The 118305-nt window shown below is 43.9% G+C and overlaps 1 long non-coding RNA gene across 1 annotated transcript; it reads left to right on the top strand.

Moving 5' to 3' along the window:
- Nucleotides 1–69603: 69603 nt before the first annotated feature.
- On the top strand, nucleotides 69604–101452 carry LOC132417495 (uncharacterized). The gene is made up of 4 exons (XR_009517861.1): nucleotides 69604–69702; nucleotides 87676–87852; nucleotides 88763–88915; nucleotides 100980–101452. It is a non-coding gene; the product is annotated as an uncharacterized lncRNA (long non-coding RNA).
- The last annotated feature ends 16853 nt before the right edge of the window (nucleotides 101453–118305 follow it).

Here is a 118305-nt window from a genome sequence, read left to right as displayed (position 1 = left end):
AACCAACATGTCCTGTAGTAGGTAAGCAGGTAAATAAACTATGGTACATCCAGGTAATGGAATATTATTCAGCACTTAAAAGAAATGAGCTGTCAAGCCATGAAAAGACAGAGTGGAAACTCAAATGCATGTTACTAGTGAAAGAAGCCAATCTGAAAAGGCTACATACTAGATGATTCCAACTATATGACATTCTAGAAAGGAGAAGACTATGGAGACAGTAGAAAGGTCAGTGGTTGCTGTGGGTGGATCCGGTGAGATGAATAGACAGAGCACAGAGCATTTTTAGGGCAGTAAAAATACCCCGTATTATATTATAATAATGGTGGTATGTGATAACACATTTGTCTAAACCCATGGAATGTACAACACTAAGAGTGAACCCTAAGTTAAACACCCTGTTCATTCTGGTTGATTGTACTATGTCAACATTGACTGTACTGTGTCAAATGTACCAAAAATGGGACATTTTTTCATCCTTGGTAAAAAATGTACCATTCTGATGGGGTGATGTTGATAATGGGGGAAGCCGTGCATGTGTGGGGCGGGGGTGTATGGGAGCTCTCTGTACTTTCGTCTCAATTTTGTTGTACACCTAAAAGTTCTTTAAAAAAAATAAGGTTTTTAAAAAAGTTAATAACATGAGATATGAAGAGAGATGAGATACGAATGGATGGCGAAAATGCAATCAAGCAGTTAAACTCCATTGTGGAAGTGGAAATAAGCAAAACTGACAGTGTAGAAGATGGAATCAGTGAGGGACTTCTCCGGCAGGCCAGTGGTTAGGATTCTGCGCTTTCACTGCCAACGGCCTGGGTTTGATCCTTGATTGGGGAACTAAGATCCCACAAGCCATGCAGCTCAGCCAAAGAAAAGAAAGAAAAAGGAAAATCGAATCAGTGATTTGGAGGTTAACCTTGACAAGTCTACCAGAATGTATAGGAAAAGAACATTGAGTTAGAAAGAAATGATAACAGAAAAAGGAAGAATTGTTGAAAAAAGAAATAGATACTATGAAAGAGAATGGGAATCCAACTGAAGAATTATAGCACTATTAACAAAAACCCCAGAACAGTAGAAAAAGAAGTTATAAAAACTTTTATTGAAGAAAACGTTTCCAAGCTGGAAAGAGACCAGAGTATATATAGATTGAATGGGCTCACATATTTCAGATAAATCAATTTTAAAAGACCCACATCTAGACACACACTTAAAACATTTTTGAATTCCAAGGACAAAAAAAAAAAAAGGTGCTACAAGTATCCAGGTAGGAAATAACACCCCCTGGAAAACAAATTATTGATGGAAGAAAAAACACCAGACTGACTTCTGACCTCTTTGTAGTAACAATACTAACTGTCAGAAAACCATGGAGAAGCATCTAAAAGAATTTTATACTCATATACATTTTTATATGTGTACATGACCTCGCTTCCTAACACTTCCCAATTTTCTTATCAGATTTTCCCTGACATTACAAAATATACCAATGGGACTGAGTAGTACTCAGAAAGAGTTCTAGCTTATCCACCATGCTGATTTAGTTCCTTGGTGAGGTTCTCACACTACAGGTAAAAGTCTATTTTGTGCCCCTCACTTCTCCTTGGTTTTAATAATCATCTTATCTGGCAGTGGGAGTGTTATTTGCTGCTGAGAAAAGAGGTCTGTCTCCCAGTGACGTGTTGAACCTTCCCTCTCTCACTCCAAGGGTGGTCTATTGTTTTCCTTACCCGTGGGAATTTACACTTTGTGGGCGTAGTGTTTGCTCAGGTGGAAGAGCTTCACGTAAGTCTTGGCTCCTTAATTTCACTCCAAATGCCAAGACTTCCATTTATAAATTATATTGAAAAATCGTAGACTACTGGAGTTAAAAGGACTTTGTGTTTTCTAGTTCAGCACCCTCTGTTTCCAGGTGAGAAAGCGAAAAACCAGAAAGGTGCCATCGCTTGTGTAAATTCATACATTCATCTTCTGTTTGACTTGGGCAAACTAGGCTCCTGGTCTCTCTGCATCCCCCTCCAGGCAGACTGATGGGCAAAATCTATTGAAGGGCTCATGTGAGCCAGTCTTTACAATGAGGGAGGGGCTCCTGAAGGCCAGTGGTCAAAGCCCACGGAATGGCCAAGTGTGAAGCTAATGACCACTACTCAAAAGGCCAGTGAGAGAAAAAAAAAAAAAAAGGCCAGTGAGTTTCCAACAGTCAGTGGAGACACACCTTCAACATGGCACCTTGAAGTAACCAAAAACCAAAGGTATTCAGTACGGAAGAATCTGAGGACACAGGCGACATGCCTCCAGCCGGTTCTCCGAGTTCTTCCAAGTCTTAACTTTCAAGGGCTGTGGTAACAAGAACGTTTCCTTTCTAAACAAGCACACTTGGCTCATGGTACCTGACATCCTATCTTCAAACACTGACCAAAGTCAAGGGTCAGGATCAGAGCCTGCACTTGTGGGTCCCATAGCCTTTCGATTTGGTACTTGGATGAGTCAGGAACTCATTAGACTGTACAAGTGGGAAGCCCCACTCCAACTAGCTTAATCAAACAAACAAAAAGAAGAAGTAAATTGGTTCATATAACCAAATACCAGGAAGGCAGGGGTGGGCTTGTTTCTAGGATAAACTCGGCATCATGGGGAACATGCCTGCTGGCTTCTGGGGGCTAACGCCAACCGCACTTAGAGTACGGAAAGGAAGGAGGGAATCTCACCTGATGCCAGCATACAACTGTACACTGGAGGACCAACAACTGTAGTCAGAGAGGTGGCCCAGCCCGGCTCCATGCCCACTTCTCTGTGGAGGAGCATTTTCTGTCACTAAATTAAAGAGAACGGGCCAGAAATAGGTACAAGGCTGATGTGAACAATAGCCATTGTTTCTGTCATTACCTGTAGAGGGTTTGAGAATGTGGAGAAGATAGCACATGCTGTCTTTCTGATGTTACTGCCACCTTGGATTTCCAAGAAGGAAAGAAAGAAATGAGTAATTCCCTTCCTTTGTCGTCCCCTTCACCACCATCACCAAGCGCGCTTCGGGAAGGTACGGGATGCTGTCTCCCGGTCAGGAAGCGCTGCTGAAGAGCGCAGGAGCTCAGCACCTGTGCTGGGTAATGAGAGTCTGCAGGGCTTTGGGGAGGATTTCTATCCTCTAGCAAGAGCCACTTCCAGGGGTCTTGGTGACGCTCTCTCCCCTCCCCTAGATAAGATATTCACCAGCAGGGAGAGCAGGAGAACAGGTTTACTTGGTGCCAGGCAAGAAACAGACTCAACGTGGGGTCGTTTCAGACAAGGCAGAGACATCCACGCTGGAGTTTCCGAGATGATGTCCTTCTGCCCTGTGTGGGTGGTGGTGCAGTCCCGGTGACCCAGGTTAACCCTTGGCTCCATCACCGTCCAGCTGGCTGGTGCAACTCTAGCAAAGTGACAGCTGTGACCTCCACGGGGGAAAGCCTTCTCGCCAGCTCCTCGGCTTCATTTCTGTTTCTTATACTCCACAGGCCCAATCTAAACAGTAAGGACTTTCCTTCATTGAGCATTCCCTCAGTACCAGGCACTTACATACTTTGTACCAGTGTCCCAAAAGGTAGGTAGTTCTGTTATCCCCTTTTTATAGGTAAGAGGCTCAGAGAAGTTAAGTAACTTGCCTAAGATCACACAGCAGCCAATAGCCGAGTCTTGATTCAAAGTCAGATCTGTCTAACTTCCAAAGTCCAGGTTCTTTCCAGCACACCAGGCTGCAGCTCACAGCAACCAGATGAAAGAGGCTGAGAGCCCCACCTCAGGGATTTCTTGTCTTGATCCCCCAGTCTGCTAAATTGAATTTTAGGGTCTTCACCGGGGCCCCAGCGGAATAAATTGTGAATTTTGCAAGCATAGCCCTTAATTTAATTTGGCCGCCAGGACAACTCCCTCATTCACAGGCAGGCAGTGAGGAAAGGATGATTGGATTACTGTGGCTGGAGGAGGAGAGGATTGCAATCCCCCTGGCCAGCTACAGCACAGGGGCAGGAAGGAAATCTGGGGAGGTGGGGCAGGAAACCGTAGGGCTGGAGAAAAGAGAGGAAGAGAGGGGACGTATGGGGAGGAAGGTTTCAGAGGCTTATGCGGGGTAAAAGGGAAAGGCCACACAATGGAGGAACAGATGCCAAAAACCCCTGTTTTTGGGAAAAAGCCAGACACAGAACAAAGTTCTCCTACCCCAAACAATTCTCAAGTCCACCCCACATCCTGAGACAGCATACAAAAATAAGTAAACGAAACAACCTGCTAGAAATGCACTGAAGGTAGAAAATTCCACAGTAACCTCGAAGGAGTTAATCTATCTATTCAACCCGGCTTCGTGACAGTTGTTCAGGCTGGGTGACTACCTTGGGGCAGGGCAGCTAGAAATCTGCCAGCTTTTCTGGCTTTGTCACAACCTGGGGACACAGGGCTGCAGTGGGTGAAAGGGGTGTCACACTTGGGTCTGTGGTGTGTGGTCGGGAGAGGAGGCTCCGGGTGACTGACCCCACCCTCTCATCTCTGGGCCCCCTTCCGTGGCTCCCCGCCAGCATTGGCACTTGTCACACTGCCTCTGAAGTGAGTGACCCTTGCAAGACGTCAAGAGAGGGGTGGTCACTGGGGAGGGGGACGGTTTGCCAGTGGGTCGTCTTGGACATGAGTTTTATGTTCTCCCGACCTTTGTGCCTCGAGGACTCCTGAGATCTGAAAGTAGACCATTTTCTCAAGGTGGTCACATAGCCTTAAAGACACCCTGCCAAAACAAAAATGAACTTTAATTCGAATTCACTCCAGTTTAAAACATGAATGCGTGCCATCTGGCATTTTTATGAATAAGAAGAAACGTTGTAGAAGCAAGTAATGAAAATTTCAAGGCGCCAAAACACACTGGGCAGTTATAAGTTAGGGCTATAAGGATTCTGAAAAAACCTTCACTGGGATAAGTGTTTCTAGTGCTTTTCTGATCACTGCCGGCTGTGGAACAACGTCACAGAGGCACTTCCAGACCCTACACTCATGCTGCCTCCTGGCAGGGAAGCCCACCTCACCCTTTCCTGGGGAAGGTAGAACACCAACTGTGATCACCCTCCTTACAACAGCACTCAGGGGCCTGAGGTTTCCCAAGCCGCTTTCTCTGTTTGCCAAACACTTAAAGGTATTTAATGTAATTTTAATTGCAAATGTGTTCAATACCTGTTTGTTTAAATCAGACTTTTTGATTAAGGGACAGACAAAATTGGATAGAGGAAAAACCAGGAAAAGAAAATCATTTTATATTTAGGGAAACATTGGAGAAAAAATGTGATAATGTAAAGAAACAGGGCTTCGCTGGTGGCGCAGTGGTTGAGAGTCCGCCTGCCGATGCAGGGGACACGGGTTCGTGCCCCGGTCCGGGAAGATCCCACATGCCGCGGAGCGGCTGGGCCCGTGAGCCATGGCGGCTGAGCCTGCGCGTCCGGAGCCTGTGCTCCGCAAAGGGAGAGGCCACAACAGTAAGAGGCCCGCGTACCGCAAAAAAAAAAAAAAAAAAAGAAAGAAACAAAGGAAAAACAACAAAGAAGATATATGCTATTGTTCTCCAAAGTGCCTTGGGTGAAACACTAGTCCCAAGAGAAATTCATCACTAAAAGGTTTCTGGGATCAAACAAATCCGGAGATTTTGACAAAGTGTCACCCTCTTTGGAGATTCACCGTGCTTGGGAGCACATTGAAGGCTGACAAATCCCGCAGTGAGGAAATCTGGCTGTTTATTTAACCCGGCACTTCCCGAACTGCCCTGAGAACTCGTGTTTCCTGCAAAGTTGTATTTTACTGTATGGAAAGCAGTAAAGACAAAAAAAAATGAACATAAGTGAGCATAACTGAAACTTTAGAAAGAAATTCTAACGGAATGGGAACATGTATTATGCGTGATTTAATTCTATGTAATGTTAGCCCTCCATCTGGAGCAAAGATGGGAATAGTTCCAACAGACATGCACTGAACCCCTGTTCCTAGAACAGGACAATCAGGATGCCTTCTTTCACCCAAGCACAGAATCAAGTGACAGTGCAAGAAACAGAACCAGATGGAAGAGATTAAATCGACCAGTTCAAGGCTTATCGGTAAGGAATGAAGGCTTACAATGCAGACACATACCGACGGGACGCGGGCTTCCCTGGTGGCGCAGTGGATAAGAATCCGCCTGCCAATGCAGGGGACACAGGTTCGATCTCTGGTCCGGCAAGATCCCACATGCCTCGGAGCAACTAAGCCTGTGCGCCACAACTGCTGAGCCTGTGGTCTAGAGCCCGTACTCCGCAGCAAGAGAAGCCACCCCAATGAGAAGCCTGCGCACCACAACTAAGAGTAGTCCCCCTCTCCGCAACTAGAGAAAGCCTGCGTGCAGCAACGAAGAGCAGCCCCCCCCCAAAAAAAGACGAGATGCAGTGCTTCACTTGAGATCAGCCCTAGTCCTAGAAATACACCCACCCACGTTAATGTTTTGTGTGGGTTTGAAAGGAAAATCTCTTCTTTTAAAAATAGAGGAGTGTGGACAGAAACATAGAAGAGAAGCCCATGTAAAGACAGAGGCAGATATTGGAGTGATGCAGCCACAAGTTCGGGAACGCCTAGAGCCACCAGAAGCTGGAAGAGGCAGGGAAGGGTCCTCCCCTAGAGCCTTCAGAGGGAGCGTATAACAGCCGACACCTTGATTTTGGACTCCAGCCTCCAGAACTGTGAGAAAATAAATTTCTATTGCTTGAAGCCAAAAAAGAAAAATAGGGTAGTTTTTATCTTTGTAGGATCAAAATTCACTCATTCATCCATTCATTCATTCAGTACAATTGATTGATTGCCTGTACGTGTCAGTCAGGGCTGAGGATGCAGGGTGAGTGCGTCGGACTCCCTGCTGTGTTGGCTTTCACCATGGGGCAGAGGAGAGATGGAAACGACTACAGGCCAGTGGGATGGGTTCTTTGATAACGTGATGACTAGGGCTGCTGGACTGAATCCAGGATGCAATTTTAATTGAACCCAGCATATCCACTTTGATCCCTAGAGCAGTTAAATGGTGCTTTCTTAGTGGCTGAAACAACCCAACACATGGTTGGTTGTTTGTAAAACCAAACATTAACTACTGCGCTTGGTAATATATCTCTTCTGCTACAGGCCCTGGAAGCAGATATCAGACAACGCTCTGGAAGATGCTAAAAAACATCCAAAGATAAAATGTGGAAATTAGGATTTCAGTTTTGTTTTTTTTTAATTAAAAAAAAATTGAAGTATAGTTGATTTATGTTTCAGGTATACAGCAAAGTGATTCGGTTATACATATATGTATAGTCTTTTCCAGATTCTTTTCCATTATAGGTTATGACAAGGTACTAAATGTAGCTCCTTGTGCTACACAGTAGGTCCTTGTTGTTTATGTATTTTATAAATAGTAGTGAGTATATATTAACCCCACTTTCCCAGTTTATCCGTCCCCCACTTTCCCCTTTGGTAACCATAAGCTTGTTTTCTGTGTCTATTTCTGTTTTGTAAATAAGTTCATTTGTATCATTTTTTTAGATTCCACATATAAGTGATATCATATGATTTGTGTCTTTCTCTGACTTACTTCACTTAGTATGATAATCTCTAGGTCCATCTATATTGCCACAGATGGCATTATTTCATTCTTTTTTGTGGCTGAGTAATATTCCTCTGTGTGTGTGTGTGTGTGTGTGTGTGTGTGTGTGTGTGTGTGTGTGTTGTATATACCACATCTTCTTTATCTATTGTCAATGGACATTGTTTGCTTCCACTTCTTGACTCTTGTGAATAGTGCTGCTATGAACGTTGGGGTGTAGCTTTGGCACTGCCCTGCTTCTTAACTTCTGTCAAATATGTCAGATGCCGAGGTTGTTTGTGTGGATCACAGGAGCACTGGCCGGAATGACAAATGTCTTTCAATTGCTTATTATATAAATGGGAAAATAGAAAACTACTCACGAAACCCCTTTCTGGTGAAGGAAGATTTCTATCAAGTTACCTGTGTCAGCCAAAGATGTGTTTGGGGGAATTCGACCCCTTCAGAAAGGGAACATATATAGTCTCCTTGTTCCTGGCCACATTTTAATGTTGGCTGCATTTTAGCCTGTAAAGGTTCTCTACACAAATACTGTCCGTTTTAATACAGCATTAATTGCAGTAATGGGCAGGGCACTTGAGTCAATCCCACCACCACCACTCAGCCTCATCCTCTAAAACAGACAATAAGCTATTCCGCAACCATAAAGTTCTCTGAGTGTGCGTGCTACCCTGGGGACCTGCAGACAACGAGAAGCAGCCTGAGCGTCACCAAGACACCTCGCCATCCAGCAGCCACCAGCAATCCCTGGGAACTGCAGCTTCAAAGGTCGCCATTTCCATCCATCCACCTCTTGATGGTACTGCCTTTAACACATTGGGAGCTGAACCCCAGCCTGTTTCTGAAGGACCCAGATGAAGTGTCTACTCTAGTTTAGCGTGAATGTACTGACAAAAGCTGTGCACAGAGCCTGGCAGCCTTCCCCACACTTTTCCTTCCTCTGATAGAGTCTTCCTTACCCTCCTGCATTCAACTGAAATGTCGCAAGCTCAGAGAGGTCCCCGGACCACCTGACACCCTAGATCCTTCTTGCCTGTACCCTTCACAGCAGTTCTCACCATGTGTAATTATTTCTCTTCTATTTATTTTCTTGTTGGTGCTCTGTCCTCTCCAACTAGAAAGCGAGCCTTAGAAGGGAAAACCGTGTCTCCTCACCTCACCTCTGCCTTTCCCAGAGCACAGACAGGGCCTGTTGACTGGATAAAAAAGAATAATGAGACAAAACTATCAGAGACAATTTTGTATGGAAAAGCAAAAGGAAGATTCCCTGCTGGTTTTGTTCACGGATACTCATGTATTTTTGTTCTCTCTTATCAAACAACTGACAACTTCTGGCTGTAACTGGATCAAAATGTTGGGCAGTCTGAAGCAAAGACAGCCATCTGGGCTCCTGAGTGCCAACCAGAGCCAGGTGGGCACATCTATTTCAGGGAGTGCCTTCCACTTTGCTGTGCTGAACTAGGTGTCAATAGAGAGTCAGCGATGGAATGTATTTTTTAAAAAATAGTAGCTGACAGTAGTGTCACCAGAATCAAGAGGGGCCCAGAGCTGAGGGTAGTCTGTCTGCAAGGCAGGCAGGCAGGGGTCAGGAAGTCTGTGAGAGTTTAAGGGCAGGTAGCAGAAAGCAGAATGCCACACACCGTCTTAAAGATTCTTGGTCCCGAGAGTAGCATCTGGGCATCTTCTGGGGCCCAAGTGGCAGGAACTAAGAGAAATGGTTAAGGTCCTCTAGCCGAGAACATCCAGTTGGCCACATTTAGCTAAAGGTAAGGAAGAGATGTGAGCTTAAGAGTGGAGGACAGAGAATCAGCAGCTACAGATGAGCAAATATTTTCATACCCTCAGAAAAGCAGCAGGTCCAGCAACTAGATTAATATCCATCCATCCATCCATCCGTCCAACCATCTGTTATCCAGTTGGTGTATTGTGATGGACCCACAGCATTATGCCAGACTGTGGGGAGAGAGAGGTAACTCGATGTTGCCTTTGAGGAGTTCATGGTCTAGTGGGGGAAACAGGCATTTAAACAGATAAATACAACACGGTGATCTGCGCTGTAACAGAATCTGTACCGGGAACTGGGAACACAGAGGAGCAAGCTCCTCTCTCCCCACCTGTGCCAAGGAGGTGGAATTTGAGCTGATCCTTGAAAGAGGACGTGGAGTTTTCCAGGTGGAGAACATGGGGTGGATACTTTTAGACAGAGAAAGAAAAGCAGCTAGATGTGGGAGAATCTGGAATGTTGAGGGATGCACAGACGTGTCATGTGGATGAGATGTGAGGCACGGAGGAGAGCTGTGTGGGGTCGGGGGAGTGGGGGACTGCACTAGGGGTTGACCTGGCGGTGGGAGCCCTCGTGTGCCTCGCCAGGAAGCTTGAGTCCCATCTTCTGGTCATTGGGAGGTCTCTGGAAAAGAACTGCATGACTAGATTTTGGGTTGTTTTACACACACATAGACAAATCTGGGTGTCAGAAAGTGTCTAGACGAACGCAGAAATGGAAAGTTGGTTTGATAACAGGTCATGAGAGATGCTCGGCCAGAGGAATCTAGACAAGCGTCCAGATCTCCAGTACGTTCAGAGACCAGATAATAACGCATGTGTGACGTCTCTGGGTTTGATTGTTCTGTCTAAAGAATTCAAACTCAAAATGTCAGGAATGCGCTTTGCCAAGCCAGTCACGTGAGTGATGATGTGACTTTGTGAGCCTGTGATCCCTGCTGTGGAGAATGGGGCGTCGGAGATGGCTTTTCACGAGGGGAACTGTAGCAGATGCTGTGGGCACTCTCTGCTCAGAGCCCATTGGTTCACCCTGGGGGTCGTCTGCAGATAGCTCCCTCCAAGCTGATGGCTTCCTGCGTCTTTCTGCCTGAGAGCATCCCCTGGCCAGGGAAGCATACCTGGCCACATACGGGGCCAGCGAGAAGTGTCAGGGCGTTACTGCCCCATGAACAACCTTCAACCAGTGAAGGACAGGAGTAGCTAGATAAGCACCCCCCAGTTCCTTGCTCCTTGATGGGCCAGTGCTGAAGTCTACACAGTTTCTCAAAGGGTCCCCAGCAGGACTTAGTCTCCATTGCCCATAGCAGTACTTCACTCATTAATGCCACTTCATTGGCTGTTTCAGGAGGGGTTACCTGGAAGACAGACCCGGAAGTGGAGATCTGCCTGCAGGAAGTTTATTGGGGAATTTCCTTGAGACCAACACCTACGAGGAAGAGAGGAGGCAGGATTGGGTAGAAGGGGGTGTTGAACTGCAGGGCACCTACAGCCTCAGAAGATCGCATAGTCAGCTCCAGAGCGAAGAGAGCCCTTCAGAGTTGACCCGCTTGAGATCAGGATGGGGGGGTGGGCCATAATATCCTCACACTGACTAGTCAGTGGATGTAGGCTGCCCCCAGGGGAGGATCGGGTGCGGCCGCTCTCCTCTGCCCAGAGCAGTTCCCAGGGAGGGACTCAGCGAAGAGCCATCAGCTGCCAACCCCCCTCGTAGCTGGGAGGCTGAGCGTCTCAGGCCTGAGGGGGGACCTGGGCAGGGAGCCACAGCGCCCACTACGTCCGGTGTCCTCCCTTCCCTGCCTTTCGTCTCACTCTCTCACCATCCTGAGGTCGTCTCCCAAATCAACCACCTGCACCCAGATTCATGTCTCAGGGTCTGCTTTGAGGGAAACCCAAACAAAGACAGGAATCGTAGGAGGTGCACATTTGTTTCCGAAACCCAATCTGGTAGCAGTGTGTAAAATAGGTTGGAGGGCTGAGAGACTGCCTACATGGACCAGAGGAAAGATGACATCAGTCATCCATGTGAGGGGGATTACATTAAGAGGATGCCTAAGGGAAACAAGCTCAGTGAAAGTGAAACTGGCTCAGTGAAAATAAAGTATGCAAAGAAAGGAATGGTATGCAGATGAGAGGAGTTAATTTGGTTTTGGAAATTTTGCACTCGAGCAGCGGCTGGTGTGCTGTCTGCGTTGTTTATCAGGCGAGTAGATATTCAGGTCGAAAGAGATAAACAGAAGAGTTGGGTACGTGGCAGTGGTCGTTGAAACAATGGAAGATATTGTTAAGGGAGAGAGTATAGACATAGAGAAACCAACTAACAATCTCTGAGCGTATACAATGTACCAGACGCTATACCCGGGCAAAGTGCAGATCCGTAGAAAAGACCAACATCTACAAGATTAAAAAAAAGGAGGCAGACAGTTGAGAATAGCACTCAGTGATGGCAAAACGGCAGCTCCACCAACCTCCACTCTTTCTTGCTCCACCTACTGCAGACATCACTCGTCGATCACCAGGATTTTCTCCAGAGAGCTTGGATTTGCCTCAGCATCCTTCCCAACACCAGGAAGCAGCACTAATCGATCAGAATTGACCCTTGAGAGAAAAACTCTATGCTATCCTTGCCATCATGGAAGCCAAGAGAAGAAAGGCTTGCCCAAAGAAGAGGGTGGTTGGGAGCCATGTTCAGTACTAGAGAGGCAGATGAGAACAAAGCCTGAGAAAAGCCAGCTTAGTGAAGTGGAGGTCCTGAGACTGTGGAGAACAGTTTTAGGAGCAGCAGGACAGCAGCCTAAGTTCAGGACTCAAGCAGACGCTAGCATTTCCATCTGTTCTCTGCTCAAGGGAGCACTGCACTCGGAGCAGGAAATCATCGAGTTCCTAGTAACCCACTGTGATGCTCTATTCTTTATCTCGAGAAATAAAAACAATTAGATTTCAGGAAGCAGTTAACAATTACATCTTCTGTCTGGATAAAATTTTACTTAATTTTCCAAACCTGTTTTAAGAATACAATACACCCCTTATTTCTCAGAGACATTAGATTGGCCCATAAGCTGTATGCATTTTGTTTGCATGTTCCATGATTGCATTGGGTGGATGTTGGAAAGGGTTTAAAAAAAACCCCTAGTGGCTGCTGATGTGGGAAGAGCATTTGTCAACGATATCTTCTGCTTTCTATATTTATGACATTTGACATAAAACACAGAAGATAAAACCAGAGATGGCGTGGAGATGGCTCGCAGGAGAAAACGAATAAGGGACTCAGCCCCAGGAATCATCCCAGCTCTGGCTCTAATCTAGGTTCGACCTTGGGCCAGTTGCTTCACCTCTGTAGTCCTTTGTTTCTTCATCTAGAAAATGAGAGTCCCGGCCCCGGGCACTCTAGTTCAGAGAAAGACTATGATTCATCTCTGGCCAACCCACCTTTACCCGCAAATTCATCTGGTGGAGTTCTCATCAATAATTTATACACACCTGCAGGTCAGCTCTGCATTATCAAGTTTCTCTGCCTTGTTCTGCTTTCGGTTGAAATAAAACCCCCTGTCCTCTGCCATCTGAAGACACCACCCAAAGTCTGCAATTTTACAGGTCAGAGTTGATGACATCTAAGGTGCTTTCAAAGTCTGACATTTCTAGGAAGGGACCATCCATATTAATTAAGTGCTGGATTCTCAGGATTCCTTAGTATTCTAAAATATGGGCAAGCTCACTCATCTGTGTACGCATGAGGAATTTGGATATAACTGCAGATCTGGTTACTGTATCAATTGGGCCACATCCAAAGGCCACAGTGCTCTGCTGCCTGAAATTCAAGTGTGTTCTTACCCAAAATGTTGATGAATACCTAAAGAATTAAACCCCTGGCCAAAGCCATTAAAGTCATTGGGTAAACTTAAATGAAAGAACAGGGTATTATATTGTTGTTAATGATAAATCAGATGTCAGGGTTTCCTGCTGGCCCACGCATTTCTTTGAATCCTGTGCTATGAATCGCTGTGAAAGGATCCAGAGCAAGGAAAGAAGGGAAGCATCTAGACTTCCTCCAGAGATGCGCTTCCTTCAGAGCTGTGCCTTAGCCCAGGGAGAGGTGAGCTCTCAGCTTCTGTTCCTTGGACTTGTCTTCTGCTTCTCTGCCCTCTCTTTGCATTCTTGTTCCTAGGGTCTGCTTCCTCTGGCCATCCCTCAAAGGCTGGTTCCTTAGGATTCTGTCATCGCCCTCTTCCTTCATTACGGTGTTACTCTTCCAAGACTCACTCATTTTCTGGACTTAAAATGCCCGTGTTGCTGATGAGACCTGTACATCCTCCTGGTCCCCAAGCATCCCCAAAGGGAACACAAGTGGAAAAACACAAGTGGAAAAGCATGAGTTCACCTGCCCACCACACAACTTGAAATCTAAGCTCTCTGAACGGCACCACCCAGCCTTCCTGTTTTCTGACCTAGAAACCTGAATCCACCTCAGCCTTCTTCTCTCTTAACCTCTAACCGGTGACCAGGTCCTTTCTGAGCCACTTGCCTTCTTCCCGCTGCTGTTTTCTCTCCATGTCAGCTGCTCCTGCCTTGCTTTGTGCTCTCATCATCCCTCAGCTGAGCTCTTTCCCCAGTACTGATTGACCTTGACCTTGCCACACACACACACACACACACACACACACACACACACACACACACACACACACACACACACACACACACACACACACCCCCGTCCTCTCCACTGGTCAGAGTGAGCTTTGTCAAAAGAAAATCAGATCATGGTCTCCTCTCGCTGTGTCCTTCCTTGGCCCCACAGACAGGATCCTTCATTTCCAACCCCAGGAATGTCTTGCATCTTCCTGTGGCCGTTTCACACCTCTTCGCCTCATCTGCTGCTGCCTCTGCCTGGAGAGCCTGCTCCTTTGTCTGCCTGGTGGGCTGTTATTCATCCCTCAAGATGCAGCTCAAGTTGTACCTCTTCACCCAGCTTCTCCGCAGCCCACCCTCTTCTCCACAAGCCACGCTGTGTCTCATTCTTGTCTCCAGCACGTACTGGGGGTCCTCATGTGATGGGACTCAGACAGTGGCTGCGACTGGAACCATCTGAAGACTTGCTCACCCCCATGTCTGGCACGTGGGCTGGAAGGTCTCTAACAGCTGGGGCTCCTCAGGAGGCCTCTCTCTCTTTTTCTGTGTTTCTCCATGGGAAAGTAGTGTGACTTCTTACACGACAGCTCAGAACTCAGAAGGTGTATGGAGAGAGACAGACAGAAAGAGAGAGAGAACCAGGCAGAAGCCAGTGAGCCTTTGATGACCCACCCTCAGAAGCCTCACAGCATCACTTCTGCAACATTCCCTTGGTCCAAGCCATCACGAAGACCTGCCCAGGGAAAGGGGAGACGACAGAGGCTCCATCTCTTGATGGGAGGATGGCAAGATTCTGGAAGAGCACATGGCTCTGGAAATACTGTTGTCAGCATTTTTGGAAAGTACCATCTACCACACTCTGTTAACAAGACTTCATCCTACTGCGAGCTCTTCGTGGCCTGAATTCCTTTGAACACCCTAGTCACTAACCCTTCTGCGTATCTATGACTGATGGACTTTGATGCTGGAAAATGCCATCCAGAGTCCCTGTGAGATACCTGAATAACTGCTGAACCACCAGAGAGCCTGAGATTTTCAGAGTCACCCGTGGATGCTATTCAGTTGCTCACCACTTGGAACTAAAAGAATTAGGGAGGCATTTGGGTTCCCAGTGGATTTTGCCACAAAGCAACTCTATGGCCTTGGGCAGCCCGTGGGTTGTGGATTCCTCATGTAAAAACCGGAGCCTACATCCCGCCCGGAGCCTACATCCCGCCTGGAACCAATCTGTGGTTTGATCGGTATAAACGTGATTCTACCAAGTCCCAGCAGTTACCACAGAGACATTTTCCACTCTTGATCTGGATTGTATATGCCCTTCTTTCCTTGTGGGAACCGAAGGAACCAGAGGCCTGCTAACCATGGATGCCTGGCCTAGGCAGAGACAGGGAGAAACCAACCCAAGGAGAGGAGCCACTGGAGGGAGAGGAAAGATATAGGGAACAGGCAGACTGATGACAAGGTTGTTGAAATTGGCCTTGGCTTCGCATCACCAGGGCAGGTGACCTCAGCTGGTCTCGGTAGCAAGATAAGGAAACTTTAATAAACATGGCTTCAGCTTGTCTCTCTTTCTTTTTTCCCCCCAAGACAGGTGTTTCCCCCTCTTCTAGGGTATAGTATTTCACATAAATACACAAGGTTTGCCAAGCCAACTTCTCCCATGGAGGGGAACCTCGGGTGGTTGGAATTAAATCAGAATTTTTGTTGCTGACTTGGCTTGAGTTGATATTTGCCACATCTGGTTGAAATGAGAGGCAAATGTTTTCTGTTGTGCAAATGAATAATCATAACAAAAAAGCTGAAGAATCAAAAATCAACTTTGCCTACAAACTTAGGTGGTTCAAAATTCCTGAAGGATTTTAGGAAAACATTAATTTCTGTGTTGTCACTTTAAGTAGCATCATGGTGTGTTCGTCAGGTTTTACCTTTTTACTGGACAAATGGCCAGGAAAAGAATTATACAGAGAAAGAATCTAATGAAAATAGTTTTAGAAAAGGAGGAGCAGTCTTCTACCAAGTTGGGTTGATTCATCAAAGTGCTGTTGACAAGCCTGGTGTCCTTATCTCTTCCTGTGGATTATTCATTTCAATCAGCATATTTTAAAAAAAATTCTGTTGGAGTATAGTTGATTTACAATGTTCTGTTAGTTTTAGGTGTACAGCAAAGTGATTCAGTTATACTTATACATATATTCATTCTTTTTCAGATTCTTTTCTCATATAGGTCATTATAGAGTATTGAGTAGAGTTCCCTGTGCTATACAGTAGGTCCTTGTTGGTTGTCTATCTTATATGTAATAGTGTGTGTATGTTGATCCCAAGCTCCTGATTTATCCTCAAACAGCATATTTGAATGCTTTCCAGCAGGCCAAGTACTGGGGATGGAACCACTAATAAAATGTTCTCCCCTCCCAAGTTTATTATGTCCCTTTTATATTATAAAATAACACATGTATATTAAAGAAAATTTGGGAAAAAAATCCCCATTCTAATATAATTGCTGTTAGAACGTTGATGTATTTTCTTCCTGGGTACATAAAATATGTATGTGGTTGTAATAATACTGAATATAAAAAATGTCATCCTCCTTTTTCTGAAAAAGACCATTTTATTAACGCTAGCAACTAGGATGCTAAAAGGCAGAGGGAGGAGTTTCTAGGAACATTCCAGAGTCAGGAGCAGGTGGATAAACGAATGCAAATGAGGGCCTTGGGTGTTCTGCGAAATCCCCTTCAGGGTTTTGTTTGTTTGTTATTCTAAGATGTTCGCCACCCCTCTCCCTCATTCTCTGCAACATACACCCAAAGCAGTATTGTCCAGGGTGTCCGAACTGAGGAGATGCTAATAATTTAGAGGCTTACACCACCCCTTAGAGACGGTTTCTAAGGACTCAGCCGCCCGGCTAAGCACCCGCACCCTCCTCAGGGGACAGGGGCCCTTGCTGGGTTACAGGCAAAGAGCACCCATCTGTTGGAAGCACTGCCTTCCTCTTCTTTTTCCTTCTTAAGGCTTCTTTAGTGCTGCTCAGGGAGAGCTTGTCCTCGGAGGCCCCAGCCCTGCTCCATCATATCTTTCAGGATGACCAGGAGGCAAGCTGCCTCTGCTAAAGAAGCCGTTACCACCTTGTTCAGAATCAATCGTCAATAAGTAAAACAACAAAAGGCTAAAAATAACTTCTTGCTGTTGGGGTGGACGGGACCAAGTCCAGCCCTTAAAACAACACCAGACCCTTTGCGGGAGCGTCCAGAGCCTTCCAGGAGACGGACCCCGATGCCTCCGCCCAGAGTTTGTCTTCCCGTGTATCCTCACCTGAGTTACCCGGTCACCCGCAGTGGACCCAGGTTTGGGTGGCCTGGAGCTTGTGCACTCTGGGAGCACAAATATGGAAAAGCAAATAGTGAATACTGTAGAATTTGGTGCACGGTTTTGGAAAGATCCCAGGCAAGTGAGAGCCTCGCACTTAATTTCATTAGTTTCACAGTGAACGCATCCCTGGCTGTCACCTCCACAGCTCTGCCCTGGGGGAGGTGACCTCCTCTTCCCTAATTTGCCCCAAGTGACAGGGGGTCAGGGTGGGGTGGGAGAACATGCCTGGTCCTGGCCCTTAGCCCTGAACACTTCCCCACAGATAGGCTGGTATTTTCAAAATGAACATAAGCAAAAATGCCAGGAAGAGTTAGAGAAAACTAAGATGACGTGAAAATGGTTAGGATTCTAAGTTAAAAGTCTAAATGTACATATGGGAGTTGAAGCATGGAAGGAGTTTAAATATTAGCCCTGAAACCTCTTAAACTACAAAAGCTACATTATGGCCCCAAAGAGCTTATCTAATTTTTAATGTCTTGTCCCCTGGGCTGCCTGAACCCACGTGATGAGTAGCCCCTAACTCCGTGGTCTGAGGGAGGAGTTGGCCTGCTGTCTTGTCCTTTCCTGGCATCACTGCAAATTCCTTTTCCTGTTAGAACTCAGAACATCTATGGATTTCAACTTTACAGAGGTTCTGTCCCTTCAGATGAGTTTCTGCTGAGATCCGCAGGTATTAAATGGTCTGGTATAAGTGAGGTGCTTGTAACAGTGCCCAGCACCTAGGAAGTACATGTGTTTGTCATTATTCTTACTAATAGTCCAAGGGTGGCGGGGCTTAGTGATTCATAAAAAGGGCTTTCAATGGATTCCACATTCATCCATCGGTTCTGAGTTTTCTTTCCTACGAAGTGAGAACTATGCTTTTAAATGTCCATCCACGAAGGGTGCAGAGCCCCAGAGGCTGACACCATATATTAACACACAGAACAAACAGTCCAAACAAATGGTCAGGAGTGGAGGTGGTGGTCTTTCAGAGAATCTCTGTTCTTGGCAACACAGCCTAAGGTCTGTTCTATCAAGGCAATTCCTATAGGTCTCACCCAGCCATATAACATTTGAGATTTCCTCTCCGAGACGATCAGGCTTCTTTTAAACCTAGTGCAACACTTTGATTGTAGCATTTACTGAGCTCCTACTACGTGCAGGGCTGTGGGGTAGGGGACAGGTGAGGTATATGAGATCATTGTAACAAGACCTAAATAACATGTATCTATTAAGTACCAGCTCACTATACCATCAGCTAATTTTATGCTCAGAGCAGTCTTCAAGGTAGAAATGATTAACCCCATCATATAAAAGGAGAAACAAAATCAAAGAGGTTAAATAATTTTTCCAAGGTCATATAGTAATGGCTACTGAAGGTAGGATTCAAACCTTTATCCCCTGGTTTAAACTGCACTTTTCTTCTTTTTTAAACCACTATAGATTTCTTCTCTATCCTTAAGGGGGATCATAGCCTTGGAGAAACAATCAATTGCTGTCTTGTTACTTCAACATCCCTATGTGTCCTTAATTTGAAAGGTTTTGAATCAAAATAAGTAACTAGATGGTATTATTTCCTGGATTGAAAAGCAGATGGGATTATAGATATTTCTTTGTTATTTCCAATTGGTTTCTACTGAAGAAGCCATTCATGCTCATTGAAGAAAATCTTTCAAATGCAGAAATTTATTAATACAAAAATAATTAGGTAGCCATAATAGGAGGTAATAATTATTAACATTTTGGTGTATACCTCATCTTATTTACATCCGATAATTTGTGCATTAAGTTGTATCCTATTGCATTTTTTTCTAACTTAACATTGTATCATAAATATTACCCTGATATATCAATAAAGAATAGTTTGAATATTTAAATATTAAAACACCATTTTGATGACTTCCTAATATTCCATCATATGGATAGACCATAATTGATTGATCTGTTCCTTAATTTCTTTACTTCTAGGGCCAAGGCCTTGATAGAGGAGTATACATTTTGGTTTTGCACCAGGGTTTCTGTCTGAGGTTGCGGGAGGCCGGAATCCAGCTAGCCTTCAGCTCCCGAGGGCGTGTACCTGCGCAGACTCCAGGGTTGGGTGGAGGAGGGGGAATGAGGCCAGAGAACATCTTTTTTCTTTTTTTAATTAATTAAATATTTAAAAAATATCTTTATTGGAGTATAATTGCTTTACAATGGTGCGTTAGTTTCTGCATTTTAACAAAGTGAATCAGTTGCACATATACATATATCCCCATATCTCCTCCCTCTTGCGTCTCCCTCCCTCCCACCCTCCCTATCCCACCCCTCTAGGTGGTCACAAAGCACCGAGCTGATCTCCCTGTGCTATGCGGCTGCTTCCCACTAGCTATCTATTTTACATTTGGTAGTGTATATATGTCCATGCCACTCTCTCACTTTGTCACAGCTTACCCTTCCCCCTCCCCATATCCTCAAGTCCATTCTCTAGTAGGTCTGTGTCTTTATTCCTGTCTTACCCCTGGGTTCTTCATGACCTTTTTTTTTTCTTAGATTCCATATATATGTGTTAGCATATGGTATTTGTCTTTCTCTTTCTGACTTACTTCACTCTGTATGACAGACTCTAGGTCTATCCACCTCACTACAAATAACTCAATTTCGTTTCTTTTTATGGCTGAGTAATATTCCATTGTATATATGTGCCACGTCTTCTTTATCCATTCATCCGATGATGGACACTTAGGTTGCTTCCATCTCCTGGCTATTGTAAATAGAGCTGCAGTGAACATTTTGGTACATAGAAAATATGAACAGACCAATCACAAGCACTGAAATTGAAATTGTGATTTAAAATCTTCCAACAAACAGAGAACATCTTTTTCTAATTAGCACAAAGGCTGCAAAAGGCCAGCGGCAGCCTTGATGGTAGATAATACTCTGCTGAATTGAATACAGAAAGTTCTCAAGTATTATCTGCTATTGGCAATTGCTCCCAGCAGAACTTTCTATCACCTGCATGAACATCTGTACCTCTTTTTTCAAATGAAAAAAATTAAAAGTTCATATTACTGCAATTGATTCTTTTACTACTAATTCGATTGCACCATTTTTTTCCCTAGAGCTAGTTACTCAGAATCATGGTTCTGCAGGGAATGAGAGATTTTTTCATTCCCTTTTATTTCCAAAATGCAATGTCATGGGTACTTTAAACGTGATAACAAATATACCCCCATTAAATATCGTTTTTAGCAATGGCAATTATTATTGACTGAAAGTGTACTAATACAGTATACACAATAATGCCAAATATTCAGGTGTCTGTAATTCCAGGGAATTGATGGGACTTTTGTACCTTTGAGAGATGTGACTGTAATGCTGAACAGTGCAGAACTTTCCCTAAAACTGGTATTGGCAAGGGCAGAGGTCGTTCCAGTTTTAGAGTGTCCTGCTCCATTAGAGATGCTAATGCAGAATTGTAAAGGGGAAAACTAGTGGTGGTTATGATGATTCTTTTTAGATTAAGAATTGAAATGACATTTATTTTGGAAATGTTTCTCTAGCTGCCTTCGCCACAAGAAACTTGTTGGACGATAAATCACCTAATACGTTTTACGTGTCCCTGAGTTTTGGCTAATGTACCAATCTCTTTATTGAAACATCCATTTACATGATATAAATCAGCTCTGAGCACAGCTTGGAGACCAGAGGCCCTGGTGGGGGTTACTGCCGCTGTCCCAGCTGGCATCTGGGAGCGGACCTTGAATCCTCTGCTTGGAGCAGAAAGGCTACAAGCTTGCAGACAAGGGCTTGGTGCTTACCTGGGGTCAGACGCATTTTCAACCAAGAAATGCCGGGGAAATAGAGATGAGTCATGACTTAATGGGAACGTTAAATTATGGACACTTGCCAGTAGACTGTAATGATAGCTACTTCATCTTCCTTTTCCACTAAGGAGTGTGAGTTTCAGACTTTCCTAAAAGTTAAAGAAACCCACGGCAGTAACAATAGTCTGTGAATCAGAATGGCGTCATGTAGTTCTTTGAAGAACTTCAATTTTAATTCAATTTGCACTGCAAGAATAAATGTTGGCCTTCACATAGAAAATTGATGTAAGAGAAGCATGCTGAGTACTGTTCAATTGTTTTAATAGTGAAGTGTGGTGTGTGTGTGTGCGTGTGTGTGTGTGTGTGTGTGTGTGTGTGGTGGGTCAGCCTCACTACAGCTTGTCAAGGGTTATAAGGAGCTTTCTGTATGTTTCTATCTTTGTAAGGTTTACGTGTCTGTGTAGTGAGCAGACCTGTGCCTTGGGTCTATTTTTCAAGCATTTGACAAGGCAGAAAGAGGAAGCAGCGGAGTAAAATTTAGTGTCACTTATGAGTCAGGTGACTGTGATGAGTCACGTCAGCTCTTGAATGCAGTTTCTGCATCTCTAAAATAAGGATGCAGGTTATCAAAAGTATTAAAAGGTCAGGGGGCTTCCCTGGTGGCGCAGTGGTTGAGAGTCCGCCTGCTGATGCAGGGGACACGGGTTCGTGCCCCGGTCCGGGAGGATCCCACATGCCGCGGAGCGGCTGGGCCCGTGAGCCATGGCCGCTGAGCCTGCGCGTCCGGAGCCTGTGCTCCACAACAGGAGAGGCCGCAGCAGTGAGAGGCCCGCGTCCCGCAAAAAAAAAAAAAAAGGTCAAAGTCCTACAGCAGTGTTGTTCACCACTAAATAGAGACAGGACATATCTCCATAACTTCCACAGGACAAGACTGGGAGTGGGTTCTTGCCCTCACACCCCAGCTCTCGCTGTTGTCACATATCACAGACGTAGAGCCAGGAACCTGGGGCTCTGTCGCTTCGGTACCACCTTAAGACTGAGAAATTCCTAAAACTCCAAGACCTACTGGGGCTCAGCTTTCTCAATAATAAATGAGAGGGAGGGACTTGGCACTGTTCAGGGTCCTTCTGGAGACAAACTTCTATGGGTCTGGAAATCAATGCAATAGCGCTAACAAATGGGATTCTGCTCCCTCACCTCTGGGGATCAGAAGAGATGATGACTTAGCGCTTGGCATTTTGGCCAATTCTGCTGGCTTTTCCCCAGCCAGTGTTCTTCTCCTCTCTGGTTTTCCCCTTTTGACTTTGAGCTGTCAGACAGTTGATCAATGATATATACTTTGTATGTTTTATTTTGTCAATAGAAGGTGATTTTAAAAAGCCACTTTTTCTTTTCCTGTAAACAAGCGCTTGCTTATGAGTCCAGAGGGGATTGATAGGAAGTATTGTGTTCTCTCAACATACACCACCCCCGCTCCCCATACCCACACACCAACAGTGATGATGTGAAAGAAGATGAGTTTTATTTATTTCAAAACTGCCACGCAGGCCCTTGGGCAGGGTCACTGGGGCTAACTCCTCAGCCCATGGGGTGCTGTATTCCCCTCTCCTGTATAAGGTTCTGATTCCATTTCAAACTTTCTGCCTTTAATGACATCCAAGGGACCTATGCAAGGTTTCAATAGTGTGACTTTCCCAGTGCTTTGTCCTGGGTGCCTGTGATGGCCTTGTTGTCCTTGCCTGGACTTTCTAGGGGTGGAAGGCAAGTGTTCGAAGTACTGTTTTATTCTTTTAACAGTTAAGGGTGTGTGTGTGTGTGTGTGTGTGTGTGTGTGTGTGTGTGTGTGTGTGTACCTGTGTGCTTTTCCAATCACAGAAAGTGGAGACTAAGTAACTCACCTTGACTTCCTCCTAAAGTAAAGGTCATTTACTCATGATCAGGAGCAGAGAATTCTTTGTCTATTTCCCTCCTCTGTCCATGGACCATGTTGCCATCTGATAGGACATTTCAGTTGCAATGGTATGTAAATAACTTTTGCTCTGCCCCTGTCCCATCCACGTGGGGATGCAGGAGAGCCAACTCCTATCCCAGAAGAGCCTCCTGGCCCAATGCCCTGCTTTCAGCTTGCCTTTGACCTTGGGAGCCAAGGGCAGTCTGCCTTCTTCCACGCCTCCAGGATCCAAGATGCTACAGTGTTTTCCCATCACCTGCTGCAATGTCGAATGGGAACGTGTTTTTGAGGTGACGGTTTGGAAGAAAATGTTATTTTCTCCAACCCTGAAAAGACCATCTGAGCCTTCCTAAGCAGTTAGAGATAATTGTGTGGATGAATATCAATGTAAATACCACGTCTCCGATCAAGTAAAAAATAAGGGCAGGGGAGTAAAAGATGAGAACATCTTTCCACATAATAAACATTTTAAAAAACCAAAAACTGTTTGAAAAAAAATGTAAGAAAGCGAGACTCACCTGCCTAGCTTCAAATCCAGGATTTGAGCTGGAAAATCAATGGTAAGTTTTCCTAGCAACCGTAAGTCAGCCTCCTTCATAAAACTCCTTAATTCAAAATGCCCCTTCTGCTCCTGCCTGTACCGTTTACAGTAAGACCTTTTATTACAATTATGAGCATAGGACACGGGAATGTGTCTTATGTTTGGCAAGCAAAACTGTAATACTGTACACAAGAATTCTCTTATTAAAATGCACATGCACTCAGACCTGAGATTTATTGGTCTTTTTTCTGGTTGCATTAAGTCCTCAAGCTGATTTTTGATATTACTCCTGTGGCATTTTAAAGCTTTTGTGCTTAAACTGCACATTCTGCTCCAAGCACAGATATTTCAAGATGAAGTAGGCAGTGTTTCATGGAATTTCAAAGAGATAGGGTGGCTAGATGATGAATGAACATATTTACCATGTAACAGAGGAATGAAATGGACCAAGATTTTTCTCCTGAAACCAGGCTTTTTTACCCTCCAATAATATATTTTAATATTTCCTCTTCTTTGGGACAATGTATATATGGCAGACTGTGCTTTACTCTTTTATTTTTCTTGACTTAGGGTCAGAGGGACAACTCATGAACAGGGTCACCAACCTCGGCTACTTGGCTTTCTGTGCCCTTTCCTGTCTGCTGGCATCTGTGTTACATTACTCCTGGGGACGTTTCAATGGCTTCGTTGAAGTTCTTCCTCTCCTTTTTGTTCAGTTTCCTTCCTTTAGCAGATCACTTGGTAATGGCTTTGAAATCTCTATGTTATTTGTTCTCATCCCTTGACCAGCCTGCAGTGTTTCCGGAGGTTATCTGATGAATTGGCTTGAATAGCTCAATTTGGAGAATAGCTAACAGGCAAGGGAAGTGATGGGTATGAATAACAGAGATGGCGGAGGCCCCTCCTTAAATCAATATATACAGTGAGGGAGGGGCCAGGTGTCAGGAAACACGGGGCCGCTAGGACTAATGTTGCTGGGCATTAAGTGTTGCCATTCTTAGAACTGAGGCAAGAAGAGGGAATGAGAATCCATGTCGCCGTCCCAGGCCGTCTTGTGGGTGGAGAGCTCTCCATTTATTGTTTCACTGTTATTACCCTTGGAAGGAGGAAGTGTTGTCTGTGTTTTGCCTGGTGCTGCAAAATCAAATTAACATTGACCTGAGCCCTGTTACAGGCTACAAGTGAAGTGGAGGTGCATCTAGCGGGGCAAACGAGAACTAGCTCTGGGTAGAAGAGGTTTAGAAGCAATTGGTAACCACAGTGGAATTTCTAACGCAAAGTAGCCTGTGATCAATTATCTGAAAAATGTGACCTTGAACAGGCCTTCTGAGGTCAGTGTCAGCAAGGAGGGGACAGAGCTGGGGCCCCAAGGATGGGAGGACTGAGATGGTGAAGGGGGAACTGAGACATTCTGGGTAAGAGGGTGGCAGCAGCAAAGTAGAAGGAGCCCCAGCCAGGGGTTAGGAGACCTGGCTTTTCACCTGTACTCCACGTCTGTGCTCCAGCGTCCTGTGTGGCATGGGGCAAGCTACAGACCCTTCTGAATTTTTGTCTCCTCAACAGTAAATGGAGTAGTTAGGCGATTCATTCATCCAAGGGATATTTTTTGAGCACCTGCTGTGTATCAGACACCGTGCTAAGCACCAGGGGTACAAGAGTGAGCACCATTGATTCATGCCTGGGGTATGAATGACAAGTCATACCTTCTGGGGTAAAATGACACGTCATCAGGCGCTCAGATTACTGGGAGTTAAGTCCCGTGACTGAGAACATGGGAATACTAGGGAGAGAAGCCTCCCAGAGGAGGAGGCATTAGAGCTGAGATTGAAACGTAGGTAGAGGTTGGGTAGCAAAGGTGAAATGGGGAAGGGTCTTCTGAACCCGGGAGCAACACTCCTGTTTGACAGGAACATGAAGTTCAAAATGGTAGAAGCACAGAGCTCTGGCGCTCTGGAGTGTGTACAGGATATTGAGTATAGCTCCCTGTGCTATATAGTACGTCCTTGTGGGTAATCTAGTGTGTACAAGATAGTGGACGCTGTGTAATGTTAAGAAGACCCAGCAAGTTCTACCATGAATGGAAGTGCTACTAACTAGCTGTGTGAACTTGAACAACTCTCTCTACCTCGTAAAACCTGGTTTCTTAGTCTGGGATGCTAATGGCATGTACCTCATTGGAATATTGTGGATTAAATTAGATGATGTAGGTTAAACTTTTAGCGTAGTGCCTGGAATGTAGCAAAGTTTTATAAATATTCATTGCTGAATTCTCATTGTCTTTATCCCTTCGGAGCTCCAGGGACCCTGTGAGTCACCAGGCTCCTTGCCCCTAGGGCCAGCTCACAACTTTCCCAATCACTGCAGCCCTCTCTGGGGAGTCGAAGTTCCCATAATATCAGCTTAGGAAATTTCCGTGGGATTAATTCGGGAGCAGATGCTTGCACTGGCTTAGCTTTTCCCCCTGTTTCTAGGAGTTACTGATTTAGGTTCATTTTTCCCCAGTATTTTCTCTCGTATTATTGTACCTAGGCATTTCCTATGTGGAATCCAGATAAAATATTGGTATATGTAGTTCTATCCTTATGAATAATATGGGTTTCTATCTCTATTGTTTTGACACAATGACCAATGAATAATTAGAACAACTGGGAAGGCTTGGAAAAATAACGTACTTTCTGCTGTCTAAAATTATTTTTGTCATCACTTTTCTCCTTGGCACTAAGGATAGAGTTATACCTGTATCTGCCTTCCCTCCCCCAAGTACAAATGTTACTTTTAGGTTGTTTGAAAGGTTAATTTGGCCTTTAAAGGTGTTCCTTTAATTTTTTACTTCTACCACAAGTGATTTCTAAGATCGTCCTATCAGAGAAATGCAGCACTCTTAAAACTCTGCTTTATTCTGGATAGACCACTTCCTATGTATTTGTGGAAAATGTGGCACAATTTTTAATCGAGTATGTACATTTTAAGGAACTGCAAACAGGCTGTAAGTGTGAGCAGTTTTGAGAATCGAATCGTATTCAGAACTTAAGGACCCTCAAAGACATATTCAACGCTTTCTGGATTTCCCGGCCCTCCATACTCTGACCTTGAATAGTTCTTCCTTTACAGTTGACCCACGATCCAGCAGCAGCAGATGTATGAAATGTTGCAATAGCAAAAGGGATTTACAATGGTTTGTGGTTTTTTTTTTTTTTAATCAGATACGTGCAGCAACACAGTGAGCTTTACTCTTTAAGGATGTCAGTGTCTTTTTTTTTTTTTTTTAAAGGAATTCCTTTGTTTATTTATTTATTTATGGCTGTGTTGGGTCCTTGTTTCTGTGCGAGGGCTTTCTCTAGTTGCGGCAAGCAGGGGCCACTCTTCATCGCAGTGCGCTGGCCTCTCACGACTGCGGCCTCTCTTGTTGCGGAGCACAGGCTCCAGACGCGCAGGCTCAGTAGTTGTGGCTCACGGGCCTAGCTGCTCTGCGGCATGTGGGATCTTCCCAGACCAGGGCTCGAACCCGTGTCCCCTGCATTGGCAGGCAGATTCTCAACCACTGCACCACCAGGGAAACCCTGGTTTGTGCTCTTTATCAGTGACTTGAACAGCATTCATCCATAAGGATACACCAAAATTCAGTAATGCAGATCTGGAGGAAGCAGGAACTGAAACAGGCAGTTTTATCTGAGGCCAGGTGGCTCTGTCTAGAATTTAGACACACACGGGATTTCTTTAAATGTGGCGCACGTGGTTTGATACAATCCTCACTTTCTCCTCCATCCACACCATGGCCTTCTAAATGACTTCGGTTAAGCACAGTCTACTGTTCCTTCAACAAGAAGAAAGGAAAGCAATGGAAAATCTGGCAAGATGAATTGAATATGAGTCAATGCTTGGACTACTGGAAGTGAAAGACATGTCCAGAAATAAAAAAAAAACCCTTTCAGCAAATTGAGAGCATTGATTGAACTTTGCAAGGAAGTGTTTCTTTTGTATTCTTCTTTTTTGATAAATGTCAGAGGTATTGAAATCAAGAGAATAAATTAAAAACATTGAGCAAGGATGATGGTTATGGATGGTGGCATTAAAAGTCTTACTTGGGGCTTCCCTGGTGGCGCGGTGGTTGAGAGTCCGCCTGCCGATGCAGGGGACACGGGTTCGTGCCCCGGTCCGGGAGGATCCCACGTGCCGCGGAGTGGCTGGGCCCGTGAGCCATGGCCGCTGAGCCTGCGCGTCCGGAGCCTGTGCTCTGCAACGGGAGAGGCCACAACAGTGAGAGTCCCGCGTACTGCAAAAAAAAAAAAGTCTTACTTGTAACTGGGTGTGGAATAATCAGGGTAGGGTGGTTCTCTTAGAATCCATCCTAATGGGAGCTAGGCTGGGGGCACGGGGCTGGGGACTCTATAGGCACAAAACCACAGAGCTACGCCCCAGCTCGGAATCAGAGTTAACTTCTTCGTGTGGTTTGGTTTTACATTTCAGTGCCCATGCCCTGTTCCCGCTGGTACCCACAGGATCGTCCCTTCTTATTGGCTTGGTTGCTTGCAGCGGGTCCGGCGCCCGGGACCAGCTGCCCCAGGTGGGAGTGGCAGGTCTTTCTAGGAGGTGGTGCTTAGCTTTTCTTTGTTTTCAGTCGCCATCTTGATGAAAAGCTAGTAATGTTTTCACTATCAAAGAACACCTAGAGCCATGTGTTATAGACTGGTTCCATGTTCTAACATGTTTTGAAAAGTTACACTTTTTTCTTCTGGAAGTTTGAAGGGTCACTGGGACATGGATGTGCATGGGGGGTGTTTCCCTCCCCCATGTTATATTTAGAACCTGTGCTGTTAGTTCATTTCTACCCGAATCCTACAGGCACTGTGTCCCTGATCCTGTTCCAAGCGCCCCTAACAGTGTTCCCTAACAATTAGTTGCATTTGTGGCTAATTGCAGCTCAGTGCTTGGAATAAACATTTCAGTTCACTTCTCAGGGGCTGGCAGATTGGAGCTGCTGTACTCAGTTTCTTGTTTTATATTGTCATCAGCATTACCAGGCAGCTTGTTTGGAAGATGGACATGTGCTTAGATACAGATCGCTTACCCTCTAGAAGATCATTGTTTTAGAGCTTCATACTTGGAATCCAACCTGGAGATTCTGATTCAGTGAATCTGGGATGGGGCCCAGGAATTGGTAGTTTTAACAAGTATCTTGGGTGATTCTTATCATCAGAGAAGCCCGGAAAACACTGCTTTATTGTATACTCGACCTTCCTGTTCTCTCTCCCACCCCAATCACACAGACCTGCGAAATATTTGCATGTTGTCTTTGTAAAGAAGCTGCACACTTCTGTTTGGCAGCGTGAACATAACATGGCGACTTTGAGCCCTTGTGATTTTTTTAAAATGGAGTTTTACCAGATCAGTCTTCTTGACACGTTTAATTCACTGCTCGCTCCTTTATGAACTTCGAGTTGTTAAACAACTCTGATGTCTTCGCTTCTGTTTTTGTTTTTTTAATCGGAAATTTAGTTCATCAGAGAAACCTGCTAAGGCAGCTGTTCAAAGTAGTGATTGATGTTCTTTTCAGTTAAAAATTGGGGGGAAGGGAGAAAATGGGACGTTGTTTCATTGCTATAGGGGTTCGGTTTTCCAAGATGAAAATAGTTCTGGAGATTGATTGTACAACAATGCGAATATACTTAACACTACTGAAATGTACGCTTAAAAATGGTTAAGATGGTACATTTTATGTTATGTGGGTTTTTTTTACCACAATTAAAAAAAGTTTTGGGGAAGTGAACACAGGTTTATTGTCCAGATAAAGGACAGAAAATGAACATGCGTACCTCTGATTTGGCCAGGCACTGTGTTAAGACCTTATCTACTTTTTCAGTTTATTATTTTAGCCTTTAAATGACCCTGTCCCAATTACACAGGTAAGGAAATAGAAGGTCACTGAACACAAAGGCCAGGGTCACTCAGATGTAAAGCCCAGGGTTCTGCCCAGCTCTGCCCACCTCCACACTCATGCTCTTTCTGGTTGTAAACTTCTGCCCTTCCCTAGGTTCCCTGACTCTTTCTGGAGCTTCAGAGAAGCATGAGTCCTGTGCAGCACACCTAGGCTGGAGGGGACCTTCTTCAGACACATCTCTGTGCAGTGAGTTTCTCCAGTGGATGTCCACTCTGGGTTCCCCAATCTTGTGAGCTGGTAAGATTTAATGTTGGCAAACTAGGAAAGTTTAAGGCTTACCTTTAACAATTCTTTAGCTATGAGGGACTCTCTAAAGGGATGAGTTGAGAATGACAGAAGCCCCAGTTTGGAATGATGTACGTACAGTTCACCAATCCCCTTGACCAGTCCTGGGTGGATAACCAATGCCCACCAAAGCTCCCTGGGATTCGCTGTAGTCCAGTGATAGCTTCAGGCTCTGGGTACCACTGGGAAACCCTTAGCCCACAGTGGCTGAAGGCAATGTCTCTGTCATGTCCCATCGGGACCTTCACTCCCTTGTCATGGTTTTCTGTCACTGCCACCCCTCCTCTCTGTCCCCTGCAGGTCAGAATCAGAATGCTCTCATTGACAGATCAGAGCTTTCCTACTATTTGCAAAAGCTTCCGTTCCTCTGAGCGCAGCGGCATCAAGTTTAGAATTTAATGTCCTGGTTTCATTAACTATATTTCAATGACTCTAGGGACTGCCTTCCCTAATTATGCCTACTCAGCCCTGTGCCATTGCTGGAACTTCTCCTGTGTATTTGCTGCAATATGAGTCTCTTTTTGTCTCCTTTCTCTTTGACAACCCCCCGCCCACTCCCACCAATAAAAGAGAACAACTTTTAGGATGAGGGCTTCCTGGAGAATCTATTCCATTGGACAGAAGGATTTGACAAGTCTGTGCTCACCATCAAACTTGACCTTCTGTTTCTATCCACTTAGGACCTGTATCCTGCCTGCCATCTGTTTTTCTACCATGATTTCATCTTTTATAAGTCACTTTACCTCTCTGGGTCCCACTTACTCATTATTTAAATGAAGGTCCCTTCTAGCCTGAGTATTCCAGGATTGCACTAATTTTTCTCTCTATTCCCAAATTTATCACCCCTGGAATGCCTCTCTTTACTTGGAGCTCTGGTAACAGAGAACAGGCAGTGTTGACACAGCCCACCCTTGGCTTCTCCTACCAGGACTCCAAAGACACTCTGGCACCTCCCGGCCTCTGGGGCCAAGATGACTTGATTCTTCTTGATGCAGGTGGAGGCTGGAGCTTTGTTTTAGGAAATGGCTCAGAATGACTGAATCAGAGTTCAGCATAGTCCAGTACTGACCTCACAGTGACTGGTATCAGAGGAGCCCTAAAGATACACGCTGCCCCAATGTCCTTATTCACATTCCTTTGCAAGTCCCTACTTGTAAAATGAGGTTACGATAATACTATGAAAACTTAAACTTACCCTCAATAACTTCTATCTTTTGCTGACAATCAATACTTTCCTTAAACAACTTTTCTTCAGTGCCAGCTGGTTTTGAGGAGTAGGGCTTTTTCCCCCTCACAGAGTTTTAAGAAATGCTTCCTCAGCAAATTGAGAATAAGAAGGTATATAAAATGTTGTCACTCACTATCTCCATGACTCATTCCAAAGTGTTAGTTTAGAAACTTTTGTAATTCAGATGAAAGTTTCAGAAAAATGACAACATATAAAAAGTCTGCAGGATCATTCCATAGTAGTCAAAACTTAAAACAGTCAGAACCAACATCTTTAAAGATGCCAATAAAGTTGGTGATGGGTGTAGCTATGTCATGGGTACCATGATCCATGGGAGAGACTCAGGAGGGCGTTCCTTCTCAGTCATGGAATATTAGCGACCACTCAGCCTTTATATGATGGGCGTGCTTGCAATGACAGAGCATACATTTTTAAAGCAATCTTTTTTTCCATTAATGTATTGGGTTAGCCAAGAGTTTCGTTCAGTTTTTTCCCGTAAGATGGCTCTAGTAACACTTAGTTGTCTTTAACTTCATTCGAAACAATTTTGTTAGGTTGTGACAGCTGTCGTATCAGCGTGCATTTAAAGAGGCTTATCAAAATCGGTGAATTTTTGTGTAGCCATTTTAATATTGAAGATGGAAGAAAAAAAGCAACATTTTTGGCCTGTTATGCTTTATTATTTCAAGAAAGGTAAAAATGCAAAAAAAGATTTGTGCAGTGTATGGAGAAGGTGCTGTGACTGATCAAATGTCTCAAAAGTGGTTTGTGAAGTTTTGTGCTGGAGATTTCTCGCTGGAGGATGCTCCACGGTCGGGTAGACCAGTTGAAGTTGATAGCGATCGAATCAAGACATTAACTGAGAACAACCAATGTTATACCAGGCGGGAGATGGCCGACATACTCAAAATATCCAAATCAAGCACTGAAAATCATTTGCACCAGCTTGGTTATGTTCATCGCTTTGATGTTTGGGTTCCACATAAGTTAAGTGAAAAAACCTTCTTGACCGTATTTCCACATGCGATTCTCTACTTAAACGTAATGAAAGCGTTCCATTTTAAAAACATTGTGACAGGCAATGAAAAGTGGATACTGTGCAACAATGTGGAATGGAAGAGGTCATTGGGCAAGTGAAATGAACCACCACCAACCACACCAAAGGCCGGTCTTCATCCAAAGAAGGTGATGTTGTGTATATGGTGGGATTGCAAGGGAGTCCTCTGTTATGAACTCCTTCCAGAAAACCAAATGATTAATTCCAACAAGTACTGCTCCCAGTTAGACCAACTGAAAGCAGCACTCGACGAAAAGCGTCCAGAATCCATCAACAAAAAACACATAATCTTCCGTCAGGATAACTCAAGACCCCATGTTTCTTTGATGACCGGACAAAAACTGTTACAGCTTGGCTGGGAAGTTCTGATTCATCCCCTGTATTCACCAGACATTGCACCTTCGCATTTCCATTTATTTCTGTCTTTACAAAATTCTCTTAACAGAAAAAATTTCAATTCCCTGGAAGACTGTAAAAGGCACCTGGAACAGTTCTTTGCTCAAAAAGATGGAAAGTTTTGGGAAGATGGAATTATGAAGTTGCCTGAAAAATGGCAGAAGTTAGTGGAACAAAAGGGTGAATACGTTGTTCAATAAAGTTCTTGGTGAAAATGAAAAATGTATTTTTAATTTTTACTTAAAAACCGAAGGCTATAACTGATTCACTTTGTTATAAAGCAGAAACTAACACACCACCGTAAAGCAATTAGACTCCAATAAAAATGTTTAAAAAACCCACCAAAAAACCGAAGGCAGTTTTTGGCCAACCCACTATTTGTTAATGATTCCTTGTTGATTCTGTATTGATTTATTGATTATGAATTTCATTCATTCCTGTACTTATTCATTCAAAAATCCTCCCTGAATTCTACCTGCCATGTGTCAGACTGTGGATGAAGCTCTGGCATTAATTAGAGCACTGAACAAGGCAAGGAAGCTCTCTGACTTCACAGGGCTTGCATTTGAGAGGAGGGTTATAAACCGACTAGTAAATGAATTGAATAATAACAGATTTTGATAAATGCCACAAAGCAATTAACATGGTATAAGATTAATAGTCAAGCTAGAAATCACTGAAATCCTAATTTGCTTACCCCTTTGGTTTTCTGATTCTCTACTTACTTTCCCATTGTTCCTCCAGACCAAGAGTTCCCTAACTCAAGTTCAAGTAACTAATGATCAGAAAACAAGCAAGTAGATGCCTAAGGGAGCGGTTTTTGTGGTTTTGCAGATAAACAGTCCTCCTCCCTAACCACTCCTACTTAGTCCCTTTCTTGCATTTTGGGAATCTTCAAAGTAGGCCATTTTTTAAAAGTCACAGGATCATCATTTAAAAAAATTTTTTTGATATATGTATAAAATTACGGTTCAAGACAGTTTAAAAAAAAGGTTTATATTTGACATAGCTCCATTCAAATTCATGATGTTAATTTTCTGAAATAACATTGGCAAGAAGAGATGAGAAATAAAATCAACCAACATCTAAACTGTGGACTTACAAAGAGTTTTGTGATTTCACCATGGAAAGAACAACTTGTTCCACTGTTCCCCACCCTGTGTCCTTTGTTCTGGCCTGGTTTTCTGGAACTCCCACTTCTGATCTGGGTTTTCCTACTGATCGGTGAACACGAGCAAGGCATTTACCTTCCGTGTCTGCTTATCTCGAATTTGTCTCATTTGTATACATGTTGCCTGATTTAGATGAGTCCAACCTGTAAAAATACTCTCTCTATGGGTTTCTGTTATTGTTCTATATGCTAGAATATAAGTTAGAATTGCCTGTGTATTTTAGCGCTATCTTCAGTTTTTGTTTTCGCTGCAAAATAATTAAAAAGTAATGAGATTTGTATGAATGAAATTTAACAACCACACTCCTCACCATAAAGCCCGTGCCAAGGCAATAAATTATAACGAGTGTTTAAAACAACCCGTCTGGTATTGAGGAAACCAAGTGGCTCTTTTCAAGTGGAAGAAAGACAGGAGATGTTTTCTATATTGATTAGAACTGTACTTTAATTCTGTTGGGAGGGCTGCCGATGGCATACAAGGCTGTGTTTTATTGGGTTGAACATCTGTCACTGGCTTACAGAGCTGTTAATCATTCATTTCATATTCAGACTTATCAGTATTCATTAAAAACTCTCCATTTGAGCAAGTTTTTCCCAGAAGGAAAAAGTACCCTATTTTGGGGTCTTAGGTTTTTCTCTTTTCTTAAAAAAAAAAGTTCAATTTTAAACACATTTTTCAGCCGGCAGCAAGCAACAACTGGCAACAGGAGGCGGAAACTTGTCATACATGCAGATGACCAAGCAGCTTGTCCCTAGGGAAGGTTTAGTGTTGGTAGGGGCAGGATTCAGAATTAAAATTTACAGTCACCAATTTCCATCTTGACTCCTCACCTCCAAGATAATTTCAAAGTCGGTGCAAATGGCATTCCATTAGCATCTCTCAAGAGTCTTGCATATTTTTCTTGGGAGGTTGTAGAAAGCCTGAGCCGAAGTGCCTGGATGGTTAGGGCAGCCCTCTCGTGGCCTCACTTACTTGGGAATCCAGGCACACACACAGTGTCTGAAGGTCTAAACAGAAAATAGGATGTCTTGCTCCAGCAAAAATCAAATGATTTTCCATATCTGCAGCAGAAAGTGAATCCAGCAGCGATTTCTTCCGCCAGACCCACTTTGCAGCTCTGGCGTGTATTAAAAATGCAAGAAATAGGCACTGTGATCCATGGTTGCTTGTTTCCCATTTATGAGACACGACTATTCCTAATGTTACCTGTATGGTAATTACCATACATCATCATACCCACAGTCTCTCAGTGATTCAGAGAGCAATTAATGTACACTGCATTTTTTTCATGTAGGCAAGGATATTAGAATAAATCTATTAGGTTTAGTACAAAAGGAGCCCACAACCATATCAAGAAAAAGCAACTATTGGGTTTAAGGGAAACTATTTTCATTTAAATGGAATGAAAGACCAGGCCTTCTGTCTCTGAGGAATGAGAATATAAAGTATAAACTTCTGAAACCTCTAAATCCCAGCAGAAATGCAGTCTTGCAGGAGAATGTGGACGGTAACCAGACGCCCTCGGAGGGAGAAGGCACCCTTTCCTGTCTTTGAAGCCTCCATAGAGGTGAGCACCTGCCCAGGAACGAGAATTCGTTTTATCCTGTACTGAAAGCAGATGCTTGGTCTCCTGTCACAGAACACCTGAGCGTTTATCTGTCCAAATACAGACTTTAGGCCAGCAGAATCTTTTCCAAGTGGGGGATGAGTGGCTGGGAGCCACATCCTGTCCCCCAGCCCAGCCCAGCCTCCACAGGAGTCTCAGCTCGTGGCCTGAACTTACTACCGTAAGTGTCTTGTAAGGCTGTAGTTTAAAAAAATTTTTTTTTTAAAATTTTGGCCACACCGTGTGGCATGTGGGATCTTAGTTCCCCGACCAGGGATCGAACCCAGGCCCCCTGATTTGAGGTGCAGAGTCTTAACCAGCTGGACCACCAGAGAAGTCCCCCAAGCTGTATTTTGAAGCAATTGGACCTCATCTAGTTTTAGTTGCAGCCTAGAGCTGATGTGGCCAGAAAGCAAGAAGAAAATACAGTGAGGAAAAAAAGACAAGAATTTTGCTTGTCCCAGACTGAGTCTGTGCTGTGTGTTACTTCGTCTGGACTCAGTCTCTGGGAGCCTAAACACATGGTTATAACTGCTGTAAGGTGTGGGGATCTCACAGCCCAGCAAATTCCCAAGTTCAAAACCACATGGAAAGGGCAAGAGGCAAGGATGTATGGCCTATCCACAGAGAAGTATTGCTGGGAGCATTTTTTCCCCGTTTTTAAACTCTTAGTTTGAAATAATTTCAGGGTTTAAAAAATGCAAAAAAGTACTGTATATCCTTCACCCAGAGTCCCCAAATTTAACATCTGACATAGTCACAGCTATGGGAGTATTTTAGTACAACCATCAAAATCAGGAGATTAAGCTTGATACAGTACTAAGATCTAATATTTAGACATTCAAACTTTGCCACGTGGCCCATTAATGTTCTTTTTCTGGTCCAAGATCCAATCAAGGATCTCACCTGGAACTTAATTTTCCTGTCCCCTTAGTTTCCTTTCATCTGCAATGTTTCCTCCGTCTTTCTTTGTCTTTCATGGCCTTGACGCCTCTGGAGAGTACAGGCCAATTATTTTGTGGAATATCCCTCAGTTTGGGTTTGCCTGATGGCTCCTTGTGATGGGATACAGGTTGTATATCTTTGGCACATGTATCAGAAATGTCCCATTATTTGTGAGGTGCACTTTGGTTAAGGTGGGCTCCTCCTTTATACAGTTTTCTTTTTTTATTGAGGCATAGCTGATGTACAATATTATATCAGTTTCAGGTATACAACGTAGTGCTTCACAATTTTAAGGGTTATATTCCATTTATAGTTATTATAAAATATTGGCTATATTCCCTGTTGTACAAGGTATCCTTGTAGCTTATTTACTTTATACTTAGTAGTTTGTAACTCTTGATCTCCTACCCCTATCGTGCCCCTCCCTGCTTGCCTCTCCCCACTGGGTAGCGACTAGTTTGTTCTCTATATCTGTGAGTCTGTTTCTTTCTTGTTATACTCACCAGTTTGCTTTATTTGTTAGATTCCACATATAAGTGATATCATACAGTATTTGCCTTTGTCTGACTTATTTCACTTAGACCCTCTAGGTCCATCCATGTGATTGCAAATGGCAAAATTTCATTCTTTTTATCTAGTTATTTTTTTCCCTTTGTAAACACTAAGTCTCTTATGAAGAGATACTTTGAGACTAAATATCCTGTTTCTCATCATACATTCACTTATTCCTTTTAGCATCCTTTGATGCTTCTTACCTGAAGCAATTATTACTGTGGTGTTTTTCCAAATGGTGGCTTTCTATCATTCCTTCTATATTTTTTAGTTGAAATTGTACAGTAAGGAAGAGCTTCCTTTTCTCTCATTTATTTATTTTAAAATTGTTCATATCAGTAAGGGCTCATGGATTCTTATTTATTGTCTATGAGTTATCAATCCATTACTACCATCATTTATTTTCTTGTTCAAATTATCCCTGGGTTAGGCCATTAGGAGCCCCTTCAAAGAGGTTCCTATGTCCTTTCTGACATGCCCCTATTATCCCTCAGGCACTTTCTTTCTTACTTTCTGATGTATCAAGATGTTCCAAGCTCATCTGATTCTTTCCCTGCTCCAGCCCTGGAATCAGCTCTTTCTTCCAGGAAGACTGTTCCTTTTCTTGGATAATGGTGTTTAGAGTCTAAGATCTTGGAGATGGTTGTTCTCATTGCTGTTGAAGTGTCATTACCTCTAGGCCTCTCAGTGGGCAGAGCTAAGAAATATATATTATAGACACATTTATTTCTATCAATATCTGGACACCTATTAAAAACCATAAGTGCCTACTATCTCCAGCTGCAATCCGAACCCATAGGGCTCCTTCTTACCTTCCTCCTTTCTCATTTGTAACTCCTTTCTCTGACAATGAGAACTCTAGTCCTCATATATTTACCTAGCTGTTCAATCCTAGAATATACATAAACTAGTTTAACATCTTACCTTAAGTGCCTGGACTTAGTTACACAAGTGAGAAATTACATGTGAATTTTAAAATGTCATTTAAAAAATCCTCACTTTTCCTTCTCATAACATCACCCTTAGTAACTTTCTATAGTAATGCAAATTTTACCTTTTATTCTTCCAGAGACATCACAAGGCTGTCTTATTTCTTATTTAGGATTCCACATTTACTAGAGGCTTTTTTTTCAAGTAACTTTTACAGGAGGAGCGTTGGGAATGGAATAAAAGTATATTATCTTTTCTTTCTCTGATTTTACTTAGAGTATTTCAAACAGAACAAAAGAGGATTGTTAGCCAATCCATCTATTTTCTTTCAATACAGTCACCTTGTCTTTTCATCTAGTTTAATTTTCATATTAATAGAATAGGGAACCGTCAGAGCTCTCAACATGCAAAGAACTGACCTCTGCCCAATTTCTGAAGAAGTTAGGATGATGAAGAACGCGAAGGGTTTCTGGAGACCTGGAGATTTATTGAGATTAGCCTGAGCAAGGATGCCATCCCCTTGTTAAAGAAAGACAGAATTGACAAATGCAACATTCTCAGTATTTCTCTGTACTCTAATACCCTAAAATCGTTGGCCTGGCCCTTTAAGACAAGCTATAGAACAACATTGCTGCCACATCAGTCATCACTGCAGAGGAGCTGAGATGCATGGAAATATTGTAAACATAGTTTTTGCCATGAGAACATGGCCCACAGACCTCTACTCTGTGCCTCTACTTCAGTTACGCATAGGATGCCAACAGTAGATCAAAGTCGAGGCAGTTAACCCTTCATTTGCTTGCCACCCAAATTCACCAAAATCCTACATTTGTTCAGTGCAAAGTTGATCATTTTCTTCAAAACCAGCTCTGGCTAAAATAGGAGAGAGCAAGAAAAATTTTTATAGAATATATGAGCCCAAGCCCTCATCTGTCCAAGATATTTGTACTATATTTCTAACAGTTAGCTCAAGTAGGTGAAAGTAATCAACCTTGATGGGTTAAAATCCCTACCAAAACAAAGATTGTTTCAAAAACAATTTAGCTGCATAACTGTTACAAGGTTGTACCTTAAAAAATTCACAATAAGTTTTAAAATAAAAGGGTAGGAAAGGATATACTAGTAAAGCATAATAAAAATACAGCAGGGTGGGGACTTCCCTGGTGGTGCAGTGGATAAGACTCTGTGCTCCCGGTGCAGGGGGCCCGGGTTCAATCCCTGGTCAGGGAATTAGATCCCACATGCATGCTGAAACTAAGAGTGCATATGCCACAACTAAGGAGCTGGCCTGCCACAGCTAACACCCAGCACAACCAAATAAATAAATAAATACTGAAAAAAACAACAAAAAACAGCAGGGTGGCAAGAATATCACACAAAGTCAAATTAAGAACAAAAGGATCTAAATGGGGCAAAATGATATTAAAATAATAAAAAATACAATAACAAAACCTATAGTTATAAAACCTCATGCACTGATTAGCATAGCAAAAATGTACATAAGGCAATAAAACTATTGGGAGGCTGATGATAATTTAATAGATCACAATATTAGTGGTAGATTTTAATATTACTTTTAATATTTTAAATTACTTTTTAAAAAGTAATATCTAAATTACTTTTAATACTAATAATACTTTTAGTATTAAAACAGATTGAATAGTTTAAAGATAAATAAGACCATAAATGTTTTGAATATACGGTAACCTTAATTGTAGACATAAAATATTTTGTTCTTTACGGTTGTTTCAAATCCCCAGTGAACATTTGCAAAAGTTGATCATGTACTAAGCCACAAAGAGAATCTCAATAAAATGCAAAAATTAGTATTATTATAAGACATATTATTTGATTGTGCTATAATAAACTGGAAATTAACTATTAGAAGATGACAAAATGGTCTAACAACTTAAAAATTATAGCAAAACTACTTTTTAAAATCATACCTCTTGAATAAATGAGGAAATCAAATCTAAAATCCAGACTACTTAGGGGTAATAAAAATGGAAATAGCACACATCAGACCCTATAGGTATTGATACAGCCAAAACCATACTCAGAGAAAAATTCTGAGCCTTAAATTATCTTGTGATCAAATAAGAAACATGGAAAACTAACTAAAATTTAACTCAAGAAGTTATTTAAAAAATGAACAAGGGGAAGTTGGAAAAATAAATTAATAAAGAATTAGAAAAGAGTAAGTTTAAAACTGTACAGCTGTTTTTTTTTAAAAACATCAAGAGAGACTATTGCTGGTAAATTTAGGCAAGAAAACACTTCAGAAGATACATGCATACGATATTAAGAGTGAGAAAGGGAAATATAATTGCAGATATAGAGGAGTTTAAAATTATGTGAAAATGATTAGTTATGCCAAAATTATTGACAATCTACATAAAATACATTCTTTTAAGGAAAATTTAAAGGACCAAAGTTGACAAGGTAATGTACAACACTTAAATATACCAACAATCAGAGACTTTCAATTTTGTTAAAAACTTACATCCAAATGGTATTACAGGAGGGTCCTCTCCAAACTTCAAAGGATCTGGTAATTCCTATGTTATTAAATTTTGTCAGAGTATGAAAAAAGATGGACACTTACCAATTCACCTTTTTCAGCTATCATAATCCAGATTCCAAACCCACTAAAAATTGTATACCAAATATATTATAAATATATTCATATATCAATATCCTAAATAAAATATTAGTAATTTAATCTAACAGTTAATTAAAAGAATAATATGTCATGATTCAAGCAACTTTTCTTTGAGGAATTTAGGAATAGCTCGCAATTTTTAAATGTATCAGTTGTGTCTTATTTCTAGATGCCTGTGCTCAGCAACCTCTAAGATGGCCCCCACTGGTTTCCTGCCTTCTGGTGTTCACACCTATGCAGTCTCCTCTTGAGTACAACTTGCTTCTAACCAACAGAATTCAACAACATTGAGGGAACGTCATGTCCTTGATTAAATTACAAAAGTTTCTAACTTTCCTCTTGTTAACAGACTCTCCCTCTTGCTGGCTTTGAGGAAGTAAGTTGCCATGTCGGGGAGGCCCACATGGCAAGGAACTGAGGGTGGCCTCTGGCCAAGAGCCAGCTGGATTCTTCCAACCACCATGTAACTGAGATTGGAAGCCGATCCTTCCCCAGTTGAGCCTTCACATGAGACACCAGTTCTGGCCAACAGCTCGATTGCAGCCTCATAAGAGACCCCAAGCAGAGGACCCAGCTAAGACATGCCCAGATTCCTGACTCACAGAAACCGTGAGACCATAAATGCATGTCGTTTTAAGTGGCTAAGTTGGTGGCAACTTGTTATGTAGCAATAGGTAACTAATACTGATGCCTAACAATCTTTGGACAAAATTGGGCAGCCATTTTTGTGAGGGGAAGCTCCATGCAGTGGGCCTCATCTTTCCATAGAGGAATTTCTTTTTTTTAATACATTTATTTATTTATTTTTGGCTGCATTGGATATTCATTGCTGCGCACAGGCTTTCTCTAGTTGCCGTGAGCGGGGGCTAGTCTTCGTTGCAGCGCACGGGCTTCTTATTGTGGTGGCTTCTCTTGTTGCGGAGCATGGGCTCTAGTAGCGTGGGCTTCAGTAGTTGTGGCTCACGTGCTCTAGAGTGCAGGCTCAGTAGTTGTGACGCATGGGCTTAGTCGCTCCACGGCATGTGGGATCTTCCCGGACCAGGGCTCGAACCCGTGTCCCCTGCATTGGCAGGTGATTCTTAACCACTGCACTACCAGGGAAGTCCCCATAGAGGAATTTCTAAGAATAACATGTCTGTCCTCTCTCTGTGTCTTTCTCCCCACGGAATGTCTGGTGAGTTTTTGAGAAAAGTCTGAGATTTCTTGGCTCTGCCCCTTCTGTGCTTACTTGCGAGAGAGGCTCCTTTCTGGAATGCTTTCCTTCCATGTGGTTTTGTATTTATCAGGGCAGCTGTGCCTCTGTGGAGGAGGTTTGCTGTTACCTGCCTTGACCCGGATGAGTTTATTTCCCAGATGAAGAATTAGGAAGCCACCTGAATCCACAATGTCTACGCCACCTTGTCCAATTAGTCTTGCCAATTAAGCTGGTGTTTTGATCTGCTTCAGTCTGATTCTTGTGTTCAGAAAAGGTTCCAGACTCAAGGTGGGGAACAGATAGGGTGTTATACACTGGTACCCTAAGACCCCCACTAATGCTAATAAAAGTTCTTGGTAACTAGGAACCAAAGGAAGCTTCCTTACATAGCAGAAACCAATAGCAACTATCGTATTAAATGGTGGATTAACAATGGAATTCCTATAAAAGTCAGGAACAAGGCAAGAATGCCCCCCAATTATTGCCAGCATCCAACCTTGTTAGGAAGACTATAGTCAATGGGATGACACAAACATGATTATTTTCTAATGATATATTTTCATACATAGAAAATCCTAGAAAATCAGCTGAAAAAATGTTGAAACCAATAAGTATGATCAGTAAAATGTAGAGAAAGTTATGTACAAAAGCCAATTGCTTTTCTTCGTATAGCAATTATCTGTTAGAAAATGTAATGGAAAAAAGATCCGTTCACACTAGGGATAAAACTATAAAATACCCAGAATATGCTTAAAAAGAAACGTGAAAAATCTCTTTGAAGAAATCTACAAAACTTCTCTGGTAGAAATAAAAGGAAGAAATGCCCTAAATCAATGGGGAGAGAACTAGCAGAGGTCAATGTAGCCTTATTCTAGTAGGACAATGTTTACTGTATTTCTCATTAGTTAAACAGAAAGGCAAATAAAAGCCCTATAGGGTTCTTAAGGAAGTGACCAGAAAATATCATTAACATGGCATCAAAGTTCCATATGAAACAAGTTTCTGAGTTATCCAATACTATTCAATGTTTTTTATAGTTTTGGGGATTTGGATGAGGCATGTGTCACACGTAGCCACTTGACAGCATTTTCAGCCTCCAATGATCCTTCCTCAGCCCTAAATGGCAGAACAGACTCATCATCACTGAGACCCTGGCACAGAGCAGGAATCATCTACTGTACGTATCTTCTTCTGCTGGAAAATGGCCATGTAGACTTACGTGTGCAGCAAAAAGGGAGTTAACTAGGTTCAGCAAGCAGCATTTTCTCCCAAAGCTGAAGATTGGTTCCTCGTGTGGAGTCAGAAAGCTGATTAAGCATCTGTCCTTTGAGATGCATCACCTTGTGTGAATCACCAGCAGCTTTGAACAGCCCTGAACTGCCCTATAGAGCCTGTGCCAGTTTGATTTGAGACTCCAGAAAGATTCCAATAATATATTTACTCCTCATTTTGTGGTTCTTTGAGCTCTCAGACCATAATCTCTATTTACTAGATTATCTATTTTTGGTGATGAATGTTTTGTTCCCATCAGCAGTGAATGTGGGACTTCCCTGGTGGTGCAGTGGTTAAGAATCCGCCTGCCAATGCAGGGGACACGGGTTAGAGTCCTGGTCCGGGAAGATCCCACGTGCCGTGGAGCGAGTAAGCCCGTGCGCCACAACTACTGACCCTGCTCTCTAGAGCCCACGAGCCACAACTACTGAAGCCCACATGCCACAACTACTGAAGCCCACGCGCCTAGAGCCCGTGCTCCTCAACAAGAGAAGCCACTGCAATAAGAAGCCCGCGCACCACAACGAAGCATAGCCCCTGTTCGCGGCAACTAGAGAAAGCCCGCGCACAGTAACGAAGACCCAACGCAGCCATAAATAAATTAATGAATTAAAAAACCACAAACAAACAGTGAATGTACCAAGACCTACACTTCAAACAAGCAGATTCCATGATATATGAAGGTTCTGTGGAAACCAAAGTATATGATTAATCAGGGGTTCCAAACACATTCCACTGGAGTCATTGTGACTCTGCTCTTCCTCTCACTCTCCAGTGCAATCTATAAGTCTATCCTGTAAGCCTTACCTTCAAGATCTATTCCGAGTTCCACTGCTTCTTCACTACTTCTGTCCCAGCCCAAACCACCATTATTTTTGCTTAGATGACCACAGAAGTCTTCAGCTGATCTCCCTGCTTCCACCAGTGCCCCCCTTTTTTTAAAAAAATGAAAGTCATAGCATGTTACTTCTTTGCTTTAAACCCTTCAGTGGCTTTTTCCTTTGCTCAGAGCAAAAGCCAAAACCCATATAATGGTCCATAAATAGAATGACCATATGATTTATCCTATAAACAGGGACATTTTTAGAATGAAAGGGGGAGGTATGACAAATTATCCCAGAACAATAGGCATAAACAGGGCTATCAAATGAGATGTATGGTCACCCTGTCTATAAAGCCTTGTATGATCTGTCCAGCCCCTGCTTCCTACCAGCCCTCATCACCCACCAGTATCACCCTCTTTCTCTGCTCTGCTCAAAGAGGCCTCCTGGCTGTTCTTTTTCTGTTTTGTTTTGTTTTTGCGGTACGCGGGCCTCTCACTGCTGTGGCCTCTCCCGTTGCGGAGCACAGGCTCCGGACGCGCAGGCTCAGAGGCCATGGCTCACGGGCGCAGCCGCTCCGCGGCATGTGGGACCTTCCCGGACCGGGGCACGAACCCACGTCCCCTGCATCGGCAGGTGGACTCTCAACCACTGCGCCACCAGGGAAGCCCTCCTGGCTGTTCTTTGAACATGCTAAGTGTGCTCCCACCTCAGGACCTTTTGCACTTGCTCTTCCCTCTAAATGGAATGTTCTTCTCCCAGATCAGTGCATGTCTTACCCTTTCCTCTCTTGTGGACTCTGCTCAAATATCCCCTTATTAGGGGGACCCTCTTTGACCATCCTGTAAGTTACAGCACTCTCACCCCCTCTCCCACTTCCCCCAGTGCTCCTTACCCCTCCCACCCTGCTGACTTTTTCTTCTACTTTCCTTATCACCATCTGTCACGTTAGATATTTATCTTTTATTGTTTATGGTCTGTTTTCTCCCACAAGGATGTAAGCTCTGTGAGAACGGGGACTTTAATTTGCTCATGATTGTATCTCCAGCCTCCAGAACTCTGCCCAGCATGTAGGGAGTACTGTGAATATCTATTGAAGGAATGAGTGAGTGGCTGAAGTGAAGAGACATGTGGAAATCATGGTGTTCCCTGGGGAGTAGCGCAAAGTATTTATGTTTAATCCCGTCGTGTGAAGTAGGAATAATTTGTCAGCAGAAAATATGGCCGTATGATCTTCGTAACATAAAATCATAAACACAAAAGTTCACAAGCAACATCAACAAAAATGAAACCCAGCAAACTATTGAACTACGAAAGATGGGCTATTTCCAGGTTTTTACGTTCATATTTGCTTGCATCTTGTTAATCGATTTTGTCCTTTTACTCCTGCAAGTGCTGAAGTTCTTATAAGAGATACGTTGGAGAAAAACACATGATTTTGCACATTTTCTCCTTTAGCTTGACTGTTTCTAAGGAAAGAAAGCCACTGGTCACAGATTGTGGTCTTGGAACACCCTGGAGTGTTCTGCTGACTTGGGGCTTAAGAACTGGTGTAATAAATCACAATGAGTCCAACACAGATCGTCCTTGGAGAGCTTCCACATCCTTGCTAACACTGAGATCTGTTTAAAATATCAGTCAATTTAATAAAGGAAAACTGGGATCTCATTTGTTATAATTTTGTTATAATTATCATTTTAATTAAATTACTTACTAGGGAGATTGAATATTTTTTCCATACATGTTTAATATTTATGTTTTTTCTTCTGTGGATTTCTATTAATCTCTTATGTCGATTTAGCTATTGTGTTAGTCTTTTTATTCTTGAATTGTTTGAGCTCTCTCTGTATATAAGACCTCTCATGTTGTCAGTGGTCATTTGCCTTGTACTTTTGTTTCTGGTTGCTTTTTGCTACATAGAAGATGGGTACACAAGTAATTTCCTGTATAATATTTTGCCTTTGATTTTATATTTATAAAGCTTTCTACACCTATGTGTATGTGGAGGGTTAGGGGAAAGGAGTCGTACGTGCGTTAGTGTGTGTATGTGTATCTTTGTTCCTCTTGTTGTCATCAAGTGAGGCAAAAGTCCTGTGGGTAACAGTTTATTACATACACACCACCCTGTGTCTGTCGGTCAGTCAGTCAGGGAGTAAATCACACTGGCTTTCTTTGTGTATGTCAGATTGGTGTGAAATGAATGCTGTGGACAAGCAGGTGTCCTGCTGTGGCAGCCCTAGTCTTCTGTGCTGGGAGACAGACAGTCTCAGAAGCAGGAATGATGGGGTTCATCATTGTATGCTTTTCTGCCTTTCTTGTCCTTTCCCCTTATCCTTGCATTTTTCCATTCCAATTTCCTCTCCTTTGTAAGTTGCTGAACAAGTTTATAAGAACGGGGATTGATTTGTCTTAAGAAAAGGCAACTACAAATTACTCTGTAAGTTTCCCAAAGGCAGGACTATATTTTATTCATGTTTGAATCCTCAAAACCCAGAATACAGCACATACACTCTACATTTGAATTAGGTGGCATAATTTCAAACTTGAAGCAAATGAGGAATTTCTTTGAGCATAGTAACAAGTATACACATGAAGCCATTGACCCAATTTTAATCAAAGTTGAGAGCGTTGAGTCAGACACAAAACAAAAGTAGAAAATAAAAGGTAGAACAGTAACAGAGGGAAGTTTTGGAGTCTCTTTCCCTAAAATAAATAAAAGAAAATGGATCTTTTGCAGAGTTTCTGCTTTTCTTATTGGTCTTTAGATGGGACCTAGACCAGCTCCTTCTATAGGGTTCTCCCGGATTTCTGATGCTGTCAAATTTGGCAGGAAAAACTGAGTGAGGCAAGATGCATTACTAGTGGGCATTCAGTCTTTGCAGCGTCCTGTCCTTTTTCTATCAGAGCATGTGGACACCATCTGGAAGCCTGGCCCTGCTGCTGTCCTTCCCCTGGCAATGACCTTGACGTAGACAGCAGAGATAGAAGGTTCTAGTCTTTATATCAAATCCATTTTTGCTGATGATCCTGCCTTCCTTTGTCCCAAGTCTGGTGACTGACATTTGCCCTGTTTTCTTTTCCTCTGCATCACTATCATATAAATCCTGGGGTTCTGCAATCTCTTTAAAATCTGGACTCTGATTGGATTGAACTCCACAGGAGTCCTGAACTCCACCTTCTTCTCCATTCAAGGTTTGGGTCTATGCTTCCTGCTGCACTGCTTATCTAATGACTGTCTGTGGAGAGTCAGGACCCCCCCCCCTCCCCGCCCCGCTGCCGCCCCTGGCGTGTCTGGGGAAAGGATTCCACGCCTCATGTCAATAACAGGCAGCCTCAACACCAAGCATGCTGCTTGCTATGTTCTCTCTACCACACCAAGCTGTTTCCCCACACCTGCAGCAATTTCCCCTCCATCCCTCAGGGACCAGGTCCAGGCTGGTTGTGGCCCCTTCCAAACTGCTCCATGTGACCATGGCTAAGTGGATTGACTCAGCTATGTTCCAGGATGCTGCGGTGCTAAACAAACTAAAGGAGCATGACATCAGCAAACTCAAACTCCTGCCTGAGAGGTTTCACAGTCTATAATGAGCAAGATGTTTGCCTTTGGCTTTTACACTGAGCTCTTACCATTTGCCACCATCTTAAATACCACTCCTATCTTCTCCATTTCTGCATCAAAATCTGTTCCTCTTTCACTGCAGATCTTCTAAAGAACAGCTCAGCAGAGTGAAAGGATAAGCAATTTAGAATGTGTAAAGGACACCAGTTTCTTGGAGAGGCAGAGGGAGATGGATCATACAGGCTGGCTTCTGCAGCTGTGGAATCTCAATGTAAGATTTATCTCCTAGGCTGGATGAAGCCGGCTCTGTTTACCTGTGTATCTGCCCTTTCAGCACTTGCAAACAACACACTTCAGTTATTGTAAGAAGAAAAGGAACTTATTGGTAGAATATGGGGTAGCTCACAGAGTTAACAGCGAGGATGGAGAATCCGGCAAGCACCAAGGGAAGTTGGGTGGTTAGCACAGGCTAGAACACAGCAAAACAGGTACAGACTGGTGAGGGTGCTGCTTCCAGCGCTACTGCTTACATGAGTGCCCCTGGACCCTGAATGGTGCCACCGGGATGAATTCTAAATTGGCGCTACCCCTAGGAGTCATTGCTCTAGACTCAAATTATTAGGCAAGAGTGAATCATGGCTGTATTTTGGTTGTAACCTCGTATCCTTGCTGCTTTCCATGAAGGCTCACACAAAGGCAGAACTTGAGAAGGGGTTCAGATGCTGGATGGTCAAAAACATGGCAAATCCTTATTTCTGTTTTGACAACTTCCTTGAGAATACACATCATATATCAGTAGAGGTTCCCAGGAGTGTTGTTGATATTTGTCTAATTGGAAGACTAGCTCCAATGGCCAAGAGGCAGGAAGTTGAAACGGAACAACCTGGAATCTGCCTCACACTCACACTCTTGGGCTTAGTGTCTGTCCTCCCCTGGATGGTTGACCCCGTGAGGTCAGGGTCCCTGACTGTCTCGGTGGCATTACATCCCCAGTGCCTCTCAGAGGATATTATAGGTTGAATTGTGTCCCTCTCAAATTCATATGTTGAAGTCCTAACCCATGTGAATGGAACCTTATTTGGAAATAAGGTCATTGCAGCTGTAATTAGTTAAGATGAGGTCATAGTGGAGTAGAGTGGGCCCCCTAATCTAATAGGACTTGTGTCCTTATAAAAAGGGGAAATTTGGACACAGATCCACATACAGGGAGAAATGCCTTGTGAAGAGTGGAGTTATGCCGCCACAGCTAAGGAGTTACCAGAAGCTCGGAGAGAGGCTGGAAACAGATCCTTCCCTGGTGCCTTCAGAGGGAGCGTGGCCCTGACGTGACCTCAGACTTGCAGCCTTCCGAACTATGAGACAATAAATTTCTGTTGTCTAAACCACATAGTTTGTGGTACTTTGTTATGGCAACTCTAGGAAACTAACATGAAGGGCCTAGCATAGAAAATGACAAATATTTGTTTGAAAGAAAGTATAAAGAATTGTCCTGTTCCTTACTAGCTGTGAGATCTTGATGAATGAATTTTATTCCATAATAGGAGATGGAAGAAATGTCTCACTCATTTTATTTCATTAAATCAAATGTTTTCTGCTCCCCATCCCACTGGGTTGGTAGTAAGTTTAATGTTACGATGGGTTCTCTTCTGCCCCACATCCCAGGCCACTGGGAAGGTCCTTGAGGTCTTATATCATCCTATACCTTTGGAGAGGACTTTTGTTCCTTGAGCACATGGAGAGCCCAGTTTGCACCTGCTGGGCTTCTCACTGAGGCTGGTACCCTGGCCTCCCCAGGAACACCTAAGAAGCAAGCTCCTATGAGTCTTGCCCTCCCTCCGTGATGTAGCAACTTTCAGCTGATTCTCACAACCCTTGAGACCAGGTGTTCATCTCTCCTCGATGCCCCTCCCCAAAAATCCACTTCCTTTTTCAAGCTTGAAGAATAAAATCTCTCTCCTTAACTCACAGCTTCTTCCCATCTCTTTCCAAGGCACTCACCTCTCTCCTCACCCCCTGCCCTCCAGAGACATCTCAATAGCTTTGGCTTTCTGAAATCCAAACCAGCAAGTTATGCTTGACCTTGGCAACACAAGCCCTTCTTGAGGCCAGTGAATGCAGTGGTTGGGCTACCATCTTCATTGGGAACAGCAAAGTTCACTGTGAATGAAACACAAATTAATATATGTAGTAGATTGTGTTATTGTTCACAATGATTAACTCTCTCTTTCTACAAAAGAGTTAGACACCCCACCCACTGCTATGTGACTTGCCATGCTCCCTTGTGAAAAATATGTATTCCCTGCCTGCAGTGATGTCAGGCTTAGCTTTGGCCAATGGGAGGTGAGCAGACATGACATGATGATGTCTGAGCACTGTTTCCACTAGCCCCCTTACTTCTTCCCTTTGCTATGAAAATAGTATATTCCATACACAGGCATATCTCGGAGATATCACAGATTTAGTTCCAGACCACCGCAGTAAAGTGAATATTGCAATAAAGTGAGTCATATGAATTTTGGGGTTTCCCAGTGCATATAAAAGCTATGTTTACATTATACTGTAATCTATTAGTGTGCAATAGCATGATGTCTAAAATATATATACCTTAATTAAAAATACCTTCTGATAAAAAATGCTAACCATCATCTGAAACTTGAGTGAATCTTTTTGCTGGTGGAGGGTTTGAAATATTGCAAGAATTACCAAAATGTGACACAGAGACACAAAGTAAGCAGATGCTGTTGGAAAATGGCACCAATAGACTTCCTTGACACAAGGTTGCCACAAATCTTCAATTTGTAAAAAATGCAGCATCTGTGAAGTGCAATAAAGCAAGAATGATAAAACAAGGAATGCCCTAGAACTTTCAGCCTTGATTCTTGTGGAACAGACCCACAGCCAACTTGCAGTTTGTGCAGAGCCATAGTCTGGTGCTAACCCACAGGCAATGTGTAACACAAAAGAGAAATAAATCTTTGTTATTGTAATCTACCAAGATTTGGGGCCTAGGGTTGTTTGTAATCACAGGATTATCTAGCAAAATCTTACTAGTAAAATATCTAAATAATTATTCTTCCACATTGGGAAAGATTACTTCCCTTCTCTGAGCCTCTGTCTCATTAGGTAGAGTTGATTGGCTGGACCAGGTGATATCTTCGGTTCTTTCAGTTCTAATCTTCTAGGATTCTAAATCAGTATGAGGGCTTCCCTGGTGGTGCAGTGGTTAAGAATCCGCCTGTCAACGCATAGGACACGGGTTCAAGCCCTGGTCCGGGAAGATCCCATGTGCCTTGGAGCAACTAAGCCCGTGCGCCACAACTACTGAGCCTGCGCTCTAGAACCCGTGAGCCACAACTACTGAGCCTGTGCTCTAGAGCCCGTGAGCCACAACTACTGAGCCCACTTGCTGAAACTACTGAAGCCTGTGAGCCTAGAGTCCATGCTCTGCAACAAGAGAAGCCACCGCAATGAGAAGCCCGCGCACCGCAACGAAGAGTAGCCCCCACTCGCCGCAACTAGAGAAAGCCCGCGTGCAGCAATGAAGACCCAATGCAGCCAAAAATAAATAAATTAAATAAATAAATAAGACCAGCTTCCTTCTGCATCCTGGGTCCACAGGGCTCATCCATGAGGCATCTACTAACCTCTTGCCCTCTCCTCCCCACTACAACCTTCATTCTAACCCAGAGGTATATTACCAAGCAGGTAGCCAGCATTGTAGCATAGAAAGAACTTAAGGCTTTGGAAACACGCAGACTCGGTTCTAATCCCAGTAACTAATTACTATCTGTTTGACTGTAAGTAAGAGTTAAGTTTACCTAACCTCTCTGAGCTTTCATTTTTCCATCTGTAAAATGGGAATAATGAGAGGATTGTGATGATGAAATAAGATAATATGTGTAAAGTTTCTAATACAGAACTTGTCACATATTAGGTATGCAATAAATGTTAATTCCCTTCATCCTTTAAGGGTTTTCTTCACCCGAGAGGATTTGCAACACGTCCTAAGATAAAAGGAAGAAATTCTGAAAATTCATTTCAGATATCAGCTGTAGCTAGAGGAGGTGATGTTAGGAATTCCTGAATCCCATACATTAAACACATGGAGGGATGTGGCCTCTATCTCTTCCACTTACTTTCCGTGGTCAAGCTTGTTGTGTCTAGGTTGAGGGTGTACAATCCCCTCACAGGGATAAGCAGTGAATAGTTGGAACAATGGTACACCTACCACAAGGGGCCACACCCCTTTCTTAAGGAAGCCTAGGGAACAAAGTAAGTCAGGAAATAGGGGGTGGTGAGCTAGATTAAATGCTGTTGAGAGGCTGAGTGAGATGAGGTCAGAGAAGTGACCATTGGGTTTAGAAATACAGAGACCTTTTGGAAATAAGTCGTTGTTCTAGGCTGACATATTAAGTACCTATTAATGTGTACTTTCTGTTCTAGAAGCACGTGGTGGCAATACTCTTGTCAGCTTGCCCCCTGAAGAACAATCGCGCTACATCTATACTCTGAAAATGGAACTGATTAAAGATCGGTGATGCCCTAGAGCAGCTTGCAGGTCCAATAATCCAAGGTATTTGACCACAGAAGTAGAAAATGTTAATAAAACAAGGGGGCCATTAGACTGAGATGGTTCTAATACCTTAGCAGTCTGCGGGAACAAACAAAAACCTGACCCTGTAGATGCCTCAGGTTATCCAATCACAAACAGCCAACTCGGCTTTTCCACGTAAGACAAACGCTTAAGCCACAGTCAGTCAGTTAATTTCCTGCCTCTGCTTCTGCCTTTTGCCTATAACAGCCTTGCCCCTGCCTGCTCTTGGTGGAGCGCTCCTAACCACTACGGTTTGGCCATGACCATTCCAACCGACGTTTGCTCAAAAAACTCTTAAAATTTCAAATATGCCTGTTTACTTTCTAACAAAGGTAACCTGAATTTTGATTTGCCCATAGTTATATGCATTCTTGGAGAGGAATCATTGGCTAAACAAATAGCAACTAGTAACCTTCTGGCCGAATTAGTTTAAGGGTTTTTTTTCTGAAGACAAAAGAAAGCATTGACCGATAAGTTTGAGCTGCACGGAAGATTCTCTGCGCTCAGAGGATTAGTCAGATTTTCCTGGGCCACCCCTCACACTTACCCCAGACCTAACTCTTTGCTTGTTTGCGGGGAGTCTGTGCAGGAGTTTACGGCGTTGGGGGCGGGTGTTGTGGTGGTGAAGAAATGGTAACGGGTGTGGAACTGAAGTGCTGAGTCCATGTATTTTTTTCCCCTCAACCTGCTTGCGGTTGAGGATAACCCTCAATGTCATTTTGATATTTGGCAAGGTACCTGAAAAACCTGAAATTTCTCCGTGTGATCTATATCTACTTTGACATTTTAAAAGAATGGCTCTTTTAAAATATAAATTCTAACCTTTGAATTTTTTTTTTTTTTTGTAGTTTAGTATATTAAGGTTGGTAAGGAGAGCTCCAATGGCCAATGATTAACTAATCATGCCAAATAATGAAACCTCTATAAACACCCATAAATGACAGGGTTGGGGAGATACCAAGTTGGTGAGCACTTCCATGTGCTGGGAGGCTGGGGTACCCCAACTCCACGGAGACAGGCTTCTGCCCTCAGGACCATTTCAGACCTCATCCTGTGTACCTCTTCGTCTAGCTGGTCATTTGTGTCCTTTATAATAAGTTGTTATAGTAAGTGTAGCATTTTCCAGAGTCCTGTGAGTCATTCTAGCAAATTATGGAAACTAGGGTGGGGGGCACAGGTGTGGAAACTTCTGAATTTTTAGCCAAAGTCAAACAGAAATTTGGGTCTTATGTTGATGTCTGAAGCGAGGGCAGTCTTGTGGGAACTGAGATCCTTTAACTTGTGGGATTGGAAGCTAAGTCCTGGTAGCTAGCGTCAGAATGGGATTGGCTGTTGGACGCCCAGTTGGTACCCAGAAAATCAGAGAATAGGATAAATCTACTCCATCTTTTACGTGAGAATCCTTTGACTATTCTTTAGTCTTCTCTTATGTCAAATCTCTTTCGTTCTTCAAACTCTCACATGAGGTAATTGACAAACTGCTCATCACCCATATCAACTTTCTCCATGACTCATCAGAAACTCTAGTTTGTAAAAGTCTATCTTAAAATGCTATACTTAAACTTCAGCACACTTCTCTAGCCATGGCCGGAAGAGGAGGCTATACGTACCCTAGGCAGGTTAATAATTTTATGCCTGTTCAAATGGACATGCCCTAAATATGTGTCTGTTACGTGGAGTGGGGCTGGAAAGGTTGGCCAGCAGCAATTTTTGGTCCTCCTTATTACCCTGATCAGTTCAGGTCTTGCCCATCCATGAACACCCTACCTAGCAAATACAAGTCCTATAGATAACAGCACCCACCTCCTTGAAAGCTAGTTAGTGACCCTCAATTATAGCTCAAACATGTCTTCAGAGAACTCAGTTCTCATGCCAGTGAGCTTATCAGAAAGTATCAGATTCAACCAAGAAATCTGGTAAATGACATTTTCTCCATCTTCTTACGCATCCTATGATAGTGAGCATCTTACAGTTTGGAGCCCTGGACACCAAACCTGGTTGACACACTCCTTACTTCAGCACTAGATCTGACCAATTATTTCCTGTATTCTGGGTTACTATATTGACTGGTCATTAAAAAAAAAAAATCCTATCACAGTACGGGTCTTAGGAGATTGTGGCTAACTTAAACACACATGTTTTTTACATGAATTGCCAAGCCAGTCTCCTCCTTCTATATTTATACGTTTGACTTTTATGAGCCTGAATATAGAATTTTACATTTAGCCTAGTTGACATTCACTTTGTAAGAGTCAATGAACCATTTTAATTTGTCAAAACATTTTTGAATTTTATTCAAATATGTCAGTATAAGAAATTTTAGGCAACTGGATTGCCTCGTTAACAAAAACTTGGAGGTAGAAATTTGATCACTACATTAGGGAAATTTCTTTCTTTATGTTCTAGAGCTGTGCTAACTAAACAGTAGTCACTAGCTTCATATGGCTTTTGAACACTTGAAATGTGGCTAGTACAAATTGCGATGCGCTCTAAGTGTAACGTACACACAAGATTTCAAAGGCTGAGTACAAAAAAAGTTAAAATATCTCATTAACAATTTAAAAAAATATCAGTTACATGTTGAAATGATATTTGGGATATATTGGATTAAATAAAATGTATTATTTAATTTCTTTTGCCTGTTTCTTTTTACTTGGTAAAATGTGGCTAGGTGAAAATTTAAAATTATATTTGTGGCTCACATATTTGTATTAGACAGTGTAGCTCTAGAGGTGGAGGTGACTTCTAGCTTCCCTCTTCTGGAATTAGATAATTAGAGCAGACCTGGGTTGGGCAGGAGACAGTGGAAATTTTGATGCCAGGCTCAATGTGTTGGTATGTGAATGGAGGTGAGAGTAGGAAGCAGCAGTGGGCAGCATGTGTATCTTGTGTAGATGAGTAGAAGGCTTGCAAAGGGGCAGGAGATGAGAGCTAGCGTGCAGCCAGGCAGGGAGAGGACACCCAAACTGAACAGCCATTTTTTACAATTCCCATGCAACACGATATCCCCGCTGTTGTCTGGGTTGAATGAGAGTTTATCCGTATGGCTCCCTGCACAGCTTTTCCCCCAATCCACCCAATCGGGGAAGTCTAGACTGCTCAGTCCAGCCTGGTACCTCCTCAGCTAAGCCCACCCATGCTTTTTCCTCCCCAGCAGAGGGAGGAAAAAAGGAGTGGAGACTCGTGCCCTGTTGTGTTCCCTCCTCTCCACCCAGGCAGAGCAGACATGCTCCATCTGTGAGCCCCGTGTGTGGTGAGCATGCTGTCTCCTATACAAACACAAAATGCCAAGTCAGGCTAGAGTTAATGTAGCAAAACCAGCACCCACACCTCCGTGTTGAAGGTAACCAGGTAGGCGCTCACACTAAAGCTCTACATGCTTCCATTAACTGTCAACTCCCGTGCAGACAGGAGGTGTTAGTCCTATCCAAGATGGCAGACGTCTCACACTGGCAGCCTGAAGGCTGAACGTAGCCCTCAGATAAATTTTATCTGGCTTTCATAATGTTTTAAAAAGTTGAGCCAAAAAAAAAAAGTTGAGCCAACCTTGGAAAATCAGAACATCTCACATTAAACTCTAGAGTCTGAGCTTCCGTTGAAAACTCCTACGATAACACTGGGTCAGTGTTCCCGCAGGGTAACAATGGGCTGGAGTAAAGTCACAGTAGCCCCATTACCCCAGGCCTGTGATCAACCTTGCCGGGATCCCTGGACACATGCACAGACGCCACCAAATCCACACATTGGAGTTGTCTAGCTGGCCCCTGGAGTCATCTGCATTCACTACCCTTAGGTGTTCCTGATTGGAAAGCCAGAAGGAGTATGCCCTCAAGAAAGTGACATGACACAGGCTTTATCGTGATGCTTTTATTGCCAGGGAGGTACAAGAGTTAGGTGAAGGTAGAGGTTCTAGAAGGGAGAGATTAGGATCCTGGACATTGCTCCTAACTGCATGTTTCCAGTAGAGCTGGGAACAAGGGAACCTAGTTAGCCACTAGCCAAAACCCATGCAACTGTTTCAGCTTCCTTACAATATTGGACTTACCATTTAGAAGGATCAATTTTCCCTGCTAATAAAAGGAAAAGACAGTGTGGCAACAGCCTGGGGTCTGTGCGGGTGGAACAGATTGCACAATGGTTTGCTGGTCTTGCCAGCTGGAAGGAGGAACACCCTGACCTCGGAGGGGTAAAGGGCAGGCCGATCACGCCCGTGTGTACTCACACCTTCTGAGGTCCAAAGAGCAGGTCGGTCCCATGCCTGTGTGTGGAGGCCTGGGAAAGAGGATGGAGAAAAAGCCTTCCTTGTTTAAAACAGTCATCTCCTATGATATTCCATATACTAGGCTTTTATTTTAAAGTAACAGAATTTTTAAAAAAAATAATAATATCAGAACAGGGATGGTAACCCAAACACAACAGCAGCTTTTTTTTTTTTTTTTAAAGCAAATTTGATAAAAAGATATTGCTTAAGAAAGACCTGAGTTTCATTCACATTCCTGAGGTAGACTCTAGATAGCTTTTATAAACTCAAGTCTACTCTGGTTGCTGATTTTGGCCTCGTTTCCTTTTAGAGAAAGAAAAGACTTTTGAAAGGCCCTCAGCCCATGGTGTGTTTTCTCTCCTTAGCAATGTCTAATTCAGGAGGCCAATTTTAGCCACACTGGGCAGGTTCCTGAAGGAGGGTCAGGTCTCACATGTTCTGTAATGACCAGTTTATATTGAGGACCAAACTGGACCCTTTTAAATGACTGTGCCCTTAGCCAGGATCTAGTTTCCCACTGACAGGGATCGTAGTGTAAGCTGATCATTAAGTCATATGTTTGTTTGCCTATTTGTTTGGAGTAGGGATGGGGCTGAAAGAAAGACCTGTTAGAAGCTGAGAGATGACTGAAAATTTGACTTACATTTTATTATAAACGTGTCCAGTGATTTTCCCCTGAGTCCCAGATCTGATCCATGCAATCTAACACAAACCAGTGAAAAACAAACAAAAATGGCTAGTCCATTTTATCCCTGTTTTCCATTTTTGAAGTTTCTCCTATCCATTTTCCTTGTCCTGAGTCCAGTCTACCAGGATAGCTCTGAATTCACATCTTATTGCAGCCTTTAGTTCTAGAAGGATTGAATTTTTTCCTTTAGGGCACTACATGGACATTTATAAACTATCACCCTACATCGCCTTTGCATTGCTTGTAAGTTTCATGGTGTGGTTTATCTTTTCTTTTTCTTGAGGTTAATTTATTTTATTTTATTTTTTTAACATTTTTATTGGAGTATAATTTTTTACAATTACTTTACAATGGTGTGTTAGTTTCTGCTTTATAACAAAGTGAATCAGTTATACATATACAGATATCCCCATATCTCTTCCCTCTTGTGTCTGCCTCCCTCCCACCCTCCCTATCCCACCCTTCTAGCTGGTCACAGAGCACTGAGCTGATCTCCCTGTGCTATGCGACTGCTTCCCACTAGCTATCTGTTTTACATTTGGTAGTGTATATATGTCCATGCCACGCTCGCACTTTGTCCCAGCTTACCCTTCTCCCTCCCTGTGTCCTCAAGTCCATTCTCTATGTCTGTGTCTTTATTCCTGTCCTGCCCTTAGGTTCTTCAGAACCATTTGTGTTTTTTAGATTCCATATATATGTGTTAGCATACAGTATTTGTTTTTCTCTTTCTGACTTACTTCACTCTGTATGACAGACTCTAGATCCATCCACCTCACTACAGATAACTCAATTTCATTTCTTTTTATGGCTGAGTAATATTCCATTGTATATATGTGCCACATCTTCTTTATCCATTCGTCTGTCGATGGGCATTTAGGTTGCTTCCATGACCTGGCTATTGTAAATAGTGCTGCAGTGAACATTGTGGTACATGACTCTTTTTGAATTATGGTTTTATCAGGGTATATGCCCAGGAGTGGGATTGCTGGGTCGTATGGTAGTTCTATTTTTAGTTTTTTAAGGAACCTCCATAATGTTCTCCATAGTGGCTGTATCAATTTACATTCCCACCAACAGTGCAAGAGGGTTCCCTTTTCTCCACACCCTTTCCAGCATTTATTGTTTTTAGATTTTTTGATGATGGCCATTCTGACGGGTGTGAGATGATATACCTCATTGTAGTTTTCATTTGCATTTCTCTAATAATTAGTGACGTTGAGCATCCTTTCATGTGTTTGTTGGCAATCTGTATATCTTCTTTGGAGAAATGTCTCTTCAGGTCTTCTGCCCATTTTTGGATTGGGTTGTTTGTTTTTTTGATATTGAGCTGCATGAGCTGTTTGTAAATTTTGGAGATGAATCCTCTGTCAGTTGCTTCATTTGCAAACATTTTCTCCCATTCTGAGGGTTGTCTTTTGGTCTCGTTTATGGTTTCCTTTGCTGTGCAAAAGCTTTTAAGTTTCATTAGGTCCCATTTGTTTATTTTCGTTTTTATTTCCATTTCTCTAGGAGGTGGGTCAAAAAGGATCTTGCTGTGATTTATGTCATAGAGTGTTCTGCCTATATTTTCCTCTAAGAGTTTGATAGTGTCTGGCCTTACATTTAGGTCTTTAATTCATTTTGAGTTTATTTTTGTGTATGGTGTTGGGGAGTGTGTGGTTTATCTTTGACTTGTATATGCATTGTCTGCACAAATAAACTCCCAGCTCACTGAGAGTAGTGGATATATCTTGTACCTCTTTGTGTTGGCCCTGGCTCTCTGGACAGTGCTATGCACATGAAAGGTTCTCAGAAACAATTTGCTGAAAGAACAGCACCGTGATTGAGTTGGAGCATAGAATTCATACAAAATGGTTATTATCTTTGCTCCTGTTGTATGTAAATTCAAGGGACCGGGAGATTCATTCAAACAGAAACTCAGAATAAAATATCACCTGTCTTGAGCAGGTATTCTAAACCCACAGCCCTAATAGTCTCCTCCATGACAGCAGAATGGCTTACACTGGCTTTTCTTGATTCTATTTTCCCTTATCTGTACACCCCTTACCGCACACACACACACACGCACACGCACACACACACACCATATACACGTACCTCTCTGTTTTGGTTCTATATTCTTCCTCAGCTTTGCTTCTCTAGAAACATTCAGTTTTACAAAAACTAAACTGAGGGCCTAAGGTAAAACCTATTGAGGTGGTATTTCCCAGGAACCACACATTTAGGGAGTGGATTCTTAAGATCTCCAAATTATTTTTTAGTATTTTTAACTAAACACATCTAGGATTTAAGAGCACCAAGCCTTCATGCATTGTATACATTGCTTTACCTTTTATGCAAATACACATTTTATAAGCATTGGAAGAGCCAAGAAAGGAGAGACCTCTTGGGAAGGGAAAGTTTATTGCACACGCTCCTACAGCACCGTGGGCTGTCTGGGGCATTCTGGACAATGCAGGCAGTTGAAGAATCCACATGAGCAGGCGATCTCTTACATCTTTACAAGGCATCTCTGGAACACCCCAGCCCTGCGCTTTCAGCTGGTCCTGAGACTTCCTTCCTCTGGCAAGGTCTTCCCGTCACGACGGTTCAGGATCTTTATGCTGCACATGCCCGGGGAACTTTTGAATTTATTCTCAATGCCTTCTTTTTTTTTTTTAATTAACATGCTTTTTTTTTTAAATTAACATGCTTTTTTTAATTAACAAAAAGAAATTTTTGTCTCCCACCCAACAATAGCAACAGAAAAATCCACTTTACTTCAAAGTACCTGTTATGGGCTGAATTGCGTCCCCTCTAAATTTATATGTTCAAGTCCTAACCCTGACTGCCTCCGAAGGTGACTGTTTGGGGAGAGGGTCTTTTATGAAGTAGTTAAAGTAAAATGAGGTCATGTGAGTGGACCCAAATCCAGTATGACTGGTGTCCTTATGAAAAGAAGAGATTAAGACACAGAGATGTATACAGGGAAGACCATATGAAGACACAAGGAGAAGACAGCCATCTATAAGCCAAGGAGAAAGGCCCCAGAAGAAACCAAACCTTATGACAGGGCTTGTAACAGTCAGGCTTTTTAAAGTCCTATATATATAACGCTTTTGTTTTCATTCTACAATTTAAAAAAATTGTTACTTGAAACAATAAACTTGATTCCTGTGGAGCAGCAGTTCTCACCCCCAGCTTCACATTACAATCAACTAGAGAGATTTGGAGGAAAATTACTGATATCTGGGCTCTACCTCCAGAGTTTCTGGGTTACTGGTTTGTGTTGGGTGCCAGTGTCCCACCCTGGGGTGATTCTAATGTTAGCTAGGGGTGAGGAAAACTGCTATAAAAATCAGTTGATTAGTAAACCTCGGAGAATTTACAAAGAGAATCACTCTATTTCAGTCTTTTTTTTAAAAAAATAAATTTATTTATTTATCTTTGGGTACGTTGAGTCTTTGTTGCTGCACACGGGCTTTCTCTAGTTGCAGTGAGCGGGGGCTACTCTTCGTTGCGGTGCGCGGGCTTCTCATCGCGGTGGCTTCTCTTGTTGCGGAGCACGGGCTGTAGGCATGCGGGCTTCCGTAGTTGTGGCTCTTGGGCTCTAGAGCGCAGGCTCAGTAGTTGCGGCGCACGGGCTTAGTTGCTCCACAGCATGTGGGATCTTCGCAGACCAGGGCTCGAACCCGTGTCCCCTGCATTGGCAGGCAGATTCTTAAGCACTGTGCCACCAGGGAAGTCCCTATTTCAGTCTTTTAGAAGACTCAGATTTCATAAATCATTGTATGTTGTTCCACCAATATAAAAGAGATTTCTTCCTCCAAATATCTCTCCATCCCTTCAGTCCCCAAATCATTTTAGCATTGCTATTGCACCATTTAGTGAGAACAGGAGCTATTTAGTAATTTCTTCATCACTGATCAATGCAAGTAACAAAATGGCAGCTGGCATTTCAGGGAGCATTTTTAAATCCTCGAGTTTCGGGAAGCATCTACATCTAGAAGGAACGCTATTGGGATAGGGGCGCTCTGTATCACCCTCATTAGCAACACAGCAACACAAGCCCTATAGAGAACTGGCCTAATTTGATGGAGCTGGGTTGAGAGCCGGTTGCCTAGAACTTGGCAGTGAATAGAAGTGCTATGGGCGCCAGTTAGCTGGAGTTGCCTTCAACCCCTAGCTGCTTAGTGGCAGCCTTTTAATGTTTGTTGGGTTTTCAATAAAGATTGATCTGACTCTGCAGACTTCTACTGTCCTTTTATTTGGTAAATCAATCCCAGTCTGGCAGTAGCACATACAGAAGATATTTTTAAAAGTCTTGGCAGAAAGTGACTTTCAAAATTCAATTCTATAATTCCAGAAGAGAAGGGGTGAAAAAAAAAAAAGTGGTGGAGTGAGATGCAAGCCCCGCCCTCAAGGCTGTGGGACATCTGAGGGGGTGAGAGGCAGGGCTGCTCCTGGGCCCGGGGATGCGCAGGCGTGGAGAGGAGTGACAGGTCATCTTACGCAGTTTTCCCCAAAGGATACAAATCTTAACGCTGTTTTCTACAATAGCTTTGAGGTTATTACGTCGGGTCTTTAATGAAAGGAAAGTAAGTAAGCAAGTGGCTAATTTGGCCCGTCAGAGAAGGAAAGAGAAGTTACAATAGTACATTCAAGCTTCACTCTGACCTTCATTGCCAGAAGCTACTGCAGCCGCCAGGGTAGACAAAAGGGCTTCAACTGGTCTCTTGAATATTCTGATTGGCTGGGCGATGTAACCGCTTAACCAATCAGATCAAGCCTCTCTGGGGCAACTCCAGACTAGTTGGAAACCGAACCTCACAATGGGCAAGATTCCCACCGCCGATTGATCTTGCGTCTAAGGAAGTATCCCGACTATAATTTCTGGCAGAAGCTGATAATGAGAGGACTTGCTAACAGCCTCATTGATAAATTGCCCCAAGTGGGACTATTCTTCCATCGGTTAGGACCAGTGTTCCTGCTGTGGCGAACTGGACTGCCTGGGGCTGATAATCTGAGTTGTATCACCTGAGCTATGGGCAAAGACACAAAAAAGTTTAAGACTGTCAGTCTAATCTTCTAAGGGCTGGTAGAGCTTTGTTTAATATGGCTTACGTTCTTACAGCTTGAAAAGCCCTGCTGCCAGGGGTTCAAGAGTAGTGTTTGTTGATGCCAGCCTTTAATATCATGTCATATAGCATATCATATCAATATCATATATATTGATATATACGTATACACACACACACACACACATATATATATATATACTAGAAAAGTTAACAATAGTGTCTGTTAATGCCAGCCTTACTATATATATTATATATAATAAGCAGGACTTTTCAAGTTGAAATAAAGTCCTGCTCCCAAGGGGTTAGTAACGACGTCTGTTAATGTCATAATTTACAGGGTATCTGCCTGCCATTCCCTCTGCCTGAAACGCGTTTCTCCAGATGTCTGTATGGCTCTCTCACCGACGTCTTCAGGTCTTTACTCACAGTCACCTTCTCCTTGATCATAAGATCTAAAATTTCAAAGCTCCCCCACCGCCCACATTTCATACAATTTTTTCTCCTTAGCACTTACACCATCTAAGGTACCATACATTTTATTTATCTGTCTTTGTCTGTCTTCCCCCACTAGACGGTGAACTCCGTGAGGACAGGGATTTTGTGTAGCTGACACATAGTAGGTAGTCAATAAATATTTGCTCAATGAATAAAAGAGTCATAGTTATTGGGGGTGTGCTGTGTTCAGGGCCCCATGCTCTTTGCCAAGCAAATGAGAGCTGACAATCTAAAACCCTCTGGCAAGTGCCAAATGAATGATCTGGATAATAAGATGAGCAGCCTTCAGAGGAGGGAAAGACCTGACCAGGTGGTCAGGGTGGGCCCTGTGGGTAAGGTGAGCCTTGAACTTGACCTTAGAAGAGGAAGGTGTTGGAAAAGTGTGGAACAAGTGGAAGGGTGTTGTTAGTGGCGGTTTTGCCTCCTTCAGTGACTTTGCTGACAAGACACTCAGCCCTGCTAGTGCAAAAGCCACGAGGGGTCTCTGATTCATGTCCCAGCCTCCACATTGGGCCTGGTGCCATCTGGGCATCCTCAGAGAAAAATGTGCAGATGCCTTCTGAGTGTCTTGCTCACCTCCAGGCTGGGCAAGCTGTATGATTCTTCCTTTGTCATCTAATGACGAAGGGGGAACACTCATGCTTCCCTAGTGCTGGCCTTCTGGGGTGAGGGTATTTTAGGAGATGGGCAGCCTCATTTAGACAAACAGTGCACACAACACAGGCCAACTAATCCTGGGATTTTATCTCTATACATGAGGTAATGGTATCTCATTTAAAGGCATTTCTGGTATGAGTAATTAAGTATCGTGGAAGTTTACAGATAACTAAAGACTATTGTTTTTAAAACCAAGCTTTAGACCTATTGGGTGTATCTCTTGTGGAACTGAAATATAAAAATACAGAGGAAATGACTCTGAGGTTATTAGGCAGTGAGTCACTCACGAAATGCCCTCTGAGCTCTATGGGTTTTTTAGTTGTACCTGTTTCACAGCCATTTTTTTGTCTCCATCATCACTTTCAGCCTGTGGGTATCATTTTTATTTATTTTTTGTTTTTTTGTTTTTGCCTCGCAGCATGGCATGTGGGATCTTAGTTCCCCGACCAGGGGTCGAACCCACACCCCCTGCAGTTGAAGTGCAGAATCGTAACCACTGGACCACCAGGGAAGTCCCAAGGTATCATTTTTCATTCTCAGCCTTGGTTTCTGATTATCTGTGGACTGGAAATCCAAATTAAGCAGATAATTTTAGTTATTATTGAAAAAGAACATAGGCTTTGATCAAGGTCTTGGGACCTCTATGTGTGTCTCTCAGTGCCCAGATATGGGTCATCTCTGTTTGCCACTCGGCCCTCATCTTCCCCTCTAGGTTAGCCACTCAGAAGGCCCTCTTCCATACATCCTGATATTGACCTGTGGTCAAGATGAGTGACCTATGGAGAGGGAAGAAATTCTAGAGGCTGAAGAGAAGGAAGACTGAGAAGTGAGGGGTGTGGACAGTGAAAGTGCACAAACACCCCACAAACTGGGATCTCTGTATGAATATGAGGTTTTAGTCTAAAAAAAATTTATTGAGATATAATTGACATGTAACATTATATTCGTTTTAGGTGTATAATATAATGGTTTGATATGTGTATATATTGAGTGCTTGTGATGAGAATTTTCAAGATGTACAATCCTAGCAACTTTCAAACATGCAATATGGTATTGTTAACTATAGTCACCATGCTATACGTTTTATCTCCAGAACCTATTTCTCTTCTAACTGGAAGTTTGTACCTTTTGGTCACGTTCAGCCATTTTTGCCCACCCCCCACTCCCCGCCTCTGTCAACCACCAGACTGTTCTCTGTATCTATCAGTTCATTTACAAAAATCATACAGTATTTGTCTTTCTCAGTCTGACTTACTTCACTTAGCATAATGCCCTCAAGATCCATCCACGTTGTTGCAAAAGGCAGGATTTCCTTCTTTTTTGTGGCTGAATAATACCCCATTGTGTATATACACCACATCGTCTTTATCCATTGATCTGCCAATGGACACTTAGAGGGTTTCCATGCCTTGGCTAATTGTAAATAATGCTGCAATGAACATGAGGGTGCAGGTGTCTTTTCAAGATAGTGTTTTTGTTTCCTTTAAATAAATACCCAGAAGTGGAGTTGCTGGATCATACGGTAGTTCTATTTTTAATTTTTCAAAGAAACTCCATACTGTTTTCCATAGGGGCTACACCGATTTACATTGCCACCAGCAGTGCACAAGTGTCGCCTTTTTTCCACACCCTCATCAACACTTGTTACGTCTTATCTTGTTGATAATAGCCATTCTGATCAGATATATGATGCAAACATTTCTTCCATTATGTAGGTTGCCTTTTCATTTTGTCGATGGTTCCTTTGCTGTACAGAAGCTTTTTAGTTTGATGCAGGCCCATTTGTTTATTTTTACTTTTGTTGCTTAGTTCTTATTTTTTGTTGTCTACTTTTGCCACGTTGTGACTGACTCTTCTTTTGTCCAAAAGACAGGACACTGGCTGGTTAATTATGAAAGTAACATTCACCACACAAACCCAGCAGAAAGATTGTGGGGAAAACCATTTCAGTTTAGGGTTAGACCCACCAGTTAGCGTTTCTCTTCCCTTGCAGTTGAAAACACCTTAATATTGTGACAGATATTTAACAAGGATAAGATGATAGTGGGAGACTCCTTCCATACAAACCCAATCTCCCCTAGATTTGGAGTCTCAATTAGAAAAAATTAACTTCAAGAAAACAGTTTACCAAAAATGTTTAAATTCCTAGGTGAAAGAGGCTTTCTTACTCTTTTCTTTTTTTCTAGGCTCTGACCCCATGGAATAACAGAGACCCTATTTAGGGACAGTTAGTTTTGCTGCCCAGAAGATTCTCTCTCTTCTTTGGTGGGCTTTTAGAAACCTTTGGGTTACTTGAATCCCAAATTAACCCATGTTGTGCAACATGTAATCAATTAGGGAGATTTTTCAATGGAAATCATCCGATTTTGTAAGAATTGGTTGACACTTTTCCCCTTTCTAATATGATACACTTCCATAGCTTCATTCATTCCTCTCCTAATACTCTCTCAAATAGAAGTTTCAAATCATTTGCCCTTTAGCAAGTGTTTTCTCCTATCTTGTGATTTACTCCTGTAACATTTAAAGTAGACTCTACAGTTTACTGGAAGGTGTGACTATGATGCAAATTCAGCCCTCCTGGCCTGTTCACAATGGAAGTTTTGCCGTAAAAGATGAATTACGATGTAATAGCTGAGTAGAACTAAAAAAGTCAATGCAGTTGCCCTTTGGTGCATTTGGGGGCTAATGATATTTAAGTCAATATGGCTGAAAAAGAAAAATAAATGTCAAACCAAATACCAAAGAATGAATAACCTACTGCAAGATTGCTAGAATCATAAGCAGTTACCGATGCTCTAAGATTGCTCTGAGAGCCCCGTCGATACACTAGTCTCACGGTAATTAAAAAATTCTAAAAAGCCAATACTTATTTTGTCAAAGACACAAATGGAAATCCAACCTGGAATGTGAACAAATTAAGAGTTCTGATTGTGCTCAAGCTGGGGCAGTTAGCAATTATTCTTGAAAGAATATTTCTGTCGAGAACTTTCTTCTAAAACTCAAAACACTAGAGAATCACACAAGCTGGAAACGACTTAAGAAACTATTTAGTTGCTTCGTTTTATATATTTGGAAGCTGTGGCTCAGAAAAGTTACGTGACTTGTCCATGGTCACGTTGCCGTGTGACTGTGACTCTTGGCTGGCCCGGTGATCTTTAAATTTGCTTATCTTGAGGTCCTTGTCTTATGTATCATCCCAATTCTCTCTTCTATTGTAAAAGAGCTCCTCCTTTAAAAAATCTTGTCTCTTTGGCATATTAATTATTTTAAGCTGGTTATTTTCTAGGAAACAGCAGACATGGGAAAAATTCTGAAAACTAATTAGGAGTTACCCTTTTGTAAGAAACGTTTATATTTGTAAGGGAAATCTCTATATGCAAGGGTGTCTCCTTCCATGTACCAGGAAGAGAAAGATGACCAAATCTCTAGAAATTCTTACCATGAAGAAGGCAATGACTTAAATCTGCATAACGCCCTTACCATTGTTTACTGTGCTTTTCCTGATAAGCTCCCATCAGAGAGTTACTGACTCTCCCATCCTCAACATCCTCTTTTGTCTTTAGCTGAAGCTGGTATTTAAGATGAGGGTTCAGTTCTCCTTTGTCTCTCCCGTGTATTCACGTGACTCAACTTTTTGTTTGATTTTCTCCTGTTAATATGTCTCATGTCAATTTACTTCTTAGACCAGCCCGAAGAACTTAGAAGGGTAGAGGAAAATACCTTCCTCCTTGATACAGTGTTATAATGTAAGTGTTGAATGGATGTCCCCTTGGCTCTAACACATAAATAAGTAAGGTGAATTCTACAGAGAGATAATAGGCCATAGGGCTTTCAGTGAGGCCAGACTGGCAGCTCCTCCGTAGGAGCTGGATAAGGGCTCACAGGTGTTCAGTGAAAAAGATAGCAATCCAACATCCACAGCCTACACAGGAATAAAAGAAACCAAGGAAACTGAGTATTCACAGCCCTTTAAATAAGAAGGCCAGGCCCATATCAAAAGCCAGAGAACAGAGATGGAAGAACTTGAACACCAAAGATAGGAAAATGGACAAAGATATCAGAAGGATGAAGAAAGAGGGTGACATCAAAGATGACCAGATGTTGTCAAAAGGCTGGGAGTAAAAAGCAAGCACTTGATCCCAAGCTGGTGAGTAAACAGAATGGGCCAACTGGTAAACCTTTTGGCCCTAGGATTATGTTGGGTCTAGTGGAGAAATCTTGGTCTCAAAGTCGAGTCCCAAATCTAGCCATGCCTTCTTCATCCATTGATTCGTTCATGTAATATTTATGAATACACACTGTGCACCAGGAGCTCTATTACGTGCTAGGGGATAAATCCATGAATAAGACAGACATAGTTCCTGTCTTTACAGTCTATCAGGGAGACAGACATCGCCTAAATCACTACACAAACAATCATTTATTTACCTTGTGGCAAAAGTTATGAAAGGCAAGCACAGCATACAGTGAGAATTCATAAAAGGGGCATCTCACTTTGCTTGAAGACACGGGGAAATTGTGGTATCAGTTTTTAAAATGGAAACAAATATCTAATGGAAGGCAGGTAATTTGCATTTTAGGTTTATAAACACACCAACCGTTACTAAACAGTAATATCAAACAGAATCGTATACCTGAACGGACCATGTGTACTAGAAACCCAGTGAGGAGGGGGAGAAAGGGACTCCACTGGGGAAGCCAGAGGACACAGGAGAAGTTGGGTCCCCAGCGCTGCTGGATGAAAGCAGAGGTGAAGCTCCTTCTCACTTTCACTTAGAACCAGAAATAGGTCGCTGAGCATGAATAAGGCTGCAGTGCAGCCAGTCAGTCTCTGTCTGAACTCAATGCCCCGGTTCTGGTTCCCAGCCCGCGTTTTGGTTTCCCTGGTACTGAGGACTGCCGTGCACCCTACTTCCTTCTCAGCCCGGTTAACCCAGCTTCTCTGAACTGTCCCCAGGCTTCTGGATATTGCTCACCTATGTGCTGGATCTCTGCAGGTAAGAATCAGGACTGGACAAAGTCTGGGTCTTACGCGGTGATGCCTTGCTGCTTAGAGACTGATCCTTCTGTTTTTGATGTATCTTTGAATTCATTCTCCCATGGCCAGACCCCACAGCACTACAGAATTCCCAGGATGTCCACCCCTGTAAGATCAGGTACTAGAACTCCAGGTTCTGCTACTTCAACTGGATTCCTTGCAAGCTCATGACTGTGTATGACTCGATCCACAGTCATGAGTCTTTTCCTAGGTAAAGTGAGTAAATCAATCAATCTGTATTTTAACAGATACCTTCTGAAAACATGCTTCAGCCAAAAGTGGAATTCTAATGGTAGACGCGTGGGCATGGTGGGTTGTTAGAGCAGAGGTTTGTGGGTGGGGGACTTTGGGTACCTAAGTAGCGCACCACACGCTGGATCAACAACCCCCATCCATCCCTTACGGATACAGCAGACACGCCCTCCAAGAGCCAAAGTGGGCGTGCAGAACGCATGTCCTAGAAAGGAAGAGAACTTGGTAATGGTTTCTTAGGAGAAATAAACCCCAAGTGGAAGTGGACATTTGAGCAGAGTTTTAAAAGAAAAGTCAGGCTGGCACACCGGAAGCCTCCTGGGGTGAGGTTGAACCTCTGCAGAGCTCTAGTTTCTCATTGCCCATCTTGTTTTCCTCAGTTACAAATCAGTCTGGCCCTTCCCTGTTTTCTTTCATCATCCTCCATCCTTAGAGAGATCATCTCAGCCCAGAGACAGACAGCTATTATTCTGGCTTCTGGTTTGTATTGTGTTAACTGCCTGAGAAGATATGCTGTCCGTCTCCTCGGGTATAAAATGGGGATAACACCCCTATCCTGGTATGGTTGTTATAAGGCGGGAACGTGAGAGGAATTAAACAAAGTTGAGTTCCTGCCCCCTTGCCAAAAATACTTTGACTAATTTCGAATACTTTGTTTGTTCAGTGATTATTTATTGAGCACCTACTATGGGCCAGGCACTGTTCTGAGTACCGTAGAGGTAGCAGTGGATAAGATAAAGTTCCTGTCGTTGTAAGGCTGACTTTCTATTGGGAAGAAATAGGCAAGGACCTGGTAAGCAAATACATAATATAAACTCAGATCATCAGTGAAGATAACAAATAGGACAATGAAGTAGAGAATGACTGTGGGGTTGGAAGGATCACATACACATCTTTCCATGCTAAGCTAAGATTTTAAACCAGTGTGCTCAATTTTCCCATAAGTGACCAAACTGATAAATACAGTGATTAATACTCCAGGACTGACTACTACCAGATCATCTTCCAGACCATGGGTCCTGAATGGGGGTGGCAGACCTTAGTCTCTGCCTTCAAGTTGCATTTGCATAGCAGGCTGATCAGAGGGCCCGGATGTAACTTGCCATCTCAGTAGACCCTGATGTCCACAGAGGGGCCACATGAGGTTAAACCCAGGACCAGGTATTTCAGGGGTGGCTGGCAGGGCTCTGCCTGGTTGTACACAGAACACCAAAAGTTAAACTGAGGTCTCTGACCCCTAGGTCCTTGGAGCCCCGGAGAGGCTACTGCTTTGTGTAGATGAAGCTAAAGCCAGAATCGTGACTGAATTACAACCAGGAAACCACGTGTGGCAGCTGAACTGCTGGAGGTGTTGAGCCAGGACAGAGCAGCTCGTAAGTTTCTGGGAAGCCTGGATTTTCTCAGTGTCTAGGACTGATGTAGCCCAGCCCATCAGCTCTGCATCCTCAGGCGAAGGAGCTGGAAAAAGAAGCCATGTGCCACACTGGCATGTTTTCTGTGTGTGTATGTAAATGACCTTGTTTTAGGGATGAAAAGAATACTTCTATGGTCACTTTTAGATAAGAAGAGTCCTGTGGTTTGTTATTCAGGCCAAAGTCTCTCCTCTCCTTTTCTTATATAATCAAATCAAATAGAGTTTCATCCTGAAACTAGGGAAGAGGCAATAAGCTGGAAAACTCTTTGGCCAGTTGTCAACTTTGGGATGAAATTTTTTTTTTTTTTTTTTTGCAGTACGCGGGCCTCTCACTGTTGTGGCCTCTCCCGTCACAGAGCACAGGCTCCGGACGCGCAGGCTCAGTGGCCATGGCTCACAGGCCCAGCCGCTCCGCAGCATGTGGGATCTTTCCAGACCGGGGCACGAACCCGCGTCCCCTGCATCGGCAGGCGGACTCTCAACCACTGTGCCACCAGGGAAGCCCTGGGATGAAATTTTTTAAAAAACACACAAATTCCAGTCTTTCCTTTCTTATGGAAATCTCAAGTTCCCTTTCTGAACTGTAGCTTTTCCAAGGTTATAGCGTATCAGTTCTTTGAGAAGATCTACTTCTTATCTCCCACCCCCAGTGTATTTATTCACAGATTTATTTATTTTTTAATCTACTGACTGACTCATATATGTTTATAACGGCTGTTGGTTGTACAGCAGAGTTCTCGGCCTTATTAGGTTTATGATCCAGAAGGGGACACCAAAGCCACTTCACTTACAGAACCATGGGCTATTGAAGTTGGAGTCTTTGATGTTTCTGCTGCAAAGGAAAACCGAGAGAGAGAGAGAGAGAGAGAGAGAGAGAGAGAGAGAGAGAGAGAGAGAGAGAGAGAGAGGGAGAGAGAGAGAGAGGGAGAGAGGGAGAGAGAGAGAGAGAACAGTATCTGGGAGAGTAGCCACTCAAACCTTTATCAGCTGAAAGAATCAGAGCACTGTTTGAGCCTCAGCAGAGCCCACTGAGAAGGCATGAGCCCAGGTGGCTGTGCCAGGGCTGGCGGGCAGCAGTGAGGTACAGAAGAAAGGACGGCTCCTGGGAGTGAGAGAGCTGGATTCTAGGTCTGCCCCTGTATTCCATAACAACTCCTAGAGCCCAGCTTTCCACCTGAAGTGAGAGGCTCAGATGCTGAGGAGGCCTCTCATTACTACGCTCTTCAGCCATGCTCATCGATGGAGTCACAGACTAACTCAGAACTCGCTTCAATCAACATTCCACCCTCTAGCACTGGGGAGAAATGAATCTGTTTTAATATAGAAAGTTCTGTGGTTGGTTGAGTGGTACTATCTATGCCTTACACAGAGAACAGTTGACAAAGGATTAGAAAACAATGCACAGGACTTTTAAAACTATAGGAATGTAAGCTAAGTTCCCCTCGATTCATGAAGCGTTTCAGGGCCTAATAACTATTCCCATCGATTTAGGAAAGGCCCAGCAGCAAGTTACTGTACCTAGTTAGGCCTTTTCCTCCTACTTGTTATGGAACTTAGGCCTTAAAAGAATCTTCAGGGCTTCCCTGGTGACGCAGTGGTTGAGAGTCCGCCTGCCGATGCAGGGAACACGGGTTCGTGCCCCGGTCCGGGAAGATCCCACATGCCGCGGAGCAGCTAGGCCCGTGAGCCATGGCCGCTGAGCCTGTGCGTCCGGAGCCTGTGCTCCGCAACGGGAGAGGCCACAGCAGTGAGAGGCCCGCGTACCGCAAAAAAAGAAAAAAAAGAATTTCCATTATCATCAAAGCTCAGGTGAAGAAAAAGTTGAAGCAGCATTTCCAAGTTGACACGGCTGGTTAATGGAAAGCCAAGAAGGAAACGAAGTGCTCTCTGTTCTCAGGCCCTGTGTGTGCCTTGCTACTGTTTACAAACTTCACACAACACATGTACTTTATGCTTTGCCATGGCCTGGCCCTGAGGCAAGAACCAGAGGGCCCTCATCCTCGTGGGGAAGATAGAAAATAAGTGGACAAGGTCATTCCAGGTGGCCACAGGTGCTATGAAGAAAGCCCATCACAAGAATGTGATAAAACACTGGATAGTTAGTTAGTTTGTTTTGTTTTTTAGTTTTTATTGAAATGCAGTTGATTTACAATACTGTGTTAGCTTCAAGTGTACAGCAAAGCGATTCAGTTATATATATATACATATATATATATGTATATATATATATATTCTTTTTTCAGATTCTTTTCCATTATAGGTTATTACAAGATATTGAATATAGTTCCCTGTGCTCTACAGTAGGTCCTTCCTTGTTGGTTATCTATCTTATATATAGTGGTGTGTATCTGTTAATCCCAAACTCCTAATTTATCCATCCCCCCACTTTCCCCTTTGGGTAACCGTAAGTTTGTTTTCTATGTCTGTGAGTCTATTTCTATTTTGTAAATAGGTTCACTTGTATCATTTTCTTAGATTCCACATATAAGTGATGTCATATGATATTTGTCTTTGTCTGACTTCAATTAGTATGATAATCTCTAGGTCCATCCGTGTTGCTGCACATGGCATCATTGCATTCTTTTTAATGGCCGAGTAATATTGCATTGTGTATATGTACCACATCTTCTTCATAAACACTGGATAGTTGAGACTGGAGGTCAGGGAAGGCCTGTCTGCATAGATGCCCTTCAGCTGCGTTCATCGGTGAATCCTTAGACTCCCTCGGAGCTCACTTAGGACACACACTGCCATCCAATGCAGTTCAAGTCTGTAGCACGTTGTGAGTGTCTAGATACCATCTGAGTTGAGGCCTGCATGATGTGGAGCCAACCACGTGGATTCCTGCAGAAGAGTCTTCCAGGCCAAGGGAACAGCCAGTGCGGGGCCCACAGTTGAGGGCAACGAGGAGACAAAGTCTGGTGTGGCTGTGGTTTGGGGACCAAGTCAGAGAGTGGCGTGTAATGAGGTCAGAAAAGTCAGCGGCGTCCAGAACTGCAGAGCCCTGAAAGGAGTTTGAGTTTTATTTTACGTGCAGTCGGGAGACTTTGAAGGGCATTAAACAGGGTAGTCACGGGATCCGATATATGTTTTCGAAAGATTGTTCTGGCTGTTGTGTGGAGAATGGACGTGGAGGGGCAAAGAGAAATAGGGAGACCAGTTAGGAGGCGGGTGGGCGAGTACAAGTGAGGGCGATGGTGGCACGGACGAGGGAAGTGGAAATGGAGATGGGGGTGAATGGAAAGATTTAGGGTACGTGTTAGAAGTGGCACTGGTAGGACCTGCTGACAGGGTGTAAAGGAAAAGGAGAAATCAAGGAAGCCAGCGGATGCAAAGACTGGGGGGCAAACAGGTGTTTTAGCTGGAAATGACAAGTTCAGTTTTAAATACAGTAAGTTGACATTGCTTGTGAGACATACATTCCTTTAAACATTCTCTGATTTAGTCTAGGTTTGCCTCTATTTGTCTGAATTAAATGAGCTTCCTGTGTCATGCTCTAGAAACTCCACTCAAGTTCCTGCCTGAGATTCTGGACAAGAGTTGGTTGTTCTTTAATGGCAACAGTGATGTCATAGACTTGAGAAGATGTCCTAATTTTCCATTTCGAGAGGCCCCTCCTGGTCTCTGGTTGTGTTCAGCTTTTCTTTCCCTTTATAGACCTCCCCGGGGCATCTGCATTGCAGATGGGAGAGGCAGTGGGGCAGGTAGACCAAGGACACCCAGAAGGCAGAGAGACAACTGGGTCATAGACCCCAACATGCGACCCTCAGCTACCCTGGATTGGGTGGTTAGCATTTGGGCTTCTTTCTATTTAGGTTGGGGATAAACAGTGATAATCAAAGAAAAAGAGAGCATATGAGATGAGATGTTTAGTTTGCAGAAAGTTGAGGTGGGAGAGAAAGCCAGCAGCCCGTCAGGAAAGAGGGGAGGGAGTCAGGATTGCCTGTGCATCTGATGGAAAGAACCCAGTGGAGGGTCTTGAAGAACCAAATAGATGAGCTCATTTCCTCGAGGACCAGGAATCTGGAGAAAGGATGCGTTCTAACTTGAGTGTGGAAGATACAGGTTACAACTATGAAGAGATGTGAGCTTCCCAGATAAGCAGGTAGCAGAAGATCTGGGCTGAGGGTAGAGGGTAGATTTCAAGGACTAAGCAATGCAGTCTAGCTTTGTTTTCAGTTTTTTGTTTTGTTTTGTCTTTTTCTGTTCTTGTTTTTTAGTGCAAACTAAAGCAATCTCTAGAGGCAAATGACCTGAATGCTTAAGACCAATATATATGGTTTTTCCCCAAGGATCTTTATATCACTGATATTCCTACTGTCATCACATGGCTGGAATTTAGTGTCTGCTCACTAATTTCAGTTCGTGAAATGGTAAAGACCATGGGCACTGGAGTCAGAGAGCTTGGGTTTGAATCCTGACCCTGCCATCTACTATGAAATTGGACATGTTACTTAGACCCTCTGTATCTCAACTACTTCATCTTTAAAATGGGGTCAAGGGACTTCCCTGGCAGGCCAGTGGTTAAGACTCCATACTTCCAATGCAGGGGAGACGGGTTCAATCCCTGATCCCACATGCCTCGTGCCCTACTCCCCCCCATCAAAATGGGAACCATGATAGTCCCTACCCAGTAGGGCTGTGGTGAAGATAAAAGGAGTGAATGCATGTTAAGCCCTTGAAGTAGTTCCTGGCACATATTAAGCCCACTAAAATACCATTTCTTATAGGAAAAGAACATAGGAGAAAACGGGCCAACAAGTTGTAGCTCCTTAGTCCCCCAAGTTTTCTGTGAGATCCAAGAAGAGGCCAGAGTAAACATGGGTGATTTATCACGTCATCTTGGCATGTGGCATGAGTACCTGGGGACCCACTGGATCCTACATTAGAAGAAGAGGAGGGTGACTACCCTAGTCAATTACATAGCACGTGGAAAATATAAAAGCAGCAGCACAATGTCCGAATCTGCCTCCTAAAAGCATTGCTAAGTAATTCACTGAGCCTGAGACATAGGCAGATGGTGGGATCCCTTGAAACGCCACTGTGAAATGTCTGGAGGCTTTCTAGATTAATAGCATTAGAAAAATGCTGTTAGAAAAATCCTGCATTAGAAACATCCAATGCCTGACTTTTCCCACTATCCCCTTCAGTTTATGCCATCTCTCCCGAGGAAAGGAACTTTTAAAATTATTTTTAAATGTAAGAGGAAGAATTATCGATCCGTCAAGGAAAACAAAACCATTCTAATTAACAGCTGTTCATGGGAGAAGAGCTTGCTGCTGCAGGACTAGATAAATGCCAACCCAAAGCTACAGACATCGAGCAAGCCATACAGTCAAGTTCAATTATATCATCCTCACTCAGCCAAGTAACTGATATCCGACTATTTTGCCTGATGCGTGTTGATGGAGAGAGAGTGATTTCTCCCTGCACAGGACCAGCGTCACGAGCAGCTCTGGACTGCTGCCCAAGGAACAAAAGAACAGGCAGGGCAGGCTCACTGGGGAATCTGTCCCCAGATCAACCCACCTGAGGCAACGGAGACAGGGCAGCCAGCTCCTGGAATTCAAAGCACAGATCACCCCCAGTCACCTGTCACTTTTACTAAGTCTCTTTGACTTAGTAAAACCTTTGCATTCTGAATAGAGAACTTGCTGAAGCAACTTACTGCTTGGCAGGAAGAAACTAGGTGGTGATGTTTCCCCCTCCTGTTAGCAGAAGTAGTTATGATAATGACAATGAATGTTGCTTAAAAAAAAAAAAAAGCCTATGTTTAAAAGATTGATTGAGTCCTTTGTTTCATGACCTTGATAGCTAAATGGTTATTTAATGAATGATTTGTAAGTGCTGTTACTTCATATTCAAGAATCGAGGGAAAGTATCCTTCAGATGCCCGTCTCCACAGTGAAGTGGAGATAATCTCCGAACAGCCATTTGAATCATTAGGGAATCTAATCCCAGTCCAGGGACATAGGATTTCAGTACTGACCCGAAAAAAGAAGTGAATTATACAGCTAATTATCATCGCACAGGCAAATAAATTCTAGCCATTCAAATCTGCTTCCACTCAAAAGTGCTATTTGTTGAACTTAAATAATGCCTTAGGACTTACTGAGATAAACATTCTTATTTGCTAGAAAAGCCTTCATAGAAACAAAGCTCCAAGAGTCAAGCAAAGACTGGGACCAAGAAACATCAAAGAAACACCCCATTGTATTAGATATTTCCGTGGAGCCTCATTGGGCAGCCGACAACCGTGGGACTCTCTTGCTTTGATGACAATTCAGCAGGCAGAACTCTCAGACACCTGCTATATCAGCAAACTGTTTTCTCCCAAGAGACAATACCATATATTGGTCAATAGAACCCATACTGTTAGGATGAAAAACACACTCATGGGTTTTTTGGGGTTAAAGGTGATGGCCTTCTGGTCCAACCCAGAGAGGTTAAGACCCTGTGTGCTCTAGACACACAGAGGCAGACCCAGGACATGAAACCACCACGTTTTCTGGACTGCTGATTCAGTGCTCTTTCTACCTCACTGAGCTGCCTCTTAGGGAACACATTTGAATCCCTGGAGTTAAAAAAATTCAACAGAAATATTCAACTTGCTTTACACTTGAGATAGACAGCTCTCAAGTGCAAGGGAAAAAGAGGCTCCATCTCTCGGAGCCCACCTTGGCCCAGGTTTGGATGGAACTGCAGTTTCAGGGGGGGTAAGGGGGGCAGGCAGCGATTTTGGCAAGTCTGAAGACAGCCTGGAAGTGGCTTCAAAATGTCCTAGCGATCGTGAGAGTTTCAGGAAGTACTACTGGCTTGTGGCCCACAGACTGCAGGAACTGAGCGATAAGGAGGACACATTCCAGGTGGGGGGACAAGATAGAGGGGACACGTTCTCTCCAGGAGGGGAAATCCACAGAAAAGCGAACTCTGTGGGTGTGATTATTTCACTGTATAGCACACATTTACTGAGTCTTTTCTATGTGAAATGCATCGCATCTTTTCATGAAATGATGATAAAAGGAGGTGTTGGTAGATGGAAGTGAGGATTGAAGACCTGGAGTTATGCTTAGTATAAAAGTCACTTGCCCTGGGGCTTCCCTGGTGGCGCAGTGGTTGAGGGTCCGCCTGACGATGCAGGGGACACGGGTTCGTGCCCTGGTCCGGGAAGGTCCCACATGCCGCGGAGCGGCTGGGTCCGTGAGCCATGGCCGCTGAGCCTGCGCGTCCGGAGCCTGTGCTCCACAATGGGAGAGGCCACAGCAGTGAGAGGCCCGTGTACCGAAAAAAAAGTTCTATGTCAGGTACAACAAAGGACCCACAATGGGAACAGAGAGAACTATGGCACCTGGGCTCAGGTGGAAACAGGAGGCAAGGCCACTTTTCTTGAATGTTTTCGATTATAAGTCACTGTAGAGGAAGAGAAAGAGGAGGGTGTTATCTGCTACTTAAAATTCCCAGCAACTTCCAGAAAAATATTCTGTATCTTCTAGATACACAGTAAATATTTGTTGAGAAATGAACTGCTGAATTGGTGAAAGAATGACTAGTCATGTCTCATTTATTTTGACTCTTTGTGGAATTATGTTGAATGATTTTTCCAGTTAACTAAGATTTCCTCCTATAGATGTGAAGTCACCTGCTTTTAAACATGTTATATGGTCATGTTTTTAGTGCTTCAGTCATGTTCCTTTCTTCTTAAATGTATTTTATGGAACATAATTTTGCCTTTTCATTGGTTATTTTACTGTGTACAACTGTGACTTTGAGGTTTGGAAGTGTGAGCTATTTGCCTCCACCCTACAGTGATTTTTTTTTTTATTCGAGGCTTCTTCATTTTCCTTCCTTACCTTACCAATCATCACGAGTGTGCATTACCGTGAGCCAGACATGCCCTAGGTACCTGGAAACAACAGTGAACAAGACGGATGTGGTTCCTTTACAAAGTTTCCAGTCTAATCTGGAATTCAAACAAACCAGGCGAATAATTACAACCTGAGGTGAATTCTTTTTTTTTTTTTTTCTGGCCGCGCAACTTGTGGGACCTCAGTTCCCTGACCAGGGATCAAACCTGTGCCCCCTGCATTGGAAGGGTGGAGTCTTAACCACCGGACCACCAGGGAAGTACCTGAGGTAAATTCTATGAAGATAACTGCTAAGATAGAGAATAATATTAGAAAACAGGTGAGTATTCCTGTAGCATGGTGAGCCCTGAAGACCTTGCTCTGAAGGTGACAGCTAGCCACATCCAGAAGGAGCAGGCCAGCCAACTGTGGGGAGAATGGCTGGCAACTGTTTCCGCCCCGCTTTCCCCTCAATCTCATTGCTGAAGTCGGCCAGCAAATATCAGAAACACACATCTGTTAAATCATTAATCTCATGTTCACAGAAAATAGAGATGTTGCTCTTAAGGGGATTTCAGTCTTTCCTTAGGTGAAAATATATGTTTATGACAACTATTTTATTTACTCTTCATCCCACTTTGGAAAGATGTACAAAGCACTGATCCCCAGGGGAATAAACACTGAGTGATGCATGGCCCCCCTCTACCTCAGGAATGGTGTTAGTCAAGAAGTGAGGCTGCTTCGCAATAACAAGTAATCCCCGAATCTCGGTGGCTTGATGTACTAGTAGTTTAGTTCTCACTCACACAATTTCCAAAGTGGGTCAGCAGCTCTCCTGGGTAGCTCTCCTACAAGTTGGTACTCAGAAATCCAGGCTCCTTTCATCTTGTGATTCTGACCTCTATCCACAGAAGGTGAAGAGTGCGCTGGAGGCTCATCAAATATTTATTTTAATTAATTAATTAATTTATTTATTATTATTATTATTTTTTTTTTTTGCGGTACGTGAGCCTCTCACTGTTGTGGCCTCTCCCACTGCGGAGCACAGGCTCCGGACGCACAGGCTCAGCAGCCATGGCTCACGGGCCCACCCGCTCCACGGCATGTGGGATCTTCCCGGACCAGGGCACGAACCCATGTCCCCTGCATCAGCAGGCGGACTCCCAACCACTGCGCCACCAGGGGAGCCCCCGCATTAATTTTTTTCATAACTACTTGTTAGCCTCCAGTTTGAGAGAAATACAATTAAAAAAAACAAAAACCCTGGAATGTTCTTGCTTGGAATTGTAATTGCTCATTAGAACCCCGTTTCATTATAATTGTGCAATTCATTATGCTGAGCGCTTCATTAGAAGTATTGTAAAACTGACAACTTGAATATTGAAATGAATCTGATTTAGAGCTTTACTGTTTCTTGAGGGCATTTTCTAATTAATGCAAGTCTGAGAAACCAGAAAAAGTTAGAGTCTTCATATTTTCTTCTGGGGGTCATTACTGGAGATGTGTTTTTAAAAAAATCATTTTGAATTAGGAAGCTTTCTTTAGCACAGAAAGAAAAAAATAGTCCATAAACCCGAAATAGTCACAGTGAGGCCGCATCTATCTTTGCAGATACAGAGAGCTCAGAATGATCCGCACTTAATGCTAACCCAAATGTTTTTAGAGCGCTGTTAGGGACTTCGGGGTAAAGAGAGCGGATTGAACATTTTCGTTTAGCGCTCTTTCCTCTTGAAAGCCCGCTGAAATGACAGCAACGGAGGTTTCAAAAGGGTAGAAACCCACAAGGACAAAGAAAATGAAGGGGAAGAACAGAGCAACAAAGTCCTGGCAGCTGCAGGCAGAAGGACAAGGACTATTGACATTTCAGACCCAAGAACCAGAATTCGAAGCCGACAGAGTAGGAGGTGAGGTGCAAACTCATTGCGCTCAGCACCCCCCGGACGTGCAGGAATTAGTGGTTCCAGTAAGTGGAGCTAAAGGCGGGGCTCGAGGAGGATCAGCTGAGAGTCTGCTTGGGAAGCATTTGGGTCCCCGGCAGAGGGACGGTCACTCGTCTCCACTGGTACAAGTCGAGAGGTTTTTTCCCTCTGGAGAGGGTGGAACAGAGGGTCTCTGGACTGGAAGATTCTAGCAATGGTTGATGGCAAGTCTACCATAATACAACAGGGGGATCAGATGAAAACTTACACATCTAATGATTAGACCTTCCCTCTAAGCCCTCTTAGGTCAGCAAAGTGCTAGCAGCAGGGCCTAGACCCTGAGCATGAGATTGGAAGATGCTTCTTTGAGGAATCTGACCATCCCAAGGAGAAATAGCTAAAAATGGCTGTCTCAGGGAGTTCCCAAGAAAACAGACATTCAGAGCGGTGGCTCCCAAAGTGTGGTCTCCAAACCTGCAGTATCGGCAACACCTGGGAACCCGCTAAAAATGCAAATTCTCATACCCTGCTCCAGACCTACAGAATAAGAACCACTGGGGTAGGACCCTGAGGTCTACTTTAAGAAGTCCCCCACCTATTCAGTAAAGTTGAGAACTACTGCTCTTCAGCAAAGCTCACCATGGACACAAAATGTCCCTTCCTTATAAACGTGAGCAGATGATCAAGGGTGAACAGATATCTAAAGAAAGATGGAGAACAAAATGAATTGAAATAAATAACAATCTTGGAGGAAAAAGAGACTTTTCAGGAAAAATTAAACTTGGAAAACAGCTAACATTAGTACCCTTGGAGGCGTAAGAAAAGATATTTCATCCATGAAAACAAGAAGAGGTGACTATTTTTTTTAAGAAGGGGTCCTTTGAAAAACAATGAAAATGGGCTTTTGAAAAATTTTAAATATGGTAGTAGAAAGGAAGAATTCAACCAAACACTAAAAAGTGAAGCAAAAAGACAGAAAAAAAAAAAAACAGGGGGAGAAAAAAAGAAACATCTGAAGGTTAGTCTAGGAAAGTGAGCCGGACAAAGGAAGCAGAGGGGAGACATAATGAAAGAACTGAGAATTGTTTCCCAGCATTGAAGACCATACAGCCCTAGATGGGATCCACACCGTGTCCAGACATTGGATGAAAATAGATTTGTATCCAGACATGTCATTGTCAGATTTCAGAATGTGGGAATAAAGAGAAGATCCTGCAAGTTTCCAAAAAGTAAACCTAGGTGCATACTAAGGATTAAGAACCAGCTTCAAATGTCTCTGGAGCAACATTGGATCCTGGAGGACAATGCAACAAAGAAGAGAGCCTGAAGGAAGATGGTGTCCAAAGTTGAATTCTATACCCTGGTAGACGATTAATCCTATGGGGAGACAGAATAAGTATCATCCAACGTGAGGGTAGAATAAAGACATTTAAAAACAGGCTCAGGGACTTCCCTGGTGGTGCGGTGGTTAAGAATCCGCCTGCCAATGCAGGAGACAAGGGATCGAGTCCTGGTCCGGGAAGATCCCACATGCCGCGGAGCAACTAAGCCCGTGCGCCACAACTACTGAGCCTGTGCTCTAGAGCCCGTGCTCCGCAACAAGAGAAGCCACTGCAACGAGAAGCCCACGCACCGCAACGAAGAGTAGCCCCTGCTCGCCACAACTCGAGAAAGCCCGCACTCAGCAACGAAGACCCAATGCAACCAATAAATAAATAAATAAATAAAATAAAAACAGTCTCAGTTTTCGAAGTTCTTGGATCGAGAGGTTAAATTTTATAATAAGAACTGGATAGTGATCACTGTCAAAGTATCAACTTCTGATTCGCAGAGACACTTATCAGAGAAGTACTTAAACCAAGGACTTTGTGACGACTACTGTTTGTCCTCTGCATCTATTCTCATCCCTCTTCCATCCGGGCTCCACCTGTGACCAGAAAGTTCTCTCTCCTGAAGACTTGTCTCTCCAGCCTTCCTGTACATCCTTGGGATACTAAGCAAACCCTTTTGTTCTCAATGAGGCTTCATCTTGCCTCAGTTCTAGAATTTCTATCAAGAGGGGTTTGGGTAGAAATCTAGATGAGGGGGTAGGAGGACAGCCCTGGGGTCTTGTCTACAAGCTACATTCTTAAAAACTTAGATTTCATAGCACTTGAAATAAAACTTTTCAACGAGATTTTACTTACTCTAAATATAAGGTTAAGAAAATATTGCTTGCCCCATCCAATGTTATTTTTATTTGGGGTGGATTGGAGGAGACTGATAGAGATTGGGGCTGTGAGCTCAAGGCCCCCACCTCAGCCATCCTTGGCCCTTCATCCTGGGACGATGGCAGGAACAGAGTCATTCTTCCCAGTAGGTAACTTGGAGGCTGTTTGGATGCGCCTTCTCGTTCCTGGGAATGAATTACCTCAGGTCTGACCCACTCGGAGTCTCTCGCAGTGAACCTCCCTCTTAGAAGCTGCTCTCATAAGCTGCCCAGCTGGCCTCCTCAGAGCTGCAACACCGCTTTCTTAGACAGCTACCCTTACAGAGACTTATTCAAAGATCCCTAGATTGGCCAGGGCAGGAATTCTGGGTAAGGGCACAAGGACACTCTCCTGCTTTCTCAGCTTCACTGGGCCGAGCCTTAAGGCAGGACCCAGATCCACTGGGTTTTGGGTGAACGATTTGTTTAGCGTGGTGGTTAAGAGCCTGTCTTGCAGTGAGACAAAAATGGGTTCGAGTCCTGCCTCTGCAAACTATCTGGAGAATGGGACAAATGAACCTGTCTCAACTAGTGGTGGTGGATTCAACGAGCTAACGTATGCAAGGATTAAGCACATTAAATCCTCAATCAGTGACAGTTCATTAACAAAATTAACCACAACTCTCTAAGAGTTTCCTCTGAGGAAAAAGCACTGCAGAAATAGTCCCTCTGGGCTAAGGTATCTAGGAAACGAGACCAAAATCTCTAGGTTCTTTCATTTATATTCTCCCCTTCCCTTTTCCTTCCCTCCCCCCATATTGGCCTGGGGACACAGCTACAAATTAAGTCCAATCTCAGTACTAGTTCTAAAAGCTCTATAACCTGAAAAATATAGAAAAACAGACATATTAGACGTTTAAAGAAAATTTAAAAGACAAAATGAAACACAATGTAAAGCTTTTCCTCCCCCCTTTTATTCTAGGAGTGTGTCCCTATTTGTCTCTAACTTTCATCAGTGGGTAGAGTGATAATAATGCTAATTGGCGTTATTAGTCAAGAGCTTTCTATGTGCCAGAGTCTTTTCCAAGCATTTTACTAAGATTATCTCATTGAACCCTTATGGGACTCCTAGGAGGTAGGTACCTTTCTTATTCTTTTTCGGAGATAAGAAAACTGGGGCTTAGAGATGATAACTAACTTACGGGGAGGCATACAGCAGCTCACTGCGTGGAAGAACACCCCAACGGTTTGGGTTCCTGAAAGCATGGTGTCAGCCTCGTACAGGAGGGACATCCATGGACTCCACCCTTCTTGTCCCTATGGCTTCTAGGAAAAGTGTGGAAAAGGTCAGTTTTCTTCTTAGTCCCATGTAGCTAGCAGGGAGCTTTCTGCATGTCCAGGGATATCTCTCTGTCCTCTGCCTCAACATACAGAGCTGTGCAGAAGGAGCTGGTCCATGAGAACTTAGAGGCAGAGACTGTCAGGGCTCAGTTCGACCCTCTAACTTGATTCCTATTCATCTCCAAACCCTTCAGAGGCCAGGACTGGGTCTCAGATACTCTTGCCTTCCCCAAAGGGGTGCATAGCAGAAGCAACTATTCTAACTTTGCTACCCACATTTATTTGCTTTTTTTCATCTCTTCAGTTCCCTCTTGGCAAGATTATTCCCAACAGGTATATCAGGAGGAAACCTTGACTAGATGATCTGCAAATTTCCAACAACTCTGAAATTCTCTCATTCTGTTGTTATATAACTTAATGTTCTATAAAAGATAAAGATATGCATCACAGGTGTTAAGGGCATCCAGAAACGTCACTGGATATTAGTGCTTTCTGGGAATCTCTTTTAGGCATTGACAGTTGGGGTCATATTTCCACTAGGCTGAGGAGAAATCAGAAGGGAAATGACCTTGAGCTGACCTTGTGTGGGCCACTCTGTGGTCGGCTGAGAGCTCCTCTTTGACTGCTGCCATCCAGCGCAGCCCTGCAGGGTCCATGAAGAGTAGCTAAGGACCACCCTCAGAGGGTACATCGTGGGTAGAGCATGAGCTTGGATATTAAACCCTCCAGGGTTCAACTCCCAGCTCTGCTACTGACTGGCAGCATCAACCTAACCTCTCTGTTTTCTCATCTGAAAAATGCAGGTAATGCCACCCTCTTCCCTGGGCTGTGGTAATGCCCATCTCATGGTAAGCAGTGCATCATCCGTAGCTGTTAATAATAGCATCACTAACTAGTCTAATTGCCCTTCCTGTTTTAAAGGCTCACAGCCTGTAATGCTGGGCTGGGGAGCACTCTCACCGACATTGGGACTTTGAGTTTTGACTACCACCGATTCGCAAGAGCTAAACTAGGAGTAGTTATGGCTATCCCCACTGTCATGAAAAACAATCAGATTTAATTTTGGAAATTTGAATGTATTTTTAATTTGAGCTGCCTGTTATTATCAGTGACAAAGAATTTTCTGACAGGTAAAGTTAACCACAGATGGACTGGTTGCTTCAGTGGTGGGAGGGCTCATCACCATAGCAGGGGTGGCTGAAGGGTGGGGCAGAGGACCGCCTGGATGGAACGTATTAGAGGACATTGAAGGGCTGGTAATGGTTTTTGTTGATGACTTAAAGTTTTCTAAAATTCCAGATGTGCCTCACAGCTCTCTGAGCAGCCCTGGTAATCTGTCGTTTTTGCCTCAAGTTTCTTTGGTCTTCCAGACTACCCATCAAGTAATTGAGAAACTATAAATAAACGTTAGAAGCAAGCCCCTAATTGATCAACTTTCGGGTTTTCCGTGGTGAGTTTTCTTGAAACTTGGTTCCTGTGTATAATTTGACTCATGCATCTCTGGGGGAAAGACCTCTCCCCTGATCTTTGAGGACGGTAGCAAATGGCTGCAAAGTCCAGGCAAGGAGGTGGTAGTGCTACATTTGCAGAGCTAACAGTCAAACCTACAAAACGAATACAGTTTCCACGCAAGGAGGAAGGAGGAGGACAAATGGCGGCCAGACCTGTACATTCACCGAATCAACACCAGTCCCAGGCCACAGAGCCCCGTACGTAGATGCTTTGGCCGGATTGCTTGAGTACTGACATAGCCTTGTAAACTGAGACCCTTCAAAGGAGTGAAAAGAAAAAATAAGTTTAGAGGAACGTTTACATAGAGGTTTCCCTTGGGTTGCAGCTGCCCAACTGAATTAGCATCAAACTGTTGCCCTGGAAAAGGGTCATGAGAAGTGGTTTTCCCGGCCTCACACAATGAGCGCAGTCAGTATGGAAGCTGCCTGGTTCTCATTTGGAAGAAATTTTCATCTGATCCCACCCTTACCCCCAGACTCCTGCCTTCCTATATGCTTCACTCTATCATTCTGAGGCCCATATATTTGCAAAAAGTGCCTTCACCATTGTGCTTTCTCCTGGTGACGTGGCTGTAAAATTCCTCTCCCTCAATCTTTCTTCCATCCCAAGCAAAACTCCCATTCTTGAGTTCAGACTAGTATCAATAAGGAGTTTGGAGTGAAAACACTGAGGGAACTAATTCACACTAAATAGCAAACAGCTGATAAATTCTTGGAGCGGTCCTAACACTTTTTATGAATTCAAGTATCTCAGTTATACAATTTCAGGGTTTAAAAGTTAACCTCTTGAATGGTGGCATCTCACTCACTAAGGTCAAGGGCAAAAAAAAGTTTTAGCATCGTAAGAGTTACCTCCTTTCCTCTGTGTTGCTTAATCTGATAATAAGGAAATGCTGCATCTGGGAGTAGCAGATGGTTAACTCCCCAATATTCAGAGATCCACCATGAGGATAGATAAGAATCATGGAAGCCTCTTTGGACATACAAGAAAGGAAAAGCAAACCCACACAGAGTCCTAGAATTACTGGTCCTTATCCTGGGGACCCCTGAGATAGGGGTTCTCAGGGATGGGCCTCCCACTCCTATTTATTCTCCTTTCCTCCCTACTCGCAGTGCCAAGTGAGGAGCGTCTTTGTCCTTTGGGAGTGCAGGCAGAAGGAGCACCCCTTGATGTTGGAGTTTTGACATTTAAATAATAAACACTAAAACTTACCAAAGGGGCTTCCCTCGTGGCGCAGTGGTTAAGAATCCGCCTGCCAATGCAGGGGACACGGGTTCAAGCCCTGGTCCGGGAAGATCCCACATGCCATGGAGCAACTAAGTCCGTGCATCACAACTACTGAGCCTGCGCTCTGGAGCCCGCGAGCCACAACTACTGAAGCCCACGTGCCTAGAGCCCATGCTCCGCAGCAAGAGAAGCCACTGTAGTGAGAAGCCCGCATACCGCAACCAAGAGTAGCTCCCAATTGCCGTGACTAGAGAAAGTCCGTGCACAGCAGCGAAGACCCAACACAGCCAGAAATAAATAAATAAGTTAAAAAGAAGAAAAAAAGAAAACTTACCAAAGGCTTACTACGTGTTGCTACTGCTCTAAATGCTTTAATTCATTCATTTATTCAACAAGTACTTACTGAGTGCATCCTATGTGCCAGTCACTTCTAAATGCTGTTTATTCATTTATTCATCCAGTGCTTGACCTCTTATGTGTCAAGTATTGTTATAAAGGCTTTTCATTCATTTATTCATTCATTCATCCATTCATTCAACAAGTATTTACCGAGAGCCTCCTGTGTGTCAGGCACTGATCTAGGTTCTATAGTGGTGAGCTAAACAGAGCTTCTGCCTTTACAGAGATGATACTTTATTGAGGGTTGCCAGGCGATGCACAAATAAACAAGAAAACGTACAGCGTATCAGGTGATTTTAAGTCCTACAGAGAAAAATCAGCTGAGGCAAACGGGCAGAGTGCCAGGTAGATGTTGCTATATTTAGATCTCATTGATGAGGTGACATTTGAGCAGAGAGCGAGTAAACATGACAAAATCAAGTCACAGGAAACACCAGTACATACACCCTGAGGTGGGAGTGTGCTTGGCCTACCTGAGAAAAGTCAAGGGAGGAAGGGGTGACGGGAACAAGGGGGAGAGGGGTGAACAAGGTCAGATGGAGCTGGGAGGGAAACTAAGCAGGACCTCACAGGCTCTGTTGGACGGGGAACACAGTAGAGTGCTTTGACCACGGGAATGACTTGTTTTAAAAGCATCCTCCAGCTGCTGTGCTGAAAATAGACTAGGGCATCAGGGTGAAAATCAGGGGGACAATTATATGGCTAGTGCCGAATCCAGGCTGGAGGGGCCGGTGGCTTGGGCTGTGGCAGTTACACTGGAGGTGGTGAGAAGTGGTCAGTCGCCAGTTATCTCTGAAGGTAGAGCCCCTGGGATTTGCTGGTGGACTGGATGTGGTACGTGAGAGAAGAGGAGAGTCGGAGATGATCCCGAGGATTTTGTCCTGAGCAACTTCAAGGGTAGAGTTGACATTTCCTGAGACAGTGAAAGTGCTGGAGGAGCTGTTTCGAGGGAGAGCTGGAATGGGGAGAGTTCAGTTCGGGATATTATTAAGTTTGAGATTCTCATGACGATCTCAGTAAAGAACTCGAGGCGGGCATTTCGGTGCTGGTCTACCATTCCAGGGAGGCGTCCAGACTAAGAATATAAAAGTGGGCGGAGATGGTGTTGAAAATCCCAGACCAGACACATGAACTGAGCGTGTATGAGGCTAGAAGAAAAGTCCCAGCACAGAGCTGTAGGGCACGCCAAGGTCTAGAAAAGGAGGCAGGATCCAGGCGGGAGATGAAGATGTAACCAGTGAGATGGAAGGAAAACCAGAATCAACGGTTATTCTGGAAACCAAGCCAGGAGGCGCTCGAGAAAGAGGGAACCATCAACCACGTCAAGTGCTGTGGGTAAGTCAGACCAGATGAGGCGTGACTGTTGTCCACTGGGAAGGTGCCCGAGGCCCTAACTGGAGCTGTTCAGAGGAGTGATGCCCCATCAGGGCATGTCAGGAACAACGGTGTTTATATTTAATTCCATGAGGGATATCGTGTTATATTTCTGTTTTACAAATCAGAGAACTGAGGTGCAAGAGAGGGTTGAACACAGCTGGATTGGAAGTCAGACGGTCTACTAGCTCCAGAGGGCACGCCCTTCAAAGCCTGGTGTGCTTGGAACTTGAAGGCTCTCAAATCACCAGGGGCAGTGGAGAGCCGGGAGAAGCCTGCTGGCATCTTAGGACAGCAATCACTAGGTAAAGGGGACAAGAGAACAGAGAATGTGACCTCACACCCCACACCATCCGCCGCTGCCTCAAATTCATCTTAGCTTTTGGAGAGAAATGCTGGCTAAGATGGGCTGGGCAGGAAAGTTACCCTTTGCTTTTTTGATGGTATTTTATGTTTGAAGAAATTAATTCAGAACCCTTAGAGCATGCTAAATCTTCTAATAGTTAGAAGGTGTGGCATTAAATTGTCATTGGTAGAGAAGATGACAGTGGCTAAGGGTTGGTGCTGACATAGGGGTGTCTTGCTGTGAACTCCGTGCTCACCAAAATTTATCTACGAACTGATGGCAGTCTCTGTGTGATGAGTGGCAGCAAACTCGTGTTTTTGCTGGATAAATGTTCTGGTTACAGGTGTGTTTCCATGTCCGGAACAGAATCCGGGGGCCTCTGAGCTAGAATGGGCTTGGAGGAGGGTGAAGGGCAGGTTACTGCACGGGAGCCAGGCTGGAAGGTCAGTGCTCCAGAGCGACCTCGCAGTCATTCCTGGAGTGGGACCGAGGGAGGGGGCAGCTGGGAATATTCTTCTTCCTGTTGCTCCAGCATCAGGGCTCCTTTCCTGCGGACCTGGCAGGCTGTCCTCCAGCAGTTACGCTGTAAACCCTGGTCAGCCAAGTCTCCGTTACGTTTTCTTGGGATTGGGGTGTGATCGGGGTGAAGATGGCAATCTGGATTCCTGTCCTTGACGTTAGGAAGACGACCAGGTGTCTGATGGGGCCCCTGGAGGGGACACAGAGAGGGGGATGGGAGAGCCCCAAAGACCTGCGTCCCTGTTTCGCGTTTTGAGGCTGGTCTTTCCAGCCGGACAGATGGCAGGGATGGGCTCTAGCTGAAGTCTGCAACGACCTCAGTAAGGCTCTTGTTCTCTTGTTCCTTCCAGAGGATTCTCCATCTTGCTTCTTTGGAGCCAGGGGAAAGCAGGAGCAGCCAGCATGCAGGCGACCATTTACCCTTTCCAGGCCTGGGAGAGAGAAAAAGCAGCTGACCCAAGGCCCTGGGCCCTCAGCTCTCATGAGCTGACATCCGAGAATCAGTGAGTTCTCTTTGGTGCTAAACTTTCTGCATTTTGAACAACTTCAACAGGACCTCCCAGTGCTTACATGGCTTTCTCTTTACAACTGTTTGTTCAACTGTACTTATTTTTCTCTGTGTGTATCACACACACACACACACACACACACACACACAGGTAAAGTATCTCTCTTTCCCCCTCATCGCATCTCCTTCAAGAAAAAACCTCTCTGAAAGGGGCCACAGTTTTGCAAATGAATTTTCAAAGCTGAGTACACAAGCCATCCTTGTGGTCAAGGTCCTTGTAAACTTGGGAGCTTCATTTTAGCCAGTAGAGCCCTTCTGGCTAAAGCCAAACTTTCTCTTTTGTCCTTATCTGCAAACTCAAAGTATTACCATTGTCCTAAGGAGGGTCTCAAGCCCCCTTCCCCAGCATCCCAAACCAGAGCACTTTAACATCCCTGATGCACAAGAAAGAGTCACGGTTACGCTCCTAATCCTGTGGTCGTAACACTGAGCTGTAAGTCTAGCCCCTGCATTGGCAAAGAAAGAAGCCAAGGCTCAGAGAGGCAGTGAGATTTGCTTTCTATCACACAGCTACTTTGAGGAAAAACCATTTCTCCTCACTCAAAGTGATTTGCTCTTGCAATCATGCCCTCCAAGTAATGCCCGATGGTCCCCATGTACGAATTCAAGTCATGAATTAATGGGAGGGCCAAAAGTTCAAGCCACCAGCATCAAAGGGATGAGAGCTGACAGGTACATCCAGGAAATCTGATATGATTGGAGCCATGTGTAGATCTACTTTCTGGGGATAGAGAGAACTGAAAAGCTTGTTTAAACTATTAAGAAAATATGAAGAGAGGGGGAAGATGGTGGAAGAGTAAGACACGGAGATCACCTTCCTCCCCACAGATAAATTATTAAGAAAATATGAATCTAATCTTTATCTGCAGTAAGCAAGGCAGGGAGCTGGGGAACGGAGTACCAGCGGAAGCTAGGTGATCTGTTTCAAGACAATGTTCCCCTGACAAAATGATGCTTGGAGAGAAATCTCCTGGAAGTATGGAATGTCTTCCTGCTATCTAGAATTCCTTGATTATTTCTTCTAAAAGATATTGGTTCTGTGGTAGGTCATAACATATTTGGAACTCAGAACTTAAATATTTGTTGCTTATTCCATGCCCAGGGTCTTAGAGGTACTCGAGTGTTTGTTGAATGAATGCAAGATGATTTGTGCTAAATGAATACACCGATGACACATTTCAATGTTTGAATACTGCTAACTGATGGATTACTCTGAAATTAATAAGTTACAATATAACAGGAGCGAATGTACAGCCATGTATTCAGTCTCCAAAATATCAACAGGGACAAGAGGGAGGATACTTGTTTCAACAGCAGGTCAAATGAAACAGACGTGAGAGCTTTAGTTTACAGCTTAGTAAGAGCCAAAGGTGTGAAGCACGTACTAAAGAGCTGACGTGATGTTAGACTGTTTCTGTAAAAGAATGGTTTCTAGATCAAGGCTGGACATCACTACACTGTGCTCTTAGGTGATTCAACCTTACCTGGAGTTGGTAATTAGTTGTCACATCTTAAGAGGGACATGGATAAACAGACCATGTTCAGAGAATAGAGGGCATGGGGGCTAAAAGTCTAAATGCCATGATTTATTATGCCCTGAGAGAACTCAGAATGTTTGGCTAGAAGAAACAACCAAAAGTGACACCAAGATTGATTAGATGGTACTCTAAAATTCGTAAAGATTTTATGACTGTGAAGCAGTATCCATCATTTATCACCAAAGGACCTGGGGTAGTTTAAGGTGGCAGCCCCAACACGGAAGTCTCTGCTCCCATCGCCTGCAAAGTATTTCAGGTATAAATTAAAATGCTCTACGAGACATTGTTTTCCATAAACAAGGGGTTTAAATTATCCTGACCCACAAATAAAGATCAGCCATATGTTATTTACCCAAATAACCACAGTCTTGTCTGAAATGTTAGATCATGCCACCAATAGATTTTTTTCTATTGCTCCATATCATTAATAAGAATTTTGACGGCATTAAAAGCAACAAAATAAATCAATCCTTAATAAATAATATATAAATGCTCCTCTTCTTTCAGCAATGATTTATTAATATCCACTCACAGAGCTGCTTATTCTCTATCGATTCAGGTTTTTAATCACGTATGAATTTGCCAAACCATATTTCATCCAATTAATATACTTCCATCTGTTTTTAAGGAACTTTAGCAAATGCTTTACTCTATCTATGATTCCCCTTACGTGCTAGGATATGAATGCCGTGAAAGATAATGAGGTTAGTATTGCACGACTTCTTTTGTGAACGCTTAGCTCATTTTCTAAGAAGCTTCACTTCTTTCGCTTAATATTCAATTGTCAGACTGTGCCAAGAAATAACAGGCCTCTTGCTCCCATGTTTGAAATTCATCTTTTTGAAATTTGGAAGATCCTGTTCCCCAAAGAACGTCTCAAAGATTATGACCAGGGTTCTGGGATCTTGCCAGACTCTGTGAGACCTCGTCTGGACTAGGGAGGGGGAAACTGACGTAGAAGAGGCAGCTTCACGGGGCCAGACAGGTTCACTTGGGGGTGATTGCCCAAGGGAGGCACCGTGCTGGCAGGATCCTTAAACCTTGTCCAGTCTCAGCAGGAAGTCATGACATCACACCACGGCCATGTCTCTCACTGACCCCCATGAGAAGAGTGTTTGTGTGGGAACTCAGTATTTCCGATCTAGAGCTAAGTGTTTTCTTACTATTTCTTTACCATTCTAAGCTTTATTTTCCTTCAATGTATCTTTGTTTTACTTTTTTCATTTTGAAGACTTTTCGTATTAAGGGATAAAATTGAAGAAAAATTGGAGGTAATTAGTTCTGTTGTTTATTAGTTGCTGTCACTTTGGACAAGTTGCTCAACCCTACTTTATGGTGTTCAGTTTCATTCTTCCTTAGGCTAATCTTATGTAGCAGTGACTGTCTATACCATCTGTCTTCTTAAGTTCTCTTTCTGTCCATGGAGTCAATCAAAGGCACTTATTACCCTTTTAAAAAATTTTATTGCCACAGCTTATTTTTTCCCAGTTTTACTGAGATACAGTTGATATATAACATATAGTCCAAAGTGTAAAGTGTAATGATTTGATGTATGTATATGTTGCAACATGACTACCACAATACGTTTAGTTAACATCAGTCACCTCACACGGATAACAAGTGCTGGAGAGGCTGTGGAGGAAAGGGAACCCTCCTGCACTGCTGGTGGGAATGTAAACTGATACAGCCGCTATGCAGAACAGTATGGTGGTTCCTCAAAAAACTAAAAATAGAGCTACCATACGATCCAGCAATTCCATTCCTGGGTATTTATCCAAAGGAAACAAAATCACTACCCTGAAGAGATATCTGCACCCCCATGTTCATAGCAGCACTATTTACAATAGCCAAGACATGGAAATAACCTAAGTGCCCATCCACAGATGAACAGATACCCATTTAAAAAATTTTAAAGGTTCCTTTCTTTAAAAATTTCTCCAGACTCACTCACTCTCACAATCTCATGCAGCCAAATCTTTGCTTCTGATTTTGATCCCTACCTCACCCCTTGGACTGGAAACCTTGGGTTGTCCTGCGGTTCCCTGGACACCTTTTGCCAGGGACATGGCTGGGAGTTCCCTGTGCTTTCTGCCTACACTTTCAGGCCAACCACTGTTCACTCCTGTCCTGTCCTTTTCCTGACACCCTCACCCAGGCTGGACAGCACAGCTGCCTAGGGCCAGAAGGTCAGAGAGTAGCATTGGACTTGAAAGCAATCACGCAATGAGAGCACTGAAAAACCCATAAGACCTCTAGACAGCTCTATCATTACAAAATGTTCTCAATCCTAAAAAGCGATGTATTTGAAAGCAGCATCAGTTCAAAAAGCTTTTTTAGGGAACAAAAATAGATGTGCGCTGGGATTTCCAAGGGATTGGATTTCAGAAGTATTTTAATGTTAAAAAAAAAAGCGTGTCTTAGGATCGGGGAAACGCGGTGTTGTTCTTAGCATTCGGCGCCTGCCCACACTTCCTAGTGTAACGGGTTATTGAACAGGTTGGAGTGAAATCAGGAAAGAGCTTTGTGTTTCCCCACTGCAGTCGCCCTCAGCTCTCCGCCCCCCCCCCCGAGGCCTTAGTGTCATCTTGGGCAGATTTTAGAATGCCCTGGTCCCCTTCAAGCCCCAGAAAATCCAGTATAATCCAAATCAAAACTTCACTCCCTCATCCAACAGAAGCTTCTGCATTCTCTCCCAGCCCCACCGCGGCTCGGGTCAGACCTGCTCCTTCTTCCTGTCCCTCCCCTGCTCTCTCTGCTGCTTCCAGGTCCCCGAGGGCCAGAGCCGGGGCAGGGAAAGGGCTCCGCACTGTGTCATGTTCCCTCTCACTGCGGATGCACATATATTGGAGAATTGCTCTGGCGCCTTCTGTGGGTTGGTTAGGCGAACCTCCCCGCCGCTCTCACCCCGCCATCACTGCCCACACTCCCTCAGACGCAGGTCAAGGCCGCACAAGGACCCCAGTCCCCGTCGGGGAAGAGGCACTTGGAGATGCGCTCTTAGGCGGCCCCTCGGCTCTTCCTCTCGGCACTTTGCTACTGGGCTCCCTTCCCCCAAGCCGCCAGCCCTCTTGGCTGTGGTCCTTTCCAAACTGGGGCCTCACAGGTACGCCTCCCTCTGCCCTCTCTCCTCTCCCAATCCTCAGTGGGGGCTTCAGCCAGCACCCTCCTGCAGGCTGCTTCAGTGGTGAGTCAGGCCTCACGTCTCACGACCAGATCCCCACATTAAGAAGTTCTTATGCATTAGGAACCCACACCGTGAGTGATGGCCCTTTAATCCTTTCTCCTTTTAGTTTCATCCCTATAATTTGGTCGTCCATCATGAATAAAAGATGCTATAGGACCAGAGGAAATTCCTGTTGCCATCCTCAGGAAGGAGCTGAGCTCAAGGACACGACAGACATAGGAAACATTTGGCAAAAGACTGAACCCAAGGAGTGAGAGGGAAGCTTAGCCTCCAAGGCTGGACACAGGGTCTCTCTGGTGGGAGCACCCTGTCCACAAGTTCAGCACTTCACGGTGGCCGAGTGTGGGTGCGGGCTGTGGAAGCAAGCAGGTGAGTAAGAGCTCAGGGTGCGGGCCCCCCCAAAAGATGGGGGAAAGTTGAGGGTGAAGAGAGGGAAGGAGGACTGGGTGGAAGAGGAGGTCTGAGGAAGTTAGAAGGGCTCTGGCAGTGGGTTGCCAGACTTAGCAAATAAAAATACCAGACGTCCAGTCCTTTGTTTTATCTGGTCATTCTACTATAGAGACTGTTGGACCAGGGGAGTGAGAATCAATATCTTTAGCATTTGCTCTTGTGGCCAGTGCAGTCATCCAGAATTAAAGAGAGTGAAACAGCGTGGAAATAAGAGTGTTCTCCATGTGAATCAGAGCCAGGGCAAACGTTAGAAATACTAAGCTGCATCAACTATCATCACCAGGAAACAGAGTCATATGGAAGACACATTGCTTGCTTTGGTGACGTAAAAGACACTAGAAAGAGCAAATTTACATTACTTGCTTTAAAGAAATACGACTTAAATATAAATGACTCTAAGAGAAGTCACATAACAACGTAAAACATATTAAAAAGTAAGTACCTTCAGCCTTTCATTTAATTTTGAGTCAAATAATTTGGTTAAATGTATTCTTTGTGTGACGCATAATTTCAATCTTTTATTTTGCATTTCTGACAATTCAAATTGTGAGAGTATGTTTGGCACAATTAATGATATTTACTGTCTGCTGGATATTCCTAAAAGCAGAACATCTTGAAAAATGTCTTCAAGTTATTTCAAACCACTTTCAGATCCTTGTTAGCAAGCAAGAGCCGAGCTCCCATCAGCAGAGGCTTTTGAAAAACGGACAGACACAGGTCCTGATCTGCTAGCAGTATCAGAAACGTGATTTTCATATCAACAGATTCCTGTGCAAGAGGAGGTCATTGGTGCCACCTAAAGGGTCCCCATCACAGGACCTCCCAGCTTCAGTCATGTGATGACAGCCAGCATCAGACATGTTCTTAGAGCAAAATAAAGCTGCACCCACCTCCCCAATATCTGAAAGTCTAAAGCTCTGGGAGACTGAGCAAAAAGTGCCTCACTTACTCATGCCCTCCCCACACCCACCTCTCAGATGAGCCGTGAGCATCTTGAAAAGTGACGCTGAATATACTTTAGGATAACAGGTAACAGGGCATCGATGAATAAATCAAGAAACCCTTCATGGTGCAAATAGTTGCTGCTAGAATTAAGGGGAGAGCTGAAATGCATCTTGCAGATCTAGAGGGAAACTTGAAGCTTAGACAGGTGAAGTGATTCACTCAAGATCAACGAGACAGGGCCAGAGAGGCATTCCTGAGACCTGGACTCTATTCAGTATACTCTTTAAAAATAGTTTCTTAAATTTTTAATACAATTTTTACAGGTTACTTTCCATTTATAGTTGTTACAAAATATTGGCCATATTTGCTGTGTTGTACGATACATACGCTAAGTGAAATAAGTCAGACGGGGAAAGACAAATACTGTCTGATATCATCTATATGTGGACTCTAAAAAGTACAACAAACTAAGTGAATATAACAAAAAAGAAGCAGACTCACAGATACAGAGAACAAACTAGTGGTTACCAGTGTGGGGTGGAGGGACAATATACGGTCGACGGAATGGAAGGTACAAACTATTGGGTGTAAGATAGGCTCAGGGATGTACTGTACAACCCAGGGAATAGAGCCAATGTTTTGTAATCCCTGTAAATGGAAAGTAACCTTCAAAAATTGTATTCGGTTTACTCTTAACATCCAGTTCCAAAGTCCAGATTTTTTTTTTAATTGGGTTTTCTTAAACCGAAGTGCACCTAGATTTGTGCTGCCGTCAGCACCTGAAATCACAAGTTCCTCTGTGAAACATGTTGTGATGTCTCTAGAAATTTCTCTCACTGGGAGTCCCAAACTGTTAGTTCCTCACAGCCCCAAAGCTGTCATTTTGGGGGCCAAGGTAGGTCTCCCCGATGATTCGCTATGCCCGAATTTGAACTTCAAACATGACCTGGCATTCTTTCCTTCTTTTCGGATTCCACGTGTCCTGAAAACAGAACAGCAGCTCTCGGGAGGTCTGGAGAGCAGGCCTCTCTCAAGTCACCCTCCTGAGGAAGGAAGAGCCCTTCTCCCCCCTCCTGCCTGCAACCCCTGGGGTCCCACGAGGGGCTGGCCTCAGCGCAAAGCACCAATGAGCTGGTGAGCGGCAGCAGGGCCTCTGCTCAGAGAGGTCTGAGCCGCGGGGAAGCTGATGGGTGTGAGGCAGGGTGCATGGAGGTTCACGGAGGAGCAGCAGGCATCTCTCTGATTATAACTGGGGCTGCGTTTGCCTTGTCGAACATTTGAGGCTGGGATCAGAGTATGACATAAGAGGATTTACAATAGGCCGCTTGCATCTTCGAGGGGAGAGGAGTGTGCAAACTCGAGGCTGCACCGTGGCCTTGGTTTTCTGGGCAGGAGAGCCCCAGGTGGGTGATAACCATCGCTCTCCTGCCCATCCCCATGGTCTCCTGGCCGGTCTTCCCGGCCAGACTCTGGGGGGTAATTTGCTCTTTCACGTTGTGGTGTGAGACGCCTTTCCTTCTGTCTTCCTTTCTTTTATTCCTCATTTTCACAGTTTTACTACCTATTTAAAACTTGTACTCTTTTAGAAAATATAATACAAATGCCTGGAAAAATAGAACCAGTGCAAAAGGAATGCAGCAAAAATTGTCTTCCTTCCACCGCTGTTCCTCCACGAAAGGGCCACCCTCTGGTACCAGTTTCTAGAGTTTATCTTTCCAGAGGTATTACGTGCATTACCAGCAAAGTCTCTATGTATCCACGCGTATGACGCACTTCCTGCCCCTTGCTGTTCCAGGCATACAGTTTCCAAAACACCATCCTGCTTAAAATATGTTCATAGACCCCAGTTTTCTGCAGGATAAAGCCCAACCTCTTACTGGTGCAGAACAACCTTCACATCCGTCTCCCCAAATGAGCACCGCCTTCCAGCCCGGCACCCACCTCCCTCTAGCTCCCTCCACCTCCCACCCCACTCCAGGTTTTAGCCTCAACAGATCTCCAGGCCTGTGAGTCTCACTACTGTTAGTTCCTTGGTCTGGAGACACTTGCCTCTTCCCTCTTCTGCTTGTCAAAAATCATTCTCATCTTTAAAGACTCAGTTCCACGTGTCACTTCTGCTGTGAAACCTTCTCCAAGTTTTCCAGTCATGTTGACTGTTTCACCTGTCTTAGGACGCTCCCTGGAAAGTTCTGCATCCCTCAATGGGTGGTTCATTTATTTCCTGAACATCCTTGAAATGCCAAATGTGCTGAGGACCAGAGAGACCATAAGCCATAACACAGTCTCCACCCTCAAGGAACTTAGGGTCTAGTGGGGAAAAGTAACACACTACAACAGAAGTGTGTGATGAATACAAGGTGTGGGGCTACACCAGAAAGGAGCCCTTTCTGCAGACTGGGCCAGGACAGATGAAGAGGCAGAACGGAAGCCGATGCCTGAAGGTCTAGAAGGATGAGCCATACGAGAAGTTATGGAGAATGAGTAAGAGTTGAAATATCCCCAGGAGCCGTGGCACACAAAGAGAAAGGCACGTGCAAACATTGAGGAGCACCAGAGCTCACGTGACGTCGAAGAGCTCAAACGATATGGCCAGAGGCGAGAGCTGTGAGGACAGAGTCAAGTGACTAACGGGAGACAAAGTCTTCTGCTCCGACACAAACAGTTGGCGTAGGAGCAAGTGACTCAACAGGTCTGGCAATTGGAGATTCATAATCTCTGACTTCCAAGTTGCAGCGGCTTCTGAAAGTTTACAGAGGATTTGGGGAAGGCCAAGGGTTGCCACTTACATGATTGCCCTTGAGTACTCCAGTTGTGGGTGTTGATAAGGTGCTGCTAGGAAATTTTTGAAGGTTAGGATTTTGGTGAATTGCTCTGTAAATCCAGGTACATAGTAATAATGCTAAGAGCTGTAGGGATGAGCCTATATTGGGGCCTTACTCTGCTTCCAATGCTATTTTAAGTAATTTACATGTTAGAGGATATTTAATCTCAACTACTTAAAGGGGTGGGTATACCATTACTATCCCCATTTTATACATGAGGAAACTGAGGTCCTGAAATGAGGTACTGAGGTTCAGAGGCTTTCCCAGTGGTGCAGAACTTGTCCTTGGTGGAGCCAGGATTGAAACCCCAGCAGGCTTGTTGGAGCCCATATTCCTAACCATTAGGCACCACTGCCTCTCCCCAGCTGCAGTGGGCGGGTGTTTGGGTGAGCACACTGCCAGGCCTAGGAACCCAAGGCTCACTGTTCCAGAGACAGAGTGCGGGAAATCAGGGACAGATGGACAGTAGGTAGGGTGTGCACGGTTTGCCCTTGGCACCCTGAGGCAGCCACTGTCTGTAAATAACAACTTGGGGAGTTTAATTAACAGCCCACTGGCAGGAACGCCAAGAACAACAGGAGCTCCATGGGGGAATGACTTGGGGGTGAAAATCAGAATTGAGGGGCCGTCTTTGCCATCTTTCAAGCTGCTACGGATAGCAACAGGCAGACTGAACTGGCCAGGTTTTGGCAGGAGAGTGGCTCCATTAATTACACAGATGGATCATGATGCTCAGAAAAAGCCAGTGGATGCTTTGATGGAGTAACTTCTGCAACCATAAAATCAGGAGAAACGTATGGCTATCTCTGTGCTAAATGGGGCCCTGAAGAGATTAACCTCACAAACAAAGTGCAAAGGATATGCATGAATTTCACCAGATGGGGGAAACTCCTCGTGATACTTGATTTCATGCCTGGGACGCTGGATTCAAATGTCAAACGATAGAAAAGTTTTCTTGAAAGATGGCGTAGGGGGCTGTAAGGAGAAGTGCTGGATTCTGATATGCAGAAGATTGGAATTTGATGTCAATGCCTTGAAGAGATCCCTGAATACATAAGCTTTAAGGAGGGGATGGAGTTGGGGGTTATAGTTATTTTATAGTCACTGTATATATTCAAAGCAAATGCATTTCAATGCCATCAACCCAGCTGTAAGCACTGTGACCTTCTTCCTCTCTCAGGGAAGGGTGATAGTGAGGCCAGTTGGAGATGGCAGACCAGGCCATTGGCCTCTGGGGCAGCACACCTTACCATCTCGTTGGCCTTACTCGCTGGTCCCGCGTGTGGGCTGCATTTCTGCAAGCTGCATGGTCAATGCTTTGACAGGCTGCTGCGGGGAAGCAGGATGAACACAGCATTTCAGGTATGAAGACAGGTGTTCAAATCACAACTTTGCTACTGGCTAATGATATGCTGTTGGGTGAGTCAACTGAGCCTCAGTTTATCCGTCGGTGCAATGGGATAATAATCCCCCCACAGAGACGTTGCAAGGATTGAGGTAGTGACATATGAGAGCACCTGTAAGCTGCAAGCACCATGAAACGCTAGCTTCTGTAGTTAGCAGGATTTTGAGGCATAATTTATCTGATAGCCTTCTTCTACCTCTGGTCTTTCACATTCCCCTTTTGTTTTGTTTATTTTTGCTATTTTTTGTTGCACTAAAATATACAAACATAAAATTTAGCATTGTAACCATCTTTAACTGTACAATTCAGGGGTATTAAATACATTCACAATGTTGTACAACCACCACTATCCATTTCCAGAACTATTTCATCATCCCCCACTGAGACCCTGTACCCATTAAATAATAACTCCCCATTCTCCCCTCTCCTCAGCGCCTTGTAACCTCTATTCCACTTTCTGTCTCTGTGAACTTGCCTATAATACATATTTCATATAAATGGAATCATACAATACTTATCCTTCTATGTCTGGCTTATTTCACTTAGCGCAATGTCCCCAAGGTTTATCCATGTTGTAGCATGCATCAGAATTTCCAGGCTAAATAATATTCCATTGTATGGCTAGACCACAGTTTGTTTATGTATTCATCTGTCAGTTGTTTCCACCTTTCGACAATTGTGAATAATGTCGCTATGAACATTCAAGTCCAAGTATCTGTTTGAAGTCCTGCTTTCAGTTCTTTTGAGTATATATCTAGGAGTGGAATTGCTGGATCACATGGTCATTCTACGTTTAACTTTTTGAGGAACTACCAAATTGTTTTCCGCAGCAGCTGCACCAGTTTACATTTCCACCAGCCACGGATGAGGGTGACAATTTCTCCACAGCCTCACCAACACTAGTTATTTTCCTTTTTAAAAAAATAATAGCCACCTACTGGGTGGACGTGGTAACACCATTTGCTTTGAAGAGTATCCGTTATATCTCCATGTGGTGAGAAACTCCAGAGTAGATAAAGTTGCCCGTCTACCCCTGGAACTCTGGCATATCAGGGAGTATATCTGGCACCAGGATTTCTTTTTGCAAAAGTTTTTATCCAAAGCAAAAAGGTTTACCAGGGAGGAACTGGGAGAAGGGCTTGGAACCATAGTCACTTGACAGTTCTGTCCATCTGTTTATTTATTTATCCATTCATTTTTTCCACAAATATTTATTGAATGCCTGTTTTGTAGGGAGCAAGGAAAAATTGTGTCGAATTCTGTGGCAACTGGATTTTAGAATCCACAACACCAAAAATTGGAAGGGACCTTAAGAATCCTCTTGTCCAAACACCTACCCCACTCAGCAGTGTTTCCTAAAACTAGAGAGATAGGAACAGAGCTCAGGTTTCCAACTCAGTGATCAGCCAGGAATGATGTAGCCAAAGCCAGGGAGCAAAACTCCTCAAACTTGCAGGAGAATGGGTTTAAAACAAGGGCAAGCATTTGTAGGGAAGCTCTCTTTTCTTACATCTCACTAGAAAGTCCAGTCACTCTATAAGGCAGTGGGATTTGAACACAATAAAACAAGTGTGAAGAAAACCTGATTAGATAAGGCTTGAGTACTCACATAGTCCTTACATTGTGATAACCTCCCTCCCAAATGTCACCTACAGGCTGTGTGCAGTGGAGAACACCGCTGACTTGGAATCTGAAAGCCAGGCAGGAGTGTGAATATTTGATTTCAATCCGGGAAAATTCCAGAGGACTAAATTCAGAGGATTTATGAACACCATCATATCCAAACAACTGGATTTCATTGACAAACACAGACTTATTTTGTAGCTCAAACTGGGACATTTCAACTATATTAAAAGGCAGAGATAAAGAAATGGAAACAGTAGATAGAATGCAACTCACAGAGTTTCCACATATATGTTTATTTTACTCTGGTTAACGTTTAAGCCTCAGGAGTCCAAAAATAAATTAGAATCATAGACAGCATCATTTCCTAAAGCCGTGTTCTCTTCCTATACACCCTCCAAAGCCACACAAAAGTACAAGATGGACCCCATCTACTCGTAACAGGGAGAGAGCAGCATTTTCTCAGATCCAGGTGGAGCTTTGCAGAAAGGGCTTCCCAATCTTCATGACCATAACCACGGTGTCCAAGATGATAGCTGGAAAATAAGGTTAAATACCATTATACGAAACTTTCCATAACTTGGATGCCAGCAGCCCTAGCTTCCATTCCATCTGTAATCTGGTTTCTCTACCTCATTTAATATTTTACTACCATTTTTATGTACATGGAAGTACTTCACAGAAGTAATGAATGTCTTAACTATATATAAGGCCTTTCCACGTAAGACTATTAGGTTCAGCATTATTCTGCTGGGTGCTGCAAGGCCCTTTGTTGTGTCCAGGTTTCTGTGCTTATACAGCAGGATGCCGGAATCTTAAAAGGAAGCAGAAGGCTGAAGACTAAAGGTCACCGTGCAACCCGGTCAGTGACGAGGATTCAGCTGGTGACTGAGTCATCCTTGACCCCCAACCTCCCTGACTGCCTTCTCGTCCGCTCTTCTCGTCTGTGGCTGAGCACCTTGAGGTGCTGGTCCACGCTCCTGACCTGCTTCCTGCTGCAAGCCCACCACCATCTAAAGAGTCACCCCATCCCATCAGCCTAGTCCTGTCTCACATGAATCCCACCGCAGTGGCTCTGCAAGAAAAGCCTAAACTCCTTCAATATGTTTTAGAAAGATTTACATTATCACAAGCATTTCAAAAGAAGGAGCGAGGCATCGGTTAAATTGACCATGAAATTAACCATAATCCTGCCACAAAGTATTCAACTAATTGAGATTACAGTCCCCAAACTAACACAGCATTCAGTGCAGTTACTAAAGGAGGTTATGCAAAATACATGCTATGCAAACACCTATCTAAAAGGAATGGATAAGGAAATTTTTTAAAGTTTTTCTTCCCAGTTTTACTGAGATATAATTGATGTATAACACTGTATTAATTTTAGGTGTACAACATACTGATTTGATATATGTATGTATTAAAAATGATGATCACAATAGGTCTAGTTAACATCCATCACCTCACATAGTTACACTTTTTTCTTGTGATGAGAACTTTTAAGGTCTACTCTCTCAGGAACTGTCAAATATACAGTACAGTGTGGTTAAGTAGTCACCATGCTGTACTTTTTTTTTTTTTTATAAATTTAGTTATTTATTTTTGACTGCATTGGGTCTTCATTGCTGCGCTTGGGCTTTCTCTACTTGCAACGAGCAGGGGCTACTCTTAGTTGCGGTGCGCAGGCTTCTCATTGCGGTGGCTTCTCTTGGTGCGGAGCACAGGCTCTAGGCACGTGGGCTCCAGTAGTTGTGGCACGTGGGCCCAGTAGATGTGGTCACAGGCTCTAGAGCGCAGGCTCAGTAGTTGTGGCGCACGGGCTTAGTTGCTCTGCGGCACGTGGGATCTTCCCGGACCAGGGCTCGAACCCGTGTCAAGTTCAGGACTGGTAAGATCAATCCTAGTTAATATCTAGATTTGCCGGTTTTCTGTCCCATGGGGCGGATGGGGACCAAATCACCAAACCTTCAGTGAGTGCAAAGTGCAGAGAAACAGTCAATTCTGGGAGGGACTGAGCATGCGCCCTGCGCTCCCGGAGCGGATGTTTCTGCTGGAGGGAGGAACACTTCGGTACCGCGAGAAACCCCGAGGTTTCCGGGTGTCCTTTTTAATCTGCGTAGAGACTCTTCTTCTTCTGGTCCCGTTACTCACGCTGCAGTATTACAACGTACTGGCCTCTCTGGGCCTGGAAAACCGAGCCTGCTGACCGCCGAAGCACCAAGGCACGTCTTGGAAGTCCACGGGACACTCAGAGAGATGCCTGTTTCCTGTCAGGTAAGGGAGACCTTACAATGTAGTGATTCTAGATTCTAGCTGTTGCTTTATGTTTGCGGAGAACTTGCTAAGGGGTGGGGACTTCTTCTGCTCGGTTTGTACTTCCATGAGGAGGACTTCTTTTAAGGGACCCCCGAGCCTCCATCCACCCATTCCATCTGGTAAGGAAGTCATTCGTCTGGTCGGGGTATTGGGAGGAGAATCTGAGCCCGCGTGGTTCAGCTTTTCCTGGTTCCTCCTTGTTCCATACGTGCCTGCGGGCAGCTCCCATCCCTCCTGTGCAGCCTGCAGGCAGAGGGGCCCAGCCCTGTGGGAAGACCTGCTGAGCTCTGGTCCCTGTGGGTATTTCAGAGGCCAAGTGTTAGCACAACCCGCAGGCTGCAGGTCTACAACCACGCTCGCTGGCCGGCTTATTTGTAATAACGCTGACATGTGGCTCCCCAACTGTTGACCGCCTGTATCTTTCTCTCTATGGATTTTGAATTCAGGTGAAGATGGGTATTATGTGTGAGCCCCTAATTCCCAAACAACTTCAGTGTTCAGAGCTTTACTTGCTTTATTCTAAATGTCCCCCAGTCCAACCCATGTGGGTGCCACACAATGTGCACGCCTGTACATTCCCCCCTCCTGTTTCAAGGTCCCCAACCCCTGCTTTCTTCCTCTCGAGGTCCCAGGGCATCTAACACATCAGGCTGGTTGTCTGGCCTGAAAGGGCTCCAGGCTTCCTTACACTGTCGGGGACGTATCACTGACGAGGCGCCACGGGTCACGCCCTGGCTCCATCAGTGTGCGTGTGCCTCTTCCACTGGGTGGACAGATAGCCATCACTAAGCCCATTTTCCGTGGGCGCTCTGGACCACCTCCTCTTTGTCTGGCCTGACCCCCTTTCCCTTCAGGATTCCTGGGGCCGTTTCCCTTAACTTTGACGCCAGGAGCCCTGCTCTGCCCAGCGGGTTTGGCGGGTCAGTTATAAAACACAAGCATTTTCTGGCAGGAAACTAACCACCAAGGAAACAAGACTGTCTCCAAAATCAGGTCAGCATCGGGTCAGATAAGCACAGCCTGGAATTTTTAAGTATCTGCAGGAGCTGATCCCACAATCTTGTCTCTCTCGTGTCCGAGGGAGGGACACTGGTGATTTTCTGACAGTTGCCAGAACACGGGGCTCTGTGAGAGATAGGACGTGAATGCCGAGCACTTCCCTCCAACCGTGGTGGTGACGGAGCATTCATTAATACACGGTTCCTGACGCCACTCGCTCAGCTGCCAGAGCCCAAGGGGGCCCAGGAAGGGGCTCCAGCTGAGGCCGCCTAGCTCTCCAGCTCTGAGAATTGCTGGGGACCTTCCGGATATATTTATTAAAGTTTAAATGGGGTCATGCGGGGTGGCCAGGGGTGTGGGTGATGACACCTCTGGAGTCGTTCATTGCCCAACCAGAGAGACATGCAACAGCCCTGGGGTCCTGCGGAGACAAGCAGGTCCCCACTGAATGGCCTTATGGGACAATTTGGCCACAGTCTGGGCTGGATTATCAGTTTCAGAGACTTGGCCACTTCACTTATTAGGGGAACAGAGGCCTCTCTTAGGGAAGGAAGCACCTTAGCCATGTTCACAGAGCCTGCTGTGATTAAAAATAAGAAATACACATAACACAGGGAATATAGCCAATATTTTATAATAACTCTAAATGGAGTATAACCTTTAAAAATTGTGAATCACTATATTGTATAGCTGTAACATATATAATATTGTGCAGCAACTATACTTCAAGTAAAAGAAGAGGGAGAAATACACCAGCCACTCAGAGTGGACCACCTGGGTTGGGACAGGTTCTCTGTGATGGGCCGAGTGGACACTCACCCATGATGTTCTCGGCTCTGTGATCAACTGTCCCTTTTTCTGATGGCCGCAGTCTCTTTAGAGTTGGAGAAATGTCCCTCAGTCCCCATTGTTACTGAGTCCTGCCAGGCTGGAGGCAGTCTCTCTTAGATGACTTTGTTCTCTTGCTTTGATCCGCTGTGTACAAGTTTAGTAGTTTAACACATAACGTAACAACCTCAATTCCGAATTATCTGGGTTGCTTTGAGACGCCTGGTTTATCCCAGCCCCCAGATACGGAGGTGCTCCTGAGGCCGGCCAGCAGCCCTAAGTGCTTCGCTGCGCACCAGCCATGAACACACCACGTTCTTTCCCCGTTCCGTGCACTTACTGATGTAATACCCCCCGTCCGACCTCTGCTTCCTCCAAGGCGCAGCTCAAGACCCACCTCCTGCAGGAAGCCTTTCTTAACCTTCCCGCCCTTGATCATCTCTCATCCTTGGAAGCTCTGTAGTACTTGGAGATAATGGAACATAATTTAGCCCTTAAATGGGTACCGGCTAGTATCAATCACTCATTTCCTCTGTGCTCTCTTGCACCAACCAGACTCCAGGCCCTTTAAGACTAGAAAATGTATTCCACATTTCTTCAGCCTCCCCACCATTTCTTGCCCTTCCTGACCACCTGTTATTGTCTGAGCGGTGCATTGTGTCACTCAATTCCGTTCCATCTGAATGCGTACTCTAGTGTAAGGTATAAGAGTTCTGTCTGCACGACTGTAGCCAAGGTGGAGTGATGTTAGCTCCAGGCCGAGGTGGCACTAGGCACGGCCCTCTGTCAGGGTCCGATCCTCACGGGTCTTAGCCAGTGTTTGTGGTTGCCCTGAAGGTGGCCCCCACCAGTCTCGAGGGGCAGACTTTCGCATCAAGTCGATCTGCGCGTGAGTCCTGGAGCCGTCACTTACCAGGCGTCCCTCCAGGCAGGACCTCACCTAAGCTTTCTAGATCTCCATTTACTCATCTGTAAAATAGGAGAGGGTATATATAATACCTCCCACCACACGGATCTATTTTGGGTCTTAAGTACCATCATCCCCTGAAAATATGAGGCATATGGAGAATAGGAGTTAAGAGCAGGGCCCTTTGGGATCAAATCACATGACCTTGATTGACCAAGAGACTTCACTCCCTAAACTTCACCTGTATAATAGAGATTATCATGTGAACCTCCTGGGCTTCTTGGGGATCATGCCGGACGATATTAGGTACTTGTGTGTTATTATTATTATTGGTAGTAGTCATCGTAGAAAACTGTTAGCACAGTAACTGGCACAGGAAAAGTGCTCAAAAACTGTATCTCCACTATGCTTGTTCTGTTTCCCTGAGCTATCAGGCTAGGTCCGCGGGTCCCTTTTTCCACATCTGCCATCCCCACAGCTCAAAGCAGGGCTTGCAGCCTCGTCAAATCTTTACACCATGGCAGTCCTAGGAAAGCAGACGTGCAGCATCTACTGCTGCACAGTGTGCTCTCAGCCCCACCACACCACCCGTGTTATCCTGCACCTCTAACTCCTCCATCCTACAGAAGACTTGCCATAAATTCTTACTGGAGCGTGGGACATAACAATTTGTAGCGAAATAAAATCTGCAAGATTCTTCCTGTAGCAGAAATTTTGACAACAGCTCTTTTCCCAAAGGACAGCACGGAGGATGCCTGCTCTAAGGGAAAATAAGCTCTCCAGGAGAGGGGGAGAAAATCCCCTCTCCGCCCTACGTGCAGGGGACCAGCGGCCTTTTCAGGAGCTTGGCGTAGCGCGTTGATTCCTATGGCTGCAGACTGATGTGCAGGCTGTCAGCCCACCTCGCTTGTGCGGGATGATCCAGGCAATTCCTCAGAGGACAGCAACCTTCCACCCTTTGGCCCTGGACTGATGCTAGAAGCCTCTCTGACCTCTCCGTCCTTTACCGTGTACAATCCAATCTTGGAATCTACAAATGAAGGCTCAGAGCCCTGGCCAGGTTGAGACGGTTAGTACAGATGACTTCTGTAGCTTATGGTTTATTACTTAATTTTTATCTCTACCTTTTAGGTAGTGATTTTAATGCAACTAAACAGGTGCCGTAAGTTACTCCTCCAAGGGCCCTGCTTTTCTGTAATGATGGAGAGGTCCACTGTATTCCTGCTTAATCAGATTAGCTTAGATTTGTGGACTGCCTCCAGGAAAAGGAGAAAGGTGTAAAGATGCAGCGTGGCTGTTCTTCATTTTTACTGTAGCTCATTCTCGCCCATTTAATTATTGGATTTCAGGAAATCAGGACCATCTAATTGTGTCAAGGCCACAGCAGGAAAACTGCAAAGAGGCTGTAATGACTCAGGGGGAAGAAGCAAGTCCAGATGTAACAAAGGATGATTCTAGAAGCTTCACCATAGCTAAGCATAATGTGCTACAAACCCAGAAGGAAGGGCTAATGAAAAACAAAGCAACACAGGCATACTTAAAGCCATGATTAGCTGATAGAGGAAGGGAGAGATGAAAAGAATATTAAAACCACTGATAAGTCTAAAATGCATTTACATTTGCCTGTGAAATACAGTCATGCCTAGAAACACATGCCTAGGTCCCCAGAGTCACAGAATAACATCTGTGCCTCCAAGAGACTTCCTGACATCCAGTAATACATCACTGACCCAGAATCAGTCTTGGTAGAGGTGTGGAGGGGACTGATTCAAGAGGTCTGGCATGGGGACCCCGTTTAACAGACATCCCAGCACGTTCTGATGCAGCTGGTTAATAGACCACACTTTGAGAAACTCTGGAGGCGATGACTCCAGGATTTTTCAGCTGTATGTAATATACACAGACTCTAAACATTCGATGCTTTGTATATCTTACACATTCATAGCCTCTGTGTACATATGCAGGGAGAGACTATACACCATCTGTCTCTCCTGTGTATATGGATTCCACATGTGCCTCATTTATAATAGAGCAACTGAACTTTATGAGTTTTTGGTAAAATCAAATAAATACGGTGTGTAGATTTGAGTATTTTCTTTCCTCACTTGGCCCAGGAGGAGAATTTAGTTTATAAAGGATGACCAGAATCACAAACAAAGCTCCACATCTCTGAGAAGTAAATACAGAAGCGTCTGTGTGCCTGACTTCACGGACCCTTCCAGACAAACTTGGGCGTCTCGTCCTTGCTGTTTTGATGGCTTCTCTTTCCTTTCAGCCTCAAACCCGACGTTTGACCTCCAAAGTCGGATGGCTTATGGAGGCCCCAGCACTGGGAAGTTAGTAATGCTGTGCTCTGCTCTGCTCTGCTCTGCCCTGTCCTGCCCAAGGGGAAATGAATTTGTTTCTCCTCTGTTAATCAGTCACCTTCAGGGATGGCAAATAGGCTTCAGCTCATGGGCTGATGATGAACATTTTGTAGAGGCGGAGCAAAGGAGTGGGTAGAGAAGGATTCTGGGGTTCTATATGGGCTCCAAATGAAAGCATGTGACATGCGCCCCTGTTGGGTAGGGTGGGGTCACTTTTGTATCACCTGTGTGCCAGTCCAGCCCTGGGTTTTATCTTTCAAAGACCTGCTCTTTGTATAGATAATTTTAGAACTGTAAGAGAACTTGGAGGTTTGATAGCTAAGGGGTAGATCTTCCATCTCCTGACTCCACATTTCATGTTCCTCCCAATAACCCAGTTCACAAACATTATCCACACTAGTGGGGCTGGGACTGTGGGAGGCTGCGAAATGTCATCGCCCTCCCATTCTTCCAGGCCGCCTGTTCCTATTCATAGCAGAGGCCTCTTCTGTGTAATCCAGACAGGCTTTGCTAACAGTAGTGATTTGGGGTTGAAGATGAGACAATAGTAATCCCAAACCAGGTTGCTGGGGGTTCTTGGGGAGGACATGCCTTCACTACGCCAGTGTCCTTATTTCCAAGTGGCATTTTCAAGCCTTCCATAGCTTATCAATGATGCCCTGCACTTGTTGAATTCCCCCACTTCCTTTTATTTTTTTCCCCAGCTTTATTGAAATATATTTGACATACAGAATTGCATATATTTGAACTATACAATGTGATGTGATATATTTATACATTGTGGAATATCGTCATAGTCGTTACCATATCCATCACTTCATAGTTACCTTTCTTGTATGTGGTAAGATCACTTAAGATTTATTGTTTTAGCAAATTTCTAGTATACTATACAGTATTATTAACTGTAATCACTACGCTGGACATTAGATGTTCAGGAGCTGTTCATCTTATACCTGGAAGTTTGTACCTTTGAACAACATCCCCACTTCCTCCACCCCTCAGCCCCCCTGGTAACCACCACTCTACTCTTTGGTTCTATGCATTGACCTTTTTCTCTCTCTATTTTTTTTTTTTTTGAATTCCACATACAAGTGATACCATACAGTATTTGTCTTTCTCTGTTTTGCTTATTTCGCTTAGCATACTGCCTTCTAGCTTCATTCATGTGTCACAAATGGCAGGATTTCCTTTTTAAGGCTGAATAATATTCTGTTGTGTATATATCACACCACATTTTCTATATCCGTTCATCCAGAGATACATACTTAAGTCGTTTTTATACCTTGGCCATTGTAAGTAAGGCTGCAGTGAACATTAGAGCGCAGATATCTCAAGATAGTGATTTTGTTTTCTTTGGATATATACCCAGCAGTGAGGTTGCTGAATCATACGACGGTTTTATTTTTAATTTTTTGAGGAACCTCCAAACTGTTTTCCATGATGGCTGTGCCGATTTATGTTCCCACCAGCTGTGTACTAGGGTTCCCTTTTCTCTGCATCCTCACTACAGGTTCATTATCTCTTGTCTTTTTGATAATAGCCATCCAGACAGGTGTGAGGTCATATCTCATTGTGGTTTTGATTTGCATTTCCCTGAGGATTAGTGTGGTTGAGCACCTTTTCATGTGCCTGTTGGCCATTTGTATATCTTCTTTGGAAAAATGTCTACTCAGGACCTTTGCCCATTTAAAAATCAGATTATTTATTTATTTATTTTGCTGTTGAGTTGTATGTGTTCCCTATATATTTTAGATATTGACCACTTATCAGATATATGGCTTGCAAATATTTTCGCCCATTCCTTAGGTAGCCTTTTCATTTTATGGATTGTTTTCTTAGCTGTGCAGAAGCTTTTTAGTTTGATGTAGTCACAGTTGTTTAGTTTTTGCTTTGTTGCCTATACTTTTGGTATCATATTCAAAAAATCATTGCCAAGACCACTGTCAGGGAGCTCTTTCCGTATGTTTTCCTCTAGGCATTTTATAAGGTCTTTTTTTCAGATCTTATATTTAAGTCTTGAGTGCACTTCAAGTTCATTTTTGTGAATAATGTAAATGACATTCTCAAGCCTTTGGTAGCTTATCAGAGATTCCTGCTCTAGTTGGAGTCTTCCATGTCCTAACCCAATATATAGACTTGTCAAGTTTGCTGATTCTAAAGCTATATATGTTCATGAACTGACACAGGACAGTTTTTACCCCCTGTGAAGTGTATGACTCTTCCTCCAACTGGCAAGCATTCCAATGGACACAGTTTTCTCTAGAGATCTTGCTGTACACTCTTATGATTCATTGGCTTTATTTATTATTATTTTTTGACAGGGGGTGGGGGAGGAGTGGAAAGAGAGATTGAATTAACTGGAAATAAATATTATGCGTCCCCAGCATGTAACTTCTTTGATTTCAGACAGGATGATTTAGGGACCAGAATCTAGGTGATAGGAGAGGAGGATAGCACCAGAGACAGAAAGGGAGGGAAGCTAGTTAGAAGTGGATGAAGCTGAAAGAGGAAGTGAGTTATTATACTGTTCTCATAGCATTTTTGTTTTATTGTTTTATTGTAAAGAAGAATCGATAAAAAGATGATGCTCAGAGCTTTTAATTCAGTAAAACTCATCTAGGGCCAAATACAGCTGGCAGTAGCCTGACATTTTAAAATGCAAACACTGAGCTCAGATTTATTACTTTTTATGTTATGAATATTTAAATCATCCTGTCCCAATGGAATCATTTTACACAGAGCTAATGCACTTACATTTTTAATTAAATGAGTAGTCAACCATTAAAAATAAAATATTGATATGAATTATTAGACTAGTTGATTGGGGAAGAAAGTTATTGTGCAAGCAATCAGAGATTTAAGAAAAATGAATAGAAATCAAACAACCCAATTATCGTGGCCCTTGGCCTTAAGGAAGACTGTGTCCAATATATCTCATTTCTTTATGAACAATCACTTTTCAAAATGTCTAAAGAAAATTATCACTGCAAATCCAGCCTCAGGTAGGAAGTCTGAGAGGACAGTACTTAACTGCTTAGTTCCTGCTACAAGATATGGGGGTAGTAATTTTCTTTGTATATCAGGCCCCAAACTTGCTTCTTCCTGGATTCTACATAAAATACAACAACTGAAACTGAAGGTGTCTCCCCTGAATTTCAAGACACCTGTGCTCTTATCAAAGTGTGAACAAATGTAATTTTTAAAGTCACTTGATTAAAGACCTTTTGAAGTCTTTTATTTTAAGTGGAAGAATCATGGTTTAAAGCAAACCCTGGCATTCCTTCTTCTAAGTATGGTTTTCTGTGTTTGATCACCTTTAAGTGAGGCATACCTTTCTTTGAGTTGCACGTTGAGGCTTAACTAATGAAGACTGCTTATTTCTCAAATTCCTTTTAGCAGCTGAGCCTACAAATGGACGAGCACAGATTTCCCTGCCTTCTCACATTTTCTGTGGGCCAATGAATTCTCAGTTTCTGTTCAGTTAGGAGTAAGTTGATAAACAGAAACAGCAAAAAGACCTTTTACCCATTCAAGAGAAGAGCTCAGATTTCTTGCTGAATCCCTCTCACTTGGCTGTTTGATGAGCAAGATGTGTATTGAATCAACAAAACAGGAGACGGTAGCATGGTAGGTGCCGGGTGATCAAAGAGCAAGAAAGGAACGGAGGAGGTGAATTGTTGGCGTTTTGGGGACGGGAAAGAGAAACTTGAGGAGTGCGTGAATTGAGGATATTGGAAAGCAAACGGTTCAAGTGATGCACTGGGGAGGGAAGGGGAGGGGCTCGGGACGCTGTGGGGAAGAGGCAGGGATGGGGGAAGCAGAAACAGTGCACCAAGTGAGGAAGGCAAGCTCAGGAGCTTGGCACTTAGTGTCATTTAGATCAGTGCTTCTCACACACACAGATCCCCTGGGCACCTTCTTAAAACGCAGATTCAGAGTCAGTCGGTCTGGGGCAGGCCTGCACTTCTGCATTTCTACCAAGTTCCCAGAAGATGCCGAGGCTGCTTGTCCAGACCGAGCTTTGAGTACCAAGATTAGAGGACCCCAGTTTCACCTCTTGGAACGTGAAGAATGTCGGTACCAATGAACGAATTATTTATTAAGTGCCTGTTATGTACCTAGCAATCTGCTAAGTGCTCTGAAGAGTGGAAAAGAAGATAAGAACCCCCTTGGGCAGGAGTTTAGAGTCTTAAAGAGGAGATAAGAGATGCAAACACAAAACCACAGGAGTGAAACAGAGGAAGCTGTGTAGGCTGGACTGGGCCGGAAGTCTTCAGGAAGAGAGGGGTCTGTCTAAGCACAGTGGGGCTAAGACTGGCGGACGAGGGGGAGTGACCTGAAACTGAAATGCACGCAGAGGGGAGAGTGTGGAAGGCAGATGCAAAGAACTGCAGAGATCTCTGCGCCGCGGGGCCTTAGTACCCACTCCACTGCGGCCATGGCGACCATCTCCAGGCTTGAAAAGGCTAAGTGCTGGGGGCTGGGGCTGAGTTCAGCTGAAAAGGCAGGTGTGCCTCCCGAGCCCCCGGCACATTACTGGACACAGTAATGGTCATTCAGTGACCGACTTGTGGTCAGAGCCCTCAGCAGACCACAGAGCACCTACCCTGCGTGTACTAATATGCCCTGCCATAGGCATTGGGATCCAAAGATGGGAAAAAAATGGATTCCCACTGTAATAGTGGGAGAAAAACATAAATGATGGTGGTGGCATGGCAATCTGTTGAAGATACTCAGTTCTTTTTTCTTTTCTTTAACATTTATTTGTTTATTTTTATTTTTTTAGATTAGGAAAGTATGTGGTTTTTAAAAAAATTCTATTGGAGTAGAGTTGATTTACAATGTTGTGCTAGTTTCAGGTGTCCAGCTGAAGATAGTCAGTTCTTATTTGCTTTTGCTGCTGATGGGACTCCAATATTAAATTACGTTTTCCTGTCACTATCTTCTTAGAAGAACAACCACGAGTTTATATTAGGTTTCAGATGCTCTGAGTTTTGAAGTCTTGCAGAAGCAGACATCAGCTGACTTTGGGAGGATCTGACCCTCTCTAGGTTAGGCTGGAGTTGACCAAGGAGGAAGACCTCCCATGCCCACGAGTTACGTGGGTCACATATTGTAATGCGATGACACACATAGGCATCTCGATAACTCAGCTGGGGCCAGGGGCAATGAATGTGCCTGGGAAAGAGGGAAGGCTTCACCCAGGAAGGACGTTTGGCCTCGAAGGATGAGGGGGAAGCTGCCAGCAGCTCCAGCAGAACCGTGGTGAAATCCCTATGTTAAGAGAATGATGTGCCGTGGATTTTAGTTGACACGGGAGCCCATGGGGGGCTGTGACAGGAGGTGAGCATGGGAAGGCAGGCTGAGAGAGATCTTCAGCACCCAGCAGGAGAGTGTAGATCTCATCCTTGTTGCGTAGTGGTGGTAGCCATGACTTTTCCATCTTGCTTGGATAAGATGTGATTGTCTACACATAACACTGCAACTGGCTTTGGACCATGGTCAAGAAAACAATGATATATTTGCCTAAACTACCTTTAGAATTATTTATTTTCACTCAGCTATTTCCTGAATTATGTGGGGATCAAAGCGTAAACTGGGACAAGTGAACCACAGGTCCCTTGCTGTGCAGTTTTTGTCAAGGAGCAACTTCCTTGAGCCTCAGTTTTCCCTGCTGCACTAGGAGGAATGCTCATTTTGGGACAAGAACCATAGCAGTTCTCCAGGTGATAGTTCCTGAGTGCTTCCTGTGTGCCAGTCGCATGCTTTGTCCACCTAATCCCCAACCGCCCCACAAGATGGGCTCTGTTCTCAGTGCTTATACAGTTAAAGAAACTAAGGCTCAAAGCATTTAAGTCATTGACCTAAGGACACAGGTGCCTGGGGTCAGACAGGTATTCTTGAAGCTAATTGACAGTTCCTGACAAATATCTGGATTCTGATGTTTCCTGGGAGGAGGTTTGGGTTGGTAGGTGTTGCTTCAGGAAAGTTTGAAAAACTTCAAGTATTCTCATGATTAAAATAAATAGGATATTCTTTAAGAGAAAAAAATGGTGATGTTGTCATAAAATGTGCTTGAAAAATTAAGACCAAAACAGTATCAAGAGTCTTAAACTGTTCATACTCTTCAATTTAGTTAACTTATTTCTAGGAATGCATTTTAAAGAAATAATCTGAAATTCACAGAGATAAGTGACAGAGATGTTCATCTCTGTATTACTAATAAAAAATTTTTTTTCAAGAATGTAACTAGAAACAACCTAACTGGTCAACCACAGGGCAATGCCCACAGCATAGAATATTTGGAAATCATTAAAATATTATTTATAAAGGACTTCAATAACATGAGGAAATGTTTATTATACCTTCGTTAAGTGGAAAAAAGGATGAAATAGCATGATCTCAACAATGGAGAATATAGCAAAATGCTACCAATTTATCTATGCGGGAGGGGTAGGATTGTAGGATTGAGAATAATTTTACCAGCTTCCCTGGTGGCGCAGTGGTTAAGAATCCACCTGCCAATGCAGGGGACACAGGTTTGAGCCTTGGTCCGGGAAGATCCCACATGCCGCGGAGCAACTAAGCCCGTGCGCCATAACTTCTGAGCCTGTGTGCTACAACTACTGAAGCCTGCGCACCTAGAGCCCGTGCTCCACAACAAGAGAAGCCACCTCAGTGAGAAGCCTGTGCGCCACAAGAAAGAGTAGCCCCCGCTCGCCGCAACTAGAGAAAGCCTGTGCGCAGCAACGAAGACCCAACGCAGCCAAAAATAAAATAAGTAAATAAATTTTTAAAAAAAGAAAAAGATTTTTTTTAAGAAAAGAATAATTTTACCTTTTCTCTAAACTTATCATAGTTTTCCAAATTTTATGCAAGAAAATGAGTTCCTTGTATAATTAAGAAAAAACTTTTTTTAAAAAGCATAGAAAATCTTGTCTAAATAGCAAAGATGATCTCTAATGATATACCTGTTTTATTTCCCACTTGGAGCTGTCATCCCACCTTGACATAAAGTTGTGTATTATGACTCAGAATGGACAAGATAGGTTCAGTAACACTGAACTGGCTGTGAAGGTCCTTTCCAGAGTTGTGGCTAAGAAAAGGAACCCACTCAGTCTCCTGAGGTGCAAGATTTGGGGTCTGGGCTCATGAGACAGCAGAAGTAGCTTTACAATGCCGATGGGTGGGATGGGAGAGAGGGCCAGGCAACAGACTTGCCTTTAGAATGAAGTGAGTCTGACTGGAGAAATAAAAGACCTCAAAGAACCACAGCGTTTGATCTGAGAGGAACCTCAGAGATGAACCAATCAACCCCTCATTTTTTCCCAGCTTTATTGAAATGTAATTGACATATAACATTATGTAAGCGTAAGGTGTACAAAGTGTGGATTCGGTACGTTTGTGTATTGCAGAATGATTAACAGCATAGCGTTAGCTAACGCCCTGTGATACTGTGATTTATAAGAGAAATATTTCACATATTTGGTCATTCACATTCTCATATGTATTTGGTCTTTATCCACAGTTCCTGGCTCACAGCTCCCAAAACCCTTGGAATTTTCTGCCAGGACAATTGGGCTTATGTTAATGAAGGTGACTTTTGGATCTCACCCCAGAACGGAGGCTGCCTGCCAGGAGAACCGATTCCGTAATTAGAGGGTTGGAACTTACAGTTGCACCCCCTAATTTCTGGGGCTGGAGGTTGAAGGTTGAATCGGTTGTCATTGGCCAGTGCTTTAGTCAATTATGACTATGCAAGGAAGCCTCTGTAAAAACCCCAAAGGACAGCTTTCTGGCTCTTTTTCCCAGAGCTTCCACGTTGGGGAATCAGATGCTTGCCTCTATGCTGGGCCCCATGCTTCATGAGAACAGAAGGACCTTGCTCTATGTATCTCTTCATCTGACTGTTGATTCGTACCCTTGATATCCTTTTTAAATAAATCAGTAATATAGTGAGCTCAGGGGTTTTCCTGAGCCCTGTGAGCCATTCTAGAAAATTAATGGAAAGCAAGGAGTGGGTTGTGAGAACCTCCAGCTTATATCCAGTGGATCAGAAAGAAGCACAGGTTAAAACCTGGGTGTTGCACTAGCATCTGAAGTGGAGGACAGTCTTGTGGGGCTGAGCCTCTTACCTGTGGAATCTGATTCTGTCTCTCGGCAGATAATGTCAGAATTCGGTTGCATTCTCAGACACCCTGCTGGCATCTGAGAATTGCTTGTTGGTGTGGGGAAGCCTCCACACAAGTTGAAATTGGGTTTGGGACCCCTTTTTCATCTCCATCCCATCAATCCTCTCATTTTATAGAGGAGGCAGCTGAGTCCAAGAAGACCGGGTGACTCTGTTAAGAACACAGAGTGAGTGACCCAGACTCCCAGCCCTTAGTCTGTTTCGTTTTTATCATCCAGGGCTGCCTCCCAAGCTTTGAAATAAATGTCTGAGTGCTTTAAATAGGCATCTGCAATTTATTATTATAGTGGAAACTCTGAGTCTCCGCTGTCCCTCTACGTGATCCTAGCAGCAAGCCCGGTGCCAGATGAAATCACACTCCTGACTCTTGGCCATTGTAGCTCTGAACTGGTTAGATCCCGGATGTCCCCGACCAGAATGGCAACAACTCCAGAAGCTGGACTCCTGGCAGAGTGTCTGTCCAGGATCTGGGGTTGGAATCTGCATTTCTGGAATTCATGAAGCTGAAAGGGAGAAGAGTGTCCAACAAATGTGCCATTTTCAAACCGGATACAGTGCCCTGGTATAGTGGGAATATTCTTAGCCCACTTTGTGGAAATTGCTCACCTCTTTCTTGGCCTTGGACATCAACCCGAGGAGATGGCTGCCCTTAGAGCAGTGAGGAGAGGTTGGGGTCCATGATGGTAGCAAGGGGCCCCAAGAAGCAGAACAAACCTCTAGACACAGTGCAGAAAATCCTATTAGGATGAAGATGTTGGATGTGGCAGTCATGGAGGAAATGGGCTGGGGTGGAATATAGCTGGGGGCAAAGGGAACCCCCCCCCCTGACTGGGAGAAATGGGGGTACTCCTTACTCCTTTCAGAGAAGGTTTCTAAGCTGGGGATGTACCTGGGACTGGTGGTCTCAACGTCAGACTCTTGCGCTTTCTGCACTGAACCTTGCTCAGCCCTGTCTGGTTCCTGGATGTGTCCGCTTCATTCGAGTTCTCTTGGTACCTGGGATCCCAAAGAACCAGTAGTAATGCCTGGGAGCAGTGTCACATTGGTGGAGGCAGCAACACAGGTGTGTCGATGACAAGCAAAAGGAAAAATTATCAGGGAGTGGGGAGGAGCCTCTTCCAAGGTTTGAGGTACAGAGTGACCTACTGGTGACAATAGAGGTCATCAATGTTTCCAGCGACCACAGGGAAAATTTGCCAGTTTCCCTACATTCTGTCTGAGGAAGGGGAAGGAGCAGAGACACTCAGCATTGCCATAGCTTTACTAGAAAATGCTTATAATATCATCTAACAGGGATCTGTAAGACTTCGTTAAAGTAAAAAAAAAAATTAATTCAGTATGTATTACCTGGCACACACTATAAGGGCTCTATGCTGGAGGATTCAGGTATAGGAAAAGATGACGTGTCTGCCCTTGTGGGGCTTTCAATCCAAGGAGAGACAAAGAGTGAACCATTATTTGTAAGTGCAGCAGGTAGCACAATGGGGAAGCACAATGCACTCCATATACCGTATGTGAACTTAGGGGAGGGTCCAGATTAAATGTTATGTTATGCATAAAGTTCTTAGCATGGTCTCTAGCACATAGTAGGTGCTCAGTAAATTGTAGCTGTTATTTTTGTTATTACTGATGGCCTGAAAAACATGCTTCAGGGGGGCAGCACCCTTTTGGGGATTTGTGACTTGGGAAGGAAAGTCTGTGATCCATTCATTCATTCATTTGTCCATTTTTTTTTTAAGCTTTTTTTAAAA

Source organism: Delphinus delphis, chromosome 21 (genome assembly GCF_949987515.2).
Source record: "Delphinus delphis chromosome 21, mDelDel1.2, whole genome shotgun sequence".
Taxonomy (NCBI): Eukaryota; Metazoa; Chordata; class Mammalia; order Artiodactyla; family Delphinidae; genus Delphinus; species Delphinus delphis.
This window is presented reverse-complemented; position numbering and strand designations above follow the sequence as displayed.